This window comes from Lytechinus pictus, chromosome 2 (genome assembly GCF_037042905.1).
Source record: "Lytechinus pictus isolate F3 Inbred chromosome 2, Lp3.0, whole genome shotgun sequence".
NCBI classification, from domain to species: domain Eukaryota; kingdom Metazoa; phylum Echinodermata; class Echinoidea; order Temnopleuroida; family Toxopneustidae; genus Lytechinus; species Lytechinus pictus.
The window spans coordinates 66,847,310-66,991,488 of record NC_087246.1 but is presented as its reverse complement, the minus strand read 5'-3'; the positions used below and the strand labels follow the sequence as shown (position 1 = coordinate 66,991,488).

Here is a 144,179-nt window from a genome sequence, read left to right as displayed (position 1 = left end):
CTATTATTGTCACAGAAGGAGGCTGGAGCCGCTTACAACACACATTTCAAAAGAGCTCGCACTCGATAAATTAGTTTTTTTTTTAATCTCCCCCGCCTCTTGTTTTGAGGTGTCCCACTGAGTACTCAACAGCACGTCAACATGGTGCCCCCGGAACGTTCCACTAGGTCAGCAGGGGGTGGCAGGTGCTGGGCGATGGACCTCGCACCTTGGGAGTTGGTCTTTGGGATACGGGTGTTAAAAGCAGCGCCTCCAGAGGTTGATGTCTCTTTTTCGGTTGAAATAAATTCCATTTTATATAACCAATACTTCAAGAGAGAAATGTAATGCATTCAAGCTCTAGATTGACCTTGAAACATAATATCAATTAAAGTTTTTAAAATCTTGATAAAAGGGGACTACTTTGTCGTAAACAATATATGCACCACTACGTACATTTCATGGTGAAACTTTTACGTTTTTTTGTTTTCTTCTTACTTTGTAAACGCACGTGCAACTTATCACCCTTTGGGCCCTGTTGCAGAAAGAATTGTGTTTAAACACAACTCAAAAAGTCATGCGTAACTCCAAAATACGTGCTGCTGATTGGTTGAAATTCAAGTTGCGTTTGCGTTTGGGGTTGTGTTTGATTGCAATTTATTCTGCAACGGGCCCCTGGATAGATACAGCAGCTGCTAATCTGAAATTAAAAAAATATAAAAAAAATTCATTCAATTCAACAAGATAACTCCCGTCTGCACGAATATGACCTTCAGATGAAAATAATTCTATTACTATTGTTTTTCATTTTATGGGTCCCAATACCTTGACACAATACTGCCCCTTACATAATTTCATCCTATACCTTTATGGAATGATTATGTCACTTTTATTACTGTTGATTACATATTAATTTTGTGATTTTGAAATAATAGCCTAAGCAATCAATTTTACCCTCGTCCAAATGGGACCTGTGTTGGCACACTTTTACAGAAGGGTCCATGCTCCGACCAAGTCCAAGTTCCCCGTCTCACATGCCAAAAAGGGCACATATACAGAAACAAACCTGAAAAAAGGTTCACAATAACCGGGGGAGGCTCGTTGCTCAATATAAAAGGTTTTGTAGGATGACGAAGTTGGATTACCTCAGAAAAGTATTTTGCTATGCCCCTTTTTATGGCCAATGCCTTTGTACAATCTGTATCATCTGGCGTTAACTGACGGTCTCACGACGGGTGATCGCTGTCGTCAATCTCTATCCCACCTGGAAGCTCATTACAAGGGAAACTCATTAACGGATGAGAGAAATAGATAACGATAATCTGCCTTCATGTTTGGTACCAATGACTTGTTTTGTTCTCTGTATTCGCAACAAACTTCCGATTCACCCCCCCCCCCCCTTCCCCTCTGAATCCATTTTTTTCAAAATATTATGAGGATGAACAGATAAATGGATTTAAACGATTGTGGGTTTTTAGTGAGTAATATTACTTTACCAAAAATATACTAGTCTAAAAGCAAATTTTACATATTATTTCAATTACATATTTTATACGCCCCGGCACCGGCTACCCAACTCTTCAGATTTATTACCATCATACCATAGAGCTATTTAGCTTCATGATCATACTATAGTATGTTTCCTCTGTATGGCATCTCTCCTCACGAAGCTACCATCCTCCACCCACTTCAGGGGCGCCCCCTGGGACTACATACAAAAGGGCACAGCCACTCGTACTAATCCTCACCCCCAAGTCCCATGGGGGCCGAGGGGTCGTTGCCAAAGCACACAGACCAAGGCCCACCAAGTTTTCCCAACGTGTATTGTGCACGAGATTCTATGTTTTCCATTTCTCCACGGTCGTTTTGGACTGAGAAGAAAGGCAGTTGTTGCAGGTCCAGCAAACATTGGTTCGTGTCCCTCGTGACGTGGAGTTGGCGGAGAGAAGACTTCTCAAAAATCATCGACTCGGTTTCACTTCAAACTGCCATAATTTGGCGTTTCTATTGTTGTTCAAGTTTGTGTGAAATGCAAGCGCCGATTTAAACAAATATAACGTCGGTGCTTTGTGCAGTCGCACCCCCCCCCCCCTCTTCTGTTATTTAAGGCCTATTGCTATGATAATACCAATTTAGAGTTTTCAACACAATACAGTTTATTTTTTTTCAAGGCTTATATTCAACCCATTTATTTAAATGAATTGATAATCCAAACAAGCATGACATTGAAAATTCATTAAACTATTATTTAAAATGATAAATTTATAAACTTTCGTTTTGTTTTACAAAATAATGCAAATCATGGACTTTCTAGTTTCGGCAAATGACCGAGACAACGATGCCATCATGTCACACACTCATCCTTTTTTCTTCATTGTAAGGGAAGTACGTAAGAGATGTCACTCATTTTTTTTATTCAATTTTTAAATCTATGAATTATGAATATTTTTTTCCTTCAATAATGTAAAACATGGCTCAACTTCGACTCCCAATGATTATAATTATTTCATTTTGACTTTGTAAAGACATTCTTTATTATCAAATCTGTTTCATAATCAAAATAACACCGGAAAATAAAGTGTTGCATCATCGACTCCTTTTTAGAATACCAGAAATGAAATATAAGTTTTTTTTTAAGAATAAGTGAAGCTGTAAAATGCTATAACTTTCACAATCTACATCCGAAACTCCGAGCGACATTTTGTTCGATTCATAAGGATTTGGGTTTAACCTTACGATTAGGCCTATATAAATTCGGTAAAAAGAGCAAAAATTGCCAATGAATAATTATGGCGTCCAGCCATATGTGATTAACTGGTTTTGAAAACGTAAACTTTCTTCATAGTGGCTGGAGTTCGCTCGATAATGTTGGCCAGCTGCCTCGTCAGAAATAAAAATCACTTCATTGGCTATATTTTTATTTATTCAAATCAGGTATGTAATTTTTTTAAATCTCCCTCGTTTTCGAATGGTAGATTCCTGTCCAGGGGTGAGAATGAAATGGCAGCAATAGCATCGAGAACGGCTCCACTGGGAGCCCCATTTCTGGGGACCCCATTTCCATCATCGAAAAAACATCTCCACTCTCCCTCTCTTTCCAATATTATTTCCCTGCTTGTAATCAGGCCCTCAAGGCGTGCATCAACTCAGGTAGCCGCCACGGGGGCTTTAAACCTCCCATGGGGGGAGTCCGTTGCCAGGTAACCCACGCATCTGCCTGGCACATTCGGCCTCGCACGTAATTTGGTCCGTCCCCGGTGGGAGCAGTCGGAATGACGTTGGAAACTCCGCGGGGAAATCTTCCCCAAGACCCTTGCATGGCAACAGCCTTCCATTATTCAATCCTACCGACTCCCTGTGGAGATTAGTGCTTCTCTCGCACAGTATGAAATAGCAGCAAAAGAGAAGAGGGGAGAAGGAAAGAGACAAGTGTGTGGGGGGACAGGGAACTCGGGCAAGCAAGCAAGCAGAGACTTGGCGGGAGAAAAAGAAAACTGCAATTTAGATTTGATGTCTTCCCAGGGGATCCAGCAGAAAGAATTCATCCATTCCACTTTTGAGTTTCCCATTTCTCCTGATCTCCCACCGATTCCCCTGCCACGGTTGAGAAAATGTAATTTGCAACAGACTGAGCAAGAAGGGGAGAAATATGAAGGAACCGGTAAAGAAATGGATGGATTGAAAAGGTGGATACCATAGCGGGTCAGGTAGAAGGAAGGTGAGAGAGAGAAGAAGGATAAAGAAAGATTGAAACAGCAGGAGTGAACTATGGGTTGTTTGGAAGCCTTGACGTTGAAGGAACCCCTAGGGATCGGTGCAACCTAGCTTTTCTTGGCTTGGTTTGTAGTGTCTCTCTGTGGGTTGCCTCTATCCATATCCACCATCACTGTACAGAAATATATGGGCCTGTGAAACTCGTCAACGTGTCCAAATGCATAAAGGCATACAGCATATAAAGTATACAAAAGTCTGACTACTAAAAACAAAACGTTTCATTGTTAAACCAATGTCTTGTTATATTGATAATCGCTATTCAGCTCTAAACCAAATTAAAGAGTCCATCAAGTCCAACCCAGCAAAACGTTGATTTGAAATAGAGAAATATCAAAAAATGAAGCCTAAAAATTATCAAAATCATTTAACAAAGTCGAATGTAAAATAAGAAAGAAATGACAATTCGCTTAATTCACAAATCAAGAATTCTTTGCACAGCATCCTGATCGGTATGCAAATGAGGGAACTAATGACACCGTCCAGGTGTCACACATTGTTTCATTTGTATTTTATTAGATGAAATGGAATATTGCCATTCTTCCTTAAGTGACATAAGTTTTGGTTTCCACTTGAATAAAGAGGTTCCCTATCATCATATCTGCAAAAAATAAAATATTCATTTTGCATATCAATACGCTCAGCCGTTTGTGAAAAATAAGCACAACTTTTAGAATGCCATAGCTTCAATTTTACATCCGATTTGATGCATTTTACAGCATTATGCTTAGTTGGATTTTCTCTGTTTATTGAAATTAATTTTTGCTAGAGTGGGCTTATCACATTTTTTAGGTGTAAATGCCAATAATTATATGAAATATAATAATAATGATGTGTAAAATAAATGTATGTTCTCCCAGGCTCCTTTGATTTTGACAGTGTAATCATTAACATTTATGGAGCAATTATTCATTTCAACAAATTTCTCAAAACCAAAAGATGACTGATATGAATTGATTTTCCTAAATAAACTAGGCCAAAAAAACAATCAATTTCAAATTCATGAAATACCTTTGTTTAACGTGAAGTAAGTGGATGGGTGAAACTGTGAAGCAGAAAGATTTGACCAAACAGTAAAAATGGCTGCCAGCTCTATCATAATAATCAATTATCTGTTATATAGGAGTGTTTTATTGATTTATTGAAATTGATCGTTTGCTATACCGATTGATTGACTAATGGACCACTACTCAATGCCTGACATCACAATCTTCAGTGGTGATTGGGTAAATTGTTAATTTATGATCTCAATATAACTATTGACCTAATTCACATTATTGTCCAGTAGTATATTACATCCCTGATTTTTCTTGATTGAACTATTAAAAGACACCTTACCACTGGTGATTGGTTAACATTGGTTTGACTTTTAAAAAATCTGAGGTAGAAGGTCACACTTGTCACCTGTGTCTGTGATATGTTACAAAAATGAAGCCCAGAAAAAATTGCGTTCGAAAATAAATATTTAGTGCTTCAAAAATTGAAATATAAAGTGACCGAAAACACCATCTTAATTTCATCCCATACACTTATGTGTAGTATTTAGGCGTCTATAAGACACCTATTTACAAAATCGGGGTTTGCCTTGTAGTTTTAGCTTTTCATTCTCAATAATAGTTGTTTTCAGGGTTAATTAGTTCTAATACATGCACCTGTACACATGTTTCATCTTGGTTTGAGAATTTTTTTAATCGGCTGCTCACAAAGTTAAACAATACCTTTAAGTTGCATTTTGCATAATCACATTCTGAAATAAAACCGAATATATTAGTAACTGCAAGCCTTAATGTGGTACTCCGGGCTAAAAAGAAATATCTGAAAAAATAGAGTAAACTTCATCGAGCAAAACGCTGAAAATTTCATCAAAATCTAATAACAAATATTAACGAAGTCATTGAGTTCTAAAATTCAGCAATATTTTGTGAAAACAGTTACAATGTATATGCACGCCGTCATGCATATACAATTAGATGGGCTGATGATGTTATGTCCCCAATTTACATTCTCATACATGTCAAAATAATGTTTATAACAGGAAATACTAATTATTTCGTACATGTGTGTATGATTGATATATTTTTTTCATAATACATTAGTTACATCAATCTTACACGATAGACACTTTTCTTTAAAGACAAAATTTGAATAAGTAGTACTTCATAAATTATAATGAATTAAAATACCGGGATATGACTGACATCATGCATATTCATAAAGACACGCATGGACACTTTAACACGTACAATGTAATAACTTTGTTATTCTTTGTCCGATTCTGATGATATTTTCAGCATTTTGTTTTGTCTATATTAATTTCATCAGTTAAAATCGTATTATTTTCAGCCTGAGATGCACCATGAAGTGAGGTGTACATGTCAAAATCGTTTCAAATTGTAGCCGATAGAGGTTGAAAATAGATAGATAAGAATATGAGGATTGCATCAGTCATAATTACATTTGAACAGTATTCATACAATTTGCATGAGGTAGTGCGAGAGTACCCAATCCTTTATTGAAATAACGAAAATCTTTCATTCTCAATTCACATTTAATAAAGTGAACGAAATATGGATTACATCATCTAAACATAACTATTTGGGGTGAGTTAATTAGCTTTTCGTTTGCTCACTTTTAACACCGCTTTACATCAGTCATCATAATTGACATAATCAACTCGCAGTTCTCCATCATACATTTCACTAATTCTTGATCTTCTTCAGATATCTACAAGTAACGTTACCACGTCCTTAAGTATAGGGCCTACACGACTGTAAAATAAATATTACACTAAATTACAAACATTCTTAATTACAAAGTAAAACGCTCTCATGCTGTTTACTGCATAGGCCTAGTACATGAACTTTATAGTTGGCCTGGTTGTTAAACAACCATGCTTAACTATTAAATAACCAAAGTAAAGTTCAGTATAGTGAAGTGTATATGCATTATAATTATGATCATTGTTTTTACTGTATATACCTTTGTTATCTTCATTTTTAGTGCTGTCCTCAGTTCAACTCCTGATATGCTGATTGCAATATGAAATAAATAGGCATAATAGTCCATGTGTATGTAGATGTCACGGAGTTGGGAGGTTATGATTCGTGCACTCTTCCTACAGAATATCTTAATTAAGGTTGGCCAATAGTCCCATGGCTACCAGTCATATCAAAGGGGCTTTCTTAGTTATTTTAAGCATGGACCTGTACTAGTAGGTCCATGTTTTAACTCCCTGTTATGGAGGGTTGCGAACTACGAAATATGATCGTATTAGCAAAACTTACTTTTGAGTGCCCTTGGTTTTGACTGCTTCCGTCGTGATGACATGCTGGTGGACACGAGTTTGATTGCCTTCTTCTTTCTCATTAGAACAATCTTCCTCCGGTGCACGTTGAGAAAAAAAATAAAAAAAGGTTTGAAACCGCTTGTCACTTTTCCCCTCCTGTGTGTCCTACTGGTCCGTGTCTAAACTAAAGAGTGGTTAATCTTAGTAAAATCGATAGTTATTTATCGTAAAGCGGCATTACATTACACTTGTCGTCTGATTCACAGCGCTTATCGAACATGGGTTGAAAAAGATGAAGAATAGTATCTCGATGCGTAGTATCTTCGTGACCAGAGTGGTCTTCGACCTTCAGTACAAGAAGAGCTAGGTAACAGCAGACCACTCCGAATTCAACTCCCGAACGGGAAGTTCACAGTGAAAATCGGGCGTGACCGTCTCTGCATATGGATGCACCCAACCTGTGCTCTGCGTGGTCCTCACCGAGGAATAGCGGGAATTCAGTCGACACTCTACCCGGCAGTTGGGCGTTGATCGCAACTCACGGTGTGGCAGGATATGAAGTGTCTCTGCTGGAGAGCTTAGTCGCAGCTGTCCTTCTTCCCGCCTGGCATGACGGAAATAGTGAGACGCTGTAGGGTTCCGCTCAGTGGGAGACTTGGCCATAATGCTTTGGAGTCCCTTGGTAATTTCGACGAGAACAATCTTTTCTCCTTATTCTCTTTTTCTCCTTTCTCTCCTGTGAATCGAATTTTTTTTACGCTCTCAAATGGTATCCTGCTGTGATAACCACGCATGCTCTTTAGACGAGTTCATTAGATAAAGAGAGGGGTGTTTTGTTATATGGCTAGTTAAAAGGCATGAATATCAAATTAAAATTATTGCTCTTTTAAAGCACTTTTATAAACAATAACTAATATAATAAGTTTCACAGATCTTTAGATTTCAGTTCTTACGAGCTTTTTTAAAATAATGAAATCATTCCCCTTTGGAGTTCCCTCTAAAGAAAGTAGTATCATCCGGTACTTTCCCCTCGGGATCGCTACCTTGTCATAAAAGGATTTGGTCCCCTCAACCCTCTACGCCTCCCTTGGGACGGGTAATGATCCTATACACGGTAAAAAGGGAGAGGAAAAGCGAGTGGTCCCTGGACGTCCTCGCTGGATGGGCAAGCAAGCTGAAAACAACCTCCATTTGATTACCCGTTCAATCATCAGAACGCATAGTGAATACGAAAAAAAGGCTATATACCCTCAGCTTCTTACTAAAGGTTTTCTTTATTCAGGAAATCATAAATGCTACGTCTGTAAAAGTTCATCAAAATAATGGATTTTCTGTTCGAAAAGTAAAAATATTGTTGTAAGACGGGAAAACATAATTTCTTGTAGCACTGATGATTGAAGGGAAAGTCAAACCAAACAAAAAGTTTATTTGAAAGGGATTTTGATAAAAACAAAAGTTAAAATAATATTAAGCAGAACGCTGAAAATTCCAACGAAAAGTTTGATATCAAATTAGATGATAATGACATAAGTTTCGCTTAAAAAATATGCACATCCAGGCCGATATTAGAATAAGGTAGCAATGATCCCACAATGATGTCACCCATTCACTATTTTTTTTTGCCTATTATTCTATAAAATTATTTTTATTTTCTCATTATATGTGAAACAAAGTTTAAATCCTCCATAAAACCTGGAGACCTTGTCATGAAAGTTGTCAGCACTGACAAGTTGTCTTTCTCCGACAGTAACTATGGTAACAATAAGAGACAATAAATGCCTCTCCACCAATCAAAACCATTAGTCAGTGATGACAACTTTCATGAAACACTCAAATGGAATTGCATTTTACATTATTGTGATTTGATGGATACTCTCGTTATTATCGAATTTGCAAAAGATGAAATATTGTATAATTTCAAAAGATCAATAATACAATGTAAAATGAATAGTGAGAGAGTGACATTAAAGGGGAAGTTCACCCTGAAGAAAAGTTTGTCGTAAACATAGCAGAAAAATAATGAAAAAAATGTCGCATTCAAAATGTATTCATTTATATCTTTGTTATTATATGCAGATGTTGATTTAAAGGACAAGTCCACTCCAAAAAAGTGGATTTAAATAAAAAGAGAAAAATCCAACAAGCATAACACTGAAAATTTCATCAAAATCATATGTAAAATCAGAAAGTTATGACATTTTAAAGTTTCGTTTATTTTTCACAAAACAGTGATATGCACAACTCGGCGAAATGCAAATGAGACAGTTGATGATGTCCCTCACTCACAATTTTTTTTTTTTTTTTTTTTTTCATATATACAATATTTCATTTTTTACAGATTTGACAATTAGGACCAACTTGAAACATTGCTAATTCCACATGTTCAAGAGGAATTAATCGTTGTCAAACATGACATTGAGGAAAAAATTATAATATTTTATATTTCATATAATAAAATACAAAAGAAATAGTGAGTGGATGACGTCATCAGTCTCCTCATTTGAATACCGAACAGGATGTACATATAACTATTTTGCGAATAATAAACGAAATTTTAAAATGTCATAACTTTCTTATTTTACATCCGATTTTGATAAAATTTTTAGTGTTATGCTTGTTGGATTTTTCTCTTTTTATCTAAATCAAATCTTTGTTGGGGTGGACTTGTCCTTTAAGAACAAAATGCAGAAACTCCTGCAAAAAAAAACTTTTTATTTTATCTCTTGTATACCTTTGAGGATATCTCATGCTGGCCCTAAACCTGCATAAGCAACTACGCCATCTACGACGGAGGCTCGAGTAAAGCTTGCAGCTTCTCAAGTGAAAGCACACTGATTCATGATTGTGAAAAAAAAATTATGTTCTCATGTCATTACGACAAACAGATGAACCTTTTCAGTTTTTGCAGCACAGATAGATGGGGGTTGGGGCTTGGGGGCCATGGACCCTCCAACATTTTCATGACCAAGAAAAAGGGGGGAAGAAAGAAAAGGACAGGAAAAGGGTAAAATATAAGATTACTTTCTGAATGTTCTGTAAAAATCTATCACAATTTTTTTTATACTAAAATATCACATTTTGCCAACTCGCTTCGCTTTCTCCCAGCTTTTAAAAAGTTCCTCCCTACTCAATGTGAATTGAATGTCACTTTTACGACACTGTGAATACAGGGCTATGTTTTAAGAAAAATAAATCAAAGTAAAAAAAATAACAAATGTAAATGAAAAAAAAATAGATTATTATAAAGACAAGTTTGAGAATGCCCCCCCCCCCACCGGCGAATGTGGGGGGAGGTTGTGATACGAATAATGACACTCTTTTGCTTGTTAGATGATTATGTCAAGTGAAGATGAAAAGGTGCTCTTATTTGGGCTATTAAAATGAATGTTTGCTAAATATTAATTTCTATTCATTTAACAATTCTATTTCCATTTGCCTTTTCCATTCTATTTGTTTGGTAGGAAGGAGGAGGCAAAGACTTTTAGGTCCGGGCTAACTTTGACCCATTAGCTAATAACTATCCCCTAGGCGCTAAGTTAGCGACCCTTTGAGAATTCGGTCCTAATGATAATAATAGCTGGATTTATAAAGCGCTTTTTGCCATGCAGAGGATACAAAGCGCTGCTATTATTACCCCCAGCTTAAGCTCGAGCTATACCATCACCGGCGCTCAGTGCATGCAAGGGATTACTCTAGCTGCCGGGTAAACCATTCACATCACCTGGGTCGAGTGCAGCACAGTGTGGATAAATTTCTTGGTGAAGGAAAACACGCCATGACTAGGATTCGAACCCCGGGTCGAACCCACGACACTCTGTTTGAAAGGCGAGAGTCAGAACCACTATAGACCTCGACGCGCCCATGATTAAGAACCTTGCGGGGAAACTGGTAATTCTGCCATGCTCTCTCATCCCCTTTTTACCCTAGTTTCTTACTTTCTGTCTTCCAAGTATTGTAATTTTGTCTATATTGTTATGACTTAAGAAAAAAATATTTACTCTGAATTAGCCTGTGGTATACTGGATCGTTTTTGTTTGTACTTTTCCGTCAGTCATTATATAATAACAATATTACTTGATATTTATATGGCGCTTTACACAAAAGGTTTCAAAGTGTTTTTATACAAAAAGAAGTCATTTGAGAATAAGTAAAAAAATACTAATACATACTAAAATTATATATTATTTACAATCATTCATTCAATAGAAACACATAAAACCTAAATAAATAATCTACAGAATGACAAAGAAAACAAATTAAAAATATAATATAACTATCTGTGCCGTGTCTGAAAAGGTGCGTCTTTATAACACTTGTCCTTACTTCATCTTCTTCTTTTTTGTTGCTTTTGTTCCTCGGGAATTCTTTACCGTCGTGTGTTCCTTGGGAATTATATACAATCAAGTTCAAATTGAGAATGTTTCATTTTGCTTGGATCAAAATCAATACTCTATTTGAATTTTTATATTGATCGTAGAGGGGAAGCGCGGGCAACGTGGACACGAGGCCATTTTGACCCGATGGGTCCGTTCTTATAGAAGAAAGTAAAATAATTAATAATTAATCACTGCTTCCAAATCCGATCAGTTTGTCGAAGTAAATTCCAATCAGTTATATCGCCATTCCAATAAAAGGCTGATTTTGAATGAATAGATAAAATCAAACAAGCATGATGTTGAAAACTTGACAAAACAATTTTAACAAGAGTTATGCAAAATGTGAGAGAGTTAAAGGAAACCAAAACCCAAGAAGAGAAGCAATCTTATTGGAAAGAGTAAAATGAGAGGAACAATTCAAAACAAGTTTCATCAAAATCGGTTATGAAATAAGCAAGTTATGGAAGTTCATAGGGTCTTCTGGTACTTTCTATGGGGATCCTCAAATTGGCAAACATGCTTCAAAATGGCTGATTTGGTGGACAACTCTCCATTTTGTTTTGTACACAATTTTTCATTTCCCTCATTTTCTTTCAAATTGCATATTGCCTCATTCGAGCATAATATATGTCATGGAAAATATTATTCACACCACAAATGTCAAGGTCAGGAGGAAATGATGTGAAATATGTAAAATAAAGGGAAAAATCTGAAAATTTATGTACAAAACAAATGGAGGGTTTTCCACAAAATCAGCCGATGTGAGGATCCCCATAGAAAGTACAACAATACTTTTTAAACGTCCATAACTTGCCTATTTCATAACCGATTTTGATGAAACTTGTTTAAAAATGGCTAGTTTTACTATTTCCTTTAAGATTGCTTTTCTTCTTAGGTTTTGGTTTCCTTTAATGATGGGATTCTATCATTTTATGTCATCACTTACACCGTATTTTTGTTAAATTATATAAAATCAATACTGTTTTACACACCTCCTAGTAGGCTTACTTTTCCCACTTTTGAAAATCAGGTTTGTTGAAAGTGCTATCAACCCTATGACACAATTTTTTTTAACACACACAAAAGTGCACACTTAGTTACCATTAATGCATAAAGCATTTCCATTTATTTGAATGCAAGATAAAAGAGCAACGTCGATTAAATGTCTTGCTCTTGGGCATAGGTGCCGCGGCCGGGGATCGAACCCCGGACTTTTCATGCATAGTCAGGCGCCTTAAACCACTGGCTACGGCACCTCCTCAAAAAATATGGCCAACGAACCGATACACGCTACATGTTGACCGAGGAGTCAACTTCAATGTCGCCCTCTATAGGGTGATTTTTTTTTTACAAAAAATTTGCTATGTTGTCATGGTTGTGTTTTTTTTTTTAATCTGTCAATATTAATTTTGTTTAGAGTAACTTCCATCTTCCCGGAATGTGAATTATCATCGAACTAATCAATCTACAAAACGATACACTCTATGTATATTTTCACTTTTTTAATCAAGTTTTATCCATTCATGTTTAGAAATCCTATTCTACTGTAACAAAATGGGTAACATAAAAAAATGACAGTTTTTCAGAATTATTATGATCTTTATCATTATTATTATTATCATTATTATTATTATTATGATTTCTATTTTTTACCACTACTACTTTTACTAATATTACTCCTGCTGCTACTATTACTACTACTAGTACCACAATTCTGGGGGGCACTCGGGGCCCGTGCCTCCCGGGTAGGCGAAAAAGGGGGAGCCCAAAAAAAGGAAGAAAAGAGAGGGGGAAAAAAAGGGGGGAGAAAAAGAGAGGGAAAAAAAGGGGGGAGAAAAAAAGAGGGAAAGAAGATAAGAGAAAAAAGGGGGAAGAAAGAGAGGGGGAAAAAAGAAGACGGAGTGGGCGCCGAATCGATGTTCGACTTAGGGAGGGGGCGCCGAATTGATCTTCAACCCGGGGGGCGCCGAATTGATGTTCGACACAGGGGGCGCCGAATTGATGTTCGACATATGGGGCGACGAATTAATGTTCCACTTAGGGGTGCCAAATTGATCTTCAACCTAAGGGGGCGCCGAATTGATGTTCGACCTTGGGGTGCCGAATTGATGTCCGACATAGGGGGTGGGGCGCCGAATAAGTTCGATATAGGGGTTCCGAATTGATCTTCAACCTAGAGGGGCGCCGAATTGATGTTCGACGTAGGGGCTCCGAATCGATGTTCAACCTCCGGGCGCCGAATTGATGTTAGACATAGGGGCGTCAATTTGATGTTTGTCCTGGGGCGCCAAATTGATGCTCAACCTAGGGAGGGGCGCCAAATTCATATTCGACCTTTTGGGCGTCAATTTGATGTTTGTCCCGGGGCACCAAATTCATGTTCAACCTAGGGAGGGGGCACCAAATTTATATTCGACCTTTGGGGCCCCCAAATTCATGTTTCACATGGATGGCGCCAAACCAAAATGTTTGCAATCGCGACCAAGCAAAAACTAATTTTTTTTTTTAAATAAAAATCGAATTTCTTGACAGATTTTGACATAACATCCAGATAATGTGATTTCATATTTGTATTCCCTTTCCTTTTTCTCTCTCTCTCTCTTTTATCTCGGTCGTGGAACTTTTTTTTTGGGGGGGGCAACCCCCCCCCCCCCCCCCCACCTCCGCCCCATATATTCGCAAGTGATTCGGACAATTGTGCACGGATTTACTTTATACATGACATGTATACTACTAAATGTACCCCATATGCCATCGATCGTGTTTTTCTCACGAATCAGGGGAGAAGAGCGAGCAGGTATGCAAAATGGCAGCCTTCACCAATAAAATTGTTATTGCTTGAACGGCATTAGAGAGCTCAGAAACTGGATTTGAGATTCGATCGATACATTAGTGATGAAACGTTGCAGCTGCGACCTGAAATGACCAAGCCACAACGTCCAGGTACTGCATTCATTACCATTTATAGAATTAATTATGCATGACGTAGTCACGATACGGCGCCACGATTGGTTGAAACATGAGCACTCTCCCGCCACGGGTCGGTCGGACATGCGCAGGGCTCCCCGAAATCTGACAAATCGTTCAGAAGCAAACAATACACACCCTTTTCTCGGCCGCGCTGATATCGCCCAACGACATTGCCATTCACTTTGAAGTGAGTTGTCATACTGAACCACCACGCAGGCGAGTTCCACCCATCACTTTTTCCATCCTAACTAACAGTAACACCAAGTAAATCAACATCCAAAATGGGCGAATGGAGCAATGGCATCTGTGGCTGCTTCAGCAACATTGGCATGTGTATCTTCACTTATGTTCTACCATGCTGGACCCAAGGAAAGTTGGCCGAATCTTTGGGAGATGACTGCCTCCTCTGTGGAATAGCTCTGCTTGTTCCCTTCGTCAACATCTACGCCCGTCTCACCACCCGCGGGAAAGTACGAGCAAACAAGGGCATAGAAGGGGGCCTTCTTGGCGATTTGCTCTGTGTTTGCTGCTGTCCATTCTGTGCCCTCATGCAAGAAAGCTTGGAGATGTCTGTTTCAACCCCTCTGGGAGCTGGAGAATCTATTGCCCGCTCATAAACGTCTTGACATCACTTTCAAAAATCAACGGTACATTCATTATGCAAAGGAAGCGTGAGGCAGCTTCGCCAACGCTACAGAGAGCGGGTCGCAAGACCACGCCCTTTTGATTACAGGCGCTACGTTTAGCTGGATTGAAATGTCATTCTCTGTGACAACTACCAAGGGAGTTAGACTATTGGAATACTACTTTTTCTTCAAATTTTTCATCTATTGTTCTATGATCTCGACTGAGAGGATTGCACACAACTGGGTTATACCCCGAATCTGAAATGATCTGAAATAATGTCCGGAAGCCAGTGGAAGCGGAGCAGCTGCTGTCGTTATGCGCATCATGTATTCCATTGATGCAATATGATCAGGATAATCGTAATAAGTTGAAATTCGGCGAGTATCCTCTCATCTTACCAGGCATCACCTGTCTCATCACAACGCTGGTGAAGTGTTGCCGATACCCGGCAATCATCCTCGTCATGCTTTGGCGTTCAACCTCGTCTAGGGCTATTTATCGCAGTGACGAAATCGGTGAACTGTTACGCGTTTCCATACTTTCGCCTGCAGTTCAAAAGGTCATACCCACGCGAAGCGGCGAGGAATATCTAGGATTCAACGAAAATAAAATAAATCATCCACAACAATGCACGGAGGATATCGATTCTTTGCTCTGCGGGGGTATTCTGGACTTTCATATTGATTCAATGAGAAGGTTGCACACGCTCGCAGTCACCTCAACTGAGGTCCGAAAATCGTCTGGTATGCACCCCATGACCTCCAGATTGTAACCCCGCTCACCCCCACCCCATCCTCCCAACATCAACGCTCTCCTACCATGCATCCCGGAGGCCTGCTCTTCAACGAGATGACATCACGAGGGGTTATGGGATGGACTCCAAGGACAGGTCATTGAACCAGGAACACATCTTTGGACATCTGTAGCGAAGTTTATCCCCACCCCTTCATAAAAGAACAACCAGATATTGAATTTATTTTAAATGAAATGCGATTCGTTACCAAAACGTAACCTAGACCGTAGACGTAAAATGTTTCCTAGGTAACTGGTTTTATACCAGCTTGGTGTTTACCAGCAAAATGCTGTCCTTCCGAGATCCTACGGTTACCATGAATAGAAACAGAAAACAGAAAATTAAATCATAAATAATGACTTGTATTTCTTCTGTTCATTACCTTTGGACGGGTATTCCAATTTAGCTGTGAAATAATATTCTGAGAAGTGAATGGTAAATCATATAAAGTTAAACTTGGTTGGTACAGGATCAGGTTTTAGGGTCTACTTATAGATCGAAGAAACGGTTCCGTACCATTCTGTCTATAAGCAAGGTACATTCGTATTGAAGGTAACTATCCTATTTCATGTAGCGTGGCAAATGTATAATTTAATCATAATTAGCATTATTCAGAACCGGTTAAAAAAGTAAAGATTCCAATTTCGAAACTTCCGTATAAAATATAAAGAACGCTTCCAATTTCCAACCTGCACGATGGAAAGAGGAAAAAACGTATTGTTGATTATTGAATATTGTGGTGATTTGTCAAATATCTTGTATTATATATATGAAAATGCTTATTCCTTCATTGTGTAACGGCTAGTTTCTAAGCTTATTTCAGTGGGTATAATTATAAATGCCTGTTTGATGTATACACAGAGATAACGCTGTTTAAAGATGTTGCTCAAAAAATAAACAATATCTTGGTGAATTATGACGTTCGACTAAAATTGGTCAAAAAATCAAAATGAACCAACAGTATGCTCGAATGATGTTATCGTATAATTTTGTCCCATAACTTCCTTGAGTTGGAGTTCTGACCATTGTCTTTTAGCCTGGACATAAATAATCTTTTCACAAACATTTTGTTTATTTTCAGCAAGCATTGTTATTCAAATAAATTTCCAATATAGACTGAACAGAAGGTGAAATATGATTGCTTTCCAAATGACTTGCAGCATACTTAGCATACTTGCCTAAAGTAAACTAATTATGGTTGAACTTTTCTCTCTGCTCGCTTGAATAAAGAGCTGCCCTTTTATTCAGCGCAAGGAAGCTAATGTTTTACATAAAGAGTTGAATTTTTTATTTCTTTGTGTTAACTCTATAATCTCTTATGATTTATGCTTATAAATGTGCCTTTTCGAGCTTCCGCGGACTCTGTTATGTAAAGATCGAAAGCCTTTGAAGCAACGTATATCAGATACCAGTTCATTTTGAAAGATATTGAATTCTCTTCATTCTTTTCTGTCAATATTGAATTCTCTTCATTCTTTTCTGTCAATATTGTATTTTTATATGTAACAAATACAGAGTTGGTACGTTGTTCTTTAAAACTAGTATTGGAGAAGACACATACACCATGTACACGATTCTGTTGAGTGTATGATAATGATTAATCGGGAAAAAATATTCTGGTCTTTCACATTTTCATTGTCACTTAATATGTTTCTGTATACCTTGGATTCGCATTAGAATCTCAACATGAGTTTTAATTTCCTTGAATTTGGAATCATACCTTGTATCTTACTCTTCATCTTCCTAATACTATTCTCATGGAAGCAGAGGCTTTTTATATATCTTTATGGGTGAAGTCTTTTGACCATTTTCACTGAGATGCTGAATATTTGGTTCTTAAACCTTGATCGTTTTGTTCGTTTAACTTTTTTTTTATTTGTTGTTGATGATCATTTTTAAATTTCAGTTCACCTCGTCAGTTTTTATTTTCAAATTTGACTTCGAGCTTTGAGGCTGTATAAAAATCTTGATTTTAGTTGGACCTAATTTGGACCAATAAACATTTTCTTGTCTACGCAAAGTTGAGAGTTTGGCTGAAAAGAAAAGATATATATCTTGAAAGATTATTTCGAAATTATAATTAAAAGTACTACTGCAAAATGCAGATGTTGATTTAATGAATGGACTGTCACAGTAAATCTTTACTTTTGGCAAGCGTAGATGTCTTTTTGAAGACATGTCTGGGGCTTTTGGTAATTTCATAATTTGATTTTTTTTCAGGGGGAAGGGGTATTGGTCCAATGTCAGTACTCGGATGTCAAAATTTTGGTTGATTTATCGATTACATTCTTACTGTAACTTAATTTCTTGATTAGACAGTTTGTATATTTATCCTTTTAAAATTTGATGGAAATGTATGATTTTTTTATTCTCTTTTGAACTGTACATTGATGCCTTTTCCGTCGGTATTAATCATCACGGATACCATAGGTAATTTCGTATTGGCAAAATAGGCTGTTAACTTTACTTGCCAGTTGAGTTTGATGAAAAATAAAACGAAGCAAGAAAGTAAAATGGATGACGTATAATACATGTATATTAGATGAGATGATATAGTCTTGTAGTGGAATAGAAATAGCGATCGTATAATTAAATGATGTATTGTGAGATCTGTAGACATTATATTGTACTGACATTTTAAACTTTTGATAGTGAAATGTTCAAAATCTTTCAGTGGAAACAAGGAAAGAATTGGTTTATCATCTAATGTTATTTTGTACTAATTGAATTGTATGTAACAATCAATAAAGGGGTAAAACGTACATAATCTTGTGTGGTGAACTCATTTGTATCTAGACCTGTAATCTTCGATTTTTTTCTCAAGTAGGTGTAGGATATGCTCTCTAAAATAATCTGATCCTGGTTTCAGACGAGCCTGTATTAGCGTACCATACATTAAACTCGATAAGTATAAAATGTGAATTTGAACACTTCAATTAAAGTGTAAAAATTGTATCTCTTTATTCTTTTCCAGTCAACTTGGCGCCCTAGGATGCTTTTCGCACGATTAAGGAATAAAAATAAGGGTTAATTACATTTTGTGCTCTACAAGACACTGCTGAGTTGCATCGATCCTTTAGGGAAAGTTCAAATTTGCACCTTTTTGAGCGCAAAAAAAGAATGGACACCTTTAAAGGGGAATTCAACCCAAATAAAAACTTGTTTTTATAAGAAAAAGAAAAATCAGACAAGTTGATAGGTGAAAGTTTGAACAATATTGGAGAAACAACAAGAAAGTTATGATTTTTTTAAAGTTGTAAATATTGGTAATCACTATACCCATGGAGACTTCAAATTGGCCGCATATGGGATGTCATAGTGATGTAAGGCAAGGACTACTCTTCCATGTACTCCAGTACATAATATGGCTAAAATGTCCTTTTTCTCAAAAGTTTTATTTCAAATTATATATTTTTTTCATGAGGACATAAAACAATATACTATCTGGATTATAATTAGATTACTGCCCCAGGGGAATGGGTACTTAGGAGAAAACCACAAATCCCTGATAATAAAGTACGTGGCCTATGGGAAAGTTGTCCTTGCACCTTGTCATAATTTACTTACCCAGTTGCCAATTTGAAATCTACATACTATTAGTGATCTCAATTTTAAAGCAGCTATAACTTTCTTATTGCTTGTCCGATTTCTTTCAAACTTTCGCCATTCTTTTTAATTTATTTTTCTCCTTCCCAACACAACATTTTATGGCCAAGGCTGGATTCCCCTTTAATAAGGAGCAAGTTGTTTTCTTTATTAGATGGCAAAGGCGTGAAAGGGGTATTTCCAGATACAAACAAGACAAGACCAAAGGCAAAACTTGTCCCCTTTTCATTTCAAAAGGGGAGCTGCCAACATAGCATTTAGGGTGCAAACTTTCACCTCATTTCTCTATTTTGTATAACGTATTGGTAAGTGCGCCTGAATGCTATGATGGTTTCATTATTGCACTGACGTGTAGTTGCAAACGACGTATGAGGTATGACTATGATAATGGCCAAAAGCAGAGTATACGGGTGAAAGCAGGATTCGTTCCAATTTGAAAGACGTTTATTTTCACTTTTGACTAAACGCAATCGTGATTCTACAGAATCATGATTTGAATCATGATTCTAATCATGATTCTAGGGTAAAAAAGTGGCGCATAAACGCATCCTATGAGAAAGATTAAGGGAGAGAGAGAGAGAAGGCGGAAGAAAGAGAGTAGATGTTCAAAACGCTATCAGGATTATCACTTACTACTAGTATTTCTTCTTTTTTTTATTGTTTGAAATATACAATATTTTGATTTTTACATATTTGACAGTTAGGATCACCTTGACTGAACCATGAAATGTAAAGTCAATGGTAATTGATGTTCAGGGAGGAATGAAACTTTGTTTCAACGGAAAATGAGGAGAAAATGGGATTTTTTTTAATATTTCATACAAAAGAAATAGTGAGTGAGTGATGTAATCTTAGAGTGATGTCATCAGTCCCCTCAGACCAGAATTTGCTTATTACTAAATGTAACTTTCTTATTTTACAACCGATTTTGATGAAATTTTCAGTGTTATGCTCTTTGGATTTTTCTCTTTTATTCAAATCAACTCTTTGTTGGGGTGGACTTGTCCTTTAATGTAAGTTAATAGCTTTACCCCTCCTCCATCTCTCCCTTCATTTCTGTCTCTTTTCTATCTCTCTCTTTCTCAAAGGTTTTGGCAATTTAACTCTTCTTGAAAAGTTTAATTAAATGAGACTTAATCAAGCTTCCACAGATCCATCCTCCATTTTTCCCCCTATACAAAACTGAATCCTATGAATTTCCGAAGAATTTTTTTTTTAATCCTGATTTTGGCAGTTTGAGTTTGGCAAACCGTTTCAAAACTGAGTGACATCATCTAGCAAATGATCGTGTTTGTGACGACTTCTCTTTGGATTTTCTTTGTACAAAATAATGAAAGGAAGAAAAATGAACATCAGGATTTTTTTTCCTAAACTAAATGAAAACAGCACCTGGTCTGGACTGACAAAAGGAAACGCTTTACGTCCATAGCAGGGTAAATATCGAGTAGTAATATTGCTATTGTGATTGACCTTCAATACGTGTATACAATATGCATACAATCAAATGCATTGCTTAGCGATAGATAAAAATGCCAAATGTACCAGTTAAATTGTCGGTATATGGAGGTGAATATTGCGGGTACCGTTCGTGTAAAAGTACATGTATTGTGAGAGATTGAGTGAGAGCAAAGTAGAAGCACAAGATAAATATCCAAACAGGACCAAGTAACAAATATTTATTGACTGAATTCACATTTCAGTTGACCGGAGAATAATAGTAGTACTGAGTTGCGCAGTGAGACAAACAAATTGAGGAAGCGCAGACATTGCGTAGGGGCAAATTACTATAAATAAAAATAAATAAATAAAAGTATCGAGTGAAGCGAGCAAGTAAATATTGTAACCCTTTAAGGTATAGATATTTTTTTTATTTTTTATTTATTGTTTCACATTCCACAAAAACATACATCTTGAACATAATTATGAGAAGATGACAAAAAATACATAGTTGTACAGTGTTTTACAAAGAAATACAAAATCGTGAAATATGAGGAACCTATTAAAAAGCAAAGCTTGTAGACATATAGGTTCCCAGAAGAAAATAATCAATGATTAAAAACTCCTAACGCAATGAAGCGAGATAAATCAAATGTAGACAAATAATACATTATAAAGAGTTCTACATGATAGTCACTCGAGCAAGGCGCTTACCCACTAGCGTACGATTGTAAAATAAATATTTTCAGCCTACATTTAAAAGAATATAAAGAGAGCGCCTCAATTATATGGGTGTCTAAATTATTCCAAAAGGAAGGCCCTGTAAAAGTAAATGATTTAAGGGCAAGAACAGTGCGCACTGGTGAAATGTGGAAATTGTGTACTTGTCGAGTTGGGTAGGAATGGATTTCTTGATTTTGAACAAGCAAATCAGAGAATACACTCGGTAATTCCTGTCTATTTAGTTGATACATAAATATACCAACAAAATAATAATATAAATCTGTTACTTTCAATAACTTGTTTGAATAAAATAGCGGATTAGTATGAGCCAGAAAGTCAGAAGAAGAAATTATCCTCACGGCTCTTTTTTGAATTTTAAGTATGGATTCAAGTTTTGTCTTAGAGGCATTTCCCCAGGCTAAAATGCCATTATTCAGATATGGTAGCAATAGAGTAGAATTCAATAATTTCAAAATGTGATGAGGAAAATGAGGTTTAAGTTTATTAATTACTCCAAGATTTCTTGAGAGCAATTTACAAAGGTGATCAATGTGAACTTTCCATGATAATTTACAATCAATAAAGATACCAAGAAATTTTGTTGATTCAATTTGTTCTAAAACATTACCATTCATATAAACAAAACCTGGCAATGTGTGTAATGCGTTGCTAAAAACCATATAATGTGTCTTTTTAAAATTTAGGGATAATTTATTAGCTTGTATCCAATCACACACAGAGCATAATTCAACATTTAGTCTTTCAAGAAGGATTTGAGGATTGCTGTGTGTAAAAAATAAGCTCGTGTCATCTGCGAAAAGAATAAATGATAATAAAGAGGATGAGTTTTGGAAATCATTGATGTATAAAATAAATAGCAATGGACCCAAAAGGGAACCCTGAGGCACGCCACATGCAATGTGCTGTATTTCAGAATTGGAGTTATTAATGACTACAAATTGAGTTCTGTTTATAAGGTAACTTCTGAACCACTCCAAGGCCTTTCCACGAATTCCATAATGAGAAAGTTTGTATAAAAGTATTTCATGGTTGATCGTGTCAAAGGCCCTGGAGAAGTCCAGAAAAATACCAGCAACATGAGATTTTTTATCAATTGCCTTGGTAACTTTATCGATTAATAACATTATTGCATGAACTGTTGAATGCTTTTTACGAAAGCCGAATTGTGAGTTAATAAAAACATATGATTACAGACACAATATTTAGCAAACAATGTCATGTTTCTCCCCCTTTTCTTTGTCTTTAAACTTTGGGGGTCCAGCAATCCTAAGCACCCCCCCCCCCCCCATGTATGTACTGTGTCAATCTAGTACTCCTCATCATCTCTAGAACAGAACGTGCTTTTTGTTTATTATGCGTATTGCCAGGAGTCGTGGAAAAGTGGAAGTAGTACAATCTAAATTTTATTGATTCAAACGTATTTACATCTGTTATTACTAGTGACTAGTCGATCAAGGGTCTTAAATTTGAAGTTTGAAAAAAAGTTATTAATGAATTAGTGATAAAGTTATGGGATGTATTGACTGGCCACAACTTGATCCAAAATGAATATGTCAGGCGAGATATCATGAAAGAGCATTGGCGTCAATGTAAATGCCAGATTAAATTCATGTCCTTTCACAGGAAATGCTTCTAATATCGCTGGCTTCCCTTTTGCAATAGTTTGGCAGTCATTGCATGGCCTTGTTGGTAGTATATACATTTGAATTGAGAATGATTATCAATGGAATATTGCGTATGTAAGTTACGAATTGGTGTGTTCATGACTGACAATGCACATGGTACGTAGGCTATAGGCAGGAGATCGTGCCCTTATCCTCTCGTGACAAAATGTCTACCGCTGTGCAAGAAAGCAAGGGGATTGATCCTTTTTTCCAGTAGGGATTTTTTTTAAGTGGAGAAAAGGGCACAAAAGAGGAAGGAGAGGAAAAACATAATATTTTCAAAAGAGAAGCCTGTGTTACACTCTGTAGTACCACAATTTTGAATTGAGGAAGTAGTCATCTTTACCCCCCCCCCCAAAAAAAAAAAAAGTCACACAGGTGTCACCCCTACAAAAGGGGAGGGGTTGGTTTGGTTTGGTTATATTCACGTTAAAAAATACAAAAGAAAATACATTGCATTATCAACTTACAACAATATTAAAAAATAAATAATTGATGTAATACAAAATATAGAAATCATATCGCAGGGATAAACCCGTTTCAGATTGGCTAGACAATCTGTTCTTCCCCGGGGTCCCTACCACTTACATTATTTTAGTGTAATAAAAAGAATACCTGACAAATTTATATCCCTCTAACGTATGTAGTTTTGATGGCACAAGATATAACCTATCGTAAAACATTTAAAAAATGTCTTCAGTCACTATAACCATATTTCATTACAGTAGTTTCACAAAGAGATAAATTTGTGATGATTTTCTTTTTCTCCATGACATTTACGCTTGGGCACAGTTTGAGACTTGACACATTTTGCCAAATCTCGTTATATCATGACCATTGATTTAGCTCGAACCAGTGGCGTAATACCAATAATTTTGAGTGGGTGAAATATCACATATCGGACAAAATTTATATTAAAAAGTTGCGAACGAGGGAAGCGAGCGAGCAAAAATATCGACATTTTTGTTTAAAAGATCCAATCATGTGATAGACTTTGACAAATTATTCCGAAAATAATATAATATTTCACCCTTTTCTCTTTCCTTTTTCTTCCTTTTCTTTTTTTGGTTCTGACTTTTTCGGGGGGCAAGCGCCCTCAATTCCTAGAATCAGTCCTTAAAATGTTCCTTTTTCTGATCTGAATATCAAAAATTTTCACCTCGCGCTTCGCGCTCGCACCGTTTGGTTAGTGAACTACGTATGGTCTTCGTGAATTCCTACAAACAAGCCTTAAAATGCTCCTCTTCAGGTCTGAATTTCCTAAATTTTCAGCTCGCGCTTCGCGCTCGCAAGATTTGATTAGTGAGATGGGTATGTTAATCATGATTACAAGTGCTTTATGTGCATATGTTTAGATGTAATTCTAACAAAATCAGCAAGCGCTTATTGGCACTCGCATTAGATGACTATGGTGAGATGTGTATACTCTTACCGGATTCCTAAAATATAGTCCTTAAAATCTTCCTGTTTGGGGTCAATATTTACAAAAATTTCAGCTCGCGCTTCGCGCTCGCATTATTTAGCGAGACAGGTACGTATCATGATTACAAAATAATTTTATAATGTCCTTTTTTAGGTCTGAATATCAAAAATTTTAAGCTCGCGCTTCGCGCTCGCATTATTTGACCAGTGAGATACATATCCGTTTAATGGCACTGTCCTTAAAATGTCTCTATTAGGTCAGTATACCTGGCAACTGGGCGCGCTGCGCTCACTAAGTGACTCAAAATTTTTGCTCGTGCCCCCCCCCCAATGCCGTGACCCACGGTACGCCACTGATTTCATGTAACAACAAAAGAAAAAGGAAAGTGGGGATGTGACATCATCAACCCACCTAATGAATAATCATGACGATGTGCATATAACTGTTTTCACAAAATATTGATAGTCTTTAAAATTCAATAACTTCGTTATTTGTTATCCGATTTCGATGACATTTTCAGCATTTTGATCTGTGATTTTTTTTTGGTATTTATTTAGATATAAATATTTTCACCCCGGACCATCTCTTTAACCCTGCCACACTCATCTGTACACCCTCGTCTTAAAGACAGTGAGATGTGGCCATTTAGGTAACTTCAAGCTCCATGCTTCAATGTAACAAGGTAACTCAGAATAATAAAACACTAGAGATGCTGTGGTGTTCTTTTTGATAGAAATAATAATCTTTCCCTTCAGATGATGGAGTATAGTAGGAAATCTTCCCTGAATGTGTATACCTTTAGTTAGCTGACTAGGTTGACGAATAGGTCCATGGTTGACGTGACTTATTACAGAAAATGTTTGCACTCATAGGCCTGGCCATTTCTAAATTGATGTCGTCGTCCATTTATCCAGCATGTTTATACCATTATCGTCCCTGCATCCCAAAACTAGAGGTTTGATTCAGGGGCGGTTCCTATATATCTTTTTTTACTTTATCCTCCTACCTTTTGGGTGACACGACAATTGATCCGGGCTTTATTTCGTCTAAGAATTAGGGTTGCCATAGGGTTTTATGTTAGACTTGAGTGTTATGTTTACTGTTTAGCAAGTTTAGGAGAGGAGAGGGTATAGTGTTAAATACATGGTTGAATTGTGTCATTCCATTAGTGTGTGGAGTTTACAGTGGAGGAATTGTCGCCGAAACACATGTCATGGAACATTTTTTTTTCCATTTCCATATGCTTTATTTCATAGCTGCTTTCTGTGAAAAGTCAATCCTTAGATTTGTATCTGATTGATATTACTTTGTATTTAATATAGTTGAATAGAAATGAAATTAAGAATTGAATTGAATTTGAAAAACAGGGGGTGGTTGCCCCCACCCCACCCCCTGTAGCACCGCCCCTAGTTTGATTGCATGCGGGATGACTGCGGGGTGGACGCTCTTTGCCTCTGCATTATGGTTGTCAGAACATGGACCTACGAGAGCGGTATCTTGTCAACATTCATGAACATCTACTTCAATGACATTTACCCGTGAAGAGCGATCAACCCTCCCATTTCCACACTCTCCCTCGTATATCATCTCGCTTGTTGTCGTTCTAGCCTATGGCAGTCTATAACGTATAGCCTTGCATCGAGAAGATGAAGGAATGAAAAGGATACTTTTCTACATATGAATTGTTTATTGCCCGACATGAGTCAATATGCGATGAGTCAGTCGCAGAATCACTTCAAATCCATGGAGTAGGGTCCATGGTAAATCAGAGTTCCGTTTCATAAAAGTATCGTCATTCTTTTGAGTACAAATCGATACACAATCTGTAAACTATGTTGAAATGAACACTCAACAGTGTTATCATTTCAAAAGAGATCAGTTCAGCTATAAAAAAAAAACAGACTCCTGCTGCGACCCCCCCCCCCTTCTAATATTTATTTAACTTCTATTGTATCGAATTTTCTGAAAGATTGCACTCGACCAATTCTCTCTCTTTACGCAAAAATGAACCTCGGCCTTGAACAGATGTTGCAATAAAGAAAAAACACGTATTTCTCATTTTCCATTTATCTATGCACAATGCCAAAGTTACCATAATCGTATAGGCCTTTCTCCGCATGTTTGTGAAAACAATCCTCTTTTATTTCTCTATATAGAATATAGACTCGTGTTCGATTGACCAGAATTCTAAAATAACTTAATAAGTAGGTATTCTAACGTACTTAATCCCCATTACCAGGTCCAGGTCCACGTAAACATCACCCAAACTTGACTTAATTCATGTAATTAGCTGGGTTTTTTCGTCGTTCCTGATGTTATTTGGGCAACCGTTTGACTTTGAAAGAGTGATTGTTACAGATTTAAAATTGATATGGAGAAGAAGAAGCTGTGTAATGGAACTTGAATGTTTGCGACAGTTATCGAAATTGTTGTAGTGGCTTTTGAATATTTCGTTTGAATTTGATTTCATTTCATTTCCACATTTCAATAACAATGTAAATACAAGTACAATCATCTTTCAGCATTTCATAACAATAAACATAATGATAACATAATGATTAACATAGAAGTGTTGTTCTAAATCAGTTATAAATACATGTTCAACAAGCCACGGGCTGATCATCAGACTAGTAGTTGTCAAATCATTATTTCCTCGCTCCATGGACCTACTACAACACGCTGTGTGGTGGACTCATCCATCTCACTAACAATGCCCTGGGCCCCGTAACACAAAGCTTAGCGATTAATAGCAAATATGAAAGAACGCTTCTGATTGGTTCCTGGTCACTATTTCTAACTAAAATGCGCGTGTAATATTGATCTTAATTGGTCAGTCCATTTTACGATTGATCGTTAATCTTTGTGTTGCCGAGCCCTGGTTGACCCTACGTACCTTAGCAATGGCCTCCAGCATTCAGCATCAGTGCAGTGTTTATTCCATTCTCTCGTTGGTCGTTTGGTGTGTTTTATGTGTTTATCTTAATTTTTGCTTCGAGTATAGGATGATGGCGATAATGAAGGTGATGATGATCATCATCTTCATGATGACGACGACGACGAAAATGGTTATGGTGATGGTGACGATGACGATAATGAGACGACAATGATGCTTGGGATGGTGATAGTAATGATGATGAGGAGGAGGATAATGATGATGATGATGATGATGATTATTGTTTCATTTACGATGACAGGCCTAACAAAATAATAACCTTAATAATCAACATGATCACGCTAAAATTGAAAACTACATAATGTGTTCTTTAAAAATATCACATTTTGTTATAACCCCAGCCACATGGCACTTTTTTTTTTTGCTCGTCACATTTTTTCTGACCAAAATCACCTTTTCCTTTTTTCAATACCACCGCCCCCTCTTCAAAGATCGTTCCCGGACCCCCGCTACTACCCCCCCCCCCTCTTTCTCTTTCTCTTTCTTTATTTCTTTTTCACTATCCCATCTCTCCTTTCTTTCCGCACTTTCTCACACAACCTAGAACTTGGAAATTGATTTATTCTGCAATGTCAGTCGGACCGAACACACCTATTGCGGGTTATTCGCGCGTAATGAAGCAAACACGCTATTCTACTCGTTTACCTTGGCAATGTTATCATTGCGGGGGGGGGGGGGGGTGGCAGGCAAACCGTGATTTTCATCTTGCCCTTGGATGTGGTTAGTGGTTACAGAATAGTTTCCCCGATAGTTTCGCGCTGTAAAGAAATGACGATAATACAATCTTTCACCGAGCAAGCAGCAACGAAAAATTGAAGGATATATATATATGACTATACAGTGCGTATAAAAAAGGGACAGTTTTGAAAAGTCTATAAACAATTTGTTTCAAATCATTATATCTATATTTTGATGTTAATAGATGCTCTGAGATCTTATCTTTGAAATGCCATTTAAAAAAATAAATTATGTTCATGCTTGAGCGAACACGGGACGTTTTTGTCGAGGGTTCAAAAAGAGGCTTGCGCCAAAATGGCAGAAATGAGAAATTTGATGATTAGATTTTTGGCTAATTTGCAGACTTCCTCCTAAACTTTTCATTATTTTTGCCATAATGTTCGAATTATTCTGTCAAATTTCATTTACAAATTTATCTATTTACCTGAAATATTTTGTTTTTCACTTTAACTTCTTTTTACCTTGGAATTTCCTTCATAGGTGAGAAAAGAAGTTTTTGTCAACCCAAGTAAGAAGATTTGCATTATTAATTGGGAGAATTTGTAATTATTCAAATCCTTTTATTATGTGAAACAAATTATGTCATGGTACTTAAAATGATATGAATCCTATTTTCAAGGGGTTATTGAATCCTTCACCAAGTTTAATTGTGTGCTTGACAGGACAAACAGGAAAGGATTCATGTCTTTCAATGGCAATGATGTATTGAGTTAATTTTGAAGGAGCAAGATATGGCAGATCTGGTAAAATGTATTAAAAAGTTGTGAAGCGAGCAAGCAAAAAATTCCACTTTTTTTATTAAAATATCAATTTTTTAAATTCAGAAAATGATATCATATTTCACTAACTATGTTTTCTGTTATTTTCCTTTCCACTTTTTTTTTCTTGGTCATTATTATTATTTATTTATTTTGGAGGGGGAGCACCCCGAGCCCCCACCCATCAGTATACCACTGTCCAAAGGCACCATAACCTTTGTAGCACATAATGAAAGGATTTAAAAAAAAAAAAACACGCTCTCCCATACTTCGGTTTAAAAAAAGAAGGAATATTCAAAGCTAGAAGAGAACATATTAAAAAGGAACAACAACAGAACAATTCAAGTAATTACGTAGAGTTGGAAATGAATTTTAACCGCATAATTCGAAAATTATGGCAAAGATAATGAAAAGGTTAAGAGGAAGTATGTTCATTAGCAAGAAGACCGACCATCATAATTATTAATCATTTTATGCCATTTTGGCGCAAGCCTCCTTTTTAACCCCAGACTAAAACATTCCGTGTTCGCTCAAGCATGAACGAAACTGAATTATTTTAATGGCATTTGAAGAATAAGACCTCAGAGCACCTATTGACACCAAAATATAGAAATCATAATTCGAAACAAAAATTGTATAGACTTTTCAAATCTGCCCCGTTTTTTTTTATACGCACTGTACTGCCAAGTATAGCATCCAGTGTGGGGGTGTGTATAGAGGTTGTGTATAGATACAAAATCGAGCGCCTCTATCGACCACTCCCATTTCATTCAATAGAAAATAGAGCATGGATAATGAATAACAATTCCTTGCATTATCTTTTATTTTGAATCGAAGTCGTTGGGATGCAAGCAAAACCCAATAAATATGAGGCTCTATTTTAAAGGAGTATTTTCAGATTGAATTGATAAGATTTTGATGAGTATAGTAGAATGGAACAAGCAATAGGCCTACATGGCGTATTGACGTTCCTTCAAAATAGGAGGAAATGCATCAAAGTTGATAAATTTTGAAACTTTGATTACTTCGGTGAAATAGTATGAATATGTAATGAGTGAGCTATTGATGTCACGTTCATGTTGATGCTTAACATATTTTGTTTTATTTCGTATGGAATCTTGATCATTCAGTATTCATCATTTTGGTTTTCTTTAATAAAAACATTTCCCTTGTCACATAATAAGTTAGGATACTGATGATCATTAATTAAACACATTACACTATTGAGATGCATAATTATGAAATAATACAATACTTCAAAATGCCATTTTTATTTTGTTATTTTGATGGAATCTTCAAAGCATTGCTTGTTTATATTGTCATTATTGAGGCCCATTCACAACATTGTGTCATCATTTTCAGCCTCGAGTATTGTACACATTTTACAATCTCAATATCGTTCAACTGTTTTACAGGTTGGGGCATGAGGCTGTTCAAATGTAGATAATCACAATAAGGATGAGGTAAGAGCAAATCATCTCATTATGAGTATTAATATGACCATAAATTGCATCAATAAAAATCAAACAATACTCCAGATATATTTGTTCTTAATTTGGGGGAAAACATAGTACAGAAGTTCTGCAAAATGCAACGTTGGATGTTTGGTTCAAACATATTTAAGTTTGTAAAGTGCTTGTTATTGAGATGACGAGAGTGTATTGTTTACTTGGATATTCATTACCAATGAAAAACAAGTATCGTTTTAATTGTTTGTTTATTACTGTCATTTCAAGAGTACTTTGATCGTGCAATTGCTGTGTGTCTATATAATCATGATAATACAGGCATGATTTTATATGCTTACTTAAAGGGAAAGGGTTAATTTTGTCGAGGTTTTAAACATTTGAGTTGAATCGTTCTGCAAAAGCAACCGCAAAATCATTTTTAAGTGCTTTACAAAAAAAAAACAAGGTTTAAAAATTAAACACATATGATCCGGAGTGGTAGACGCTTTCCCCTACGGTGTCCGCACGGTGGGTCGATGAGAACATTTCTATACGAATCACGTGCAGGAAGCTGGTACAACAAATTATTTATTAAAAAAAAAACTGCAATTTTCGACTCGCCGTAATCGGATTCCACCATACATGTCATAGGCGAAATATGACTGCGCCAAAAGTAAAATGGTGAAATTAACTCATGAAGAACGTGAAAATGATATTATGAAGACTTGCAACAATAACACACTATTGTTCATAACAAATACGACATTCATGTATAATTGACGAGCACGGACATTTCAGATTATCTCAAAATCAAAGCTGTGATTATGGTTTAATAGACATGATAGAAGGAACGTTTGGCTTTTTGAAAGTCCTAGAAAGTTGAGTGCTTTGACATGGTTTCGATTTTGGGTTTTCCTTTTCATGCTGGTTTTAATATCATATTGTTTGGTGCAAGTGACTTTATTGAAGCTTGAATGTATTGATTTTTCAATTCTTATGTTTGTGGCATATAATAGACACATCTGCCTATATTAGTCCATACAAGTATAGGTATAATACTCAGTGATATGATTCTCTTTTTGTTTCAAATTCATTAAAAATGGTTTATTGAAAGAAAAGTGTCGTCGCGTGCAGCCAAAAGCTGAATAAAACATGAATGTGTACAACTATAATTAGTTGGATCTTAGTCATGATAAAGTACTACCACCAAAAACATATAAGTGTTTGATCTGTACATAAAGTATCTGCAATGTTGTATCGGAGGGGTTGGGGTGGAACCACCCCCCCCCCTGCTTCACAATAGGAAAAAAAACTTTGTCTGCTTCTTACCTTCTACGCATGAAAATCAATTAATCTACTTGATTATAACCCATTTTATTTATATTTATTTCATTGTTTTATTCATTTTACTATTTACTTATTTTCTTTTAAATAACATGTGTAATAGAGGATGACAAATTAATATCAAGTTTCTTTCATGAGAGAATGAAACATCCGGTACAAGTCGTGCAGTGTTCAAAATTATGTTCAAAATTTTGCTCAAAATTACAGGTTAATAACGACTGCATCGACTACGTGCATAATCTGTGGGGCAGTATTGTGACGTCATGTAGTATTATAGTTCTTTTATATCATGATAATCATTTTATTATATACCAAATAGCTCCGTGTTGATAAGATAAACAGTCTTTCAGAATATATTCAACAAAAGTTGCGTATGCCGAGATTGACCGCATTTTGACGGGGTTTTTTCTTTCAAATTATTGCTTCTCCCTCAGTGAAATTTCATATACCACAGCCAGCAATGAATAGAACAGACCATGTTTTCTGAACACGATTATAAAAATTATATTTTTACTCTTGATGGTTTTGGGCATATTACATCATGAAACCGCTATAGATGAGGTTGGAATAAGAAAAAGGAATAACATCTTTCCCAATATGCCCTATTTGATTTATACATGTACATGTTAGCAGTGGTGTAGGTCGGGGGGGGGGGGGCACCAGTTCTTTCAGAGCAGATGTGATCGCTAATTCAATTTATAAAATGTATCCATTCCATTTTATAGGTATTCCACAATATTAGATGGGGGTAAAGTAAGTTAGACGTGAGCTATGTGATAGGGGCTGGAGATTGTTAGTTTTGAAAAGTAAGAAATCAAAACTTAAAAATCATTTTCAATAATTTAACGGTATCATCCTGATATTAAACTAGACTCTGTGAATGAATTTGAAGTAGATCCGGAAATATTTCTGTTATGTATATACGTGGCAGAATCGATTCTCGCTTTTTTTTTCTTCCCGAATGTTTGTCCAAAAATAGATATGACCAGTCCTATCGTGTCGATTGTAAGAAAATATATCCCTAAAACAGATCATGATAAGTTTAATGGTGAAATTTATATAGTTTGTCAAGTGATAAAACCGCGTGACTGGATATATCATAAAAACAATCATCTTTCTAAACGATATTTACTTTTATCTTTCGTATCGGGCAGCCTGCGCTCAGCGAATCAAAAGGGCGTCTATATAAAATATTATTGTGCATTTTGTATGCAATCTGTTCATGGTTCCGGCCTGTTCTTGATTTGTTTTATAGTGCATGCAGTGCCGCATACAATAACTTGAAACTATTCATTCGAACCTCAAAAAGGGCAATCTCAAGTTCACCTATATATGAAGTGAATTGGACGAATGTATAATTATCAAAGGTCATATTGGGGCAGTGCAAACTAAATATTTTTTTTCCTTTAGGAGGGGTGTGTGCTCATTAAATCGTATTTATAGTGACAGGCAGCAGGTCCTGTATCCCGCATGTGTTATTAGAAAATAAATGTACATGTATATACATCACGCCTATATAGCCAAGTCCGCCCTCCCATATTCTCTACATCTCTACAATGATTACTCCATGATTACTTTCCAATCTCGAAGAGGGGTGCCCCCATGTCCCTCCTTTAGGCCCAGTTACAAGAAAATTATTGGGTGTTAGCCTATATCCAGCATGGCTTAAAGTCTGGGTTATAATTGAGCAAAGTGCCACACGGAAAAGGAGAAATTTTTATATTGTGCTTCTAGACCAGTTTCTTACGCTGAATATGAATATATGAGATAACCAGGCTGTATCCTGAAAATTAACCTGTGAGGGCGCTTTTTTCAAAATGGCCGCCAAATTTTCAGAACATTTGATTTTTCGTACATAGATTTTGACATAAACATTCAATTGCCACAAAATTAGTGTCATATGAAAGACAAATAAATTTCCTATAATTTGGTACTATTTATAGGGGATAAGTGAGTCATTTGGCTGAGATTTTAGGTAGAAAAATGCATTTTTTGTCATTTTTTCCCATAAATAGAATATTATGCAAATACATGATTGTACATAATTCTAAAAAAAATTAATCAATTACCTTGAAATGTTCCAGAAAACTTTATTGATATATTATTATTATGTGGATGAAATTCCAACCCTGTATCATTCTTTTTAGCAAATTTATAAGGTATCAAACTTGAATACTCAAATTTCAGAAATGTCGCTTTTTGTATGCATTTCCATATACTAATTAATACGTATAACATGTATAATATGTATAATGTATAGTTAGAAATTAGATGCAATCATTTCCGTTTTTTAAGCACTTGGAGAGATGAGAGTAGGCTTTTCTCTATCAGCTACATAAAACAAAATGTTGGCACATCGAGGCCTAACCCTCTCAGGGGGGTGGGGGTGTCGAAGTCACCCCCTCCCCCGCCCTTGGCTAGATCATTTCGTTGTATATCGCATGTTTATTGGAAAATCACTATGTTTTGGAGCACCCATTGAGGCAAAATGCATTTCTGCTACACAGTACAGCCACTTTAATTACTTTGAAACCACTTGGAGAGGAAAAGAGTAGGCTTTGTTCTACCAGCTACATCAAAAGAAGTGGCACATCAAAGCCTACCCCTCTCGGGGGGGGGGTGGCTGTAAAAGTCCCCCTCCCCCTTTTGCTTATTGCCAATTTATTTGAAAATTCACCATTTTGGACCCAACATTGAGGCAAAAAAGCATTTGTGCTTCACAGTACACCCCATTTTATTGATTTGAAAGAGTAGAGTTCATTTTACCAGCTACATAAATTAGCGCTGGCACATCGAAACCTAGCCCTCTCAGGGGCTGTCTAAGTCAGCCCCTCTCCCTCTATATCAGGTATATTGCCTAATTATTGGAAATTTCACAATTTTTAATCACCCATTAAGGCAAAAGGGTGTTTCTACTATATAGTACAGCCAATTTTATTTTCTTGCAATGACTTGGACAGGAAAGAGTAGACTTTGCTCTATCAGCTACATATGAATAAGTTCTGGCAAATAAAAGCCTACCCCCTTCAGGGGACTGTCGAAATTAGCCCTCCTTGCATTATTGCCTCTTTATTGGAAAACTCACCATTTTGGAGCCCCCATTGAGGCAAAATGTCGTTTCTGGTAATTAGTTCTGCCATTTTTACTGCCTTGGAACCACTTAGGGAAGAAAGAATAGGTTTTGCTTTATCAGCCACATATAAAAGTGCTGGCAAATAAAAGCCTACCCCCTTTAGGGGGCTGTCGAAATCACCCCATCCCTTTTGCATTATTGCCTATTTATTGAAAAATTCACCATTTTGGAGCCCCCATTGAGACAAAAGGCGGTTCTGATATACAGTTCTGCCAATATTACCGCCTTGAAACTACTTGGGGAGGAAAGAAAAGGCATTCCTCTATCAGCTACATACAAAGAAGTGGCTCTATATACCAGAAACACCCTTTTTTGCCTCAATGGGGGCTCCAAAATGGCGAGTTTTCCAATGAATTGGCAATAATCGTTAAAAAAATTCGGGTAACTTCTATAGTCCCCTGAAGTGGGTTAGGCTCCACTAAGGCAGCAATTCGTTATATATAGCTGAAAGAGGGGAACCTATGCTCTTTCCTCTCCAAGTGGTTTTAAGAAAATTAAATTAGGTGTTTTATACAGCAGAAGTGCATGTTGCCTCAATGGGGGCTCAAAAATTGTGAATTTTCAAATAATTAGGCAATAATGTAAAAGGGATGGGGTGATTTGACAGCCATCCAGATGATTAAGCTTCAACGTGCCAGCACTTCTTTACAGGTAGCTGATATAGCAAAGCATATTCTTTCCTCCATTGGTGTAAGGCAGTAAAAGTGGCAGAACTATATATCAGAGATGCCTTTTTACCTCAATGTGGGCTCCAAAATTGTGAATTTCCAATAAATAGGCAATAATGTAAAGGGGGTGATTTCGACAGCCCCCAGGAGGCGTAGGCTCTTATTTGCCAGCACATCTTTATATGTAGCTGATAGAGCAAAGCCTACATGTACTATTTCCTCTCCAAGTCATTACAAGAAAATGAAATAGGGTGTTTTATACAGCAGAAAAACATATTGCCTAAATGGGGACTCAAAAATTGTGAATTTTTGAATAATTAGGCAATAATGCAAAAGGGGTGGGATGATTTGACAACCGCCCATGCAGATGATTAAGCTTCAATGGGCCAGCACTACTTTTTGGGTAGCTGATAGAGCAAAGCATGCTCTTTCCTCCTTAATTTGTTTAAGGCAGTAAAAGTGGCAGAACTATTATCAGAGATGCCTTTTTGCTTCAATGGGGGCTCCAAAATGGTGACTCCAAATTGGTGACAACAAATAGCAAAATACCGAAAATTATTGGGGTAACCTCTACAGCCGCCTGAAGGGGAAAGGCTTCGATTTGCCAACATTTATTTCCTCTCCAAGTCATTACAAGAAAATAAAATTTGCTCTACTATATAGTAGAAACGCCCTTTTGCCTTTATGGGTGATCCAAAATTGTGACTGTCCAATAAATAGTCAAATAACGAAAATTGGTGGGGTAAATTCTACAGCCCCCTGAACATTCTGAAGGGGATAGGCTTCGATTTGCCAACACTTCTTTTATGTAGCTGATAAAGCAAAGCCTACTCTTTCTTCTCCAAGTCATTGCAAGAAAATAAAATTGGCTGTACTATTATAGTAGAACGCGCTTTTGCCTCAATGGGTGATCCAAAATGGTGAAATATCTAATAAATAGGCAATATACATTATATAGAGGGGGTGGGGTTGATTTAGACGGCCCTGAGAGGGCTAGGGTTCAATGTGCCAGCGCTTATTAGCTGGTAGAACAAACTCTACTCTTTCCTCCTAGTGGTTTCAAATCAATAAAATGGGGTGTACAACAAAGCACAAACGTTTTTTGGCCTCAATGTTGGGTCTAATATTGTGAATTTTCAAATAAATTGGCAATATTAAGCAAAAGCCCCCCCCCCCCCGAGAGGGGTAGGCTTCGATGTGCCATTCCTTTAGCTGGTAGAACAAAGCTTACTCTTTCCTCTCCAAGTGGTTTCAAAGTAATTAAAATGGCTGTACTGTATAGCAGAAATACCTTTTTTTTTTGCCTCAATGGGTGCTCCAAAAAATTGTGATTTTTTTTCCAACAAATAGGCAATATACACCATACAACATGATATAGCAAAGGGCAGGGGGGTGACTTCGACACACCCACCCCCATATGAGAAGGTTAGGCGTCGATGTGCCGACACTTTGTTTTATGTAGCTGATAGAGAAAAGCCTACTCTTAACTCTCCAAGAGCTTAAAAAACGGAAATGATTGCATCTAATTTCTAACTATATACATTGTACATATTATACATGTTATACGTATTAATTAGTATATGGAAATGCATACAAAAAGCGACATTTCTGAAATGTGAGTGTTCAAGTTTGATACCTCATAAATTTGCTAAAAAGAATGATACAGGGTTGGAATTTCATCCACATGATAATAGTATATCAATTAAGTTTTCTGGAACATTTCAAGGTATTTGATTAATTTTTCTTAGAATTATGTAAAATCATTTATTTGCATAATTTTCCATTTTTGGGAAAAAATTACAAAAAATGCAGTTTTCTACCTAATATCTCAGTTAAATGACCCACTTATCCCCTGTAAATAGTACCAAATTGTAGGAAATTTATTTGCCTTTCATATGACACTAATTTTGTGGCAATTGAATGTTTATGTCAAAATCTATGTACGAAAAATCAATTGTTCTGAAAATTTGGCGGCCATTTTGAAAAAAGCGCCCTCACAGGTTAATTTTCAGGATACAGCCTGGTTATCTCATATATTCATATTCAGCGTAAAAAACTGGTGTAGAAGCACTATATGAAAATTTCTCCTTTTCCGTGTGGCACCTTGCTCAATTATAACCCGGACGGAAAGAACCACAGGAAACGGGACTTGTTCACAGTTCCGAAGACTTTATGAAGAAACACGCACGTAATGGATGATTGTAAATCCTATACAGTCAAAGCCTATGCAGGCCGTCACCCCTGCTACATAAAGGCAGTGGTAATGGCCCGGGGCCCCACCCCCTCAGTACGATTTTCACGCCTTAGTGAAAAAAATTGGAGAAAAGAGAAGAAGAGAGGGAAAGAAAAAAAGAAGGAAAATGAGTATAAAAAGAAGACGTCTATACATGTGCCGTGTAATTGTATAACACGCCTTTAATTCGATTGAGAACAAATATGATGATGTCACATTGTATTTATGACTCCTTTCCAAAATATATTGGCACTGACCCTGTATAAACATGATAAAAAATGCAATGATATGAAATGAAATTCCAATTTATTAGTCTACGATAATTAATACCAAGAAATATTTCCTCTACTGGTTTTGCATTGAAGAAATAAAAGAAAATTGCACAAGTTGACATGACTATACGTTTAATTTGAAATTTTGAATTTCATAAGTGTGCGACGAAAAATCTGATCGATACGTCCTTTTCAAGGAGGTCAAACAAAATCATTAAAGAACAAATAGAACTTTCCTTTCAACCATGTTAACTCCAGCCAGGGAAGTCACTAACAATTCCCTGGTCAAACAATCCATTGATTTTTAAGTCTTAACATGCTTTAAAGCATGCTCAGTGCTATCTAAACTCAAGGCATGTGGTTGTGATCAATTACGATGTTCGAAAATGGACGTTGAAAATGTTAGTAAAACTAGCCTGTTTGTCATAAAATAGTGAAAAAAAATGTCCGGAATTACCTTGCTGAGTTAACTATAATGTGAAGAACAACTTCTTCATGACCGTATAAAGAAATTGTTTTCACAAAGGCTATAATGCATACATGTTAAATCTTATTTGTATTTTTAGACCAATATTTAATGATATAGAACACAGCATTTCTTGAAAAATTTGCAATAAATAGTAAAGTTAACATCAGCCCCACTAAGAGTTTTATTATGTTTTAAAATGATGAAAGTAGTTGATTATGTCTTAGATTTGACATTACATGGTGTAGAAAGTAAAATACCAGAATAAGAATCGCCAAAAAAGACAAAACGTTCGATTGCTTCTTGTTTTCTTTACAAAAAATACATAATATGCCAATTCTTTCCAATAATATTTCTTCCCTTTCTCTTCCTGAATCTTCATCCTCCCCTCAACATCTTCATTGTCATGATTGTAAACTTATGGGAGTTCGCCCTGATATAGGCTTATGTCTCACCGCTGAAACCAATACCAATCGATCTAAGCGATTACATTATTTCGATTGACATTATCATCGGTCGGTTTGGAGTCTGTTTGTTTGGTATGACTGCGATGTCACATACTTATTGCCATACACACATTGTCGAGTCCAATTAACATTTCCAGAAGGCACAAACTTGACCTTCACTACATACAGCACAGCTGGGACTCTATTGCATAGATTCACTCATGCATTGTATTGTATTTTTTTATTTCAATGAAATTTCAATTGTATCTTTTCCATAATGATGTTGAGGTGTACACCTATTTTTTTTTCCTGTTATATCATAGTGTGGAAATAAATGAAATGAAATGTGAAGGAAATTATAACTCAATCATGGACGTCATGCTAAATCATTGAAAATGTCTTAATACTTAGATAATTAGCCAATTTGTTACAAGGGGGTACACAATTTCAAACCAAATTTACATAATATGACTAAAATGTGAGACCACAATTAACATTTATATTTTATTAAGATATCAATGTTTTAAATTACAATACATTTCTTTTTTATTAATCGAGTTCAGAGGAAGTGAATACAATTCGCTAGAATAAGAGAGGATTTATAGAGGTTAAAAATGGTTTGAATTGCAAAAAGCGATCAAATCCTTTGCAAATTTGCGCATAGTCGTTCTTCTGGTGTTCAAATTAGGTATTATATGATTTAAAAAACGCTAATATGGACCAGTACCAGTAAAACAGCATAATTGGCAGCTATAGTAAAAATAAGTTCTTCTGAATCTAAAACCATTTGCCAAACTTGTTTAATCCCTATGTTGAAAGTATGGTAGGCCCACATATTAATCTAAACATTATATTCTTTGGAGTTAACAAGATCCATGCAAAATAATGAGTCATTATTATTGGTCAAATATCGACTTGATCAAACAATCTTCAATTATGAGTTATTTCATCAGAATGATGAAAATCGTCGACTCACTCTGACTGGAAAATAGACTATAATATCGGGATGGCAAATTCCTTGATATCGAGATTTCAAGAACGTGATATATCAGTATTCAATCTCTCTTCAAGTGTAACAGTGTCAAATACCAGGTATCATGTTCGCTCTTCAACAAGTTGTTGACTTGTATATAAGAATGTAGATATCCATGCAAGAAATGGCAACGAGAAAATGAAAGCGGAAAAGGGCGGGATAATTTTTAGGGGAATTTTCTATCAAGATATCGACTTGGAAACTGAAAGGAATAAAATGTTGAGAAGCCTACTTTCTGTAATGTGGTAATGTAATTGTATGTGAAAGTTTGCAAACTTTCCGTTAAAACAAATATTTTCATAACATGAAATAAATTAAATATCAGAATTCTAAGAACTCCATCAAATCATAGTTATTCATAAAACCTTAAACAAGAGGGTCTTTAGGGTATTTTTCTTGGGAAGTTATCTTTGCTAAAATCATGGGATTGGTTTCAACCAATAGATTATAGATTAGTGTAACAATGTGACTACGTAAACATGCCCTTTTTTTACTAATATATTTTTACTTAACTGGTTAAATATTCTGACTAGATAAGGATTCATTGATGTGTGCATGCGTTACAGATGTATAAATAATTTTCTGCCATCCTCCCTTTTGACCACCCCCATCCCATTATCTTTGTTATCTATCAGATATTGATGGTTGACGGATAGACATGATAGATCTAAACCATTTAATTTTAATACGTGAAATAAACTCTTTTTCAAGATCACTTGCTCATGAAATAAAACAAAAATTAAGATTAAGACCAAAGTCCTTTACTTGCCCCGGTGGCCATTTTCTCGTATATATAACCCGTAAACAGAAACAGAAACAGTAATCTGAAGTTTAAATTAGACCACGGTCTAACTCTGTTTTAAAATTATGGAAAGCCAAATATTGGATTTTTTTCATATCATATTTCTTATGCTTACTATTTTGCTTCCCCTTGCTTTCGTGATATTTATGAATGATTTGAGTATCAATGATTTGAAAAAATAAATATTAAAATTGGCTTGAGGTACGATCGGCTATCCATAGTTGAACCCCAACTCTAAACCAGTGTTTAAATAAAACCCGAGTTTAGAATATACTGACTTATTATGATAACCAAAGTTATGTGTGTGTCAACATGGTATTAATGCATGCGTCAAACAATTCAGAAATATTATGTTGATGAACATTGTCTGACGTCACGGCATGCTTATCACACGTAGTTAAAATACCGCGGATTATAAGGATCAACATTTGGAGAATATATTTGCGAGCCATTTCGTATATGTGGGTGCGAGTGTGGGAGCGTCATCACTTTCAAAGGGGGGGGGGCACACTTCTGTTTTAAATCTTTTAATGGCATTTTTTTACATTACAAAATTTAATTTTGCTTCACAAAGGGGGGGGGGGGGGCACGGGCCGGCTGTGCCCCCCCCCCCCCCCCCCATCTGGATCCGCCATTGTCTGACAGAAATCAATAGACCAGTTCGTAGTAACTTATGGGCAATTTTGGTCAAATGACCTTTAATTTCTTTCATTATGATAGGCAGATTTCAAAGCAAGATATTACGTTAGCTCGCCTTACATAGCAGGATGAAGAAATTGAATATTCCAGGTGACTAGAATAGCACACCGATGAACACTTTATGAAGGTATTTGTTGCATTCCTACTTTGAATGCATATCATAGCATGTTGCACAATGTACTTGGCAAACTGTGAAATACCAGTCGTTCGTGGACGCATTGTTTTTTTTTTGTGGATGTAAATGATAACCACAATTCGTGAATATATGAATAATCAAGACATCAAAGTTGGTGCTTATCTCATTAGATTTTAAACCACCATGTCAATGTAGTACAAATGACCTTCCCCTGATCATGCGTAGAATCTTTTGATCATGCGCAGAAAGGAACTACGAACTGGCTTAATAAGCAAATATTCGAAATAAGGCATATTTGGGAGAGGATGAACCCCAATACTGATCTAAATTCTGCCCGTCTTTGACGTTTTAAGGGACATGTTAGGGGTGTCCCCATAATTTTGTTTCCGATAGCATTATTATCTACAAAATGTTTGTTTTACATTTCTCAGTCATTGTGACAAAGAATAATCGGTCACCATTGTCATTTCAAAGGGGAAGTTTACCCTGAGGAAAAGTCTGCTGTAAAAATAGCAGAAAAGTAATTAAAAGTATTGGTGAAGGTTTGAGAAAAATCCATTAAATATTAAGAAAGTTATTAGGATTTTAGTGGATTTGTGACGTCATAAACGAGCAGCTGCCCCACAGTTACGTAATATATAATGCATATATTTAGATTTTTTAATGGTTGGTGATGACTTATTTTTTGTTTACTTTTTAGGAACGGATGTGAAATGATTTTTCTAATATCGTTATACTGAAGATGCAATAAAAACCATTCTCAATTTTCTTCATTTTTTGTGATTTATATTAAAAAACACTGGTATAGGCCTAACTACCGAATTACCTCCTCTACGGTTCATACAAATATTTTGTAACAATCAAAATTACATTGTCGGTATCATTCTCATTCATTAGTAAGTTACGATAAGAAATATTTTAACATGAGCCAATCCAGATGCAGTCCAGTAGATCGAGAGCTGGGGAGGTTTTTTTTAAGTTTGATAGCAGTCATGGGATCAATATGTGAATCGGATGTAATGAATATTATTATTGAAACAAAGCGTTTATGTAATTGATTACGTATCAAATCGTGGTATATAAAATCGAGAGATATCTGAATGGTACATAAACATGATTATTGACCCAATTGCCCATCCCCAGAAAATTATTTTAATTGCACGTTATGATATGAGTTTAGAATTTGTATAATCAATCATATTCGACGTAAGTATGATTAGTTTCACTTCACAGGTGAATAGAATATAATTGTGTTTAAGTATTATGACGAATAAGTACGGAAATGATAATGACGGAAATTGCCACTCGAAAGCATTTTTTTTCACTTCCTTATGATCATTTAAGAACTGACGTAACGCTTAATGAGCAGAGGATTGTGTCTGTTTTGTGTTCTATCAGGTCTATGGTGCAAAATAAACATTTTGAAGTTGTTAGGACATATTAATCAGAAATTTGAATTTTCAAATTAAACTGAAAATAAATGTAGTAATTAAAACTGTAAGTCATTCACTGTGCGGAATGATCACTTCGCTTTCCCCTCTCCGACAAAGTTGAATACGATGGTTTAAATTTTGAAGAAAAAAATAATTATATCGTGTATCTTATCGTGACTATAGATAAGTCAGATTCAAGTTTAGTTCGAGTTTTAGCTTGAATTCATAAATGGGTTTAAATCTGGTATGAAATTGGAAAAATATATGTACAAACATGATGATAATTAAATTCTTCAAACGCCCGGGTATGGTTTTATGCTATACATGTATAGCTGCTTTTTCGATGAATGCCGATCATTCCACCAATCAAAATTGAGACAGCTGGGAAGGTTTGCTTTCAGTTGGTAGACAAAAGACATCATTGATCATGCATATTTCTGATTTAAGAAAACCCCAACATGATATAACATAGTTCTGATAAAAAATGATGTAAAACTCATCACAGTGTTTGGTACATTAAGTTTTGAAATCTGGCTCACAAAGAAACGTAATCATCCAAGACGAAAGAAAACTGCAGGACAACCTCACCCATAACTAACGCGCATAATCGGATCCAATTAAATCTGGAATACTTGAATTGTACTGTTACATTTGGAATTATTTAGAAAGTGAATGGCTCTTTGAAATGTCCATTGTCTAGTAAATTATCATGTCTGCATGATTGGGTTATCACGTGTTTTTTTTATATTACTACCAGCATTAATAATCCTACAGTAACATAATTGTTTGCAATAATCACATACTGACGTCACCGACCAATCATTGTCACACATGCGCATATATCGGCTACCCATTATATAGTTTTTGTTTGGAAGTAGTAACTGAGCTGATTGTATACCAGGACTCAAGGGCCCGTTGCTGAAAGAGTTGCAAGCAAACACTCTAACAGATTCGGTAAAAAAAAAAAAAGAACACGCATATTTGTTACTTGGCAAAACGCAAGTTCTTATGGGTAAAATTCACCTCAACATAGGATAAAATGTACACAATATTTGGTATAATTTTCCTTTATGAACATGTATGTCCCCCTTTTTACGCAAGATTAGGTAAATCTGTGAGAGTGTTTGCTTGCAACTCTTTTTTTTTTTTTTTACTCTTTTTTAATAGTAAATGCAACTCAAAAAATCAAACGCACTGACTTGCAGATAATCGTACACAAACTATTAATAGGTGACCTGTGATGACATCTTTCATGAATCATAATGGCCCTTTGACGGAGACGTTTGAAAAAGCAAATGATAATAATAATGATTCACATAATGATACTGGTAGATGATAGATATTTTTGCAATATGATAAACGCATAAATAAAATGATGTAATATAACCTTCACCTTGTGGCACAAGGCTAATTGCATCCGTCTACCAATTCTTGTGCATATATATAGCTGGTACAATTTGGAATAGGGTACAGTATTGTGTACGTGTGTTATGCATGTTGTATGGAAATAAACGGTGTAGAACGCGAATCTATATAACTTTTTTTCAGGAAAAAAATTCTTACTGTTTTTTTATGCCTAAGGGCGAAATTGTGCAATATGCCAAAAATTATGCTGAATAACTGACGTGATTTTTTTTTCTTGCCAACCCATCTACTTCTCTCCCTCTCTCTCTTTCCCACTATCATCCTCTCCTCTTCTCTCTCCTCCTCCTTTCTCTTTCTCCCTCTCTCTCTCTCTCTCTTCCATCCTCGTTTATCTCTCTTCCACTCTCCCTCCCTTGAAATTTGCAATATATTACCCGTGATTTAACTTAATGAAAACACTTTCTATTGCCATTTATACACGGCAAGAACAAACAATATTGCGTTGTCGAACCACAACAAATCTACAAAAAAATAATTAACCGGCTCTGGTATATAGCTGCGGTAGCGACAGCACCAACGTCTTAATCTGTATCAAATAAACGAGAGTGTGTTTATATCTATGCAAGGCGTGAGTCACAAAGCCGAATGAAGAGAGGCCCACTCCCTGAACGAGATGTAAATTGACCGTCGAACATTACCAGAGAAACCTGGATGACACAGAGATAGGATGGATGAGAGAATAGATGAGTTCGGTTATCAATGAAGCGGGCAAGGGGGACAGAAAAAGGGATGCCTCTCTGTGACGTCATCAATTTGGAGACAAAGAAAGGGAAGGCTGACAGTATAGCGAGAAAGGTTACCAGATGTTTGTTTACTTGAATATATTTGTTTTTGTTTGAAGTTTGCATGAATACAAGACGCCTAGCAGGTGTTCAAACGTGAATTTCAATTTTCGATTTTTTTTCATAATGTTTTTTTTTCGTCTTTGAACGTGTGAAAATCGTAAATTGTAAACAACTTGTAAATTTATTAGACTGTGTGGGCGTTGGCTTTCTTCAAGATGGTGTATTCCTGACGGGTTACACTGACAAATCTCAAAACCATAGAGATAGATTATGAGAAGTGGAGGGAGAGAGGGGGGATGGTGACGTGGCGCGTGCAAATTACTAATCACAACGCTGAACTGATGCTATCGTAAACCGTAATGAAGTGGAGATGATGAACGAATAATAATGGTAAATCAGTCTGCTTAATGACTTCATCTCTTCATTGTACCTTGAAGAAACATACGGTATATTACCATGCTTCCATATACCATATTATATGGCTTCAAATTCGCCATATACATTAGAAATATTTCTAAAAATATAATTGTGAGAGACACAGTCGCATGGATGGGGCTAGGTAGGGGCAGTGCCCACGAAAAAATAATTCCACGACCAAGACAAAAACTAGGGTAAAATATGGTATTTTACTTTGAAAAAATATGTAATATATTCACTCGCTCTCTCGCTTTGGTCGCTCGTAACCTTTTCCTATTTGCCGCATACGCCCGCTCGATTTTCTAAGAACATGGGTTCAATTCCTTAAGTTGATTATAGCATCGATATACATGTAGCTCTTCATACGGACTACTTCAGCCTCTTGTCAAGAGTACGCCAAGGATGCATACAAAATATATTTTTGCCAGTCAGACCAAACCGTGATCATGTTGAGGAAGATTTTTCAATCTTTACAATGTTTTTGTTTTATATTATACATGTATAGAATGATTATATTGCCGTGATAATGTTTTTCTTTTGTTCATGTTTACGTCAATCTCTAAGAGCACATTGGAATCAATAAAGTTTTCATATTTAGATCATTACCGTCATCAAAGTCTCCACCACCACCACCGTCATCATAATCATCGTAATAAATCATTATTATCATAATCATCAATACCATTATCATCTCCTTCCTTTCTTCATCTCATTCTTCTCTTCTTCTTCTTCTTCTTCTTCTTCTTCTGCTGTCTTCTCCTTCTTATACTTCTTATTCTCCTTCTTCTCCTTATAATAATCTTTCTGTCAAATCTGCATTGGAGTAATTAATACTTGAAATTTACTAATTCAGCATATCTTGCATTCAAGAAGAAAAATCATAAATAATTCCAGCAAAGTAGAGAAAAATAAAGTGATGAGGGTTGATGAATGATTTGAAAGATTATTTCACTCTTGAATTACGAGTTATATCTAAGAACTATAATTACTTCATAATTCGCTCTGATTGGCATGTTTGAGCAACATGTCAATTTTCATTGCACTTGAAACACAAACTAATGAAGGCAATTATGTTAATGCACACCGAGCATCTAATCAACATGTTTAATCTAATCGTCAATTACCCCTTGTCATGTTTGCGATTACCATAAATCATAATAAGCTTCATTGCCCGCAGTCATTTATAATGAAGGTAAAAAGCCACAAGAATCTACTCAGCAAATTGAAAAGTTATATCTTGATCACGTATCAAAACACAATTCTATTCTAAAATATTACACTTATATATGCCATATGATACTCCATAAAATCATCATGATCATGATTAAAATGTGTAAATAATCGAACACTTTGTTTATAAGGGACTTGACTATCTCACGTTTCAACATTATTCAAGAATCGATATACACCTCACTCCAGACAGGATTTTCATAGAAAAGACAAAAAACACTCAATTTTAATGAGTTTCCTGTGTGATTAAACATTGCTAGTACCTCAAGAGTTCCATTGATGACACTAATAAACTAGTTTGATCCGGATAAATAGAGATTCTCTAGCTGGTAAAATATTTATAATTACTTTCAGTTTTGCTTTATCATTATTTTTTTCGATTGTTTATGTCTTCATGATCTTTATAACAGGACCCCTTCCCCTATTCCGTATCAGGTTTGTTGCTGTATTAAACAATTTGATTTGTACATAGGCCTATTATGTATTTACATTCGACTTTAATTAGAAAGAACCACATTTTCAATACATGGCCATACACAGCGGGGCAGTTGCAGATCCCCCCCCCCCCCAGAAAATTTGAAATCTGACATTTGTTTTACCATGGACCTACTACATGGTTTTACTGAAAATTTACATAACTCCGCCATAAGCGTGCCCGAAATCCTTTAATTTCACTTTAGAAAACACCCCCGCGACAAGTGCATGCGCTTGAATCCTTCACTTTCGAGTTTCGTCGCAAAAGTACGCGTCTTGTACACCACCCCCCCCCACCTCCGAAAAGATATCTGCGTACAGCCATAATAATAATTATATGGAAATATGGTTTAGAATCATATTATAACATTTTAGTAGTAGAATTATGGTCCAATTTCAGGCATCCAGGCTCCGCCGACTTTTTTGTAAAAGGTGTTCCTTTATACAGCAGTAGACCACAGACAATCGGCATTTTGGATAACCCTCTGTATCTTATTGATACAATAGAGAAAACAAAATTAATGCAGGTTTCCCCTGTGGATCAGGAATAACCAGCAAAACTGACGCCTAAAACCGCAGAATTTACAGATAGCAAGTATATGGGATGTATTGCCATTTACAATATGTATGTAAGCTTTGTGAATGTTATTTTGTGATTATGAAATGCATTGGCGTATTATACCGGCCAGAAAATTTAAGAAAAGCTACAATTTCTAAAATGTTGACCTTTTTTTTTCAAACTTTAACATGATATTCAAACATTATAGTAATGATAATGATAAATTGATAGTATCACTTTTTCCTCTTTCCCTTTTATTTCCCTTTCTTCTTGATCGTGCAGCCGATATGGAAGGATTGAAATGCGAGTGAAATGGAAACTAAATCGTATCAAATCAAATGGCAAAATGAATTCAATGAATAAAGCGGACCGTGCACTCATTTTATTTGCAATGTAACTTGCAAACGAAAGAGAACTTGTTTTCTTTGCATTGAAATAATAAAGAGTACAATAGCATGAATTTGGAGGTGAGGTCCAATGAGCAAATAAAGCAAACATTTGCCAACCAAATAACCTTAATGTCATTGAAGTTGCTTTCGAGTGTGTATACTATCAATCCTTCTCAGGGGCGGAACTATACAGGGGACGGTGGTTACCTCCCCCGATGATATTTCTTCTAATATAATGATATTTTTTCTATTTTCAACTTAAAAATCCAATGAAAATTAAGAAGAAGGGAACTGGATAAAATGGAAGAATTGCATATAAAAGAGAGGGCTGGGTTGTTTAACTCAATATTACCCCTGTAATCAAATTATTTTTTTAAATATCTGATTGTCAAATTTTTCTTTTAAACCAGCAACCCCTATAAAAAAATTATCCCCAGGGCCCTAGAAGCTGGTCGTCTTTCAATTTTCTTGGCATTCGAACGGTCCTTCATGGAGGTGTATCCTGAATTCATAATAATATTGTGCTTTCTGAGGAAAGATCCCATCAGAATAGGTAACCGTAACGCCCAAAATAAATTTTCAAATCATTTTTTTTTTTTTAATAATCATCATCATTTGATGGGGTCGACTACCCCGGTCACCTCCGGCACCCCGCCCCCCTTCGTTCCGACATTATCTCAGCTCATATGAAATGGACGATTTTGATGTTACGTGCTATTTAGCAGATAAATCGCTGCAACTGCCTTAAATTATGTGTATATCATTTAGAAACAACATTATTGATCAATAAGTCCATGATGCGGTTGATTTCTACTGCGAAGATGAAACGCTCTCGTATTCATGTTTATCCTGTTTATTAAATCGCTATTTTTTGTCTTTAAGTATCCTCTGCACAATATTTTGATCTGATTCTCACAATTGTGTTGGAGTACTACTACTTCTACTACTACTACTACTAGTCCTAGCCCGGGGTCCTAGCACGTTTCACATGGAAAAGTTATTGAATATATCTGGTATCAAGCAACTGAAAAGAACTTGTAAAATTCACATCCAATATAAAAATACTTTTTACTATAATATATTATAGTTTCTGCCAAGGCTGAAAAGACTAACTCATATTCCTACCAGCAAAGTTTCAGTAACCCTTAGTGGTAGACAAACAAAACCACGTAATATTTTGAATTTGTAGATAATTGTTTATAGTATAAACATAATATTTTCTCAACTAATACCACATCCATGTTTCTGTATAAACCACAAGTGTTTTTTTTTTAATCTTGTCAATGTCAGATATTTATTCTGTACTGTAAACGAGCTGCACTCTCATACCCTGAAGTGGATCGATAGATTTAATAAAATCTACATCTAAAATTCAAATATAAAATCGAACGGTTTGGACCATGCCATCTTGGTTCTACGATAATGATAGCATTTCGATTGATATAATATAAATAAAAAGCAAAGGGAAATACAATTTTAATACAAACAGCGAGTCTGGGTTGTATTGTACAGGTTTGAATATTTTCATGGCCACAGCCAAAGCAACAGAACCTGTATAGGCTACCACGCTGTGTATCGATGGAATTTGCCTCTTGTTGCTTGGTTTCATATTTTTTCTATTCACATTTTGATCCAGAAATGTCAACATGGCCGACTGAAAATGGAAGTGAAAAGAAAAAGACGGTTTATTTGTTCAAGACTCTACGTCTGGGTCCCATGTTGTCAGAGTCAATACCAAGGCTGTGATCTTCGAACTGTGACCCTGTACCTCCCATAAATCACTTTTTAACTCGTTTTCTAATCCGTAATCTTCCCGCACCCTGACCTGCCCGCCCGCCCCCCTCTCTCTCTCTCTCCCTCCCTCCCCATCCCACACCTCTCTCTCTTATACCAGTAACATCAGTCAATATCCGAGTAGATTCCAATCAATAAATTGCTTGATTTTTTTAACAACCATTTTTATCGGCCAGACGGCCTCTTTCCCCCCTCTTCCTCCCTCTCTCACACCTTTTCTCCTCTTAACTATTATCCGCCTTCCCACCCCTCCCCCTTCTTCCTCGTTCTCTTGTGATTAACCGGTTTCAAACACTGACATTTCCTAACATGCCTAACGGGTAAGAGGATTTTATACCGAAGCCTCCGGTAACCTGAAACTTGGTTACATGGGCGTGGTTACCATGGACCTTACCCTCGTTTGGCGACCTTTCACGACCGAACTTTGCTTTCCTTTCTCCTCAAATATCTACAAATGCCAAGTTATCTGCAATTGTCGTACTATCTGTTGAATGATGTACCCCGCCCCCACACTTTATCCCAAGACGTATACAGGGCACCCGACTAGGCACGTTAAAATCAATTAAACTAAATATGCAACGATTTTTAAATATTTGATATTCAAATTAAGTTTGGAATCATTCCTCCTTTCTGATAAAGATGTGCCGGGGTAACATACCGCCCCCTCAGTCTGCAGGCACAGCCCCTGATTGAAACTTTGATCAAGTGGGTCTCCAAACAAAGACCAGCACATATAAAACTTGCTGTTTCAATTCGAGGCCTTCTATACACAAGAAAAATTGAAAAAAATGAAATGAAAATCCATCTTTTATTGTTCGAAGTAGACACCAGAAATGAAAATAAAACGCCAGAAATAAAACAAGGCCGCTATAGATTATAGGTTGCACATTCAGACCCTTAACTCGAGTGAAGGGTTTGCACATACATTGTGCTCGAATGAGATGAGGGCGCTAAAACAGGTCGGTTATAGACAAATGGCGCCAAACTGCTATACTCTGGTGATACAAGACGTGCCTGATGTTTTCATGATAATGGCGGGATGCAAGAGCAACACACCCTTTCTTTTACAAACAAACCAAACTACAGCTCCACGAACTTATGGGTGAATAGATATTGACACATCATTGTTAGCTCTGTGTATTCATGTTCATATTTGATAAGGAATCCACGAAAGAGATCCACAAAAGACCTACGTTTGCTTGTTGCGTGAAAGTTGAATGCATAATTGCATATTCGTATTTGGTATATTAATGGCAAAACCTTTGTGGTTGGCCATTTGGGCCCAAATTGGTGAAATAATAAACCAAAAAAAGCATTCAAGACATCAACAGATCAACATGTTGATTTCTCAAGGTTTGATTCAAATTTTTGAGGAAGTTGATGATTTTTTTTGTTTGGGTATATACGTTATTCAAATCTAATAAATTTTGGCACTATTGTCCGCCCTTTTCTATCAACTTCGAGTTTCATTCTGTCGTTTGAATAAAACTTACTGCTGTATTGCATTCTTGAATAATAAATCCTCAGTTGTTGGGAGAGGCTATTCCTGTAGAAAAATATTAATGTTTGCATAATTTTCATGCTCAAACTCTTTAGAATCCCATCGATAGGGATAAAATTTAGAAGCTTGGCTTAAATCAACTTGATTTTGCTATTTTTATTTTAATAATAATAATAATATAGGGTATTTATATTGCGCACATATCCACCCTGTTAGTAGTCTAGTTCTAGACGATTTTAAACGAATCTATTTGCACCACGATATAATACGTTCTATTCCGTGTGTACGCCCAGCCGAGTGTGCGCGCAAAACCGAGAACCTGTACTCCGAGGAAAAATCGTCTAGACCAGTTGCTCTGCGGTGACGTCAGAGGTCAAAGGTCAACGGACGAGTGCTTCATAAATATGCATGAGTTACTTGTCAATCTCGCCGCGCCGAACAACAGTGCAACGTTGTTTACGTTTTGCACGTGTTATCAGCTGTGTGCATGCATTGTACACATGGGATTGATGTAATACTCAGTAGATCTATGTGATATGAATACATGTACACGTATCATACGAAAGTTTGAGATAGTTCATTATTTTTAAGGCTACAAATAGACATTTCATTGTTGGGAAATTACTGTAACATGCATAGGCCTATAGTTATTTCACTCAATGTGCATATCTTGGTTAAATCTGTGGGTATGATGTTACCATCATGATATATTAATGAAAGAAGGTGCTAATGTACCAAATTTCAAACTTCAAAACAATACAGACTAGTTTTTCCACTTTATTCAGATGGAATAATTAATATACAAGTTTGAATGATATATTTTATATTCTTCTTCATCTACACATGTAATTACATAGAGGTAATTCGTCTTAGTATGGGTATTGAAAATTAAAAAATGTAAACTCTCATTCTTGTGAATGGATCACATCACGGTACATTTTACTGTGGGCACTTGTAAATATATCATTTTCAATGTCTTCTTCACATATTTCACTGTCAGAGAGTATGACAAAAAGGGTTGAGAAGTACATGTACTTTGTACAGATTAGTACAGAGCTGTGAAAGGGATAAGGAAAACAGAATAAAAATCATTAATGATTTTTAAAAGTAGATTAATCTCAGGCTCACAAAAATTTTGTATGCGGATTTTGATGCGTGCAGTGCATCAGATTTTGGAAGAAAATCTTTGCAGTTGTCCTTGGAACTTTTAGTTTATTTATTTACTTTACATGAACATCTAGATAATGCGTACAATTATTTTTGTTGTTCAGCTACATTATAATCTAGCTACATGTAGCCAGATGAGGAAATGATATTGCCAATGATGTACATGAAGCCTCTTCGATAAATAAAGGCACCTTTTCTCATTACATTTGAAGTACAGTATTTATGAAATATATTTTTGCAGCCATTATGAAATAGCATTGTGTTCAGATCTACATGTAACTTGCCAGTTAATTAAATTGCTAGTAACTATTCCATTGCAGTGTAAGTTTTACATGTAGTTTGCATAGGCGGATCCAGCTTTTGGCGAAAGGGGGGGGGGGCACACTGCCGAGCGGCGCACATGATTATTTTTGCACTTCACCCGCGCCATAAAAGAAAATGTTGAAAAAGGGGTAAAGTCTGACCCTGTCAAATGCTCTTTTCAAAATGTAGGATTTTCAGTCATGCCATTTTGCATGACCACACGCAGATAATATTTCCGGGGGGGGGGGGAAACTCGAACATATTTTTGAAAAAATAAAAAATAAAAAATAAAAACGATAGAGTAAACGGACCGAGCTCCTCAATGGGGCGATTATTTTTTTTACAAGTGTAATAAAAGTATTTGGTGCACATCTCACATTTGCACATTTTTCATAGTTTTCATGAAATGTTAAGGGAAAAAATGTGTTTTCACAACAACTGATCGGGAATTTGCCCCCCCCCCTTCCCCCTTGTTGCGTACGAACATTCCCTGAAGTCCACTTAAACATATATCATTATAACAGAAAATATACATGAATATAAACATATAATCTTTCTAAGACATATATAGAGAGAGATTGAAAAACTTATTAAAGAAAGAAACAAACAAATTATGCATGTTATGTGCGATTTCAAAATCTCGTGTACTAACCCTTTTATTGCGATGAGGCAAATACTTGTGTATATTAATTGAGATACAAGGTTTTTTTTTACTATATATACAAAGGGGCGTCGATCCTTTTTTCAGATTGGGGGGGGGGCAAAATCATGAATCAACTTTCCAAAGGCGCTCGATCACACAAAACAAACTCACACACACTCATATGTATATATATATATATATATTTCAGCGCGAGCTGAAATTTTTTAGTATACTGACCTGAAAACAGGAAAAAGGTGCCTTTTAAAGACTGTTTGTAGTAACTCATGAGGAGAATACATATCTCACTACACAGATAATGCGAGTGCCGAGGGCGAGCTGAAATTTCTATATATTCTGACCAGAAAGCTTGATATCTTATATGCATTTTGGTACCAATGATTAAGATGGGTATCTAAAAAAGACAATAGATGCGAGCGCGAAGCGCGAGCTTAAAATGTTAATATTTCCATCTGAAAAAAATGAGTTTTAATGGACGTTTTTAAAAAAGAACAAGATTATATCCAACAAAAGATAATTGCAAATCGAAGCGGGACTTCGTTTGAGGTTTAGAACTGAGAACGGGACATTCTATTCACCTATGTAATCATGAAAAGTATGGGGTTTTGCTACAGAAATGGTGCGAGCGCGAAGCGCGAGCTGAAAATCTTTATATTGCAATCTGAAAAGCGGACAATTTGAGCACGATTTTAAACAAAGAACGAGTTGTGTAGCTCAATCTTGCTTGCTGATTTCTGTGTAACATTACCATCTTATTTTATTTTTGTACATGCGGAATTATTGGGGGAGGAGGGGGTGGGCAAAACGATATATGATCGACGCCTCTGTATATACAATGATACTACATCATGAATCATTCGGAATACATCACCAATCCAGGTTTATATATTATCATTCAATTTTCATGTACATGATGTATACATCATGTACAGAATTTAGAATATATTGTGATGCTTTTCACTAAATCTAATGCAATTTGTAATGATGAGTAATTTTATCTAATTAATTTGATGAAACTGGATATGATGGTTATGACCTGAATTCAGAAAGAGATCCTTCAAGACAGAGCTTTGGAAATAGTTCTCCTGTTTTACAGGTATCGTTATCTTTGTTTTTAACTTCTTCCTGAGTGATCAGATGAATAATATTTAACTTAATGGAAGATGAAAATAAATCAAATTTTGTGGCGTAAACATTTAAACGTTAAAACAAAGATATTGACAAACTGTATTAATACATTGAAAATGATATTTAGTGGTTTAAGGTCTAACGAATATACGTCTGGTTGCGTAATTATACACTCCCTGTAATAGCAACGGGTTTTAGCAAAGTTTTGGACTAAAATATCGAATCATCTTCATAAAACACTTTAGTAGCTGTCTTACACTAAAGGCCATACAGGTGGCACAACGTGGAATGTGTAAAGAAGAAAAGTGACTGACCTTTTTTATTAAAGCATTGGAAAATAAGATCAAAATTAAAGGATTTGCTCTACGCTTTTGTATGATTCTGGGATATTTTTCAATAACAAAAGTTTAGATTTTATGACATCTGTGTGAAACTCCCCCGCCCCAGTCCACTCTGTAAGGGCATGTGATAAGCTTTGTTATGACCATTCAACAATAAAATGTATAACCAGGTGCCGCTGACCATTCTTGACCGGCGCCGATCTAGATTTGGTTGGCAATAGGCCCTTCTTCATTATTCTACCGGCGCCTAATTATTGGAACCAGGGGACGCTGATTATTCTTGACCGGCGCCGATTTAAATTTAGGTGGCGCCGGTTAAGACAAAGGCAGCGCCGATTTGTCTTGACCGGCGCCGATTTAGAACAAGTAGTGCTGATTATTTTTACCGACGTCCAGACGTCACGTAAGATTCAGGCAGCGGCAAATGATCGACTGGCGCCGATTTAGAACCAGGAGGCGCCGATTATTCTTGTCCAGCGCCGATTTAGATTTAGGTGGAGCTGATTATTCTTGATCGGCGCCGGTTAAGACTCAGGCAGTGCCGATTTATAATCAGATGGCGCTGATTATTCTTGACCAGCCCCGAATTAGAATGGCGCTGATTATCCTTGATCGGCGCCGGTTAAGAACTCAGGCAGCGCCGATTTTTCTTTACCAGCGCCGATTTATAACCAGATGGCGCCGATTATTCTTGCCCGGCGCCGATTTAGATTTAGGTGGAGCTGATTATTCTTGTCCGGCCCTGATTTAGATTTAGGTGGCGCTGATTATCATTGATTGGCGCCGGTTAAGAACACAGGTAGCGTCGATTTTTCTTGGCGCCGATTTATAACCAAATGGCGGTGATTATTCTTGTCCGGCGCCGATTTAGATTTAGGTAGCGCTGATTATTCTTGATTGGTGCCAGTTATATGCTGGCAGCGCACAGCTGATAATTTTTTACCGGCGAAGTTGTTGGGAAAAGGGTAGTTAAGGACGTTCCACAGTTAAAATGACGTCCATGTCATTTTCACCAAATTTTGCAGAGAGTTACTTTGGTATCTATGCATTATGAAAATTCAAAAAATAACATAGGTTCATGTGCTTGTTTTTTTTCTACGGGTCTTCAAAGTCACTGTGTTTAAATGATATGCAATCTTGCGCAATCAAGAGAATTATGCCTCTCTTAGACCTCACGAATTCACCAAATGAGTTTAAATCATCTTCACTCAGTGAATACCGCATCAAACTTCATCAAATTCTCAAGATATATAACAAAGTGTATACCAAAGTAAGAGAAGGTTTTTTAATTGGTAAAACTATATCTATTTGGAGTCAACAGCGCCCTCATCTGGCAAGGATGGTGCAAAAACTCGGAAAAACAAATCTTCAAAGACGTGAATCTACTCAAAAATTAAAAAAGTATTTTGTAAGCTGCACTTTATTCAAAATCCATGTCATTTTTATCGAATTCGGCTAAAATGTAGAGGAATGCATATCGAAGGTGTAGCGAAGTTAGAACTATGAGGTCTATGTGCTCGTTTTTTTAACTGAGAGTGTCCAAAGTGAGGCGAGTTGGCATGAAAATCGCCCAAAATGCGTCCAAAACGTGCAAAAGTCTAATAATGCCGTCTAAAATGCGAATGGTTCCGTAGTTTTGCCCCAAAACATTCAAAATCCATGTCATTTTCATCATACTCTCCAGATATGTAGAATAATGTATTCTAAAGACATTAAAATCTTAAAAATATGGGGTCCATGTGCTCGTTTTTTAACTATGAGTGTCCAAAGTAATGCGAGTTGGCTTGAAAATCGCCTAAAAAGCGCCGAAAACATGCAAAAGTCTCTTAATACCCTCTAAAATGCAAATGGTTCCATATCTCGCTCCCAAACATTCAAAATCCATGTCATTTTCATAATACTCTCTATATTTGTAGAGGAATATATTCTAAAAGCATTAAAATATTAAAAATATGGGGTCCATGAGCTCGTTTTTAAACTATCAGTGTCCAAAGTGCTGCGAGTTGGCTTGAATATATTGAAATCCACCTAAAATGCGCCAAAAACGTGCAAAAGTCTTATCGTCTAAAAGCGAATAGTTCCGTAGTTTTGCTCCCAAACATTAAAAATCCATGTCATTTTCATCATACTCTCTAGATTTTCAGAGGAATATATTCTGATGACGTTAAAATATTAACAAAATGGGGTCCATGTGCTCGTTTTTAAGCTATCAGTGTCTAAACTGTTGCGAGTTGGCTTGAAACAGCCCAAAATGCGCCGAAAACAAGTAAGTCTGATAATACCGTCCAAAATGTCTAAAATATGAATGGTTCCTTAGTCCTGCTCCCAAACATTAATAATCCATGTCATTTTCATAATACTCTCTAGATTTACAGAGGAATATATTTTGATGACGTAAAAATATTAAAAACATGGGGTCCATGTGCTCGTTTTTAAGCTATCAGTGTCCAAAGTGTTGCGAGTTGGCTTGAAACAGCCCAAAATGCGCCGAAAACAAGTAAAAGTCTGTTAATACCGTCTAAAATGCGAGTGGTTCCGTAGTCTTGCTCACAAACATTGAAAATCCATGTCATTTTCACCAAACTTTGCACATAGATACTTTAGAACCTTAATATTTGAAATATGCAAAAATTAACATAGGTCCATGTGCTTGATTTTTTGCTATAGAGCTTCAAAGTTCACCCAAATTTATGTTCTTAAGAATTGCGCATTCAAAAGAATTTGGCATTTTTAGACCGCCCAAGATTACTACAATGAGTTTAAACCTCTATTACTCAATCAAAATACATGAAAAAGTCATCAAACTTCGCAAGAGAGTTAATAATTGTATCGTTAGAATGGAGAATCTATTTGTAGTGCTATTTGTTTGCAATTTTAAGTTTAACAGCACTGTTAGTTCTTAAAAATGGCGTAAAAGATAACAAAATCCCAATCTACAAAATGTAAAATTTCAGTAACAAAATACAAACGTACAATAAATGCTGCATTTTATTCAAAATCCATGTCATTTTCACCAAAATTTGCAGAGTTGTAGAGGAAGGTATACCTAAGAGGTACAAACATAAAAAAAAGGGTTCATATGCTTGTTTTTAAACTATCAGCATTTTTATTAGAGCAAATGTGCTTTTTAAAACACCAAAAATGCGCCGAATGCTTAGTATCTATGTGAAGAAAAAATCAAAACCACTCTACCATTTATTCAAACTCGGGGTAATATTCGTGATTCTTGGCAGCACTGCAGAGCAAAGTATTTTGAAATTGTAGAGAATCTTTTTTTGAATGGTCCATGGAATAATTCATTTTTTTAGCTTCATGAAATAACGCATCGGATCTGTAGTTAAAGTGCAGAAGATGAGAAAAATCAGCTCATACCCGCAGCTAATTAATCACCTGTTCATCCATTGTGACATCAGCGCGCAGAGTGTAAACTATGCGCAGATCATAATGCGCACAAACATAACTGTGGAACGTCCTTAAAAGAAAAGATAAGGAAGATGATATGACATTATTGTGCTTTGCTGGGGGATAGTATTTCCTTTACTGTCGCTAATATTATATCAGTGTATATTTTTTTTTAAGCGGCGCCTTTTCTTTTCTTTCCTTTCTTTTTATTTTTTCAAGCAGCGCCTTTTCTTTCTTTTACCTTTCTTTTATTTTTTTAGGGGGGGAGCGCGCCCCCTGCGCCGTCCCCCTGGATCCGCCACTGGTTTGTGATTTTTTTTATTTAGAAGCTGTAGTATTAAGAAGTAAATATCTTAAAGTCACTATAGCGTTTCTAAGGGGGGGCAGTCTGCCCCCCTGACGAGCCACAACCCATGCAAAGGACGTATCCTGGCCCCCTGACGAGATTGAAAGGCCTTTTTTGCCCCCCCCCCCCTGACGAGCTTGAAGACCTTTATTGCCCCCCCCCCCTGACGAGCTTGAGCTTGAAGACCCTTTTTTTTTGCTTGTCAATTTTTTTTTCAGGTACGAAGTTCTTTATTTCACGGTGATTGAATACTTTTTTTTTGTTTTGTTTTGCCCCCCCCCCCCTGTGGAAAATTCTAGGTACGCCACTGTTTCAATTCAATTCAAATTTATTTATTTCACTTCCATCAAACAAAAACAAATTGTGTACCATATATAAACATAAATTTTTGTATCCGTTGTAAACAAAACTAATGATACATCTGTTGTGAAAAAAACACTTAGACAATTTGGGCAACACATTGTAGATTTTAAATATGTATACTATTTTTCAATAGAAATTAAATTAAGATGGAAATGGAGGGACCCACTAAAAAGCAATGCTTGTACAATGTGGGCCCCTCAAGAAATGGATAACACAACAAATAACAAAATAACAAAGTATAAATACAGATAATCAAATGAGAAAAAAATTAATAAATGAGAGGGAAACACTCACAAAATAAATACAAAGTTATCAAAAATATATAGTTTGATAAAGGACAAAACAACCCGTCCTCAATATCTACCCTTCCCCACCCCCCCCCCCCCCCAGAAAAAGAGAAGAAAAAAGGGGAGAATGCCCTGAGAAGATGGATGGGTGCTGCTGTACGTAGATAGAACACATGCCTCAAGCAAACTGGATTCAATGATGTGTATAAAAGGAGAAAAAATATATAAAATAACCTGCATAATGCACAAAAATATGATTGATGCCGTAAACAAATAACCGGTAGGAAGGCGGATAAGCGGACAGGAGATGAGAAAATAGAGGAGAGGATATACACAATAATGAGCACATCTGAGAAGGACTTGTGTCAGATTTTTTTTTTTTTAAATAAAAAAAGGATAATAATTATTTTATGTTTTAATTGTAGTTTAAAGGAATAATGATGACTTGACAAAGATGATGAATTAAACTTAATTTGGGAGTATATTATAAGGTTTTAATACAGATAATTTGAATTTAGTCTTAAAAGAGTTCAAAGATTTTGCATTTGTTATATCATTATGAAGTGAGTTCCATAACTTCGGTCCATCATATATAAATGTGTTCTGAGCCCGCAACGTTCTTAAAAGTGGTAAATGAAATTCACCCAATCGCCTTGTTGGATAGTTGTGAATGGATTCATTTTTTGGAAACATTGAATTAAATACATTTGGGAGGTTGTTGTTGTTATAGTTATACATAAACTGACCGAGATTAAAGTGATTAAAGTGATATACTGTACGTACAAATATGAACGACTTGTTTCGAGTTTTGTTTTACCGCATTCAGGTCATGGTTCTTTATGATTTTTTTTGTTCCAGAGAGAGTTTACTCAGTCCACTTCAACATATGCAAAATGGAGACTATTACTGTATTCTTGTTCTACTGCAAATGCCAATCATTGTTTGGTCAGCCATACTATGAAAAAACTGTACATTTCAGATCAAACTTGCCAGTTAAAGGACAAGTCCACCTCAACAAAAAGCTGACTTGAATAGATAAAGAAAAATCAAACAAACATAACTCTGAAAATTTCATCAAAATCGGATGTAAAATAAGAAAGTTATAACATTTTTAAGTTTCGCTTAATTTTTCAAAACAGTCATATGCACATCTTAGTCAGTATGCAAATGAGGGGACCGATGACATCATTCACTCACTATTTCTTTTGTATTTTATTTGATGAAATATGAAATATTTTGATTTTCTCGTCATTGTCTGTGAAACAAAGTTTCATTCCTCCCTGAACACATGTAATTCCATTATTCTCACATTTTGTGGTTCGAGCAAAGGGGTACTAATTGTCGAATTCGTAAAAATTGAAATATTGTATTATTCAAACAATAAAAAACACAAGAAATAGTGAGTGAGTGACATCATCGACTCTCTCATTTGCAAATCACTGAGTTGAGTATAGAACTGTTTTGTGAAAAATAAGCAAAACTTTAAAATGTCATAACTTTCCTATTTTACGTCCGATTTTGATGAAATTTTCAGCATTATTCATGTTTGATTTTTCTCTATTTATTAAAATCAATTTTTTCTTTGCCATATTACTGCCATGTGAACAAAGGAAGCAACTCTGTGGAACAAGTTTATGAGGAAATGAGTAAAATTGTCATTGTCATTTTACATGTGGAAATATAGAATTTCTTGTTTTTTTAAAGAAACTTGGGGCCATGTGACTTCAATTAAACTGGCATCATGAAGAGCTTACATAATTAACCCAAATCAAGGGGGATGGTCAATTTTGAAGGATAAAAAGTTGCTACCCTCCCAGTAGGAACACTCAAGAAGACATCGTGGCCTCGGAGGAAACTTTTTAATTCGAGAGAACTTTGTTCTGTTGGATCTTCAAAGTCGTTGTTCCCAACTGTTTGGACATAGGCCTATGCAGGATGGAATCTCTGATAGAATGACGTTCATTTTCCGTCGCCATCACACCATATAAAAAAAAACGAAGATAAGTGATCAAGACCTGTATGCACACTATAGCTGATTTGGTAAACAAGCAAGAAACTGAATTTGGAAACCGCGCGCAGTATACAATACACTATACAACCAGGGAGTTTCCCTGATACAACAGCACGATACAGTACACAAATCTATGGCTTATGTTGTGCTGCTTTGTGCGATCCGATTGATTCTGTAATCCATATACGATAGTCTACGCTTATAAACCCTATTGTAGGTATCAGGGGAAACATACACGATACGATTCATTTCTGATGTTTTTGTGTGTTTAATTTGATTTCTTTTATCAATTATTTATAACAAAAAGTCCTTTCTTAGGTAATTGATATTCATTTTATCGGTAGATCACACCATATTTCTCAACCGAGTAATCTTCCCTGCTGTTAACAAAGACTAGCGGCTGAACGGGAGGCGTGTCCACTTTTAACGACTTTCCCTCAAAAATCTGAGGGAGTGACGTCACCGCAGAGCAACTGGTCTAGACGATTTTTCCTCGGAGTACAGGTTCTCGGTTTTGCGCGCACACTCGGCTGGGCGTACGCACGGAATAGAACGTATTATATATCGTTTAAAATCGTACAGGTTCTCGGTTTTGCGCGCACACTCGGCTGGGCGTACGCACGGAATAGAACGTATTATATCGTTTAAAATCGTCTAGAACTAGACTACCTTGTTAGGTGCTCAAGGCGCTCCTATATTACCCGGCTAAGCTAGGCGTTCACAGCGCACACAGCTTTTTAAGGAATTACTTCCTACCGGTACCCATTTACCTCACCTGGGTTGAGTGCAGCACATTGTGGATCAGTTTCTTGCTGAAGGAAATTACGCCATGGCTGGGATTCGAACCCACGACCCTCTGTTTCAAAGTCCGAAGACTAATCCACTGGGCCACAACGCTCCACTTAGTGCTCTCAAAATTCGTTAGATTGGAAGTTGTGGTCAGGGACCACATTGAATTCTATATCTATTCGATTGAAAATTTCAATCCAACTTTGGATTGGTCCCTGATCAAAATCTATTTCAATCTTAGGAATTCAGAGAGTGATATTCAGATATGAAATAACCAGGGATACATATGATTCTTAGAAATTATTATCAAATGTTGTCAGTCGAAAGCAATGAGGTGATACCTCCATGCTGAAGCCGACAACGGAATTAAGTATACTCATAGTCAAGGTACACCCCTCTTTGCATATGCCTAATGCCAACCAACCTCCCCCCCCCCCCCCCGTCTCACCACTCTCTAGTCGGGCACATGGACATACTAGTAAGGTATTGGGTGGCCAATGGATGTGCAAATTGCATTTAAAGGCTGGGCAAGAATTTTAGTCTTCCAGTGATTGTGCATGTGTAACGGCTAGTCCCTATTTAGATAAGTATGTACAAAGGATGAATTATTGCCTATTTTCATTTCCATTCATAGACTAAAATGTTTTGAGAGGAAAGGCACATGTTTTGCAGCTTCGTGATTGCATAATATTGTGACATGAACGTATTGAGCAGTAAATTAATGTGTTGTAGGCATATGCTCATAATGTTGCATTATGGGTAATAAACATGCATGGCCAGATATGAGTAGTTGAGGACTTGAAGAGGGGCTATAAATGCTGCTGATGGCTTTTGCCCTTAAAGTACAATTACTGAAATACATATAATCATTATAATGTGGTTTCGCCCAGCTGAGCTATCCATTTCCATCAAGCCATTTTTTACAGTAGTTTGTGCTTGAAACGGTATATCCACTCGAGAGAACGGTGGCACCATAGTTACGTAATACGATAAAACAGTAGATCATATTCATGCCTTTTATACTCTCCATACGAAGATCATAGAGCTATCCATGCGAAGATGTAGAAAGGAACTCTCAACAAGCTGTGGTCACGATATACCAGCATTATTCAGCTAGTGAAATAGAATATGACATGAAACATACCCACATTATTATTGCTAACTACTAAAATATTCATATGTAGTTCCATATCATGTACTATTACTGTGTGCGCTGAATTTTTCAAAGAAACTTAGATGATCGCAGTGACATATTGTATGCACGTGCCCATTTTCCCATGTCTTGAATAAAGGAACAAAAATATCAGGAGGATGGGGATCCCGATGGGGATATAATCACAAACATTAGGGGTCGGGGCGAGGGCCGACCCCACATTCTTTATGTTTATACCCCACACACATAAATCAAATAGGGCCTATATAGAGGCATAAAATCGAAAGTTGGGATCCCTTTGAATAACTATTCTCTGAAAATACTTCCTAGTACACAAACAAGTATAAATATGAGATTTTTATCACGTATTTTCATATGAATCATAACGTGATATTAAAATTTAGAAATGGAAAGTAATTTCAAAATTTGTTCAATTTAAAACATACAATTTGGGCTTGGGCATTCAAGAAGATGGACCATGCCCGGGACCCAGCCCGGGACTATGCCACACCATTATGTACTTGATAAACGTGAAAAACTTGAATGACCATGCAAATAATAGGGGCTGCAGATTGGAATTTTGAGGTCATTATCCAAACGGAATATTTGTTTTGAAAATAAAGGATGGTTGTGTCAAAAGAAATGAGGGTTTAAACGCTTTTCAATCAAGCCGTCTCGTTCTCCGGATAAAGGCTTCCCATTTAAGCTAAGATTAAAAACCCATTTAACAAACTCTTTATTCATGCATGTTAATCTATGTACATTGTTTTCGATGCGATTGTTCTTAGTGTACCTGTACAGAACTTTCAATTTAAACGCATGTGCCAGCATAAAGTTCATCGATCAATATTTACGGATTAATTTGTTTGTTCCAATCTTGATTTAGCTTAAAACCGGAAAGTGTCAATCATTCTTGACATACTTTAAGTATGTTTAGATAGGTATTTTCTACCCTCATTTTTTTCTCCAATTATTTTCTGGCACATGTATAGACGAAACTCTTGCAATCATGTAATTTACACGTCTCTTTTTTGCGGGGGGGGGGGTTACCGCGAAACTGTGTAACACTTGCCAAAGCCTATAGCATTGACAGCCTTGATAGTCCCGCATTTTAATAAAAACAAACTGACAAGTGGATCGATCTTGATTTGAAATCCAATGTAGCTTGTTTTTAATTTTTCACACTTCGTTGTTGTTTTTTTATTATTTATACAAATCACCTGATATAATCACATTCTGTAACACTGTTTCGCTAAATTTTTTTTACTTGTGTATTCCATACATGCATGAGCACCATAAGAAGCTCTAATTCTTTGCACCTGTAAGGGCGGAGTCACATTTTGCGTCGTTTTGGAGAGAGCTCAAATATCCCTCTATGTTCATGTTCCCTGAAAGGTGCAAAGTTGCTCGTTTTAACTAGGGTGCAAATTTTTTACACCCTTTTTCACTTAGCATGCTCACCTGTTACATGGTTTAGGAAAGAAGATTGCAAAGGTGCACGAAGGTGTTGCAATCGTTGAATTGGTGGAAAGTTTAATAAGCAAACAAAAAATCGAGAGGCAGACATGTTGTATATAGGCCTATGGGACGAAATTTCTATTGAAACATAAAAAATAAAAAATAAAAAATAAATAAATAGCTGCGAGTGAGCAAAGCCAGCCTTCCAAAAAATTGAATTTGTAATACAAAAATCTATTTTTTTTATGATTGATTAATTTATGAAATACTCAGATGATACTTTTCACTTTCCCCTACCTTTCCTTTGTCATATTTTGTTTCTTGGTTGCATGTGAAACTAATTTTGGGGACCATGGCCCCCAAGCCATCCATCCGTGTGTCAGTGAAGTGAGCACATTCTTTCCAGTATCAGTGTAGCAAATTCCAAAAATCAAGAATGATGGGGATATTTCAGAATTTTGAATTTATGCCTTCTAAACATTACGTCATTGTTGCAGCAATACCTTCAGAAAAACAATGGAAAGGAAATAACACGGAAGCAGACAGGGTCAGTTAACACCGGAAGGAAATGAAGTCAAGCCCACATCATTGCCACATTCGTTGACAGGGGCTACGCCAAAGTAAAGGGAATGGGGCCAGGGCCGGGCTACCTTCGCCTATGATTTTTTCTTTAATAGTGTAAAAAGTGGGGAAAATTTATAAAGTGCGAGGGATGGCTAAAAAAAATAAGGAATGATAATATACAGGGAGAGGTTTTGGGCTGTTTAACTCTATAATATCCTATACTTAAATTGAGTAAAAAAATTAAAAAAAATAAAAATTAAAAAATGACGTCACCTGTAGAGCGGCTTGCCCCACCCCTCCTACTCTTATTTCTGTTTATGTTTATGGTAACTCCCGTAGGAACTCGACAGGACGTACAGCGTTTTGCTGGTAAACGCCAATTAAGCTGGTATATACCAATTACCTACATGACCTAGGAAGCATTTTACGTCTAGTTTAATCAGTCATAATTGGCTGACCTTATAGACGATAGATATTACTCTCGTGCCTTTTTATCAAAGTGCATGGAGACAATGACAGAGTGGGGATTCGAACTCACAACCTTGCGATTGTGAGTCCAATGTTCTAACCACTAGACCACACGACCCTAGTACCAGACCATCGCACGACCCTCCTCCCTTTCAAAGTTTCATGGTGCCGCCCATACTCGGTTTAAAAAAAAAGATATTTCTGCATTTTATTCATAAATCAATAACAAATGAAAAAAGTTGATACAATAACAATGACATAAATGAGTACATTTTTGTGTGACAATCGAAAATATAAATAATTTATAAGACTGGAAACTACATAAATGAAGCATGCAAAAAAGTAAAGTGGGTAAAAAAATGCAGGGGCCAGCTAAAATAAGCAGGTAACTGATGAGGGAGGGCTACATGGGAACCGTATCGTTGATAGCGTCGTTTGAAAAAATTAGAGGGTTCTCAATTTACTTTGCTTGCTTTGTGTGATATTAAAACAAATATAAAGTTTCAATTGCAAGTTCAGATCTATTGTTAAGATCAAACAATCATTTTATCATTTAATTTCACAAGAATAATGACAATGGCCAATGATAACTTAAAGAAGCAAGCCTACCAATGTTACCATGAATCGAGCATTCAGCTAAAAATATTTCATTATGGTTCCTTCCAAAGCATATGATTGGCAGATTTCGTATAGTCTGTATACTATTATATATTATGAAACTAATAATATTGCTATCTAGCCATCTCTTCAATTTGATCATTATGCAATCATTCCCTCACAGTGCCCCCCCCCCACCCGACCACACGCGCCCTCTCTTGCCCCCATTCGCCTCTCTCGTATATCCAGTTGGAATGATTTGCCGGAATGGTTGGTTTCTACACTGTAAAAAAAAATTAGTAGAAATTACTTAATAAAATTGTGGCAAAAAATTGCCTTAATTTTTTCAAGTATTTATGACTTTGGCAGTTTTAAGTAAAATTTACTTATTTTCTTTGCTTCCATTTTACTCAAGAAAATTAAGTTACAATAACTTAATTCAATTAAGTAAAACAATCAACAAAATATTTGAAAATATCAAATGGGGGAGTGGACTTTCGTGATTCGAAAGTCCGCTCCCCCATCGTCCCACTTTTGGTGGCATCATTTTCATTTTAGACATGTTTTATCCAAATATTAGACTTTGTGAATTGTCACTTACCTGTACATGTATAGGTACTGACATTTATATTTATACGCGATCGTTTCATTCTTACAAATAAAACAGTGAGAATAATTTTCTGCTAAATGACTATTTAATATTGCCTTTTCATTGATTCAACAAAATAATACAATAGTTAGCACACCCTTATCCAAAACAATTTCAAACACAAATAGATATGACAGTTATTAAAAAAAAAAAACATTTACTTGCTCTAATGAATATTCATGCATTATTTAAATATGGCGTTAATTGAAAAATATAAGTACATTCAACATGATTTTATAAGTAACAATCATCTTTGCCTAATTGAGTTAGATTTACTCAATCAAAGCAAGCTATCAATACGTGAATTTTCTTAAATGTATATTGAACCCAAATAAATCAAGTAAATCAAGTAAATTAAAAGACAAGTTGAAACTACTTAAAAACAACGAAAAATAATTACAAATTGTAAATTCTACTTAAATACATTAAATGTTAACTACTGATTCAAAGATTTTTTTTTTACAGTGTAGTATCCCATACAAATGGGTGTTTTATGGCCATGGTAAAGACAGTATCACATTAAAGTGCAGTTTGACATTACTATGCATTGCTTTAAAAGGTATAACAAGATCATAATCGCAACAAAAAAGTGTTTCCCTCCCCTACTTGTTTTTGCTTTTGGAAATTTAGGGGCCCGATCACCCCCCCCCCCCTCCTACTGACTATGGGCTCGGTAACAGTACTAATAAAAGTCACAATCAAGCATAATAAAATATAATATATACCAGCAGAATGTGAACATAACCTCTCCTTGCACTCAGAATAGTTAGATAAATTTCATGAACCCCTCGTTTGAACCCTTGCTATGTCGTTATTTTCAGTCAGCAAGAAATTCGTCATTGTGTTCGACCCAACAGAGGTTCGGCCATAGCCATTAGAGGGTCTGGGTACGGCTCACTGAACTAGAAATACGTATTTCTAGTTCAGTGGTACGGCTACCAGAGTTATTAATAGACAATGTCTATTAATAACTCTGACGGCTACGGTATACTGCCCTCTCGCGTCCGATACACAAGTACTGACAGAAAAACTCGCTTACGGGATACCGGGCACGATCAAGAATGCACTATAAAATTTGTCACAAACAGCAGCTAGAAATTACGGTGGGTTAGAGGAGCACTCCAGGCTGAAAATAATTGTATCTAAAATAAAGAGAGTAAAATTCACAGAGAAAGACACTAAAAAAATCAAAATCTACAATAACGAGCGAAGCTGTATATAATATTACAGTTTATCAACATTTTGTGAAAACAGTTAGGGCCTATATATGCACCCCAGCATGAATAGGCTGATGATAATCATCTTGTCTTTCCGTTGATGCCACGGAAATATTTCCGTGGTTGATGCCCACAATCAGAGTGTTAATTATTATGCCTTATGTCCCCACTTTTTTTTTTTTATTTATTTTTTTTTATGTTATAACATGAAATCAAATCGTTTTATTGTGATTATGATCTCCCTTGTTACAAATTAAGTTACAGGCATATGATTATCTTCCTCATTAGATTAGAAGTCAATCCACTTTTTTCAATTTAGGAGAACAAATTTTGAATAGTAGGCATATGTGATTTTATTATGAAATCCATCAGCTTGCTCATTTCATATTTCATGAAGACATGGTTTTACCCAAAATTATGATATGTCATATAGCATTGCCATTGTTATTCTCTTCTCAGTTCCGGCCTCTTTTCCTCTATTCTCTTTTTTCTTTTGTTCTTTTCCTCTCTTCCTTTTTATTTCATTTTTTTTTTTTATTCTTTCTTTCCTGTTTATTTTATTATTTTTTTTTTGGGGGGGGGTCTTCTTTTTTTAAAACAAGTTCTAGTCTCTTTTCAGCACGAAGTGCACAATGGCATTAATTTAGACAAAAGCCTGTAAAAAGACTATGCGGATCAGTGCATGTGTTTCTGGCTTTGCCTTTGATGAGATATCACACTATTTTATCCCCAAATTAAGACATTTCAGCTCATCACATTTCAGCAAATTGTCATCTGACACCAAACTTACAATGGGACGGAAAAGGAGACGCAACAGGATGCAGAATAACAAAGAGGTAATATTATATATTCGATGTTTAATTTGCATGACTGCTGCCCAGATAAATGTAGTCCCAGATGTTGAAATTCACGTTGGTTGCTTGCTAATTAAAAATTGCCGGTTGTAAATTGCAACTTAGCCTTAGCCTTAGGCCTATAAATTTCCTGTGCATCTATATAACCCTTAATCCTATTGCATATGTTTGTTTTTATTATGTTTTTATTATGCGCAGTAAGAATAATGACAAAGATAATTTGATTGTAAGCCTGAGTCGAATCGATTTTAAAATCGGTGTTCCATCGATGTCATCGAGCATAGCCAGGCGGCTTCTAGAGAGTAAAAATCATTTACTAACGTAAGGTTACTCTCATACGAAGCCAGGGCTTCTCTCTCATAGACCCACATAAAGGAAGCCAAAACCTGAAACTTTCACCCCCGAGATTTCTACTTTCCTTCTAAAAGATCTAGACCTAAAAATCTAAATCATGTACATCATACATGGCATGGGATCATTTCCGACATTTCTACGCTCTCGTTGTTATTTTTGAAGAAGAATTCATCAAAAAAAATGAGAAAAATATCATGAATAGACGGAAGAGACTTGCCCGATGTTTACGCCGCCATCTTGTTTCCTATTGTTCTTCGCCAACGTTACAGATGCGTTTTGGAGGATTTACATTAACCCTTTTATTTACTTGTTCAACGGTATTTCATTGCATTAGCTGATATTCATTTTATCGCCCCCGCTTTTTTTTTTTTTACTTTTTTTTTTTCTATTGGTCCCAAAAAGTAAAGAAGAAAGAAAATGACGCAAGTTTATTTTTTTATATTTATTATTATTTTTTTGTCCCCTTTATCACTAAAAAAAAAGGATTAAGGAAAGAAAATAATAAGAAAGTATAAAGGAAAGGAAGGACGAAAGAAAAGAAAGAAGAAGTGAAAGGTAAAGAAAGGATAAGTAAAAGGGAAAAAAAAAAGAACCAAGTGAAAGGAGTCAAAGGGAAAAAATGTAAAATAAAAAGAAAAAAAGTATGAAAGCACTGGGGAAAAAACAAAACAGCCGTAGTTGCGATATGGACTGAAGTTAGCGATCATAATGATGTGAACCTGCCGCTCGGACACACGGCCAGGTGGCGCAGCGCAAACTGCCCCATCCTTCGCGAGGCAGGTTCACATTATTATGATCGCTAACTTTAGCCCATATCGCAACTACGGCGAAGGCGAAGTCCAACTGAGAATTCAGACGAAGGCGTCGAGATCGGTTGAAATTCAGGTTATGGATTGATTAGACATTTGGGAATAAAATTATTATATTGTGCCAAAATTAATTGGCAAAAATCACCCGGTGCGAAAGTGCATTTCAGTTGTGACAGAATGCCAAAATCTAATTTCACGTTCACTTTAAATTCTACACATGATTCAAATCAAAGATCTCGCCATGTTTTATATATTTGTCCTTTTAAACGGTATTCGAATGTGGTTACGCCTTGTTTTTGTTTTCCACAGCAATTATTGCATGTATGAACAGAAGTGAAATATTTGTTGTGAAGCACTGTGTGAATGTTGTGTGATCATGGAGCTATGGTGTGATGGTATTCTAATTAATTCATAATTTTTGTTATAAGACTGTAAACCTGGTGGATGTGAGGGAGTGGCCTGGATGAGAGGAAAGTGAACATGTGTCCAATTACTAGGGACAGTGATTTTCCGCGATCGCGGAAAACGGACGGAATTCACGGAAAGGGCCTTTTGAAACGGAAAGTGGCATTTCAAACGGAAAATCACGGAAAACGTATTTTCCCTCAAAATACACAGAATAGCAACAGAAATTACTCCAAAATCACGACAAAATGAGAATATTAAATGGCCAAAAAAAACCAGAAAACACGATCTCACTTCGCTACTATCATGACAATTCACACATCGTGACTGCACTCGACATCAGCACACTCGATTGTACCCCGCAACGTACCCGTACCCACCCGGCCGGGTTGGGCTTCACATATGCACACATATCGTTCAACTCCTTACACGGTCGTGTGTTGCTGCCCTCTACGTTTGAAGATGTAACAGCACGATATCGTGGTCTTAAAATCCAAGATGGCGGATTGGCAATAGCCGTTGACTGAACCCCCAAAATTATCGATGAAATATCATTTCACCGTCAAATAATGCTAATAATATGAAAGGTGAGGATGTATGCATGCAAAATGGGTGTGTAAAAATATTGTATGCACCCGCATAGATCCGATTAGAACGGATTTTATTGTGTTGTTGGTACAGTAGCAGATACAAATTTTGACCAGTGCGAGTGTGCGTGTTGTGATTTTGCTATTCAATGTGTAAACGGAATTGTCACTCTTCCGTGTGTACAAAGTCTATGGGGAAACGGAATTTCCGTTTTCTGACATGCTGAAACGGAATTTGAGATTTTCTGAAACGGAAAAAGCAATTTTTTGAAACAGAAAATCACTGTCCCTAAATTACTGATTTGCATTTGTGCATTCCATACATTCCATGCAAAGAGTAAAGGAGAAGTCCACCCCACCAAAAACTTAATTTGAATTTAAGGAAAAATAAAGTATTGCAGAAAATTTCATAAAAACTCTGATTCAAAATTAAAAAAATTACTATTTTGACATTGAGAAATTTGCCTAATTTTTCAAAACAATTATATGCTCATCTTGGTCAATGTGCACATTACAGAACCAATTATGTCACACACACACTCCAATTTCTTGTGTATTTTTTTGTTTGATACATGTACATGACATGTATATTTTATTTTAATTTTCTCATTTTCTTTAACAAATTTTGAGAGGGATTTTAATTCCTCCATTAACATTCGTAGTTTCCATGAATGTAACATTGTGATTCGATGAAGAGTTTTTATATCAAATTTGCTAAAATTGATATAATAAAATGCAACCAAAATTTAGAAAGTAATGTGATGTGAGTGACATAATCAACTCTATTTGCATATATTGTTTTGTGTATATAACTGTTTTGTGTTAAAAAAGGGAAATTTCTCTATTAATTCAAAGATTTTTTGTTGATGTGCACTTGACCTTTAACCACTTCCCTTCCCACCCCTGCCCAAATAAGTGTAATCAAGATCTTGAAAATCAAAAGTGATTTCGAGGAAGTAAGATTTAATCATAGTTATTAATAGCTCCATGATTTAATGATACAGGCCTAAATAGAAATTCACATGAAAGTAAAAAGAGAATAATCAAGAACTTGAAAATCAAAAGTTATTAAGAAGATCAGATTTAATCATAGTTATTAATAGCTCCATGATTTAATAATACAGGCCTAAATAGAAATTCACATGAAAGTAAAAAGAGAATAATCAAGGACTTGAAAATCAAAAGTTATTAAGAAGATCAGATTTAATCATAGTTATTAATAGCTCCATGATTTAATAATACAGGTCTAAATAGAAATTCACATGAAAGTAAAAAGAGAATAAAGCTGGGTAGGAATGGGGAAGGAATATGATTTAAAGAAAAAGCAAAAATATATCCACACCACCCCCCCCCCCCCCGAAAAAAAAAAAAAACTTGCACACGTCAAAACATTGTGCTTACGTAAGTCGCCACAGATCGCTCTCATGGGTTTTTAATGCTATATTAAATGTTGTAAGTCTGTTCGGCGCCGCTGTTGACCAATCAGAACGCGGCGTTTGGAGCGAGACGTTGTAAGTCTGTGCGGCGCCGCTGTTGACCAATCAGAACGCGGCGTTTGGAGCGAGACGACCCACGTGACGCGTCTGTCGTCTGTAATGGTCGAATGTCGGGCTACAACACGCAAGTCTACGGGGATTTTCGTTGGAAGAATCGGACGATGACTTGGTCGTGCGAGGTCGTGATGGGCGGGGAGTGCGGCGAGTTCGTGAAGAGTGGCAGGCCCGACACGCGGTGCGATTTTGGAGCCCGGGCGTGGCAGATCCAGGGAGGAGATATGGTTCAACCGATCACCCCCCTTCGGGCTTAGAGTATTCATGTAATAGATTCCATCTCAATAATTCATAAAATCTTGAAATGTACCGCCATGTTTCACTGCCGAGATTCGACATCCCCTGCCCTTCGTTCGACATCGGGCGTTCAAAAGTCAATGCATGCGAGAGCCACTGAATTGCGCCGCACCGCATGCGATGTGCAACCCGGAAGTTGCAGCAGTCATTCGCTCCTGCATTGCGATCGGGGCCCCTGTCGAATGAAGGCTACCTGCAAGCATGTCTCATGTTGACTTGATTTCTGTGCAAATTCAATGCTGTTGAATTTTTCTTGTTTTTCTTTTTTGATTGGAAATTTTTAAGATACAATCCTAAATTTGCGAGAAAGTTATTGTACTCAGAACAGAACCAAGGATTTCTTCATTTTTGGTGCATTTTTCCCGCTTCTTAAATAGAGCTAAGCCGCCCAGCCATTCCATTGTGACTCACGTGACATTCACACAAAATTTCAACTTCTTAAGATTAAGTACTTGAAAATTGTATATTGCAGACTTGTTTTTCCTATTTATTTCAATCAAAGTGTTGATAATACACATTGTCCAAATGTTTTGTTTTTAATTTACAGTCGTATTTGTTGGAGATATTTCAATTTGTTTGTTGTGACTCGCGTGACGCGACACTATTGAAGATTCCTGACCTTCTTGTATTTGTCTGTAATTTCCTAAGAAGGTACTCACCAGATTTTGATAACATTTTCTGGAGAGTATTTTGAAACATCTGACAAGATTATTATATAAGTACCATGGTAAATAAGTTTGCAATTTGTGTAATGAATGTGCAATATTGTTTTATCTATTTTATTATCCAATTTAACTCCATTTTTAACTGGACATATGTAATATAAAAATGTGTTTAGTGTGTGTTATAGTGTTTGACTGTGCTGGCTGGTGAAATAGGTTTGCCATGTCGAATCTCGGCACATGTCCAATTTAGGGCGTGTTACTCTAGGTCCAGAACCTACATACATGGACATGGTCTAACTTTTTAGATTTTATTTTCGATCTAGGCCAAGTCTAAGAATGAGCTTGATAAATTTGTAGATCTAATTGTATAAGAAGAAATAATTAGACCTAGATTTAACTTCTGAGACTAAATAACATCAATATAATGGAGAAGTTCACCCTTAAAATACTGAATTGTAAAAATAGAAGAAAAAAATAATGAAAAACATTGGTTCAGATTTGAGGAAAATCCATCAAAGATTAAAAACTTATTTTTTTAATTGACGTCATGCAAGCACCTAAATTCCCTATTGTTTTAACTATGATGAGATAGCAGGATAATAAACAGCTAAAATCAATTAAATTTCATTTTCTAAAGAATAATTGAAAGTGGGTTTTATTGTACCTTTAGTATATCATCAGACCTATTATTTTACATCCCCTCCTGAAAGAAGATAATTTTCATTCATCATAACCAGTGTTCTATCTAGACCCATTTTAGTGGTGGTCGCTATTTCACAGCATTACAAAGTTTTTTTCAGGCTGAGTTAGTGGACTTAAGCCAAAAGTGAAGGAACATCAATGAAATAACAATCTGACATAAGCGAATCTTTGAAAGCAAACTAATATTTATAAAAAAGAAGTATGATTAAAGGGATGGTCCGGGCTGAAAATATTTATATCTTAATACATAGAGTAGAATTCACTGAGCAAAATGCTGAAAATTTCATCAAAATCGGATAACAAGTAATAAAGTTATTGAAGTTTAAAGTTCGGCAATATTTTGTGAAAACAGTCGTCATGAATATTCATTAGGTGGGCTGATGATGTCACATCTCCACTTTCTGTTTTCTTATGTTATTACATAAAATCATAATTTCATAGTTGTGTGAATAATATGTCTCCCTTATAATGAAATAAGTTGCAGCCATAAATATCTAATGCACTAATTCAGTTGTCAATCCAATTTTTCTAGTTCTTGGAGGAAAAAATTCGAATAAACCTAATTTCATATAATAAAATACATAAGAACAAGTGGGGATGTGACATCATCAGCCCACCTAATGAATATTCATGACGACTGTTGTCACAAAATATTGCTTAACTTTAAAATTCAATAACTTTGTTATTTGTTATCCAATTTTGATGAAATTTTTGGCACTTTGCTCAGTGAGTTCTACTCTATTTATTAAGCTATAAATACTTCCAGCCCGGACCATCCCTTTAATGTAATTTATGCAAATAAAACAAGATGGAAATTAATATAATTGCAATTCATCTTTGCCAGGAGTTAGTTTTGAAGCACTTTTCATTTTTGTCGTTTTAAAAAATGTAAAGACTGCTATTGCTTTTTATGGATAAGTGATAACTGAATGTGGAAAATGTTTTAAAAAGAGGGCAAAATTTCAACTCCCCATAGTCAACAGATGAGGTCATTTGCAGTTAATAACTAGCCAGAGCCAGAACAACCAGAAGTTTGTAGATTGGAAGGGTAAGTAGTTAAGATGACTGCAATTCATCATTCATGACCAATTTCTATTAAAAGAAAATGATATCTATATCAATCCACCCCTGTTAAAACCATTTGCAATTAGCTCACAGCACAACAGATGTCCCCAAAAATGTACATGTATGAGACTGTGCCCAAGACAGATGCTAATGAAGCAATGTCTAAACAAAATAATCATAGCTTCATCACTTTATAAAAGCGAAATACTGTGATTATCTTTATTTTTGTCATTATCTAGGGAGGTGATGGAGGAGGCAGTGGTGGAAAATGGCGTGGTGCTAACAGTGGAAAGGCTGGACTTGGATATTCAAATGTTGTCATGGATAATCCTGCCTTTGAAAATTATTATAAGGTAATAATAACTCTGAAAGACTGCTGAATCCATCTTTGATCATAGCCTACATCATTGGTCTTCTTTATCATAACATGTAGAAGTTGAATGAAGTGAAGATTTGATTTATTCATACTCTAAAGTTTCCTCAATATGGCATTGATGTAGAGTATTACCCTGATTGAGCAAAAGAAAATTTCATCTTTTCATTGACTAATATTCCTAAATAATTTGTGTTATTGATTTATTTTTTATATTGATATGAATTTTGTAAATGGTGTATAATAATGGCTTGCTTTACCAATTTCCTCTGCCCTGCCCTCTCTCAGTCATTGGTAGTTTGGTACCGGTATTTTTTCATATCTCTGAGAGAGAGAAACTCTTAGAAAAGATTCAACCATCTTTCCAGTAATTTCTTACTTAGAAGAATTCATCACTTTCATCATTCGTATTATCATTAATGTTGGCTGTGTTTTAAAAGCCTGAGGTCGTTTGCAAGTCCTAACCCCATACAGTAACTTTAACATTGAGATAACTTTCATGACCTTTGATTGGTTGTTGGGCATTGTTACCATGGAAATTGTCATCAATAGCAAAGTTACCATTTACAGTATTGAAAGTATTAAGCAACGTAACTCGTAATGACCTCATCAACCCAACCATCATCCTTTGACATTGTTTCTTACAGGAGCAGAATCTTGTCCCTGAGGGTGAGTGGGATCAGTTCATGGCTTCCCTCAAGACACACCTTCCTGCAACTTTCAGGATCACAGGATTTAGAGGGTAAGGGTATTACCCCCATCTTTAACCTTTCATGTGACATGTGGTGAAACCCCTCTATCATTGCAGTCATCTAATGTAGCTATGAATTTTGACTTTTTCATTCTATTCATTCCCCCCTCCCCCCTCAAAAACCCCAACCTGCTTGAAATCCACCTTTCCAAAAAGTTTCTGGTCATTTTAAGGCTATTTTGAACAATGCCCATTTCATTGTTTTGGGGTTGGGGGAGGGGTGAACGCACAGCTCTTCAACTGTAGAGGTGTCTTGGCCGAGTGGTGTAAGGCATCTAACTAGACACATGAAAGTCTGAGGTGCAATACCCAGTACAACGTATGCCCGTGAGCAATGTATTTAAAGATAATTTGTCTACTGGATTCAAGATGGCGCTGTTGGACAAGTGTACGCACTGCGGACGGTGCCAGCAAGTGTGTCTCCATGCAAAGACTAGCACATACAAAACTTGCTGTTTCAAGGGCCTTCAGTACACAATGCATGAGTAGGCTGCACATTCAGACCCTTAACTCGAGTGAAGGGTTTGCACAGCAGACTAGGTGCCGGCTGCCTTTTGACACCAACTTTATACAACGCTTGTACAGATGTCTAAGTTTGCATATTGATGCCATAATTATCTTGGCCTGTTGCATAAAAGTCACCATTATGGTAGCTTTCATGGAATCCTTGATTTTGATTGGCTATTGATCAGCATTACCATTGAATGGCAAAGTTACCATAATAATAACTTTTATGCAATGGAGCCCAGATTAAGTTTGTGAGGCCATAAGGACAAACATCACAGATTTCTTAGGCCTGAAAATATATACAGTAGTTTCATGATAAGTAAAGCACTGCTTGAATCTTCAATTTCAAACTTGGCTCTTGTTTACATATGGGCGTGTGACAAAGATCTGATTTTAGTTTGGGGCCAAAAGTTGTAGAGGTCATTTCATTAATTAATTGAAATATCTCATTCTTACGATAACTGAAGGATGGTTTGAGGGATCCATCATGGAATCCATCTAGTTGTAACTAAATATTCATTTTTTTAAATTCAATGTTTTCCAGATTTGATTTGGACTTTTGTTGAGTTTCTAAGTGATAGAGTTGACTATAACCTTCTTGCCCTAGTCTAAATTATATTGGGACTACTGTAAGTTATAGAAGTTGATTAGAAGGTTGATTTTTTTAAATGAATGCATTTCCTTCTTACTCTTGTAGTCAAGCCAACCAAGTATTGAGATACCTGAAAGGAGAGTGCTTTAATGAATTGCTCAAGTCTGATGCAGAAGAGGCTATTGAAACAAAACCAACAGCGATACCATGGTAGGTACACCATCAAAGTCCAATTGTGCAGGAACATTCTGCTTTTTCCCCCAATCTTTTGTTTTATCAAAACATCAAAAAACCACTCATCGTTTCCTGGAGAAAAACGGGTTCCTGTGCGGGGTTTATTGTGTGCCCATGCAAATTTATGTTTGCAATGAACTCTGCGTCACTTTAAGGGAGCTCTCTTACAATTTTCAAGGACCATTTATTTACATTTTACCAGCAAATTGCCCTCACCTTGTCCCATGTTCTCTTCCCACAACCAGCTCTTATTCTTATAAGAAATACATAACTGTGGGTAGTCAAATATGTAATCACTTAATCTTTATGTTCTGTATGTTAACAGGATTCCTGGTTTAGAAGTATATTGTACATGTATTTATCATTCTGCATGTGTTTGATAATTTGAGTTCCAAAAATCCAATAAAAACATCTATATCATGTCAATATATTTCTGCTTATTTACCTCATTTAAGAGGTTAATCATCCACACAATAGTTTCTCTGTTAAAGTTGAGAGAGACTTATTTGAAAAACAAAATCCAGTCCAGCCTTTAGTAAATCCCATGACATTGGAACCAAAATAAAGTAATCTGGCACTAGAATTATAGTTATTTGCAATCATGTTTCCTGATGTGTGCAACTCGATTGGCAAAAATTTAGTAACGTTAACCAACATCTGCAGCATCCTTAGTAGGAAATCCACTCAGTATGTTATAGCATCTATATTCCCCATTGTTTTATCAATGATGAGATAGTAGGATAAGCAGTGAAAATATACAAGATTTATGTTGTGTGAATGTTGTACTGGATCATTATTTCCATATCATTTATCAGTAATTTTTCTTTTTCTATTGTCAATGGACAGGTATCCAGATGAATTGGCTTGGCAGCTCAATCTCAGCAGGAAAAACATCAGAAAAATGCCAACACTGGAGAAACTTCATCTCTTTCTCATCTCAGAAACTGAGAGTGTGAGTATTGTAGTTGAATTATTTCTTCAGACCAGGAGGTGTTTCACAAAGATTTAAATATGATTTAGATGCGCACTTCAATGCCGACGCGCACATGATATACAGCGTTCGATCTTATTGATTGATACGCAGTAGTGCATGTCCTCTTGGCATGATCTGACCAATGCGGTCATGCCTTTCATTACCTACGTAACTAAGCATGTACATGTAAGTGCGACTTTAATCTATACTCAAATATTTGTGAAACACCCCCAGAATGTTTAAGTCATGTTTTTTTATTAATCTTCTAAGTCATATTTTACCTAAGCAATGAAAATATACACAGATTTCTGTTGTTCAATTCAATTTAAAAATGGTTTATTAAAACATGCCTCGCAGCCAAAGGCTGAATAAAAACATGTGCACAATTTACAATAACAGAATAATACTTAAGTACAAACATGAAATGATATGAATTGAATACAATTACTAGTACTTCTTATTATAATTCAAGGAAATAAATTGTTGAAAATGTAAAAATCATACATTGTATTAAACATTATAAATTATAATTGCTAAGAGATTTGCGTTAGGCAGAATTGTCTGTATTTAAAACAGCGTTGACAACTGTTTTTGCTTTGTTATGTATTTTTGTCCAAGTTGATTGAAGATATTGTTATAAGAAAATTGTATTACTATGCTTCTTGATTTCAAAATAGGTGAAAATAATGCTTTGCCATCAAAAGTAATCTTTTTAATTCTTAATATGATGCATCACTGTCTAAAATGTCGAATACTGACCTTTTGATAAGGAAAAGAAGTTGATATTATAATTTTTGAAAACATTAGTTTCAAAGAAGACAAATTTATTTTGCAAATAAAATTGATTGAGATTTTTGTTTATGTAATATTTTTAGTCTAAATGCCAAGTAGTGACTGATTTATTAAAAGGGAGTCCAACCTTGGTCCTAAAATATTCTGTGAGAGAGCAAATTGATGAGTAAAACAAAATGGTGAAAGTTTGAAAGAATTAATCAGACAGGCAATGAGAAAGTTATGGCTGTTTTAAATTAAGATCCCTAACACTATGTAAATTTCTTTTTGGCAACTGGGTATAAAGTAATTTATGACACGTGGCAGGGACAAATATCCCAAAGAAAGAGTGAATCGGACAAGCAGTGAGAATGTTATGGCCATTTTAAATTGAGATCCCCAAGACTGGGTAAATTTCTAATTGGCAACTGGCTTAAAGGGACAACTATCCCATTGGCCAAGTACTTAATAATCAGGGATTTGTGGTTTTCTCCTAAATACCTTCTCCCCTGGGGCAGTAATGAAAATATAACACAGGTAGCATACTGTTTTATGTCTTATAAAGAAAAATATAATTTGAAAGAAAAACATAATTAAAAAGGATATAATTTGAAGTAAAACTATTGAATGTTAGCCATTTTATGAATTGGATTGAATGGAAGAGAAGTCCTTGCCTCACACCACTATGTCATTACCAATGCAGCCAACTTGAAATCTCCATAGGACCATAGGTATAGTGACTACCAATATTTGACTTTTAACAATTTATAACTTTATTGTTTGTCTGATATTGTTCAAACTTTCATCTATTTTGTCTGATTTTTCTTTTTCCTCTGAAAACTACTTTTTAATTTGAGATGGATTCCCCTCTAAAATAATTCTGCCCCTTGGATTTATCAATTTTCATGCCAATATTTATGCTTTCTGTATTGCTATGAATCTTTGTTGCCAACCTACAGGGTAACATTAGTCGTCAAGAGATCGTGAGCATGATCCCTCCTATCTTACTCCAAGTCAAACCCCATCATAAAGTCCTAGACATGTGTGCTGCTCCTGGGTCTAAGACTGCTCAGCTCATTGAAATGCTTCATGCTGAAGAGACAATGGGTTGGCCAGGTAATTAACAATAAAGGTGAATCATTAAGTGAGGATAAAGTTTATAACTGGTAATGATGTTTATGAGGAAATGAAGAAGCTGCCTTAAAATGATGATGAAGGTTTGTTTATAAAGCACTTGTAGGTCATTGAAATAATAAAAAATATCAATGATAATAAATTTATCGAATTCTCTTGAAAGTAACATGCTCAGAAATCCTCTATGATTTAGCTGTAGAGAAAGCTTTTGAAGAGCAACCATTTGCAGTGAAACCATATTGCTCTTATTTCTGAGAAATTGATAACTCACGTGGTGTTTAAAGCATGGTCGATCAAAAGAAGTTTTAAAAATAAAACGAAAAAGGGATTGAGTTTTATTGATTCAGACCTTATGATGTTGACTGTTAATGATCTGAGCAATACTGAGTATAAGACCAATTGTTCAGTGTTTTTATACAATCTGGGAAAGATCACACTTGTATTAAACTAAGTGGCTATTATTGAGTTGATTTTATCATCATTTATCTTCAGAGGGTTTTGTGATCGGCAATGACAGTGACAACAAACGTTGTTATATCATGGTTCACCAAGCCAAGAGACTCAATAGCCCATGCTGCATGGTTGTTAACCATGATGCATCAGTGTTTCCACGGTTACAGGTTCCGGGACCAGACGGTGGCATGACCAACGTTGAGTATGATAGGATACTCTGTGACGTTCCATGTGGGTAAGTGTTTTTAGAGCATAAGAATCATTATTTGTTAAGTTCCATTGGGAGTAGTGAGTTCTCATCCATTGTAAATGGTACAAAAAATACTACATACTTGTAGAAAGAAAGAAAGAAAGGAAGGAAGGAAGGAAGGAAATGACTGAAGAAAATGTATTGTTTGAAACCTGCATGTAATTCCACTTATGGTGGGACCTAAGAGATGATTTGTCACATATTTCTTGTTTATAGCCAGTAAGTAGCAAGGAATATAAATACTGTGAAAATTTGCTCGTGTGGATGGATAAAAAAAAAATGAAAGGTGAAATAATAGTCAATGACAAGCTTGTAATTGGCCATAAGTGTCCTGGGCCCCGTAAAATAAAGCTTAGTGATTGATCGTAAAACTGATTCCTACGATTGATTGCATTAATTATTGTGTATGATCAATTGTAAAAATCAGCTCCATAAGCATAGAAACATGACTGGTGTAAAGAAGCCCTATTAAGCCCTACTTTGCACAGGGACCACTCGGTTCCAGTAGGCAATGGGTTAATATGGCTACCCGATATGAATAATTTCCTCGAATGTTAGAGCACCTGTAGGCAGCACGGCTATAGCCGGGTAATAATAACAATATTATTGTAATGTGCAGTTGCCTATATACATATAGATATTGTGCAGTGTAAATGCACAGTTATTATTATTATTGTTTATTAATAACAATTCTGTATGATACTTTTTTTTTGCAGGGGAGACGGTACAATGAGGAAGAACTATGCCATTTGGAAGAGATGGACGCCTCTCAGTGGATTCAACCTTCATCCGTAAGTTGGCTGTTTTCGCGCAAACTCGGTGCGGATGAATCTGCGTTTTGTGTGCAAAATGGGGGTAAACTACCGTGTAGAAGCAGGAGGCTTGCTGATTCGTGCGTTGAATCTGCGATGGGTACTGGGTAGAGTCACATCCTTGACGAATTGGAATGTGGTCCAGGGGCCTGTTTCATGAATGGTAACTACTATGGTAACAGGGCTCAGCAGCCAATCACAATCAAGGTTTCCATGGTAGTTATCATAGTTGTGAGTCTTGATGAAACCGGCCCCTGCACCGTGGAAACAACAACCAATCGGCATTCTCCGAATAGGCCTGTTTACTTCGTTATTCAAATTTCATTCCTGAAAACCAATTGACAGACTTTTATTTAACTTGCCATCAATGAATAGACTACAATAGGCTCACTTGGAATTCAGTTTGCCTACATCACTTATTGCTATGTCTGGCAAATCTCTTGCAAGCTTTTAGGTTGTCATGAACAACCTTTTTTAGCATAAAATTTTGATTAATAGGGCTTTATACGATGCTGCAAATGCAACTGCGTCGAAGGTGCAAAGCATTCCGATGGACAGATTAATCAAGCATGGCGGACATAGGCCCTTGTCACCTTTGCGTCATCTAATGTCCCATGTTGCTTAGCAAAAACCATGCCCCTAATACATCTGCAGCAGAAATGGAAAAAAAAAATTGGGGGGGAAATAGCATTGTAAACTCATGAATAAGAATTTGTAGTCTTCTCCGTTACTCTTTAATTATGAATAGTTAAAAATATGTTCCCTGTATTTACATTCAATAGCTAAATGCTTCAGTTTATTATTTTTTTGTTGAAGGCTCCAGCGAAGGATACTTCTTCGAGGGATAGAGCTTCTAGCAGTTGGTGGACGATTAGTGTACTCGACCTGCTCCTTTAATCCCGTCGAGAATGAAGCCGTTATTGCTGGTGTCTTGAAACAATGTGAAGGTAAATACTACCAACCCTCCCTTTTCTTCACTCTTATTCAATCTTCTTCCTTCATGGAGTTTTACCTCTTGGCATTTTTGCGAACCCTACGTAATTTATCCTCAGAAAGTGACTCTCGAGTGAATTTGTTCCCCTTCTCTTTTTTTTGCGCGCACACAGGAGCTGTGGAGCTAGTTGATGTATCTGATGAACTGCCTGGATTGAAACGTATCCCAGGAAAAACAACTTGGAAGGTAATCAGATTCTTTTGAACTAATTTTGTGGACTTTTGATGAGTACACTTTGAAGCATTAGTGTTTTTTAATTGAAAAGTGTTCAATGTTTTCCTTTTGATCTTTGAGATTAAGGATGAGCTTTCTCTTTCTTTATTTCTTTTCTAGATGGCTACTACATGTTCGATAGGTGACACGACATTTGCTCCTGCGACAATTTCTCCAGGCTTAATTTCGTCTAAGATGTAGGGAAAAGGTTGCAGTAGGGTTTTATGTTGGGTTTTGGGTTAGGTTTAGGGTAGGGTATATTGTTAAACTGACGGTTGAAGTTGGTCATTCGATTAGTGTGTGAAATTTAGAGCGGAGCAATTGTCGCCGGAGCAAATGTCATGGAACCGTCAAATAATGATAGCAGGATGCTATAGTAGGTTTCACGGTACACCATGTATCTTTCTTGGGCAAGTGTTGGTCCTGAAAAGGACCACCCAATCTCGACGTTTCGACGAGTGTGTTCTTGTCATCTTCAGGAGAAACACTTTCCCAAGAAAGATACTTGGTGTACCGTGAAACCTACTACACTATTCTTCTTCGCCATGGAAACCTTCAGAAGTTACATAGCAGGATGCATGAATTATTTTGAATATTTCCTCTTATATTGTAGATTAGTTCTGGGACCTGTAATATAAAGCATAGCAATTAATCGTCTAGCTGATATCTATGATTGATCATATGCAATATTCAATACAATCACACACAGAAATCAGCCCCATGATCAATCGCAAAGCTTTATGTCACAGGGTCCTAGTAACAAGAAACCAGATATTCATTTCATTATTCATGGGTCAGGGTGTCCGTTCTGAACCTCATGAATTTAAGGAATTTTAATTCATATGTTACTTTGTTTTTATTTGTAAAGGTCGTAATGGTCATTATATCCCTGAAAATTTATTGTTCTGTTGTTAACCAATTCACCATTTGAGGTTCTAACTAGGCTGATGAAAATGATTATCATTGCCCTGTCTTACAAAGAGTAACAATTGATCCAATCAATTTCAACTCTATGGAAATACATTTCTATACCATAATTTTTTTCTACAGGAAATTCACACAATCTCTTTAGTAAACAAAGAGAATCACACTGAATCTTCAAGAGAATGATGAATGAATGCATGTACATCATATCTAGAAAATATTTTGAACAAACATACATGTTAGATGTTGATGTTGCTGGCCATCCATAGTTGTGATCGATCGGATCAATTGCAACTCTTTGTAAGACGGAGCCCTGATTACATTTAGGGGTCATACAGGCAAAGGTCAAAAGTCATTATTGAAAAGAATTGACGTTAGGTGTATAATATATTCTTTTGTGGCTAAGACAGAGGCAGGGATTTTTAGTTTGTGTAGTTGAGAATTCATCTAGCTTTCCCTGTTTTTATTTAAACCTAGGTGATAGATGACAAGGGTCAGATCTTCACATCATTTGAGGAGGTCCAAGAGAGAGAAGATCGGGAGAAGAGAAGAAGATACAAACCTTCATTCTTTCCTCCATCTGAAGAGGAAGCAAAGGATATGAATTTAACAAGATGGTGAGTTCATTTTACTTACAAGGGTTAATGACTACTCTATTGATATTATGAAGGCAAACATTAAATTGATATTGTGTTTGATGTTGTTTGAAGGTTTGCATGGTGGTATGTACAATCGCTGATGTGGTTTACGGTACACCATGTGTAGTGTCATAGAAACAGTGGATAGAAGAAGAGAAGAAATGGATAGGCGAGAAAGTGGAGATTTGAGAGTAGAGTATTCTTTCTTGTGAGTAGTCCTGAAAAGGACTGTAAACCAGGAAGGATTGAAGAGTTGAGAACAGCTTGAGTAGTAGAGCCGATGAGGGGATGCTGGCTTGAGTAGGCGAGTAGAGATGGTGAGTAGTAGAGAGACTCGACGTTTCGGGCAGGTTGACTGTCCGTCTTCAGGAGTGAGTGTTCGCTTGGCGTGCGGCGGTACTTATGACGTTCGTGCGGACGTGGGGGAAAGCGCTGGGCCGGCGGTCACGGCGGGCTGTCGTCGTAGGTGGCGCTCTGTGCGTGGGTCGGCGGTTTTTGGCGGGAAACGAGTTGGCGTGGTATGCGGACGCGGTGTGTAGACAATGGGGTGAGTTACAGCGGCGTGTGTGTGTGTCGGCGTGGTAGGTACATCAGTTATGGCGATCTGTGCGTGTTGGTCGGCGGACTCGTCGGGTAGGCTTCGGCGGGATTGAGTGGGTGGCCTGGTGTGCGGATGAGGTGTAGGGTCGTCGGCGGAGGTTGTAGCGAGGTGTCGGTGGCGGCGGTGTGTGTGTTGGCGAAGTCGGTGGCGGCGGTGTGTGTGTTGGCGAAATCGCTGGTTGAGTTAGTGATTCGATCAGACTGCTGTGTTTGGTAGGAGGGCTTGGTGAGGTGACGGTGGTTGGTGGCTTGTTGGAGTTGGTTGTGGATTGGTTGGAAGTTGGGTGGTGACGTAGGATTGGGTGCCAGATGCTGTTGATGTGGAGGCCAGGGTCTTGAGGCACAGTGTGGTGTTGATGTATCTCAATGGCTTCCCTGACCCTTCTGGTATTCCAGTGCCGGATGTTGGTGATTAGATGGCTATTGTCCCAGTCTATGCGCACAACAGGAAAATCACCGCATAGACTGGGACAATAGCCATCTAATCACCAACATCCGGCACTGGAATACCAGAAGGGTCAGGGAAGCCATTGAGATACATCAACACCACACTGTGCCTCAAGACCCTGGCCTCCACATCAACAGCATCTGGCACCCAATCCTACGTCACCACCCAACTTCCAACCAATCCACAACCAACTCCAACAAGCCACCAACCACCGTCACCTCACCAAGCCCTCCTACCAAACACAGCAGTCTGATCGAATCACTAACTCAACCAGCGATTTCGCCAACACACACACCGCCGCCACCGACTTCGCCAACACACACACCGCCGCCACCGACACCTCGCTACAACCTCCGCCGACGACCCTACACCTCATCCGCACACCAGGCCACCCACTCAATCCCGCCGAAGCCTACCCGACGAGTCCGCCGACCAACACGCACAGATCGCCATAACTGATGTACCTACCACGCCGACACACACACACGCCGCCGTAACTCACCCCATTGTCTACACACCGCGTCCGCATACCACGCCAACTCGTTTCCCGCCAAAAACCGCCGACCCACGCACAGAGCGCCACCTACGACGACAGCCCGCCGTGACCGCCGGCCCAGCGCTTTCCCCCACGTCCGCACGAACGTCATAAGTACCGCCGCACGCCAAGCGAACACTCACTCCTGAAGACGGACAGTCAACCTGCCCGAAACGTCGAGTCTCTCTACTACTCACCATCTCTACTCGCCTACTCAAGCCAGCATCCCCTCATCGGCTCTAATACTCAAGCTGTTCTCAACTCTTCAATCCTTCCTGGTTTACAGTCCTTTTCAGGACTACTCACAAGAAAGAATACTCTACTCTCAAATCTCCACTTTCTCGCCTATCCATTTCTTCTCTTCTTCTATCCACTGTTTCTATGACACTACACATGGTGTACCGTAAACCACATCAGCGATTGATATTGTGTTTGTCATGTGATTATTTCCTCATTGTTTCCCAACACAGCGGCGTACGATACACAAAGACTATGTCCAAAGTCTTGTTTTATAATTATGGGAAGCCAAAAGTGTCAAACAAATTTTTACATTACATGTTTCCCCTCAATACTGATATCCTTCCAAATTCTTCAATGGCAAGGACAACTATCTTATTTATCATCACAGACAATTAAGAATGATTTGTGAGTCAAATGAGCTGTTCCATTGCACCTCTTCTGTCACAGATTTATGTCACATTTGGCTATCCATAGTTAGACCACAACTTTTTGACCAGAGTTTGAATTAAACCTGATGTCAGAATAAGGGCCATTGACTCAATTGCAAACATAGAAATCATATAAATCAACATGAATTGATATTGTTTTATGGGGCGTTGCAAGAAACTTGCAAGTGATCGCAAGTCAATTTTAGGTCCAAAAATCAATTGAAATTTGTGCATTACATTGTGAATATGTGATTGATTGATTGATGGCCTGCTTCTTGCGTCAAGAAGTATAAATTGATTTCTTTAGTTAGAATTGATCCATCACTCATAAATGTGCTTCTGAAATTTGCAATTGATTGCAAATATCTTCTAGCAACACCCCCTTAGTCGTATATTTATTTCTTTGTACTACGAATTTCATGTTTGATTTATCCCATTTTGATAAGACATTAAGAAATAAACTTTGTTGGCATTCTAATTGCCACAACATTCTTTTGCCATTTAAAAAACTGTCCTGTCATAACTGTACAAACAGTGATGCTAAATTTCCCAATCCAATTGATGATAGATCCAGCACCAAGTAAAATAGCATGATAGTGGTAGCAGTCAAGCTTGCTCCAAAAACACCTGTTTACAAAGACTACACATCATTTTACCTTTGAATATCTCATTCTGATATAATATCTTTCCCTAAGACCTCATTCCCACAAGGTTTCCGTCCATGTATTAAATCATGTGCTACAGATTCTTGTAGGAAAGAATTAATCACTGAGAAATTAGCAGAAAAAGCATGACTTTCAGATAGGCATGTCTTTTCTCAAACTTCCAAGTTTAATTATTACGCTTTCCCACTTGTGTTTATCTGTGTTGTTGATATTCAGTATACTCTATTTTCAGTTAGTTATTTCACAACATTTGTTGTACTTGTCCTATGTCAGAATGTACTCGATCAAGATCTATGATGATTCTTCTTTACCTAAATTGTCTTTCGTTCAAGATGTTTGGTCACTTTGACTGCTTGAACGGTCCTTGGACACTGTCACACAGGTATAAAAAAAAATATTTACAAACAGTGCATCCCAGACAAAGAAGGAAACAAGGATTCCCATGTTTTTCTTCTTCAAAGGAGAATGAATTAATTTATTTCATTTACATCATTAAATTCAGTTATTTTTCTATATTTTGATATGTAATATGAGACAAACACTTCACGCATTACTGAGCAAGACGAGTTTGAAATCTTAATGCAAAATTTAGGTTGCGCAGAAAAATTGAGCGAGATTAGTTCATGATACGACGACCATGCTTATTCGACAATTGGCTCATTGGAATTTCTTTTGTATTTGTTAAGTTTCTCTCACTGATATCTGAAATTAGAGTGGATTCAGATTCACACATGAGTTTCTGTGCAAATTGTTTCTGACATGCATGCATGATTTGCTACACTTTTGGTCTCAAATTAAAGATAAGATTCCACTTATACCATAAGTGTCTAATTTATAGTAAAAAAAAAATTAGTAATTGTGATATCTATCTCTTAAAATGGGTATCCTTCTTTGTGGGATGCACTGAATTATGTACTTTTAAGTATTTCATTTTGCTTTTTTCTTCAGTGTTCGCATCCTACCCCATCATCAAGACACGGGAGGCTTTTTTGTTGCTGTTCTTCAGAAGACACGACCACTACCTTGGATGAAACAGGACAAAACCAATGACAAAGAAACCTCACAAGGTACGTAACCAACAGTTGGTTCAGAAACCCCATTAATTGCTTCAGAATAATGAGGCCAGTTCCTCAGTTTGTAACCAGTGCTCATGAAATTTGTCACAAACATTGGTCTTGGAGTAAAGACATGCAAGACCCAATTTTTCAAATGTGTTGGAAACTGTATGGTCACAGCATTTGGCAGGGATGACTCAGTGATTATTTTAGTTTGGGAGTCAATGCCACTCTGTGGTATTAATTATGAAATTTATTTGAACAGAATCCAACAAAATTACCATCAAAGTGCCATTACTTTTAAAGAAATAAATGTGTCAAATGTATTGGATAGAAAGTGAGGAATCGCAGAGTAATAACAAAATAAGCCAGCCACTCCTGTTCAACAGGGGAAAAAATAGATTTTAAACTTACGACTTAAGACAGATTTTAGACAAAGTGATATTGAATTTATTAGCATTTCACCAAAATAGTGATTTAATGCTGATGTTGTAACTGAAGTTGCACTGTAGCCATCTTTTATGATATCTCTCCTGTTGCTTCTCCTTAGATGACATCTCTTTTGACCAGCCATCTGAAGCATTGGAGACCAGTGAGGATGTGTCGTCTGCCGTAGGGGAGACGAATGAATCGGATGTGTCGTCTGCCGCAGGGGAGACGAATGAATCGGATGTGTCGTCTGCCGCAGGGGAGACGAATGAATCGGATGTGTCGTCTGCCGCAAGGGAGACGAATGAATCGGATGTGTCGTCTGCTGCAAGGGAGACGAATGAATCGGATGTATCTTCTGCTGTTACAGATGAACCAACCGTGTCCTCAACTAATGACACAAGCCAGGAGAGTACAGAAACAGACAAATCTGATAAACCAACGGATGCCAATGGTTCTCAAATGGGGTTGGTCTGCTTTTTTCTTCATTGAGCTTAAAGTTGATATTCAAGGTCACTGTACACAGTGTTTCGAAAAAAAAGGTAACCAAAGTTCAAAGGCCAGCAATATCAAGATTAAATGTTTTATTGTTTTGATTTCATACTACAATGAAGCAACTTGTCAATTTTGATTTTACATCATGCTTGCATCACCATTGTCACAGATCACAGGGGTAGAGATTCTCTCAAAATTGAAGGGTACAAAACATACCTTTTCCAAAATTTGGTTGGTAAAGTACAAAACCATCTGTCTGTAAGTTTGTGGTTCCACGGTTAGTTCATTTTTTGTAAACACTGTGTTTGATGAAATGCTATCCCATCAGTTAATTTCTTATGAGTGTCATCTACATGTCCACTGTCAAGATAAAGCACATCAATCTCATGCTGAATATGTGCCTGCAAGTCATCAAGGATATGCTAAACAGAGATTGCCGCTAGACACCAGTCATGTAACATGACATTCACTCACAAAAATTTAGTGGAGGGGATTACAGTTGCTGTAAAATAAAAGGAAGAACTGGAAAAAGATACATCAGAGTTAGTTTCTTAATTTCATTACAAACCAAAACATGGAAAAAATATGTTCGTACCTTTCATGGTCAAAGGACCACAACTCTGTAACCCCTGACAAAATTGGCAAAGTAAGGTCTAAACTTAATGTTCATGAGCTGCATAGTATTATAGCATAAAAATCACAAGAAAAAACACATTTAATCTTGATATAGCTGATTCTTTGAACTGGGGTTACCTTTATGTTTTTAGAAACACCCTGTATAAAATTATCAGATAAACTGGTTAGTGATATGAGTGTGAATAATCGATTGGTTGGTCCATTGATTTGTATTTGTGAGTTGGTTGGTATGTTGATTGATGGAATGAATCTTAAAACACATCTATTGATTCTATTTGATTAAGAACAGGCACATCAAGAGTTCTTATATAGTGCTGCAGAAAAGATGCTTGTTTTTAATTATATAGTTTCTGCACTATGTTTTTGTTATGAATAATTGATTCCACTCTGCACTCTTAATGTCCTTTCAAAATGTTGCTTACTTTGACTGTTAGAATGGCCATAATATAATGTAGATATCAAGGCCCGTATTCTGAAGTCGGGTTTAACTTAAACTCAGGTTTAAAGTTGTGGTTTAAGTATGGATAGCCAATTGTTACATGAATCACTAACAGTAGAGATATCATATTTCAGCTCATTTGGCTCTTAAATCATTCACAATTGTTGTAGGAAGTATAGATAAATGATTGTCTTCACCATTGAAGAATCAGGAAATAGCACAGTAAATATAGAAGTATACAACTCAGTAAAAGTGTTGACACTTTTGGCTTCCCATAATTTTAGCACAGAGTTAGACCATGGTCTAAGTTAAACCCAACTTCAGAATACGGGCCCAAATGTTTAACTTTTGACATGGTGGTTTGGACTACTTTTTATCTGACTTCTAATTTAGGATTGTTTCTTAGTGGTTGAATAAAATCAATGAACATCTTATTGGATTAAATGATTATGATGATTTTCTCCATTCTGTTAGTTTGTTATGAATATAACAATAAGTTATTATCATATTCCTTTTGTTTCTTCAAATTGGCAACACAGACCTCCATCCAAGAAAGCAAGGTTTACAATCTTCAGGGAAGATCCTTTTGTCTTCTTCAAGGAGGGAGAGGATGTCTGGCCACCCATCAAGTAAGCTGATCCCTTTCATACTAGGATTACTTAATCTGCATAGGGATTAACTAATCAATATCATTCTATGGATACTCTTACATAAAATATGTTACAAAGCCATGATGGCTTGACTAAGGTATAGTTTGAATTCAATTCAAATTCAATGTTTATTGATATGAATCTTGCCATTGATGATGATAGCTAAGATGGATTAAGTTGGATTAGAAGCAAAATATTAAAATGTTGTTTCTTAGTAATAATTTCCCTGTCCACATAATTGGTATTCAGCATTATTCACCCTCTTTAACAAGATTCATGTAGATAGTATACCTTTTTGTCGTATGTATGGAAGGTTTGTTTGTCTGGACAAGACAGCAATTCCAGGAAATTTGCAATCAATGTAATCATGAATTGTTTGAAAGTAATAGGAGACAATATAACATTGCATAAACTCTCTAAATTATTTCTACTATTTGATGCATGTATGTTGAGAAAACCCAGATCAAATGTTCATGTTTTTATCTGATTAAGTGTTCGGAAAAATTTACTTTCTTCCTGCAAGGACCTTTATCAAATGATTTACTGGTTCTAATTATAGCACACTACATATTTCTGATCCTATGTACCTTCAATGTTTCAACACAGGGCAATGACACAATGAAGTACATGCACAATACTTTAGCTTAATGCGTGTTCTATTGTGACAGAGCTTAAGAGGACATTATTGATTTTTGTAAGATAACGGGGAGTCCTTAATGAGATGAAAGGAAGTCCTTGACAAAAGGACATAATCATTACAAGAAAGAAGGGATTATCAATTGTTGCAATGCAAAGCATGCGTTGGATCTTTACTTTTTAAGGTCTATTCTTTGTTAGGCTCTTCCAGCTTAGGAAAGTGGAAACTTTCCTTACAAAACATTCCCAGTTCGTGTTGTCTGATTCAGCCCCCCCCCCCTTATGATCTTGGTCGTCGATTGCACGATTGTGTCGAAAATTGTTACCCATGGCATAATCTACAAAACTATGAGATCAAATTCTGAAATAAACTATCATTGCTAATTAATTATGCTCACTGGCGGATCCAGGGGTGGCACATCTGGCCTGTGCCCCCTCTCCTTTGAGAGGCATAATAAAAATTTGTAATGTAAATTTGCTGTTCTAACACAAGTGTACCCCCCCCCCCCTTTGAAAGCAAAGACCTTTTTTTTTTTTTGCTTGTCAAATTTTTCGCGGACAAAATAACCTTTAATTTTTGGTGGAAACTTTTTTTTTTGCTTGTCAAATTTTCCTCTGGAAAATGTGGCCCCCCCCCTCTGGATCCGCCCCTGATTATACTATTTTATGCATAAAATCAAAAGCTTGCTCTAATTAACTAAATAATGCCCCTAAAATGCTAATTTTTAGTTCATAGTATCTTTATAGCAATTTTATCAAATGCACTATGTATTTTATTGTTTTATAAATTTCTTATGTATTTCTTTGTTTTTTGCCTTTCTGTTTTTTATTGTTATTTTTAATGGAAGTTGTCAGGGACTTTGTTTTGACCATAAAAAAGATGAAATAAAATAATTTTGATCCTTAAAAGGAAAAATAATGATACATTTATGAATTTGACTAAAAACACTATTTGCATTGGATTTGTACACAAATTCATGTTTTTGAGCAAGTTTTGGTCTGCATGTACTTAGGAAATGTTGCGTAATTGGAGAACTATGTACTCGGGGATCGTAATTTTGGTCTCAAAAGTTGCACGAGACTTGAAAGTAATAAGTCAAGGAGCAATGCGGTCAAGTGATTTTGCGCGGCAGAATTGTCGCGAAAAATGTCGAGGGGGGCTGAATCTTATTGGGGTTAAACTGAATCATGAAAACTGTGAATGTGGTTAACTATCACTTTTGTAAAGTGGCTATGAAAAGAAAACTCATTATGTTTTTGTTATCTATTTTCTTCATAGACAGTTCTATGATATGGAAGACTCATTCCCCATCACTCAGCTCCTGACCCGGTGTTATGTGGGCAAGAAACGTAACATCTACCTCACTAACAAACTCATCAAAGGAATCTTAGAACATAATGACAAGAGGATCAAGGTATGATGACCTAAGAACCTGGGTTTGTTACACCTAGATTTAAGCCTTACCTCATCCCACCCCTTCCCCCCCCCCCCCTCTCAGAGATGCCTAGTTCAAAGACAAAGGCAAGAGTCTCATGCCTTAAGTGTGTGAATTGGTATGTCTACTCCCTTCCTGCATGAAATCTGTGCCCTCCGTTGCAAAGTTTTTGGTAACTTTTTTTTCAAACACTTAACTCTTTATGGAACTACCCCCTGACGTGATGAGCTAATATTTCACATTTTATGAAAGATCAACAGTCTATCCAACTCAAAATCATTTGCTTAAAGCCTGTCTTTAGTTTTGGTAAATCCTCCTTAAATGCATCTATCACCATTCCAATTCATTACTCCATTGGTATGTTAGATGATACTTGATTAAATTTTTACCAAAGCTTTAGACTGGTTTTGATAGACCCGACACTTGACCAAACACTCTTCTCTTTTTTTTTAAATTCAAATTCTGTACCATTCCACTCATTTCCATTTGCTATTTGAATCATATAAGACTCCCTTTTCTCTATTTTTACATAACTACAGTACCTGAATTGCACATGAATATCCAACTTCTCTTGACAATTTAAGGACGTTCCACAGTTAAAATGAAATCCATGTCATTTTCACCAAACTTTGCACATAGATACTTTAGAACCTGAATATTCGAAATATGCAAAAATTAACATAGGTCCATGTGCTTGATTTTTTGCTATGGAGCTTCAAAGTTCACCCGAATGAATGTTCTTACGGATTGCGCATTCAAAAGAATTTGGCATTTTTAGACCTCGCAAGTTCACTACAATGAGTTTAAACCTCTATTACTCAGTCAAAATACATGAAAAAGTCATCAAATTTCGCAATAGAGTTAATAAGTGTATCGTTAGAATGGAGAATCTATTTATAGTGCTATTTGTTTGCAATTTTAAGTCTAACAGCACTGTCAGTTCTTAAAAATGGCGTAAAACATAACAAAAAAACCCAATCTCAAAAAAGTGAAATTTCAATAACAAACTACAAAAGTACAATAAATGCTGCACTTTATTCAAAATCCATGTCATTTTCACAAAAATTTGCAAAGTTGTAGAGGAAGGAATACCTAAGAGGTGCAAACATTAAAAAATAGGGCTTCATGTGCTTGTTTTCAAACTATCAGCATTTTCATTAGAGCAAATGTGCTTTTTAAAACACCAAAAATGCGCCAAATGCTTTGTATCTATGAGAAGAAAAAATCAAAACCACTCTACCATTTATTCAAACTCGGGGTCATATTCGTGATTTTTGGCAGCACTGCAGAGTAAAGTATTTTAAAATTGTAGAGATGTTTTTTTAAATGGTCCATGGAATAATTAAAGTTTTTTAGCTTCATAAACTAACGCATCGGATCTGCAGTTAGAGTGCAGATGATGAGAAAAATCAGTTCATACCCACAGCTAATTAATCACCTGTTCATCCATTGTGACGTCAGCGCGCAGAGTGTAAAATATGCGCAGATCATAATGCGCACAAACATAACTGTGGAACGTCCTTAACATGCATCTTTTCATAAAAGCACTAGAAAGTATGAATGAATCATTGCTATTCATTTCAGGCAGTTGCATTAGGGTTCATATATTATGATACATGTATTCTTTATCAATTATTCTGGGCTGTATTTCACCATACATGTATTTTTAGGGTAAGATGGATTGTATTAACAATATTAAAGAAGTTTAGAAGAATGATATGCAGTGTGCTCTGTATACTAGAAGAATGATGGAATTCACATCCTACTGCACTTGAAAATTAGTAGAGAGAAAGGTTGATTGTAAATACCAATGATTTTCCAAATTTAAATTAGGCTTTCTTTGTGATATCTTTACAGTAAAGATCAAGTCTTTCCCAGAATAGAGTTGATTTGAATCAATAGAGGAAAATCAAACCAGCATTTAGCTGAAAATTTCATCAAAATTAGATTTTTAAAGTTTTGCTTATTTTCACAAAACAGTTATCTGCACAACTCAGTTATTAATATACAAATGAGGGAAACATCTGTGTGCACAAACTGGTTTTGCACGCATAAGAAATATCAAACACACTTTCAGAGCGCATGCTTGCCCTCATGCTATGCACTTTCCCCTTCCATAACTCATCATACCATGTAAATACAGCCAATAAGATACATTTATATATTAAGCATGTGGTTGTTGAGTGTATTTGTTACCTAGTGGCCATGTCATGAACCTGTTCAAGGCAAAACCACATTGTTGACTTGATTTGGCATGATGACATCATATCCTATAACAGTACAGTGTCTCTTTTTTAGTCACACTTTTTCCCTCTCTTGATCAAGGAATTTAGGAATTAATCATCAGGGGATAAAATGATAAGTTCCATAAAAGGAGGTGGGGCAATTTTCCTGCATCTGTACATTTCATTTTTTATTGAAATCTAATAATTCATATTACAGTAGATAATTCATGGTGCTATTATGTAACGTCAGCAACAGTTTTGTACATTTTTGTATAAGTCACCCTTATCAGCCCCCATATACCTTTCATTTTCAGTGCTTCCATAAAAGACAAGAATAGAAAGATTACGTGATTCACCCAAAATTTCAAGTTCCTTTATACCATTGTGAATTTGGGCAAGAGCCATCCGATTTTAATTGTAGGTACTGTATTCACTAGGACTTGCTAAATTGGCAATGGCATGTGAGTGATGTAATCACTGTATTCATGTGTAAATTGGCAACTTTTCTCTCGAGGGGGGGTGTTCACATAAATCACATTTGTTTTTTTTTAACACCCCCCCCCCCATTTCAAATCATACAGGACTTGAGTGTAACAATAACCTGTTTCTATAGTTAGGAAAGGAAGTGGATTGATTGAATGCTCTGTACCACTTTAGGATTAGGTCATCCTGGGGACATTCTTACTAATGGTTCCTATGATGAATTCATTATCGTGGCTGTGTGTTATTTCAGAGTTTCAGTGTCTTCTATCCCATTTAGTTGTCTAACACCTCACTAAGACTGATGAGAATGGTAGTATTGTTTCTCTATCAGACGAATATCTCTAGTAATTAAGCCTAAATTCTGATTTCACACACCGGTAATTATAAGCCAATGGTCCTTGTACAATCAGTTCTGTCTGTGCTTGAGCCAATAGTGTTCAAATTGAGTAATTAAATTTGTATCAGTTGATATTCTAATTCTTGAATAATCACCCAAATCAAAGCTATCTTTCAAGACCGGAATCCTGTTTCATAAAGACTTTGTTATGTTATAAATCCTCAACTTCTATAGCAAGTTTATTATCAGCCAATCAAATTGAATGATTTCTGTTGCTTCAGACTGTTACTGCAAATTTGTCATAACAAGTTTTATGAAACCGACCTCTTGTCCCTGTAACTTAATGCTTAGTTACTGAGCTGATTTCTATGATGATAATGATTGATTGCATCGATTATTGTGTATAATCAATCACTATGCTTTATCTTAAGGGCCCAAATTATGCAATACATTTGCTACATGTATTTACCGAATTCCCCCCAAAATTAAATGAAAGATATTAGACTAAGGCCAAGGTATTTTTTTTATTTGAACTTTCATCATATATTCTGATGTCTTATAATTTCATTTTGTTTTGTCAGGTGATCAATTCTGGAGTGCGTGTGTTGGCCAGGAGTGATGCTCATGATGTAGCATGTGATTTCAGGTTATCACAAGAGGTAGGTCAAAAATCATGAAAATCCAAAGAAAGGGAAAATAGTTCCAGTCCTTGTTTTCTTCCACAATTTTCTTAATGATAGCAAACAGTGTCGTCAAGTTTCTTGTTTTGTTGTTGTTGTTAGTTCTGGAATGTTTGCAGAAGCAGACAAAGCAAATTATGAATCACCCGAGTAGTTGAGTTATATTTGCACCAAACTCAATCACATTGATTGACGATACTGACACAAGAAAACTTCTTTTTTACTATCACACTGTGGACATATTATATGCTGGTAGATCAGATATACCCTTTTTACACAGGATTTTCTTAGCCCCGGACTATCGCTAACCCCGTACTATCCTTAACCCCGTACTATTTTTTTTCCTTTTTACACATGCCAAATTGTGATTGCTAACCCCGGATAAGGAATGCTTGCTTTTCACACACGAAACTCGCTAACCCCGGACTAGTGGTTTTTGTCGATCATTCGTAGTACAAGTACTTCACTCGTACCTTTTTACACACGCTACAATTTCCTTAACCCCGTACTATAGGTGGGGCCAAATTGCCATTTAGCCCCACCTATAGTACGGGGTTAAGCTTAGCCCACTTTCGTTTCACACTAGCGATCTTAACCCCGTACTATCGCTCTTAGCACCGCAATTGCTGGGATAACCCTGCTTTTTTGCAGGGCCAAATAATCCCGTACTAAAGGTGGGGTTAGCCCACTTTGCAAAAATGCTGTGTAAAAAGAAAGTGGGCTAAGCTTAACCCCGTACTATAGGTGGGGCTAAATGGCAATTTAGCCCCACCTATAGTACGGGGTTAAGGAAATTTTAGCGTGTGTAAAAAGGGTATAAGTAACATACATCATCATCATCATCCTTTACATTGTCATTATCCTCCTCCTCCTCCTCATGATTATCACCATCACATTCATTATATCATAATCATCACCACCACTACCATAACCATTTTCACCATCATTATCATCCTCATCATCACCATTACCATTTTCACCATCATCTACATCATAATCACTGGCCTGGCTATCTGTTTGCTATCTTTCTGTGATAGTTCTGCTGTTAGCAATTACTTATAAATAAGCTGAAAATTAAGATTGTTACCATTTCTTCCATCCCACCAGGGCATCAACGTGATATATCCTTACATCAGAGATAGGAAGATAACCATTACAAGGGAAGATGTGATCACACTCTTTTCAGAGGAAGCACCCTTCACCAAGAACTTTTCAGAAGGCATAAGGGATACGCTGGAAAACACACGTAAGTTTCACTATCGGTATCCCTCACAAGATGGCGCTGTTTGATATCAATCTTTTGGTCAGGTTTATATGGGAGAGGGTATTCTTTCAAAGTCAGGGAAAGTCAGGAAATTTTCATTACAAAAAAAAATCATTTTACGAAATGTCTAATGGTGCCATAATCATCAGTTGCCAATTTGTCACAGTTTAAGAAAAAAAAACCAGCCTGTCATAGATATTATCACAGGTAATAAAGAATTCAACGATTGTTGTTGATAAAGAACACCACCATCCCACTGAACTAACTTAGCCATATAAGTCAGCTATAACTTCAATGGATTGCAGGATATTGACTATAATTTATGCTGTATCTCTTTTCACTGGACAAATGAGTTAAATCTCATTGATTTAACATACACTTTTCATTTGTCAGTTACGGAGTAGATGTTTGATTTTTATTTGGCATTTTTTTAATGTTTTGTTTTATATCAGCTATGGGAGCAGTGATTCTAACCTACCATCCTAAGACAAAGAGGTAAGTAATCTTTGTAAGTGATGGTGATGGTGTAAGTGATGGGGATGATGATGATGCTGAGACGGTGATGATGATGACGGTGGTGATGATGATGATGGTGGTGATGAAGATGAAGATGATGATGATGATGATGATGATGATGATGATGATGTGGATGATAATGCTGATGATATTAGCAAGGATTTCAATAATGTGAAGAATATACATGTACTTGATAGCATTATGTAGTCACTTTAATATTGATTTCATTTATTTTAATGAGGAATTTCATTTCTTTATACCTTTTACAAGATGTCATTGGCTACTCTAGTCAATGCAGTAATGCTTTATGTTTACAATGTGTTGAAACTTCATCCCCAAAGAAGGGCTTGATGCCTCCATTCTAATCTGTGTTTATCTGTTAATTACTTCCCTGGCATACACCTTCTGATAACACTCTAATTTTGCCACCATATTTATAAACGCAACTTGAGTGTTAGGTTATCTGGATCATCAGAGTTTCAATGTATTTGTTATCACCCAATAATTAGATGCAGGTTATGTGGACAACCATCTTGTTCTCACTCATGTTCGAGAAGATAACTCTTCTTTCTCTTCTACAGTGGAGAAGAACCAGACTCGTCAATCATCCTAGTAGCCTGGAGGGGGAAGACGTCCCTGCGCTCTTACGTCGCCAAGAACGACCGGCAGCACATCCTACGGATGGTGGGAGGACCGGTGGAGGCTTACAAGAAACCATCCCCACCAGTCAGGACTAACGCAGAAGCAGACAACACCTCTGAAAGGACTGAAGGAATACCAGAGGATGGAGGTGGGGATGGTGGTGATGCAGTCATGGAAGAAGATGGAGGGAATGAGGAACAGGGTGAAGATGCTACAATAGATGATGATGATGATAAGAAAGAGGAAGAGGAGAAGAATGGAACAGAGTGAGGGAATATGATATCAGAGGATGCAGGTTATATAGCTGGATGATGGAGGGAATGAAGAACAAGATGAAGATGCTACAATAGGTGTGGATGTGGATGAAAACTAAAAGGAAGAGAAGGAAATGGAAATGAGTAAAGGTGTACCAAATCCAACAGGGCTGCAAGATAAAGATGAGAGGGAACAAAAAAAAACAGCAAAGATGACAAGATGGACATTTACATGAATGGATATTGGGAAATACATAAATATGAGTTGGTGGATGAAAGCGAGTTTTAAAAAAATCGATCAAGACATTTGAGAGAGCAATTTAGAAAGGAACAGATCATATTAGAAAATTTTTAGAAATGAGATATAATTTGGAGACTAAGATGAATCATGGAAGAATGAATAGAGAAAAATGTGGGTCATGGTCTCATTGAAAATATTAAATGCTAGATTTCTGTTTCATCAGCCAATCAAATTCCTTGTTTTTAGTCGCTTTTATACAGTTATCATAATTTGTAATAAATCACATTTTAAAGCCTCGTTAAGATTTGGTAAGACAAATCTGAGCAATATTTGTTATAGCGTACTTATATTGTGAGACACATCGCCTTATGCTCATCAGCGCGCTCACTACACACTTCAAGACCCGAAATTTTATGAAGTTGATTAAAATCACAGTGATTTCATTCTGATGGCATGAGCCATATTGACATCAAAAGAAATTCATTGTGTTGACATGAGCCATGTTGACATTTTAAAAAGTGTTATTACAATGTCACTAGTGTGTTCACAAAACTTGCACATCTTTTGACCAAGTTAATAATGACTTCTATGAGGAATCTGATTAGACAACAGATTTTTGTTACCATTTTACAAAAATGAATGTTCCAAAGTCAGAGATTTTTTTTTTTTTTTTTTTTTTTTTTGGGGGGGGGGACTGATCAGTCAATGAGGTCAGTACACAGAATGTTGCGGAACTTAGTTACACAGTCTGAATCAGGCTCAATCAAACAGGTCCATGTGATGAAATCTGAATTAAGAAATAGAATCAATAAGAGTTTAAGGTTCATTTTGTTAGATATTGAAAGACTGGTACAATGAGGAATTCCAATGCATACCAAAGAAAACAATCCCAGTATGGTCATGGGCCTTGTTTCATTTCACTTGTTATAAATACTTGACATCTGTGGGAAATCTGGTATTTTGTGCATTCGTCCATCTCTTGTACCAATAAAGCAATTACAATTCTTTTACTTGCTTTGAAATTACTTTGTGACTTTGTTACGGTTCATCTGATTTGATTGCTGAATTTTGACATGTTTGTGTTGTACAGTTATGTTCAGTATGACATCTAAACAACCTGAATTATGAATGTTAATATGTGATCCATATTCAGATTCTTTCTCCCTACACAATGTGGAATTCTCAGTTGGGTCGCGTGGTCCAGTGGTTAGAGCATTGGACTCATAATCGCAATGTTGTGAGTTCGAATCCCAACTCTGCCATTGTCTCCACTTTGATAAAAAGGCCCGTCTATAACGTCAGCCACTATGACTGATTAACCTAGACGTGAAATGTTTCATAGGTAATTGGTTATATACCAGCTTGGCGTTTACCAGCAAAATGCTGTCCTGCCGAGTTCCTAGGGGAGTTACCACAAACAGAAACAGAATTGGGTTCATGAAAGTAGCCAAAAGCAAATGCCTCTATGGTATAGTGGTTCTGGTTCTTGTCTTTCTAACAGAGAGTTGTGTGTTCAAATCCCAGTCAAGATCAACGTTGATCCACACTGTGCTTACACTAGACCCAGTCCTTCTAAGCCAATCAGAATCAAGGAAAGTTTTCATTTCTGACAACTTGTCGGATGAAAATGTTGATGAAACACTCCCCAGACGTTAAAAAAAAAATTAGACAAACGGACCAAAACAGATTTGACAAAAATCCATCAAAATAACAGATCTTTAACATGGATTTTTAAAGTTTTTTTATGAGGTCACATGCAAGCAGATCCCCTATAGGTCTTATTATTCCATATTATATGACACCTAGACAGATCCTTGTCATTTGATTGGTTGTTTGATATCGTTCATTCAGCCCATTTTACAATGACGTCATCGACCGTGCAATTTTAGATCCATTCATCGTGCAATTTTGGATCCATACGATTTTGTCCATTGCACTCGCGCACCGAGACTGCATCTACAGGCACCAGCAGTGCGCATGTGGTAATGACGTAACAATCAACAGACCAAACTCGCACTGCATGAGCATTTTTTACATCAAAATTAATAAATTTCATATGAAAATAAAATCAATTTTTAGGTGTCATATAAACCAACTAATGAATGTTTTTTTTATTCGTGCAATGGACAGAATACTTCATTCGGTGAAAGATGAAATAATGATCCATTCAACTCGGCTACGCCTCGTTTAATGGATCATTTAATCTTTCACCTCATGAAGTATTCTGTCCATTGCACTCATAAACATTCATTATTTGTATAAAATTCCACCTTGCCAAGAAAATGGACACAAATTTACATGTACATTCATTATGTCATCTTGGAATTATTATTACATGACTTATACTTTCAGCTGAGTAGTTCTGAAGCAGTACTGTGCATTAACTAATGTAAAGCACTGCGTAAAGGATGTATCTCGGGCATACCGAGATGGAATGAAATGGCCATATAAAGAACACTTGTGCATTCCTTGGCCTTATGCTGACATAATTTATAATTGTTTCCTTTCTAATGTCATAAATACATGTAGTTTGTTTTATTAAACTTAGTTATCTCCAGACAGCCAATCAGATCTTACCTTTTTTGTGTCAATCGATTCGTTCAGCTTCTTCCTGTTTGATTTTTTTTTTCTGTTCATGTTTGCATTTGCCATTGATTAGTACAAGTTGAAAACAAAATTGAGGGTGTCTGTACCCCACTCCATTTCTCGATGTTTATAAAACAGTTTATTTTCAATGCCCCTTTTATTCATATCCTGATGATCTATTTCCATTGGTTTTTGTGTCATTCGTAGAGATCTCCTTGATATTCATGACTACATGAGTCTGCAAGTTTTTCAATGAAAGATGAATATGCCATTTCACATGGGTAAAGAAAAATATGGAAGAGGTCTTGTGATCCTATAAATAAAGTCATCCACTGCTGTAATGATAATGATGAATGGGGTAGTTCCAGGAGACACCAAATTTGTCACAGAAATTGTAGTTTTTCATAATTTATTGTTTTACATTTCTCTCCTCAAAACTTTATTTATAGCCGATTGTTTGTCCAATTAACATTCCAAATCTCTATAAATTATCGAAATTGTCAAATGCTTGTTTTCTTCCCTTCAGATTTTTTTAAAATTTTGCTTATAAACCCTAAAACTTTTAATTTGAATTTATGAAATGTACAACTGAAAATGAAATGCAGCTTTATTTTCAGCCAATTAGAAGCTCAAGCGTGATCTTTGAGCAACACATGCCTTTACTAGACACCCATCTTTAGATAATAATATTAGTATTGTGTTGATGAATTTTATAATAAAATAAATACAATTCATTACACTTTTCAAATGTTGTAAACTTCTTTTATCAGTAACAATCGCCCTACCTGAAAGACCAAGGCCCCCTTCTAACAAAGAGTTACTATTGACCCAATCAACCACAACTATGGAAAGCCAGCAATATCAACATCTAAAAAGCATGTGTGTTTAGATTATTTTCTAGATATGATGTACATTCATTTCTTTAAGAATTCAGTGTACTTCTTTGTTTGTAAAGGACAGTGCAAATATCCTGTGGAAAAAAATCATGCCATTGATGGATTTCCATGTAGTAGATGTTGATCGGATCAATCGTAACTCTTTGTAAGGGGCTCAAGTGGTCCCCAAGAATAATTTGTTTTTAAGAAATAGAGGCAAATCCTACAGGCATAACCCTGAAAATTTTATGAAAATCGTGTAGGCCTATGAATATACAAAGTTATATATTAATGTTTGCTTAATTTGGCAAGTTATACATGTATGCATACCCAGGTCAGTATGCAAATGAGGGACCCAATTACCTCACCCACTCGCTCTTTATTTTGTTTTTGGTATATCATGAAATACAGGCAAAATATCTTGGGACCACAAAATCATTTCAAGTTAGGAGAAATTTGACCCAGAAGACGTTAACATGTTTTGCTGATTCTGGTCTGAAATAATGCTTTGAGTTAGGCAATTATTATTAGACATATGGAAGGTTGACTTATGCGGAGTCTACTATACTTTAATTGTTTCCTCATCATAATGTGGAGTTGATATTGTTGAAAACCTGTAGTGATTCAATGAAGAGCTTCTTTATTGTCAAATAAGCAAAAATTGAATTATTCCATGCAGATATATAATAAAACACACTGTACCAAAGAAACAGTGTTTGACATTTTAACTCTCATTTCCATATCAATTGTGTTGTGCACGTATTAGTTTCATGGAAATAAGCAGTATCTTATTATGTCCCAACTTATTTCACATCAGCATTATGCTTGTTTGATTTCTCTGTCAATTGAAATCAATATTTAGATTGGGTAGATGTGACCTTTAAGTCATGATCATCCTAGTACTTGATTCCAAGTATTGTTTGTTTGTGGGAGGGTAGGGGAATGAAGACTCACTTATAGTTACATTTGGAACATAGATAAATCATTCATGTCATGACATGTGTATAATGTAGCACTGACTGTAAATGATATCAGTTCAAAAAGAGACTTTGGATTCAATTGTATTCCTCATCTATTTTTTGGTGCATCAGCTTACCAGACATGCCAACCCTATTTGTTCCTCTTGTTTGCTACGAATATGCCAATCCGTTTTTTTAATGATTTGTTACTTTAAAAAAAATGTCAGATCATGTAGTGTGTATAATACACAGCGCGCGACACTAGCGCCGGTTTGACGGTCCCAGACCAGTAAAAATCAACTTGTTGCATGAAAAGAACAAGTAAATTCGTGCCTATGAGTACAAGTTTAAAATGGTGAATTTCAAGTTTTGAAGTGTAGTCATTTCACATGTTGTTTCACCGGTCTCACTACAACATGCTGGCGATTGTTACGGCCTGGTTTATCTGAACTCAATACATAAACATATGGCCATTGAGTCTCTGTGCAGATCGAGTTAGAACTTCGGTCTCTGTAATTGGTGAGTGGAGCCAACGGAGTTCAGCGGAACAAACGATAAAACATAGACCGAAGCTTTTGGTCTAAGCACCACTTTGAAAAAGCAATTTATTGAAAAAATAATCACCCAGTATTAAAAATCAAATAAACTTAATCCACAAATAAAAGGATTTCAATTCCAGCTGAAGAGATCTGATTTAGCGCCAAAGAGCATCATGATCCAGACAAATGTATATTTTGGTATATTATCATAATTTTTTGCAGAACCTGCAAACAGGTTTACAAAATACTACCCAGGTTGGGGTTTTTAAAAATACAAATAACTGCCTTAATTGACCTTCTACAAGTCGAATATTTGCCTATGGCTATGTCAAAGCATTTTTTTAGACCAGATTATTCAAAACCTGTGTTATATAATATCTTCTTTCTGTTGCGTTGAATGGGTCTCTGTGGTCCCAAAAGATTCGACTTAGGCAGAATTACCTGTACAGATTTACAATAATTTACAAATGACTTGAATGTATTCTGCACACATGTAATTCAACCTTCCACACTCAAACCTTATTTTAGACAGGAACATGCAACCTTGGTATGTTGTTATTTTCCTGTAATCAGTTGCAATGGAGAGACTCAGAGTGGCTTCCCATATTCTAATTATGAAATTCATAAAATCTTGCGCAGCTTTATTACTAACAGCTTTATAAAATGCAGCTCTGGCATGTTGCATAGTAGCTTTTTTATCCAATGGAAACTTCCATGAAATCCTTGATTTTGATTAGTTGTTGGGCATGTCAGTCACCATTGGTTGCAAAGTTACCTTAAAAAAGTAAGTTTTATGCAATTGGGCCCTTGTCTCTTCCCTAATAAAAAAAAATCAAACAAATAAAACACTGGAAATTACATCAAAATTGGATGTAAAATAGGAACAATTGAATTCAAATTTCCCCCAGAACAGTTCTACATGTACTGTACAGTACGACTGGAAAGCAAAGTATCAAATTTAGATTGACATCCCTCCCCTTCAACCTGCCAAATGTAGGGTCTTCGAACAAAGCCTAGCAATTGTATTGATCATTCATGATGTGCAATTGATATCTTCAATTCCAATTTGGATTCTTCACTGTCTTATAACACCACTTAGAAGACAGAAAGAAGGTAGGAGAGACAAATTACCTAGCTCTTAAAAAGGTTGAGTCTACTCCCAACAAATTGGATTTTACTTAAAAAAAGACAAACCTAACATGGAAAATTCCTTATAAATTTGGTGTATTACAGTACATGTATGCAATCACAAGTTCCCCGATTTGCTTACCATGATGTGCAGAGAACAGTTTTATGAGATTTAGCAAAACTTGTGTAACTTTCTTGTTCACGTCCAATTTCAAAAAAATTATCATGTTAGGTTTGTCTGATTTCTTATATTAAAATCAATATTTGTTGGAGTGGACTTGCCCTTTAAAGGTCTCGGTCATTTGTCTCTCCTACAGTACCTTCTCTTTCTGTCTTCCAAGTGGTGTTTTAAGACGGAGAGGAATCCAAATTGGAATTGATTGCAGGCATCGATTGCACATCATGATCAATGCAATTGCTAGGCTTTGTTTGAAGACCCTATATTTGGCTGGTTGAAGGGGTGGGATGTCAATCTCAATTGATACTTTGCTTTCCAGTTGTAATAGACTTCATCCGAATATATTTTTAAGATTTGGAGTCCAAGAAAAGAGAAGGCAAGATCTAGGGCCCATGACACAAAGCTTAGCAACCATCCAAGAACTTTTTTTGATTGATTGCAATAACTACAATGTAAAATTGATAGTGAAAATCAAGCATACAATTAATTGTTAACCAGTGTTATAGGACCCTGGGGAGCATTTCATGGAACCAAAAGTGATTTCCACTTTTCACCAACAATTATTTTTCAGCTAATAATCCTTGCACCTTGGGAGTGTTGCATGAAAGGACATGTTGGATGTTTTATCTCAATTTATCAATTACCCTGTAGTAACAGCGCCTCTCAGTATGGAAAGATGTCAGATTAGACAACTTGTTGGACAAAAATGTTGATGAAACAATTGCGGTTGATTCAGAACTTATTAAAAATCATTATAAAATGCTGAAATTCATGAAAACTTAGCTCCACTCCAAAGAGAGATGGGAAAAAATAGAAGAGGTAAGGAGAGGAGAAGACTGAACAGGGAAGATAAAAACTTACAAAGGGAAAAGAGGTAGGAAATTATAATTATTACATAAATGTAAACAAGAGAACTCCTATAATACTCTATCATAAGTAACACATAAACTTAAACATAAAGTTCACCCAACGATCAGATTTTAATAAAATCACAAAAATTCCAGAAAAATATTGAAAATCCGAAGAAAAGTTAACCATTTTGAAAGTTTTCTGACGTCATACACGTATGTGAGCAGCTCTTCACATCATGCAACACAAATTTCTGTAAATTGCACGTTTTTAGCATTCATGAATCAAAATACATTTTTCAGGAGGTGTGAAATACAATCCCTTTCAATTTTTTGAGAAAATTACACTTTTTAATATCACATGTACATGTATATGATCATATCACACAGCATATGGACAAAGCAGCTGCCGCTTATGAATACTTGATCTGCTCCATTTAAAATGGTCAGGCCGTCAGGGTGAACTTTCCATTTAAACCTACTAGAATACAAAATAAATGACAGCAAAATACCACGGGTAAGTTTTATAGCTTTTTATTTAGACTTTCCTTTTCCACACATAAATCCAAGTCCATAATATTCACAACACATTGTGCATATTCATCATTATATGACACACACAAATGAAAAGCACTCGGCATTTCAAATTGTGCGAACTTGCTTCGCCATGATATTATCAGTTTGTGATGCCTCAAAATGGTGATATTTTTGGCCAGCCATTCAAGGTGTGGTAATAGGTTAAGAATCTGATACAGTTTTAAAAATCTGATGTCAAATAAGGGATACACATTCATTTCACAAACAAAAAAATTAAATACAAACTTCAAATCATAATGTAATGGACCTATTACCACGATTGGGATATCATGGGGTTTTTTTCATTGTGCATTCACCTTGAACAGGGTAGCACTATACTGTAAAAGCCAAAACACAACCTGACATAATAATCATTTCTCATTATTCTAATATGAATACTTCTTATAAATAGCTTTCAATAGATTTGCATAAATGCATTATGTGCCTAATGATTGCAATTTGGTCTAACACCCAGGAACTGATATAACACCCAGGAACTGATATAAAACCCATTCATTTTAGTGGAACATACTACCCCCAGAGGTATGACTGTTGAATAACAGCTTTTACAAGTATTTTTTTTAAATATCATTATGCTATGATATTGTCTTGTCTCAAAAATGTCTTGCAATAAGACATTTCTGAAACAAGAAGGGCAAATAGGAAAATCTTATTCATCCTCACCCTCTTAAGAGCAGAATTACCCAAAACACCAAATTTGAAGAACAGCGATATGAAACATGATTTTTTAGCCGATTTTCCAGAATTAAATTTTGATTGGAGGACGAAAGTTTCCTTTTATAAAGGTAATCAGATTACCTGTACTACAAACAGAATGTTGTAATAATTTGTAATGATTTGGGCAGTTCTGCTCACATGATGTTAACTACACCAGACTAGAACATTTCTTTTTAAAGTGATGACACTATACAAGGATCTTTTTTAGTTCATCGTAAAGTACAAGAACAAGGGCGCCACCAGTACCACGCAAGACGTTGGAGAATGCTCCCTTGAAGAAGGCTCCGCTACCTTCCTGTCCAGCGATTTTCTTCCAGCAGTCAATGGTGCTCTTGTACATGACCTCACCTCCCTTACGGCCAGACTGCATCATCATACGTCGACGGACAGTGTCAAAGGGATAAGAGATGATTCCTGAGCAAGTAGTGACGGTCTGGGCTACCATCCAAGAGATCAAGATATTCCTGCTGAGGTGGTCAGGCAACATGCCCTTGGCTGTGTCGTAGAAGCCAAAGTAGGCTGCACGGTAAATGATGATTCCCTGGACAGACACACCAAATCCACGGTAAAGTCCAAGCATGCCATCAGACTTGAAGATCTTGGTCAAGCAGTCGCCAAGACCCTGGAATTCTCTCTCAGCAGTGCCCTTGCCGATATCTGCAGCCAGACGTGTACGGGCAAAATCGAGAGGATACACAAAGCAAAGTGACGTAGCTCCTGCAGCACCTCCGGAGGCCAAGTTACCAGCAAAGTAACGCATGAACTGCTTTCTCTTGTCGACTCCATCCAAAAACAACCTCTTGTATTTGTCTTTGAAGGCAAAGTTCAGGGCCTGAAAACATACACAGGACAAAAATATGTAATTCACAATACTAATTAAAAGTAAGAACACATGAAAAACAAATTTGCAACAGAGAAGCTGGAAAGCAAATGGAGACAAGATACGATTTAAATATAATTGGGAATATTTCACAGCAGTAAAATTGTCTAATCAAAATGCTGATCCTAATCCACTGACATTGCACTTACAGTTACATATCTGCATGTAATTAAATTATCAGAAAAAAAGGTCTTTTTTGACAATTACTATGTACATGTATGAACATCAAATCCATTGCATTAAGAGCATGTACATGTGTACATGTATTATTTAGGTACTTTTGATACTGTAATGGATTAAATAACCACAATAGACAAATTAAAAATGTCACTTTCAGCATAATGAAAATTGCATCTCAAGTACATACTACATAACTTGTTCAGATTTATTGGTGTAATGAAACTGTTGTTGAACAGCTCCCACAGCAATGCACACCTGAATATGCATGAACATGTCAGTCTCAACTGATTGACAAGATTTAAAAAAAATTACTTGGAACAAAGCTAACTTCTTTAATTTTTTTTTAAAGGGGGCTTAAGGATAAAATTAAATACCAGTTGTAGCGATCTCAAAATGAGTAAGAACAGAATCCAATGTTATTACCACCAAAGTGTTTGTATGTATATATAAAAAATATGTGCCAAATAGCTCTGGAAGAAAATGCGTAATTGCTGATAAATAAGCAAAATAAGCACGGAATTCCATCAAATGTTGGGCATTTTTTTAAGCAATATTAATACACTGTCCCACATATGCTTTTCAGTGTTAGTGCTCATCAGAATTATCACTTTTGGACTGAGAGTTCATGATTTTACAAAGACAAGTTTACATAAATGTACCAGATGTACATATATGATGATATTTTGACAAATAACCTTGATTAAAAAACTTTCTCATGAAATAATTGTTCGCTGCAACTACTGTCTTTTACCTTTAACCGGGCTATATCTTTTATAGCCTAATGTACCCCATAAGTTGCTAAGCTTTGATGCATCAGTTTGTCACACCAAGTGCGAACAAACCTCAAAACAGTGCACTCACCTGTGTTGGGAAGTATCTGATGACATTGGCCAAGTTACCACGCCATAGTGAGAAGAAGCCTTGCTCCTTGGTTACACGGGAAAAACAGTCAACGATTCCTTTGTACTGCATCTCTTTTGTAATTTGTTTAGACGCATGTTGTACCTGTATAGACAAAAGAGGAAGCAGAAAAATAGTGCTTATTACATTAAGAAAATAAATCTATTTTTAGTACAAAATACACAGGTGAAATCAAGGATGTGGCAACTTTGTCATTGCTTGGATTCCAACTTAAGTTCCATTTTACTAAAATATGTGGTTACTAAATTACCCTTCACCCACCCCCCCCCCAAAAAAAAACTTGGTTGGTATCAAAGTTTACTGTTAAAATGTCTCATACAGTATGCTTTTCTTGGGGTTCATGTTTATACAGTATGTGTCCACACCTCTGCATACATGTACATGAATGCAACAATGTGCACAAATGTTGTGAACCCCATCATTCACAAAATATGAGATGCTGCAGCATGTTTTCTTAAAATGAAATTAATGTAGGCTCCCTAAACAAAACAATGACATTTTCAAAAGTGTTAGAAATCACAAAAATCTTTTCATTTTAAACTATGTAATGAATTTAATTCATGACACATAGCAAAAAAAAATTGGATGCATGTAAAGTATTGTATGTCTTATCACCTTTGATACGAGTCATTTGGTTTCTATATGACTTAACAGTTGCAATATGAATGAAGCCTAAATAGGCGAGATTCAGAGTCACATGATAAAAGATTACGTCCTTCCATGTTTTAAAAGCTCTTGCAATAAAATAGAATGTCCGAAAGCCAATGGTCTTACAAAATTTAAGAGTGGTGGTGATTTATAAAAGCAAATAGCCTTCAAGGGAATGTTTCCGAAGTCCAAAAACACCATACACATTTTCACTCAACACAATTTATGTCAACTACATGTAGCTAAAAGCCTCAACTGAACCACTTGTTCACTGAAACCACCCTGCCTATGGTGAATCTACAAGTAGATCTATTCAGTACACAACACACACTGAAAAAAAAATCTTTCAAATATCACTTTTGTATCAAAAGAGTGATACAGTTGTGATTTATTCTTCATTAGGGCAATTCCATAAAATATGTACGTCCGAACCCATATACTTTGGACCTTCATGAAATTTTCTGTCTCTAATTTCTTGTTCTTTTGACAGTCTAACGTCTAACGTTCTTAAAGGACCATGACTTCGTCAGTTTATGAAATGAAGTAAGACTTAAGAAAAATGGGGGTTGGACGTACAAAAAGGTTGATCATTTTATGGAATTGCCCATTAGTAACTTGGGGACTTTTTTTCAAATCACCAGAGCGTTCAAAAATTTTAACTTGAGCATGTTTTTTATAGGCCCTCTATTGGTGAAAAAGTGAATAAAATGGTGAAATTTCAAGAAAATTGTCATACAGCAATGAATCTCTATTTTCAATTAAGAAAACAATCATTAACCCTGTTAAGGAATTCAATTTACTTAAGAGCCAAGTTATATGAGGAATAGTTGTAATGGAAACTGACAGTGTCAAAAAATCAAGCATTTGTCCTCCAAAACAAGATAATAAGCCAAACAGTGCCAACTTCATTTTACCACATACATGTAGGGAGTCATTACAGAGAACGAGGTATACATACACGTAACCTTGTTCATTGAATGAGTGAACTGAACAATCAAATTTTGCCACCATCATCTCCCAAGATTCAGCACATAACACTTAGGCCTTACCCGGAAACAAATATGCAGTAAATATTAGGAAATAATGAATTTTGTTCCATATCTTCCAATTCTGTATTATTCCACATGAACTTCCGAGTGTAATGACTGTCAAGAAAATGTTTGCAACCAATTTCTAAAAAAAAAATTCTGATGCCAGTTTAAGAAAACTTATTTCTGAATGTTTTTTTTAATTTGGCTTCATAATTTAAAGAAATAAAATAGGGAAGAACTCTCATTGACCAATATGCATTAGGTCTACTGCAAAAAGGAGAATGAAGTCCTTTTTTTAAATATCGTGCCACAGTACCATAGCATTTTAAAACAAATTTGAAAATCTGAGAGCTGTCACAAATAGTCAAAAACTTGTCCAATTATAAATGCTTATAGTCTAGTCTATAGGATTAGGAAATTATAAACGTTTTAAGAGTTTGATATAAGACATAGCATAGTATAAAACAGTGATAAAAAAAATTTTAAAATGTCTTTTTGAAATATGCTCAAGTGAAATTTATTTCCCAATTGATTTTTTTTAACTGTATAAGGTCAGATTTAGGCAATCACCAGTTTTCAACACACATTTGATTGTTTGATATTTTCTAGAGGGCAGATAAACATGATATACAGTCCTTCACGTTTATAATTTCGTAAAGCTCAATAAATCGCTCTCCTTATTTTCAGAATCATTCTCCTTGAGGAGCTTACATGTAAATCAATTTAATACAATACATGTATGCTAAATTGTAGATTATTCTTAAAATTGTAAATGAAGAATATTCAGCTCTTTCTTTACTCTGATTGATGTTACAACCGGTAAATACTGTAGTCCCACATGTGGACTTCAATGGTGTTGCATTATTAACTGAAAATGATCGTTGATCGTTTATATTGATAGTTTTACACTTGGTCAACACCACTCATTCAATGAACAAGGTTATGATATAACCTTGTTCTCAGTTATATCTCCATGTGTGGCAAAATAAGGATGGCAATGTTTGGCTTATTTTCTCTTTTTCTTTGGGACAAATGCTTGATTTTTTTACACTGACGGTTTTCATTACACCTATTTGTCATACAACTTGGCCCTTAAGTAAATTTGATTCTTTAAATTATTTATTTCTCAATTAAAAATAGAGATAAAAAATGAAAATTTTCTTGCCATATTATTTTCCACCAATAGAGGGCGTACACAAAAATATGCCCAAAATTCAAGTTTTTGAGCGCTCTAGTGAATACAAAAATCATTCTCAAGTTACTAATGAAAAATAAATTGCAACTGTACGTAAATTAGAAATTTTGGTTACAAAAGTGATATTTTAATCATTTTTTTAAGTGTGTGCTCTGTACAGCATTGGCATGCCATAGTCCAACCTGTAGATTCCCCACAGGCAGGGTGGTTGCAGTGAACAAGTGGTCAACACCATGAAAATATTTACCGAGTTTAACATCATAAATCAGAGTCAAGAAAGAAATGAATTTTCTTCATTTTTTCGGTAGTTTCCAACTACATCAAAATAATTTTAAGGAATGGAAAATAGATGCCTATTTCATGAATATAAAAATGTAAAATGAAATTTCAGCAACTTTTGGTGAAGTTTTTTTTTCTAAAGAAGCGCGATATTTTGTTCTCCTAATTTTTTTTAGGAGCGTGGTAGGAGCGCCAGTGCGATCGCGCTCCTCAAAAATATAGGTCTGGATATAAAGGCTTGGTGTAAAAAAAGATATGGCCAAATTAACCCTTCCCCTCAACAAAAAAAATTAATCAAAAAAATGAATAAGAATCTCGAAAACATTTTTTATCAGAGCATTTCAGATTTCAATTTGACACGACAGTACTGTTATGGAAATCAGCTGCAGAAGTGAAATGCCAAAAAATCAATATAGACGCCATGCATTCAGAATGCAGTCAGTCACTCACATTCTTCAGTCACAGCAGAATGGATGGTGACTGACTGAGCATGTGAAGCCACCCACACACAGCACAGGTCATCACAAGCAGCAGTACAAAAACAGATAATTTTCACCATTTATAATCTTAGATATTTTCTCCTTTGGATTTAAACATAAAAAACTATTCGCATATTTAATCACTGCCAAAACTGTCGGTGAAAAGGACCCGTGGCCACCAATTATGTAACTGATTTTTTTTTTTTCATACCGGCAATTTCAGGAAGTGCAAATATCCACGTGAACATGCACAACTCTATGGCGGTCACGTACTCGCACACACATGCATGCTGATCCTACGAGACTCACACACGCACACAAAGCAGTTAGATCCACCAATTGTAAAGTTGAATTTTCACTTCTATAGCACTACAAATCAAAAAATCTTACTTGTAACAGAAGCTTGACTCTTTCGATAGGGGCTACGGCTGTTTTAGAAATTGCAGCGGCAATGCCACCGGCTGCAAGATCTTTGGCAAAAGATGTGACGACTTCTCTATTGATGGCCATGGTTCTTGCTGGTGCGAGAGAGGATGGGAGGAAAATGCCGGTAATTTACGTCACTAGTTCACCACCTGATTGTGTGCATACCTCCGCATTTCATTAAAATAGTTCAAGCATTCATTCAGGTATCTTGAGGTTGTGGTACTTGAATAGTTCGATTTGTAGAAAATTTATCCGAATAGATATTTAATATAATACGATCTCAGCTCAGAGAATCTCATGAATCTTTTCTTGCACAATATTATACTAGGAGGTCAAATATATATCCGCTGGTTGTTCGTCGTGTCAAAGGTGATTCCCCGATTCCGTTCACGATCCGGCGGCTGTAAAGAGAGCGCGTGCGTAAACCCGTGACCGAAGAAGAGGTGACGTGAATCATGAATCACTGCACTTGTCGAGACTATATAGGTACTTCTTGACTTTTTGATAATTTTGACGCAAACGTCCGTCAATATGGGGAGTTAAATTTAGAAGCGATAAGAGGAGGAAAACGAATGAAAGAGAGATACAGGGATAAAGTAGAGGAGAGAAAGAAGAAAAGAACAGAATTTCTAAAAGAAAGATAAAGAGAATAGAAGTGCACAGGAATTAAAATATTTTTTTTATAAACCTCTATTTAAGAATGTCGAATAATCCGTTCTTGTGATTGGTCAAAAGTGGGGTCATGTATTTAACCATGCCTGCAAAACAACAAACTAAGGTGGTTACCAAGGGCAACGGGCAAGATTTCTGCCCATTGCCTTCTAGTATCCGACCCAATTTGGCCGGAGCCTGAATTTGATTGCGCGTGCAAATTAAATGTTGTTTTCTGGGGTGATTGCGAATACCATAAAATATCAGCGCGATTTAATCGAAATTCATAATCAAAATAATAATATCAAAAATTACTCGCCTTATTTCAAAAAGTTGTAAGATAGTTCGTCAAGAAAGATGGAATAAAACAAACTCAGCACTCAAAGAACTATAAGCATGCATCGATCAGTGCTAGTACATAAATGAAATCTAGGACGACCCGAGGATGACAAGATATGCCCTACGTCATGCTCCTTGCAGAATTGAATGGATCACAGCCAGGACAAAATAATTGAGTATTTAAAGAAAGATGACACAGGGAAACAAAAACATTATAAACATTTCAGTATAAGGAGTAGTTATTGGTGATGTGCTGGCATTAATAATATTGTTTATACTATGTAAAATAATTTTTGGAAATATATGCTTAGGTATAAGTTCATGGGCGGAAATCCCAGGGGGGACAGGGGGGACGTGTCCCCCCTACTCAAAATAGTAGGGGCCGGGGACACAATATCAAATGTCCCCCCTACTATTTTTGGTCTTTTATGATGGCAAGAAATACATCATTCTTAATCAAAATAAAACATTATTTTGGGACGAGTTGGGACGAGATGACCTTACTTTTGGGATGATAACCTTTTTTTTTTGCTTGTCAAATTTTCCAGCCCCTTGTCCCCATAGGCGGATCCAGGGGCCTGGACCCCCCCCCCCCTATATTTTCGGAAATCGAACTTTCATTATTTTGTATGATTTACAAATTGATTTTTAAAAAGTTCTCTGTAAAAATGTCAGTTTTATGGTCTGAATATTAACATTTGCTGCTTGCGCTGCGCTCTCGCAAATTTTGATTTATCAGGTACCTATTATTTTCGTGTATTCCATAAATTTTTCAAAATATCCCTTTTCAGGTCTGATTGTCAAGACGTATCTATCAGCTAGCGCTTCATACTGGCATTTTGATTGGCGAGTTATGTATGTTTCAATACTGATTATACAACAAACTACTTAAAATCCCCTTTTCATGACAGTTTATCAAAAAATTTAGCTCGCGATTTGCGCTCGCATTAACAATATATTAACTGATGCATCCTATTCATATAATTACAAAAGTGAAATGTCCAGTTTTTATGCCATAATATCATCAGATTTCGCGTCCTCATTAGGCATTAATAAATATGATATTAATTTAATAATTAAATTGTCCCTTTTGTTTCATCTCGCGCTTAGGAAGATAGTCATCATTTTCATATGATGACATGTCGTAAGGATGTCCCGGTCCTATGTCAAAACTCTCAGTAATAATAATGAAAATATCAGCTTTTGTTAAGTGCAATCCATATCCACCTTACAATTTTCCTACAAAGTGCTTGAAATAAAGCTGAAATTTACTCTTTTTTTTCAGATCGGAATATCAACGTTTCATGATTTTCATGATTATAGATGTATTGAGAATGCCTAGATTATAGGTCTAAATAAGAAACACGCGCGCATGTTTATATTTAAATCATTATCCAGTTTCAGATCACAATATAAAAAAAATTCTGCTCGCGCTTTGTGCTCGCATAATTAATGTAGGAAGACCCCCTTATATTACTCATCCTTTTCATGATTTACAAAACATGAACAGAGTGGCCTATTTTTAGGTCTAAATCTCGAATTTTTTTGCTCGCACTATATATACGCGCTCGCAATAATTGTTAGATGATATAGCTATCCTGTTCACGACTACAAAAATTGATTAAAATTTTCCATTCTTTCTTTAGAAATTTCAAAAATTTTCAGCTCGCGCTTCGCGCTCGCATTTTTTTATTGTTGAAATATGTAATGATTTCATGGCTAAGTGCAAGCAGTCCTTAACAGGTACCTTTTCAACAGGTACCAGTTCAAAACGTATATAAAAATGTTCTGCTCGCGCTTTGCGCTCGCATCATTAATACTAATCCTTTTCATGATTTACAAAACATAAATAGAGTGTCTCGTTAAGTAAATATTATAGGACTAAATCTCGAAATTTTCCGCTTGCGCTTTGCGCTCGCATCAATTGTCTACTTATATCACTATTCTGCTTGAGTTACAAAAAGTGCTTAGAATTTCCATTCTTTAGGTGAAAATGTCAAAAAAAATTCAGCTCGCGCTTCGCGCTCGCATTATTAGATTATTAAATGCTAAATGCAAGCAGTCTTTAACTGGTATATTTTCCATCAGTTCATTTCTGCTCGCGCTTTGCGTTCGTAGTAATTATTTAGTTGCATACACATAACAAACATTGCCCAGAATGTTCAAATTTTAGGAAAAATACATAAAATTTCAACAACAACAAAATTAGCTCGCACTTCGCGCTCGCATCATATAAATAAGGATTATGATATTGTAAATTAATTTATAAGAATAAAGCTAAGAGGTGACTTATGAGGACTACCCCTTCAAAGAAACAAACAAAAATCATCTTCGAGCTGCCGATCGGGGAAAAATATGGCTGAAACAAATTTCCGCAACATCCCCCTATTGGCGAAGGCTGGATCCGCACCTGCGTCCCCCCTACCTTTTGGGAGAGATTTCCGCCCCTGTATAAGTTAATATATAAAAAAAAATGTTCTGCAAATGTAACCTCAAGCCCACAAGTGTTGTTGTTGTTGTTGTTGTTGTTTATATAGTATTTGGAAAGAGGTCGGATTTTTCCTTTAAGATTTACTTACAAGAGTTGGACGAAGAGGGTGTAAAGTGTTTGTCTTATCACAACATTGAAATGTACATCTCAGAACAAATAGTTCCATTTTTGTAAAGTTATTATATTGAATATGGACTGTTATTAGAAATGAAAATTATATATAATTATGTAAATTGCTTGGGATAAAGTATACTTCCTTTTTTATGAAATTATATTACGGAATGGTGTTATAACTTAGTAAAGAGGAAGGATCTTGTGAAAGTGATTATGTTACGCGGGAAGAAAACCCGCTTGGTCAGTAGAGATCGATTGTTTTGAGGTCATTGGTCAAGCTACTCAGTGAGGAGAGCAATCAGTCAGAGAGTCCTGTAGGATCCATATAATTTAGATCTCAATCCTGTCGAGGTATGTTGATTGATATGTGCTATTTTATAAGAGAAGAATATCTATGTTTTGGAATATATTATCTCTAAATCATGAACTAGAATTAGAGCATTGAATCGTAATTTTTCTGTTAGGTCAAGGATACCTACTACGTGGCATGTTACGTAACAATGAATGTGTGTGTATATATGTATCGGGTACCTATCGATTCAAGATGGTAGCACTCTTTCCTTTTACTGATAGAATTGCCAAATTGGAAGAATATATTTATGTAAATGTTTTTCTTTAATGCTCGATAAATTATTTACCTGGCGTATGTAATTAGACGAGGAGGAGAATTTATCAATGTGAATAATTCGTAAACCGGGAGATTGGTAAATGGTAGCCTCAAGGTCAGGCAAGGTCAAATCATTTCGTACTGATGGTTTCGATTAATTATCGATTTAACTTTAATCGATTAATACTTTTGCCAGTTCGGTTATATATTTTAGATTTTAAAATGATACGTGATCAATTGATATTATACAATCATATATATTAAGGATTGGTGTATCGTTTATTTATTTAGGAGTTCAAATGTTCATTTGTTGATGGAACTAGCTGGATTGTGATGATTTCTGGGTTTTCTACGAAGGTACGAAAAGTTATGAATTTTCCTTGTAATTTAATGACTGTGTTGTTCGAAGTGATATCTTATAATATTTGGATAAAAATGATTGGTGAATTGCAATTTTCCTTCGAGCATTGAAGGCATTATTGATAATTTCTTTCTTAGATCAAGGTGTTTGAATTAATAATTCTATTTTTGGTCAATAAGATTTTTAGGACATTTACAGTTAATCGATTGTAATTTTCCTGTAAGATGTATAGAAACCTAAAAGGTATTATGATATAGTTGAATAGTTACTCATGCAAATGTATGTTATTATTTATTTTAGATTGCAGTGTTGGGTACCGGAATTTGACCCTAGAAAGTGATTGTTTTGGTCCTTGGTATGGTTTTTAACCTGTATCTGCCCTAGTCGGGTGAGTCAAGATGGCCGTACTTATAAGATTGAGACGTGCAGTATTTTTACCAAAATTAACGGTCTTTTGTGATCGATTACGAAAGTTTGAAATTGTTGACATATATAAAAGATTGATATATTTGGAAGAATGTTTCCAAAGTTTGCTATATAAATTGTGAATTCATATATTTTACAATGAAAGAAACTATTGCAAAAGAGGTCGATTTAAGCTTAGAAACATATAATATCTATGATATTTGTGACTATTTAATTATCGATAGTTGTATTAATAACTTGTTATAAATATTATTACTTTTCGCTTATTATCGAGCGCAGTTTTAAAAATCAATTATACTCATTATAGTAACCTGCTCAGTAATCGAAAAGTGTACTCGTAATATTAAGATTATATATTCTGTCTTGACATGTAAATGCTTTATTTCATGCTGTAATGATATTTTGAACATTATACTCATGTTCTTTATTGCTTCTCTCTTTTCTGCTTGCAGAGGTTTTTTTTCCAATTTGTTATATACTGAACAACTGTTGTGCTCAAGTGGGAAATTAAATTCCGCTCACAACCTACAACTCTCGTCGTATCGTGTCTTGTGTTCTGGAGTGTCCTGACAACTTCCCCCAAAAATCCAGAATACTACAAGTGGTGTCAGAAGTGGGATAAAACTTGAGCATCGATAGACGGCAACTAAGAAGCAAGAAAAGAAGAACATCATTAGACGGAAACCAAGAAGCAAGAAAGAAAACCTCCGACTTTGGTTGTATGGTAAACGTAGTGTAATTTTACTGTGGAAGAAAATACTACTTTTGAAACAAATGCCATAGTTTTTTTCCTAATTGTAGACAGCAGGTTCCATTTGTTTGAATCATACTTACTGAGTGAGGATGCCAAGGAACACTAACTCAGAGGATGATGCTCCAAGGGGAGCTACGGCCCAGCCCTTAGCTCCAGGTCTAGCTGAAATGATGGCAGCATTGACGGGGGCTTTCCAAAGTCTGCAATCACCGAGGGGTTTACCAGCGGTAAAGCTGAGTAAGTTTGGTGGGTTCCCCCGGAAACATGGAGACCCGACAATCAATGAATGGCTCCAAGAATTTGATGAATATTGTAGCTATTATCAACTGAAGAGGAAAGAAGAGGCTCAGGTACTGTTGACTCATCTGACAGATTCGGCCAAAGACGAAGCGAGGCTGTATGACTCTACGGTCAGGGAGGACAGTACGGCATTGAAGCAGGCTTTGAAGTCTCGTTATGGCCTAAAGGAGACTGTACAACCATTGACCACGGAATTACATGCCAGAGTACAAAGGCCAGGTGAAACGTTGGCAGATTTCAGTAGTGCACTTATTCGCTTGCACGATCGAATGGAAGCTGCAGCGGCAGGTGATGAGCGATCAGCATTGATCATGCTGAGGAACAATACCTTGAAAGAGCGGTTTGTAACTGGTGTGAGAGACAAACAGATTCAGAGGGAGATTCGACGTATCATGTTTAGCACTGAGGATAAATCCTTTATTGATATGCGAAGAGAAGTTCTGCGAATGTTCCAGGATGATGACACAGTTTCTCCTAAAGCTAGTATTAGAGAATGTGAAGTAGAGGCGGCGAGAGCATCGGTAACTACTGAGGATCAGACAATTCAAAACATGAAAAGTGAGATCACCGAGTTAAAGGAGACTTTGAAAGAGGTTGTTCAAGTGATGAAAGGCATGAAAAGCAATCCTAAACAAAACTCACCACCTTTTTGCTACAACTGTAAGAAAGGACACTTGAAAAGAGAATGTCGCTCACCTCCTCTCTGCTATGGATGTAAGCAAGTAGGTCACATGAGAAAGGACTGCCCCAATGGGTCAGGTACACGACAAAATCCAAGAAGTCCTCAAGGAGCAGACATGATGCCTCAAGAAGAACAAGTTCAAGGAAATGTCAGAAGCTTATCAGCTGGTGGGAATGAGAAAACACTCAGCTTGGTATCATCGTGTCCAAAGTCAGTAGTTGGAATAGCAGGGATACCCACAGGCTGTATTCTAGACACAGGAGCAGAAGCTAGTCTTATTCCGGTATCCTACTTTGAAGGGAAACTGAGGGAAGTTATTGGTCCTCTTGATGGTAGTGGCGATGGTATTAGAGTTGTTGGGATCCATGATAGCGTAGTACCGGTGGTAGGATACATCCATACCACCATGACCCTGAATGGCGAATCCTTTGAAGTAGGTTTTCTGGTTGTTAATGACGAGTTGCAAACCAAGAAGAAGACAGACTATCCTGTTCTCCTCGGCTGCAATGCACTTTGGCCAGTAGTCAAGAAGAAAGTCTACAAAGATGATGATGAGAACTGGAAACTTGTTGAGGTGGCTCTCAAGTTGTCACGTGAGAACCGAGAGGTTGCTACCCCAAACACTCTCTTGACCTCCAAAGAAAGGAGAATCCTCCCGCCGTTGACAGTTCATCGAGTAGAATGCCAGATGAATGATGCACCTTCCTTTGAGTATACTGAGAAGAGTATTCTGATAGGCACAGACTGTCAGGTCAACAACATCAATCCTCTAGTAGGAAAAGGACTGGATGTCTATGACACTTGTTTGGAAGCCGACGGACAAGAACTTCAAGTAACTGTTGCAAATAGGTCCACTCAACAATTAGAGATCACTCAGGGCATGGTTCTTGCATCGGCTACTCAAGTGAAGGAGCGTGATGAAATAATTATGCAGGAGAAAAACGGACTTGTCGAAGTTGACATCATGAAGGTGATGGTTGAGGCAGGAGCCAATGTAGCTGTCACTGAGAGAGAAACTCAAATCCAATCTCATCAGGAAGGTGCTGATCACCTTTGCATGGATGGTAAGAGTATGAAATTACCAGTTGGAGTGAAGATTGAACATCTCTCAGGTGAAGAAGCTGATGCTATTGCTAACCTCCTGTCGAATCATAAGTCAACTTTTGCCGAGAGTGATATGGATCTGGGAAACTGTACCGCAATACCACATCAGATCCGGACATCAGAAGGACCACCAATCCGACTGCCCTATCGTCGAATCCCCCCAAACCATATCCCAGAGTTAAAGGCACTCCTTCAAGAAATGTTGGATAAAGGAATTATCCAACAATCGACCAGCCCTTATGCGAGCCCGGTGGTGCCAGTCCGCAAGAAAGATGGGACGATGAGAGTTTGCATTGACTATCGTCAGCTGAACGCCAGGACGGTTCGGGACTCATTCCCCTTGCCAAGAATAGATGAAACCCTGGAAGCCCTCGGAGGAGCTAAGTTCTTTAGCTCTCTTGACCTTGCTAACGGCTATTTTCAGATAGCAATGGATGAACGTTCGATCGAGAAGACAGCTTTTAGAGTCCCCTGGGGCTTGTTCGAATTTCTACGTATGCCCCAAGGCTTGGTGAATAGCCCAAGTACGTTCCAGAGAGTCATGGAGCTGGTGTTAGGCGATCTAAATTTAGCACAGTTAGTGATTTACCTTGATGACATACTTGTTTTCTCAAGTACCCTGGAGGAACATTTAACCAGATTGGAAGCAGTCTTCAGACGTCTAGCAGAGTATGGCCTGAAATTAAAGGGAAAGAAATGTCAGTTCCTTCAACGAAAAGTCCACCATCTTGGACATGTTGTCACTGCTTCAGGAATATCAGTTGACCCAAAGAAGATTGACACAATCAAAACCTGGCCTGTACCGAAGACTGCCACTGAGTTGAGGTCCTTCCTTGGACTGGCCTCATATTATCGCCGGTTTGTTCAGGGATTCGCAAGCATTGCTGCTCCCTTGCATGCTTTGCTTGGTAATTGTCTTCCACCTTCTAAGAAATCAAAGAAGAGACATGGCAACATGGCTGGTAGACTGAAAGAATTCGTCTGGTCAGAGAAGGCAGACGAGGCATTCCGTAAGCTTAAAGACGCCTTGACGTCTACACCTGTTCTTGGATATCCACAGTTTGGGAAGAAATTTGTAGTTGAGATTGATGCCTCGCTAAAAGGACTGGGTGCTTGTCTTTCTCAACATGGAGATGATGGAAAACTTCACCCTGTGGTGTACGCAAGTCGGGGACTACGCAATGCCGAAAGAAGTTATCCCGATTACTCTAGCTTCAAGTTAGAGCTCCTGGGCTTGAAGTGGGCGATTGCTGACAAATTCCGGGAATACCTCATAGGAAGCCAAGTTGAAGTTCTCACAGATCACAACCCACTGGCTCATCTGGAAACAGCAAAACTAGGGGCAACCGAACAGAGATGGGTCGCTCAACTCGCCCCGTTCGATCTCCAGATTAAGTATAGACCAGGAAGAACCAATGAGTGTGCGGACGCTCTCAGTCGTCGACCTATTGTTTCTGATGCCATGGACACCTTAGAGCCCATTGTTGAACAAGTCCTTCAGTGTTCAGTAATGCCAATAGAAGTAGAGCAAGAAATAAACGTCAATCGATTGGACATGGATGTAATGGCACCTGGTGTGTTCCCTTCCTACGATCTTAAACAATTATCAGATCTGCAACAGAATGACAATGGTTTGAGTGTCATCTTCAAGATGCGGAAAGTTGGATGGAAACCAGGAGAACCAACACCAGATGACAGTCCTGAAGTAAAGAGTTGGCTTCGAGAGTGGAAACAACTCGTAGAGAAGGATCAAGTGCTATTTCGCCGAATCGAGGTGCAGGGGGATGTTGTTGACCAACTTCTCATTCCAGCTAGCATCAGGCATACTATCCTACAGGCTACACATGAAGGATGGGGCCATCAAGGTGTGACTCGGACACTCGGATTGTTACGCACAAGATGCTTTTGGCCTGGTCTTCAAGAGGACGTTCGACGACATATAAAGAAATGCTTCAACTGCACAGTGGTAAAGGCGCCTACTCCTACAGTGAAGACGCCGATGAGACACCTTCTTGCCTTCAGACCTTTAGAGGTCCTTGCAATTGATTTCCTTAAGATGGATCGTGGAAAAGGAGGCTACGAGGACATACTCGTCATGTCAGATGTGTACACCAAGTATGCTCAAGCGATCCCATGCAAAGACCAAACTGCCCAGACGGTAGCAAGAGCCCTCAGAGACAACTGGTTTGTCCACCATGGAATACCCCACAGACTCCATTCGGACCAAGGAAGAGATTTTGAAGGAAACCTTGTCCAAGAACTATGTCGGTTGTATGGTGTCAAGAAGTCAAGGACCACCCCATACCACCCAGAGGGGAATGGACAGGTTGAACGTTTTAATAGAACGTTGTGTAGCATGATTCGATCGATGGATCCCTCAGAGAGAAGAAAATGGCCAGAGACCATATCTCATCTAGTGTTCATTTATAACACTACTCCACATCGATCGACTGGATTCTCCCCATACAGGTTGATGTATGGAAGAGAACCATCTCTACCCCTCGATCAGCTGTTGTCTCGTACCCGACGGTCATGGGATGGGGATTTCGTAGAGACGCAAGCTGCTGCTCTAAGCAAGATGAACGATCTCGTTGAGAAGAATCTCAAGGCCCAAGCAGAGGAGAATAAAGCCAAGCATGATAGACGGGTACAGTCCTCTCCCCTTGTAATTGGGCAGAGCGTATTGTTGAAGAGGATGGCATTCTCAACAAGACATAAGTTGAAAGATAAATACTTTAGGGAACCTTATGTCGTTGTTGACATCAACAAGGAAGGCGACGTCTACAGTATCCGTCCACTCCATGGAGGAACACTCAAGACTGTTAACCGAAAACTACTGATAGCTGATCCACGGACCCAGGAGCTCTGTGACTTGGCAGATAGCCATCCTAATCACATTCGTCAGTCTAGTGATGAAACTGGAAGTCTTTCCTCGGAGAGTGAAACTGGTGAATTCAATAGTGATGATGACGGGGACGATTGGTTCCAATACCATCCTCCATCTTTCAATACTGAAGAGAATGCACGACCAGAAAACTCTCAGAATCTACGTCGGTCAAGTAGAGTTACTAAGGGCGTCCATAGAAATCCTTATCACTTACCGAGATCAACACTCTCGAATTGAAAAAGAAATATATAAATACACATGCGTATCTCAGATGAGTTGTTGTCATGTTTATATTTTTTCTTGTATATGAAGCCTTGTCAGCATTTTTCTATTCGCCTCCTAATTGATATTTTATTCAAACTTAGTGGAAGCTATTAAATATTTATAACTTATGTGTCAAAGTATTATAATTCAATTGCTGATATTATTGAGGACAATATGGTTTTGTCAGGATGGATTATAGTATTTGGAAAGAGGTCGGATTTTTCCTTTAAGATTTACTTACAAGAGTTGGACGAAGAGGGTGTAAAGTGTTTGTCTTATCACAACATTGAAATGTACATCTCAGAACAAATAGTTCCATTTTTGTAAAGTTATTATATTGAATATGGACTGTTATTAGAAATGAAAATTATATATAATTATGTAAATTGCTTGGGATAAAGTATACTTCCTTTTTTATGAAATTATATTACGGAATGGTGTTATAACTTAGTAAAGAGGAAGGATCTTGTGAAAGTGATTATGTTACGCGGGAAGAAAACCCGCTTGGTCAGTAGAGATCGATTGTTTTGAGGTCATTGGTCAAGCTACTCAGTGAGGAGAGCAATCAGTCAGAGAGTCCTGTAGGATCCAGATAATTTAGATCTCAATCCTGTCGAGGTATGTTGATTGATATGTGCTATTTTATAAGAGAAGAATATCTATGTTTTGGAATATATTATCTCTAAATCATGAACTAGAATTAGAGCATTGAATCGTAATTTTTCTGTTAGGTCAAGGATACCTACTACGTGGCATGTTACGTAACAATGAATGTGTGTGTATATATGTATCGGGTACCTATCGATTCAAGATGGTAGCACTCTTTCCTTTTACTGATAGAATTGCCAAATTGGAAGAATATATTTATGTAAATGTTTTTCTTTAATGCTCGATAAATTATTTACCTGGCGTATGTAATTAGACGAGGAGGAGAATTTATCAATGTGAATAATTCGTAAACCGGGAGATTGGTAAATGGTAGCCTCAAGGTCAGGCAAGGTCAAATCATTTCGTACTGATGGTTTCGATTAATTATCGATTTAACTTTAATCGATTAATACTTTTGCCAGTTCGGTTATATATTTTAGATTTTAAAATGATACGTGATCAATTGATATTATACAATCATATATATTAAGGATTGGTGTATCGTTTATTTATTTAGGAGTTCAAATGTTCATTTGTTGATGGAACTAGCTGGATTGTGATGATTTCTGGGTTTTCTACGAAGGTACGAAAAGTTATGAATTTTCCTTGTAATTTAATGACTGTGTTGTTCGAAGTGATATCTTATAATATTTGGATAAAAATGATTGGTGAATTGCAATTTTCCTTCGAGCATTGAAGGCATTATTGATAATTTCTTTCTTAGATCAAGGTGTTTGAATTAATAATTCTATTTTTGGTCAATAAGATTTTTAGGACATTTACAGTTAATCGATTGTAATTTTCCTGTAAGATGTATAGAAACCTAAAAGGTATTATGATATAGTTGAATAGTTACTCATGCAAATGTATGTTATTATTTATTTTAGATTGCAGTGTTGGGTACCGGAATTTGACCCTAGAAAGTGATTGTTTTGGTCCTTGGTATGGTTTTTAACCTGTATCTGCCCTAGTCGGGTGAGTCAAGATGGCCGTACTTATAAGATTGAGACGTGCAGTATTTTTACCAAAATTAACGGTCTTTTGTGATCGATTACGAAAGTTTGAAATTGTTGACATATATAAAAGATTGATATATTTGGAAGAATGTTTCCAAAGTTTGCTATATAAATTGTGAATTCATATATTTTACAATGAAAGAAACTATTGCAAAAGAGGTCGATTTAAGCTTAGAAACATATAATATCTATGATATTTGTGACTATTTAATTATCGATAGTTGTATTAATAACTTGTTATAAATATTATTACTTTTCGCTTATTATCGAGCGCAGTTTTAAAAATCAATTATACTCATTATAGTAACCTGCTCAGTAATCGAAAAGTGTACTCGTAATATTAAGATTATATATTCTGTCTTGACATGTAAATGCTTTATTTCATGCTGTAATGATATTTTGAACATTATACTCATGTTCTTTATTGCTTCTCTCTTTTCTGCTTGCAGAGGTTTTTTTTCCAATTTGTTATATACTGAACAACTGTTGTGCTCAAGTGGGAAATTAAATTCCGCTCACAACCTACAACTCTCGTCGTATCGTGTCTTGTGTTCTGGAGTGTCCTGACAACTTCCCCCAAAAATCCAGAATACTACATTTAAAAGTGCAAACAGAAGTTGGCGATGATATTCATGCACATCCATCCCTTGTCTTGTTCAATGCGTATATCACTCAAGTTTTTTAATCATACAAAAGGAAGCACTTAATATGAACGAAATCACATATAGGCCTATTCATTTTTTTTTAAGTCACAGAGATTTCCGTTTTTGCGTGAGAAAATCTTTCCTTGCCTCATCCCTTTCCTACTTTGTGCTTTATTTTCTATTTTTCTTTGTAATCAAATTTTATAATTTTAGAAAAAATCAATTCAAATAAAATCAGGTGAAACTTTTCAAAGCACCAATGCTATTCGCGGAGAGGAATATCTTCTCCACGTATACCCGTTAGCTTTCCTGTTATGCTAGTTAATGTGACTAAAGTTTTGTGTATCAAATATGATATGAACAAGGTAGGAATTTGATACGACTCCAAGAATGCCCTTTAATTTTCTCACAATTTTGACAGAGCGCGTTATAATTTATTTTGGAAATAAGGGTCTTAATCTCAGCAAATCAATTGAATTCGGGCTGATAAGGATACTAGAGAGTAGAGACGTCTTCTTTTGATTTTACTTTGATGAGACATCGAAACCTTTGCGCTTTGCGCGGGAGAGGGAGAAACTTGCCCTCTCTGCACCTTGCTCTGCACCCTTCCCCTTAACTTCGTGCGGTCTGTAAACGTTGGCAGTACTGCAAGTTGTTGCTGCCCTCTACGTTCGTTGGTTGGCACGCCCTCCAAAATTAAATCCTGGCTACGAGATTGAGTGATATATCCCTACATGCATGGGCGGAAATCCCAGGGGAGACAGGGGGACGTGCCCCCCCCCCCTACTCAAAATATTAGGGGGACACAATATCAAATGTCCCCCCTACTATTTGTGGTCTTATGATATGGTAAAAAAAACATCATTCAAAATCGAAATAAAACATGGATTTTAGGACGAGACGATCTTACTTTGGGGATGATAACCTTTTTTTTTTTTCAAACCCCTTGTCCCTCCTACCTTTTGGGAGAGATTTCCGCCCCTGCCTACATGTATAATAAAGAATGGATAGCATAGGCTTAAAACACCCGTAAACACCAAAACTTATCACCCGCTCCCGCCCTTTTACACGACAGTAGGCCTATACCTGTCTGATACCGTTTCCATTTTAAACCTATAAACTGATATTAAAATCCTTTTTTGAATCGTGATCATGCATGGTGATCTTATTACATTTTGTTTTGATCAGTGCCCATGATACGTTTTGGCCAACATAGTGCCCAGTGGCGTACAGATGGGGTGACTTGAGCGCTTGCTCACCGGGCCCCCCAGAAAACCTTCACGACAAAGAAAAATTAGAAAAAGAAAGAAAAGGAAAAAGATATAGGGTAATATATGAAATAATTTTATGAATATTATGGCATAATCTATCACAAAATTTTATTTTTGTAATAAAAAAAAAATATGTCGATTTTTTTTGCTCATACGCTTCGCTCGCAACCTTTTTTTAATATAAATATTGCATGATATCCCATATCTTGTCCCTATAAAAATTTTGGTTCATTATACGCCACTGTCTGTGCCCCCATTTCCCCCGAAGTGTATCTGTCATCTTTTCGCATTAGTAATTCCTTATTTTGTAATCGCTTTCCTTATTTTCATCATTTTCCATTTTGACGAGTGTCTCGTTTTCTTATGATAAAAACTCTTTGATACCCTAAAATAGAACGGTTATTTTACCCGATTGAAAATCGAGGAGACCAAAAGTTTTGCATAGGCATGATCTCGAGTTCAAATGTGAAAATGTTAGTTAAAAGCCAAAAAAATAAGGGCAGCCGTTTGAGGGCATAGAAAACGAAAAATAGAAAAAATGGAGAAAAAAAAAAAAGGGTAACGCATATTCGGATTATTCACAGACAAGGTATAATAAAGGTAATCAAGAAAAATAAAGGTTTTGGAGGTTACAAAGCACATTATGAGCTCGGTCGATACACTCCCTCGCACCAATTTCGCGCTAGATTTTTTTATTAATTGCGATATCCTCTCCATGAATTCCTACAAACAGTCCTTAAAATTGTTAAAATGTTCCTGTTCAGGATCAAATTTCAAAATTAACTGCAATCAACTGCATGTTATTGTGAAAAAATTACCTTCCCATATTTAGGCCTCGATGTCATTATTTCTGCTCGCGCTTCGCGTTTGCAATCTTTTCTTCGTGAGATACGTATTCTCCTTTAGTTATATGATTTTCGTACATTTCCTTTTTTGTCTAACAGTGATTAAAACCTTCCCCTTTTCTGGTCATAAATTATGCTGTGCACACAAATCTTGTTTAGTGAGGCACTCATCCTGTTCATGAATTCAAATATATATCCTTGAAATGCCCCATTTTCATGTCCCACTGTCTCACAAAGTTTCATTTTTAATGAATGACGCCCTTTTTCAGAGAGAGTGGAGGTATGCTGGTCTCTTAGACAGATAACGTATACTTATAGTGACTTGTGGTGGATTCATGGGATAACCCCCCCCCCTTCCCCGGGGGAAAACTGTGTAAGTTTTTAAGACAATAGAAAGTGTGTACTAAAACAGATTCCCAAGTGATGATCTATTTCCTTTTTATTGTTTTTGCTTGTCAAAAAAAAAACAGAATATCGCCCCAAGCTTCAATCATGAAAGAGTTACGATGAAGCGTAAATAATTCAAAGGAATGACTTTAACTTAGAGCAAGGATCACCATAAATATCTTCGAGCGATCCAGTGCTCCAGGAGTCCAGGACATTACTACCCTATATCGTGGCGATCTCCTGTTATGGTTCCTGCCAGAATTTATGAGATAGGCAGAGATTTTCAGGACTCTTCCGAATGCAGCGGCACATTCCTATGCGACACCAAATCTAGTACCCCCCCCCCCCCCGTGCACACATCTCTTGCATGCAATTTCCCCCAATTCTTTGTATTCTAAAATTCTGTCCCTCACTATTATTCTCCGACACGTGTCACATGCATGCGTTCACAGCTGTGCGTCTACGGGAAATATCAATACCAAGTATTTCATTTTCTCATCCTCTGATCGTGGGCTATGCACGTTAAGAAAGTGGCGCCATGCAATGTGTACGTTAATCAGGGATTCCTAACTAATCGTCTGCCGTTTTTGCTGATGCCCGCTTCGACGTTTCCATTCTAATAAAAGTGAGTATTTTTTTATGTCTTTATTCGTGTAAATGGTTTACCAGTGTCTTATAACTTATTTTTCCCATGTTAGTAAATCAAGGTTGTTCATTTTTGCTTTTACTTCCATAATACTAACCTCGCAATACGTGTGAGTGCTTCCATATAGACATTTTTCCTGTTATCATTTTGTATTATAGTAATAAGCAGAAGCAAAAAATAACATGTATAGGCATTTTCGATGATCAAATTAATCTTTTCCAATAACTTCACCGAATTATGAACATTATTTTGAGGAATGCCTGAAGTCGCCTCGCATTGACCTGATGCACATGTGCTGGGAAACTGTTCCATGAAAGGACTTGTCGGATGTTTTTTATCCAATAAAGTCTGTTTTTTCCGACAGTTACGTTAGTAACAGTACTTCCCATTAAATCAAAATCAAAGAAATTTGTCAGATTCGACCAAAAAATTAATATTGCCGGACAAAAATGTTGACCGTCGAAACGCTCCCCAGGTCTGAAAAGCATACTGAAAATGGTTAAAACATTTTATTCTCAAACCTGTTGGCCTATATCCATGTATTGTATCAGATAAGGGTTAGTGTGGGGTGGGGTGGGGTGGGATGGGGTAGGTAATTTGTAATTGCAAATAATTTATCAATTTCGTCAGTATTCGAATGTTTGAGGAGAAACATTGATAATGTTTTGGGGTGCATTGAAATAAATTATTTTCATTAACTTAGCTTCATTTGGCTTTCCATAGCTGATATTTGCCATTCTCTTGATTGGCAAATAAAAATCTCAGTCTTTAAACAAAACAATTCCACGGCTAGACCAAAATTTTCGAAGAGCAAACATCTGTTGTGATGCTAACACATGTAAATTCGATCTATGAATTTATACATGTATAGAGTGTGTATATAATCTTATTCAAAGGATTATAAAAAAAAAAAACTAATAATGAAGCAGCTGCGTGGGACATAAATAAAAGACTATGGGATTAATAGGAGAGAAAGTCAGACAAGCCAATAGCAACGGACACATTTTATTTTCACATATTTAAAAAGAGCATTAGAAAGGATACATTGCCGAAATTAATAAAACATGGGGGCATTCGTTGTAACATACTTCATCAAATAGCAGAGTGTGTTGTCTCATTTATGATTTTTAGTTTAAGTGATAAATAAATAGAAGTACGGTGTATGTTCTTACACGATATACCGTAATTTAGTTTTACGTAAATGTTGGTATTTCTGATCACCCAGTGTAATGTTTTACACCTGAAAATACTTATTAAATTAACATAATGATATATAAGTATATATACTTCATACAAAAGAGGTGATTTTAACTGGATTAACTTTTTATCTGAGAAGTTGATGCCCTTGAAGCGGATTTTTAAAGCTTATATTCCTAAATAGTATTCTATCAAATTTTATTATGAATTCTGTTTTAGAAAAAACAGTTGCAATTTAGCATCAGTTTATGCATTTTGATCTATTGTATATACATTAAAACGGGAAATTTGAATTATTATTGAAGTAAAATTCATAATCGTATTCATTTCATTTCTAACAAAAACAAAAGGAGGTAGGCCTATTAAAATTACATTACATGTATATAACACAATTATACAAGTGGTATAAGTCAAGATATATACAATTTTTCCATGAGTGAGCATAACAAAATATTCAAAACGCAAATTATCATACATTATCAATATCTGAAGTGGACACCTAACAAAACAACATTGCTGTAGTATTATGACTATTCTTACAGCTCAAAAAATTCAGTGCAGCTTTAAATCAGCATTTAGAATATCCCCCTTTAACATACGTACTTCCAGTGAAAACCTTTGATTTGCCACTCAATCTGTGTTGTAGCTTCCATAAGTGTTTTCGTATAATAAGCGGGTAGGGCAGTACATGCATATCACAATAAAAAATATAAAATGAAATCTTGACGTCATAATGATTTTTTAAAGACAACCAAAATATGCCTAAAGATGATGATAATGATGATGATTAGATGATTAGCCTATTCAAAGTTAATATCAATCGATGACGATAATAGCATAATTAATACAAAATAATGGTAATGATATAAACAATAAACTTCGTAGCAGTAGTAGTAGTAGTAGTAGTAGTAGTAGTAGTATAGTAGTAGTAGTAGTAGTAGTAGTAGTAGTGGTAGTAGTAGCAGCATATAATAGGAGTAGTGGTGGTGGTAGTAGTAGTAGTGGTAGTAGTAGTAGTAGTAGAAGAAGTAGTAGTAGTAGTAGTAAAATATAGTAGTAGTAGTAGTAGCAGTAGTAGAAGTAGTAGTAGTAGTAGTATAGTGGTGGTGGTGGTGGTGGTGGTAGTAGTATAGTAGTAGTAGTAGAAGTAGCAGCATATAGTAGGAGTGGTGGTGGTGGTAGTAGTAATAGTAGTAGTAGTAGTAGTAGTAGTAGTAGTATAGTGGTGGTGGTGGTGGTGGTAGTAGTAGTAGTAGTAGTAGTAGTAGAAGTAGCAGCATATAGTAGGAGTGGTGGTGGTGGTAGTAGTAATAGTAGTAGTAGTATAGTAGTGATAATAATAGTAATAACTCAGAATAATATTGATATCAATAATAGATAAAAAGATGATGATTATCATCGTAAATACTTATACCAACACAACCACTATACTACTACTGCTTCTACTATTATTTATAATAAAGATTATGATGATAATATAACAAAAATAAAAATAATAATGATGACCCTGATGATGATTACAATGGTAACATTGCATTTATTCTAATGATAATAATGTCCACGTGATGACAAAGAAAGGAATAATTCCTGTAATAAAACTGTAATAAAACAAAATAAAAACTTGTTGTTTTAATGCTTTCTGTCAGACAAAATTTAAATTGCATGATAACCATTATTCGTGTTGAAAATGGCTTTACCGAGGATGTATAGAATATAAGTTGATTAGTAATAACGTTATTTAGCATTGAATTACCATGCAAATGAGGCCTTTACAATAATATATACGTCCGTTAATTACCATCATACCAACCACGTGTTATACTAGGGAACTCTATTGTGTGTGTATAAAGAGAGAGTGTGTAAATTATCCCTGGTGTGGATTTCAGTTTTAATAATATGCATCACTCGTTCCATATGGCGTGTAGTATTATCATTATTTTGAGGTGATTGGGAAAATTTCCTTTTTCAAACAGTTGCAGGCATAACGGGGCATTATATCTAATATCCAACAACTGCATACATGTGAGTATATTTGAGAAATAACATTAGATTTATTTGTATGATATTTGTATTATGTATGGGAGCCATGCATGGAAGGATCTATATGGGGCTTAAGTATTGTTTTCCTTAGTAGGCCTACTATTACTCATCTGCCAATTTTTCACAATTAATTAAAGCCCTAGGCTAGCTGTTATTTTTTTCTTGAAATGATGCCTTGTATTTTCAATTTCAAATGTATCGAGTATTGTCACTATCATTTCAGATGGTATTGTATGGATAATAAACGCACCCTCGCAAAATAACATCTAAATGCAGAATCCATTAATGCTCTCTTAAAGAAAGAGTATATATTAAGAAGTCTATGATTTGTAATATGGTAGACTGCCTTGCAACTTTTTTTTTCAAATTAACCTCCCTATATACTTCACCCACCACGAATATTACAATGCCATAAAATTGAAGTTTTAACTGTCCGGGTTTTCTCAAAAGCGCTCCTAAGTTTTGTCATTCTTAAAGGGTATTTTTAAAAGAAAATGGCCCAGTCGCTATGCCCCATGCACTCCCTGAAAGAGGCTAAAGACATTTAAAACATATAGTTTAGACTCCGGAGTGTCGATCCATGTTTCTGATAGCGAGAGGGGGTTAAGGCAATGTCTGATCCGACAGAACTTTACACTTGAACCACACTGAAAAATCACAATTTTATATGTTTAATACTATTTTTATGTCAAGTTTGATGGTTTTATAGCGCTTTCGGATGTGTTTTCTAACAATTTGTTTGCGTAAGATTCATTTTTCTTTCATTTTGTCAAAATTATTTGGCAGGGCAAATTGATATGTTTGCTGCATCCCCAATATTTTCATGACAATCACCCCCTACCCTCCGTCCCATGATAGAAGTAACATGTAGAATGATTTGACTCTATTCTTTACAGTATACTCTGTACTTTATTTGGTACATATTTGTGTTATGCAGGACAGTGATCATTGGGTCGTATTCTTTTTGCAGCCTATATGCATGTTAAGTATCCCATTCAGTAATCTAATGATGTTGCAGATAATTTGGAATTTCATATAAAGTGCTCACAAAGCTAGGTTTCACGAAAAAAAATTCTCCCTGGTCACCACATTCCCTCATAATTTATTCAAGGGGTGTCATTGACATTAAAACCCCATCTCCTGCCATGTTCTATTTTACCTTTTTACTTTCAAAGGTCTCTAAATTTTGAGAGTAACAACACAAGCCCATTCCCTGATAACCAGTCCTATCCCCACCCCCTTATCGTTAAATGTCCTCAGCTATATCTGTAACACCCATCAGGCCCTGATGCATGTTATTGATGAAAATATCTCAAGCATTTTTGAAAATGTGATATGCTCCCCGCATAATACTATGAATATTTATGGGGGACGAGCTGCTTGGTCAGTATACAAGGCTACCCACAATAGGTAATTTTCATTGTATTTAATAAACCACGTCGAAAATTTCTCCAGCTCCCAGAAGCCACCCCAAAAATTTTAGTCTATAGCCGCGCCTGGCATGAATGAATAATTAAAGATGAAAATTGGTATTACCATTGGGATGTATATAACTGAACAGTGTAATTAATGAAAGAGTTCTATGGTATCACACATCATTCTAAGAGTGGAAAATCATCTTGCAGTTTCAGTTGATTGTAGGCCTACATTTTACACCTTACTATGATTTTTATGGATTCATCTTTGCACTACAGCATATAACGGCCATGAAGTTTATTATTTCACAATGTTATACTAATGTGTAAGATGTTGCGTCGTCACAAATATTGTGCATATTGATCTCGATTCAATGTTTTCCCAGTAAAACTCACATGGTCATTACTCCCATCATCATAGTGTGCATTTGCATGAACGTACATACGAACGTTATTGTTTACACTGCTGTGACACAGTGTGAAAACATTGCCATTGCGTGAAAATTATCTAAATAAACACACAACCGTCACTATGTGAAATTAGAGCATTTTCAATAGGGAAAACTTACTTATTCGTTTCTTTAGGTTCCTCTTTTAAATACTTTTGTACAGCACTAAACAAAAAGTTTAGGACTCAGAAGGATCAGGCCTTATTCTCCTTAAACACAATCGTCTTCAAACTTGTTTAATACTATAATAGAGTCATCACTGAATGGCAGACCAGATGTCATCGATGATGGATTATGAATACCATGACTACGAAGACGAATACACGCCACTCGACGGCAGCGGTGATCGACGAAAGACGTTCAAAAAGAAGAAACTATCGTCGTCGTCAAAGAAAACATCCCGTCTCCCTCCGCCGTCGGAGACCACCTACCGGGGAAAGAATTACGGACCGAACTCGTACAAGGAGCGGGGATGTTGCGCTTGTCTCTGTCGCTGTTTCTCTTGCTGGACCCTTATAATTATTTTAGCCATGCTATGGACGACGTGGTTGACCCTGTGGTTGACGACCACGTACTTGCTGGGACCGTCCACGCCCTCGTCGTCGACACCTGGAGCTGGTGGTGGTGATGGAGATGGTAGTGATGGTGGAGGACTGGGAGGAACGGATGGGGTAGCTTACATGGTGAAGGTTCCTTACGAGATAGCGAGTAAGACGGGAGCGTTCTGCCTAGATGGAAGTCCACCAGCCTATTACATCCGCATGGGTAAATTTCTTTACAGTATTTCTGATAACGAATGGTAGAATATTAAATACAAGTAAAGGTTTAGAATGACTGATCCAGGTATGGGTGCAAGGAACTTGCTCCCCTGGATGTGAGAGTCACCCTTTGAACAAAATCGGTATAGCTATAAAATGTAAAGAAACATTTCATTAGAGCCCCTTCTATTTTCAATTCTTCTTCTTCTCCCTTTTCTTCTTCTTCTTCTTCTTCTTCTACTTCTTCTTCTTCTTCTACTTCTTCTTCTTCTTCTTTTTCTACTTTTGTCTGTTTTGTTACAGTCCACCGCTGGAATATATCATCCTACCCTAAATCTTCACCAGTTCTGTGTGCAAACTTTTATTCCTACGAACATTATCCTTGGTTGATTTCTTATCTTCCAGCCTTATACTGAACTTCACTTAAGTACAAACAGCACGATTTCTTGTGAACATTAAACTGATCAACATTCGGTCATGTACACACTCAGGATTGTTGTTGGTTAAGGGAAATCCCCATGCTCTTTGATTGTAATGTTCTTTTAAACATCAGTTGGTAACTTCATAATAGTTGACCACCCATTTTTTTTCCTGAGAGTGTATTGCTGGATATTTTCTCATTGCAGGTGAGCATTCCGGTACCGATGCTTGGATACTCCATCTCCCGGATGGTCAATGGTGTTACAACGCCACCAACTGCTACCAGCGTAGCCTTACCCCTCTCGGATCGTCTTCCAATATACCAGAAGTAATTCCCACCCCCGGATTACTGTCTTCCGACCCTCAGGTTAATCCCGATTTCTACAACTGGAACATGGTCCAGTTCCATTACTGCGACGGTGCCTCTTTTTCAAGTAAGCTTTGTTTGTTGCTGTTACTTTGATTTGTATTTGAAATAAAATAAAAGAAAAAGGGAAAACATGCATTAGACATTAGATAAATATGCTTTGTAGAGAATTCATCTGACGAAATCTCCATTATATTTTCCCCAACTTGCACTTCCAAACTGTTGTTAAATCACCATTTGAAAAAAATATGGACGGATTAGGTTTACTGGCTTACTGACATAATTATAAAGAAATTGTAATGTTTATCCAAGTGCCTTTATCTAAATTGTTATTTTTCCTACATACACTATTTTGAAGTTTACTTCTGATCTACGAGAAAAAAAATGTAGTGCTACTTTTTAAGTCACTGTAGTTTATTTTGATGATTTTGTATCCAAGCGTGACTTTTAGTTATTTTTTTATTTTCTCTTTGCTTTCAGGTAATTCCCCGTACGAATTGAGTATTTCAGATGACAGTGTCATCTACCAAAGAGGATCAGCTGTCTTGGAATCTATCATCAATATCCTGCTTAATAAGACTTCTTTTGGTGAAGCAAAGAGGATAATCTTCTCTGGAACCGGTTGTAAGTGTCCACTCCCCCTTCCTTCACCACTTTACAAAATGCACCCCAGTTTCCACTCTCTGTACCCCGTCTGTCTGTCTTTATGTCTGTCCCTTTTTCCTCCCCTCTCTTCATCACCTTCAATGAGTGTCCTTCATCCCACGCCCCTTCCTCTCTACCCCTCTCTCTCCCATCTATCCCAATCATCTTATCGATAAAGTACTTCGATAAAGTTATTTTCCTCATAATACTTCCATATCTACACACGATGGACGCGTCTTCTACGACCTTTTGCGTAACTCCTATGGTTATGCAATATTCATGATATTGGGCTAATCTCACCCCCTCTTTCTCTCTCTCTCTCTCTCTCTTTCACCCCCTCTCCTCTTCTTTCGTCGCCATTTTCCCACAATTTTTTACCGATAAAGTTTATATTTCAAGTTATTTGTTCTCATAAAACATTCACATCTAATCACCTATATCAGTACTTAATCTGTTCTTAAGCAAATAATTATATCTCGGATTTAAAATGAAAAATGTTTCTTTTATTTTAGTTTGAAGAATCGACCCTTGAAAGTAATGTGAGGGCGGACAATTTCTGTGTGGTTATAGAAACAAGTAAAGTAATCTTGAAGTGCCGCTCCAGAGGAAAAACTTTATTTATGGAAAGAGCCTCTTAAAATTATACTAGTTCGTAAAAAATTATACAAGATCAATTTTCAGCCTCGGGTATACTTTTCCTACGAAAGTTCTTGTCAATGTCCGTTCACATGTTTTTCTGTATATGAAGTACAAATTGGGGCTAATGTGAATTATTATTAATAATGATGCTAAATTCAAAGTATAAAAATTGTGTTTGAAAACACGAACAACTTAATGCATTGTTCAGGTCCCTGGAGTTTGAGACCAGGTGGGGAGTGTTTCATGAAAGGAGTTGTCCGAAGTTTTATCTGACAGTTACCTTAGCAACAATGCCTATCAGCCAATTAGAATCAAGGTAAGTTGTCAGATCTGACAACTTGTCGGGCGAAAATGTTGATGAAATACACCCAGATCTGCTCTTACAGTCTAACAAAACTAACTATCCCATTTCCATCTAAATTTAATCATCCTCCATTGTTATTCACTCCCCTTTTCAGCTGGTGGTATCGGTGTGTTTTACCAGGCGGACCGAGTAAAGTCCCTGTTACCACCCACCGCTACCTACCACGCCCTTGCTGACTCCGCCTTTTACACCGACAGTGTCAACAGGTCAGCATACGTGCATATCAGGATACAGTTTCAAAGACTCTTTAATCTACACCACATGTTAGGTGAGTTTTTACTGTTGTTGCTGTTGCTGTTGTTGTTGTTGTTGTGTTGCTGTTTTGCTCTTTTGCTCTAGGGATCTAAGAATGGGGCTAATGTTTCTTGCCTTTTTCCCTTCACTTAAGTCAGGATCGGTAATGAAAGGTCCAAGTTCAGTTGGGACAATCTCTTCTTGTAGATAATGGGCGTTATAGGAGGAGTTGATAACAAAGACGAGGAGCTAGAGAGAGGGATATGTGGGTATGGGGAGAGAGGGGGGATGGAATGTTTGTTTTCGTTTAACACCTATAATTTTACTTGAATAAAAGTGAAAGAGTATTATCAGAAAACTCATGTTATGTGAAAGATGCTATGTAAAACCTTATGTGTATTTTGTTGTTTACAGGGCTCCCTTGTAAAGCAGGCCTCTGGCTTGAATGGGACTACCCTGCTTTTTATAAAGAAAACATGAATAAATAATTAATAAAAATAATAAATAAGTAATTATATGTAAATGCATGCTTGCTTATTCTTTCTATAAATTGTGAATACCTCAACCACTAAAGAGCAACAATAAAGGATGGGATATCCAGGGTTCGTATACCATGTACACAGTATTCTGATTTATGATCAATACTTTACCAGATAGGCCTAAGTGTTAAAAATGCCTCATTAAGAAACATAAAAACACCTCCGATAAAAAAATCTTTTTTTTTATTCTCAAGAATCAGTCGATGTGCATTTGAAGGTTGTTATATACATTTGCAAAATAGGTGTTAGAATAATAGTTCAATACAATTTAAAAATTTGTGCTTACATCAAGATTTGACTAGTTTGTAAGTACAAGATATTCGTTCTCTTTAATTTTCAGAGAGTCTCGATTCGGATTGCACGCAGACAAAGGTATTGGCTGAACCTGGCAGTGGGTGGAAGTGCATGTTTCCAGAATATGCCACCAAGTACATCCAGACACCCCTCTTCATAGCAAACTCCAAGTATGATCCCTGGTCCATCTGGAATATCCTTAGCATGAGATGCTACCCCCAGGACTGCCCAGAACTTTCCCCGCTGATGGAGCGCTTCGGTGCCGACGTCTCCTCTAAGATCCAAGCAGCGGGTATGCCTGACGCGGACGGTTTCTTCGTAACGTCATGTTACACCGGTGATCTGATTGGCCAAGGCTGGGATCAGGTGTCCCTTGAAGGGACTGACGTCATGGTTCGGGATGCCTTTTCTACGTGGTACCTGAGACGCACCAGTGAGGAAGGAGGGGAACAGAAGAGATCGGGAGACCGCGAGCGTGCCGTAAACAGCACCGTATCGACGCCGGCGAACGTCGTCGCTTCTGAAGAGGGTCTTAACGTCACCGTGACGGTACCACCGACCTTACCGAAAGATTACAGGTTCATTGATTGCGCCAGTAGTATGATGTGTAATTCACAGTGTAATTGGAGTAGGGATCTTTTCAAGTTAGTAGCAGACCGCCTTCAAGCCATGGATGATTTTTACATCCCAGTCAATCATTGAACAAATTATATTACAAAATTTAAAGAATGTAGCAACGTCTTCCAATCACCAATGAGCTATGAGAAATCGCTTAACATCGTAGTTGAATATTTGATTTAGTAGGTTCATGGATCTGGTTGGTTTGATACGATACTAAAGATCCTGAGGATAAAGACTGAAATGGTGGTGAGCATGCATTCGTGTTAGGCATATACCACGTAAATGAGGTATATAGTTGTACTTTTAAAAATGAATAATAATCGAAAATCAGCACTTAAATGTACCCTGTATCTGCTCGGTTTCCGTATTGTGAAGATAAAATAGAGCAATGATAACTACAATAGCTTTATAATCTCGGTAATAATGATTTTGTATTCGACCAAGAAATGCAAGAAAGATTTACGCAACATTTTTTTTAATGTAATAGATGCATGAAGTCTTCCAGTAAAAGCAAATGATAATTTGAATTTGATCATACTTGATATTAGATGAAATATAGGGATATATATTTGTCACAAATTTTATCGAAAAGCGGCTTAAAAATAATGAGCGATTGAGAGTTTTGAAAAGAATTAATTAAGGCATTATGATTTCTAGTTTCATCAGCTGCGCCCGTATCCCATAAGCTAATGGTATTATGAGGAGCGTTTCATGAGCATTTTTGTCCGACAAGCATTTTGATTGGCTGAGAAGCACTGTTACCATGGTAACTGTCGGATAAAACGTCCTACAAAGTCCATTCATGAAACGCTGCCAAGACCGGAGTTGGTGAAATCAAAATAGTCAAACTCGACTCTAAAATTAAAAACAAAGAATTTTCAGAAATGTTTTGCCAATATGGCATATCAGTATTCAATTTCATGTAGATCATAATAATCTTGACCAAAAAAATGATTATATTATAACAGTTGTGTTATTAGGATCCAAATGAGACATTTATACATTAGATTTTAATGTTCTGTTAATCAGCGTTTTATTGTACTCCCAATTGGTATTCAAAGTAGTTTTTAAAGTATGTCTGCTCTTTTTTTTTTGTATTACCGTTGAAGCATTGTCATTTTAAGGAAATAATAATGTTTATTTTACAAGACCTTCAAAGGAAAATTGCATAAAAAGATAATTTCAGTTCATATTTTCAGCTATAAGTTGTCGCATTTCTGCAGTGTGTATATACGATATGACATTGTAATTTTATATGGTATAATTATGTTTGTACAAAGTGGTGGATGTCGTAGATAAGTTTTTTTTAACTGTTTTACTTAAAATATCTAAAATGATCATCGGGAAATGTGCAAATTGGAATGATGGTGGATTTCGTATATAGATATTTCTTTAAGATTACAGTAGTGACATAATCTTGATATCGAGTTTTTGTTTTACTTATATACGTGTAAAAATGTTCTAAACTCTAATGGGGAGATGATATTCCTAAGTTTACGTTGTCAGAATGAAAATATTAATTTCATTCACTTTCTGTCGAGTTTTCCCATGAGCCATACCAAGAGATCTTGCATACGTGAATATATAAATGTCAGAACCGAGGCCCTTTACACAAAGCTTAGTGTTTGATCGTATAAAATGTGTACGACTGATTGAAAATAATCAATAAAAACGTAAAATCTGCTCTGCGTTTGATCATTAATTTTTGCACTCCAAGTTCCAGTAGTTTTTAACTCTTAAGAAATGATGACGTAAAGACAAAAGTAATGTGTCTTCCATTTATAATTTTATGTCTTTTAAAGTTAAAGAAATGAGTGTCATAATAAACTCCTGATTGATATTCATTCGGGTTGTGTGTGTTTCTTTTCACTGAAGCTTCTTATTGTATCTACCTAAATATTATTTGGATGAGCCTGTGCCTGTCAATGTTTTTATCAGAAATAGGGCGCAATATAAATGTTTTGGATCTTCATTACCGTATCAGATTTAAGGTTCAAAATACCATGTTTCACTTGTGAAAACAGCATATCTCCTTGCTTTATCGCTGCGCTCACTCGCGCACAACAAAATCCCCTTTCACTGTAATGTCTTCTTGTGGACCATGTTGCGGATTCAGAATGCCATTCAATGGTGAAAATATACAAACAGCATTTAACTTCCGTAATTTGTACTGGTCCATGTATTATGGGTTCAAAGCAAGGAGATAAAGAGTGATATCTCCTTGTTCAAAGTAGGTCCATGATGGGTTCGACATTTTCTAGTTCCTCTTGACACGCTTAATGTTCTTGATTGGTCGCTATATAACCTCTACCAATTTTACCTCTGCCATTTTTTAAT

At 36.4% G+C, this 144,179-nt stretch overlaps 4 protein-coding genes across 7 annotated transcripts; 3 read left to right on the top strand and 1 right to left on the bottom strand.

Annotated features, from left to right (window-relative positions):
• The first annotated feature begins 14,663 nt into the window (after window positions 1–14,663).
• LOC129255127 (uncharacterized) lies at window positions 14,664–14,999 on the top strand. Its single transcript, XM_054893681.1, has one exon. The coding sequence runs from the start codon at window positions 14,664–14,666 to the stop codon at window positions 14,997–14,999; it is 336 nt and encodes a 111-aa protein (XP_054749656.1).
• A 54,368-nt stretch (window positions 15,000–69,367) lies between these two features.
• LOC129253763 (RNA cytosine-C(5)-methyltransferase NSUN2-like) lies at window positions 69,368–101,967 on the top strand. The gene is made up of 19 exons (XM_054892187.2): window positions 69,368–69,552; window positions 76,244–76,357; window positions 77,025–77,119; window positions 78,333–78,437; window positions 79,308–79,413; window positions 81,165–81,321; window positions 81,832–82,027; window positions 82,759–82,833; window positions 83,671–83,801; window positions 83,961–84,034; window positions 85,463–85,602; window positions 89,488–89,606; window positions 90,145–90,490; window positions 92,133–92,222; window positions 94,159–94,294; window positions 97,942–98,019; window positions 99,148–99,286; window positions 99,757–99,799; window positions 100,402–101,967. The coding sequence occupies exons 1-19, from the start codon at window positions 69,385–69,387 to the stop codon at window positions 100,730–100,732; spliced, it is 2,643 nt and encodes an 880-aa protein (XP_054748162.2). The 5' UTR covers window positions 69,368–69,384; the 3' UTR covers window positions 100,733–101,967.
• Window positions 101,968–108,588: 6,621 nt separating this feature from the next.
• On the bottom strand, window positions 108,589–115,828 carry LOC129253764 (ADP/ATP translocase 1-like). Its single transcript, XM_054892189.2, has 3 exons — window positions 115,388–115,828; window positions 111,306–111,449; window positions 108,589–110,216 (listed from the first exon to the last, which is right to left on the bottom strand). Exons 1-3 carry the CDS (start codon window positions 115,505–115,507, stop codon window positions 109,572–109,574), a joined length of 909 nt encoding a protein of 302 aa, XP_054748164.1. The 5' UTR covers window positions 115,508–115,828; the 3' UTR covers window positions 108,589–109,571.
• A 15,797-nt stretch (window positions 115,829–131,625) lies between these two features.
• Window positions 131,626–143,682, top strand: LOC135153195 (uncharacterized). 4 transcript variants are annotated; one of them, XM_064095468.1, is made up of 7 exons: window positions 131,734–131,839; window positions 135,031–135,079; window positions 137,213–137,726; window positions 138,346–138,573; window positions 138,987–139,130; window positions 140,249–140,422; window positions 141,268–143,682. In XM_064095468.1, exons 3-7 carry the CDS (start codon window positions 137,225–137,227, stop codon window positions 141,921–141,923), a joined length of 1,704 nt encoding a protein of 567 aa, XP_063951538.1. In that variant the 5' UTR covers window positions 131,734–131,839; window positions 135,031–135,079; window positions 137,213–137,224; the 3' UTR covers window positions 141,924–143,682. The 4 variants fall into 4 exon arrangements, with proteins under 4 accessions (XP_063951536.1, XP_063951537.1, XP_063951538.1 ...); XM_064095466.1 differs by lacking the exon at window positions 135,031–135,079 and having other exon boundaries at window positions 131,626–131,839; XM_064095467.1 differs by lacking the exon at window positions 135,031–135,079 and having other exon boundaries at window positions 131,626–131,839; window positions 137,125–137,726.
• The last annotated feature ends 497 nt before the right edge of the window (window positions 143,683–144,179 follow it).

What these genes read in the sequence shown, in the direction of transcription:
- LOC129255127 (XM_054893681.1), top strand. Translation starts at nt 14,664, where the DNA reads ATGGGCGAATGGAGCAATGGCATCTGTGGCTGCTTCAGCAACATTGGC.
- LOC129253763 (XM_054892187.2), top strand. Translation starts at nt 69,385, where the DNA reads ATGCGGATCAGTGCATGTGTTTCTGGCTTTGCCTTTGATGAGATATCA. An exon ending in AAACCAACAGCGATACCATG is followed by an intron (nt 78,438 to 79,307) that starts GTAGGTACACCA and finishes GTCAATGGACAG; the next exon opens with GTATCCAGATGAATTGGCTT. An exon ending in TACCATCCTAAGACAAAGAG is followed by an intron (nt 99,800 to 100,401) that starts GTAAGTAATCTT and finishes TCTCTTCTACAG; the next exon opens with TGGAGAAGAACCAGACTCGT.
- LOC129253764 (XM_054892189.2), bottom strand. Translation starts at nt 115,507, where the DNA reads ATGGCCATCAATAGAGAAGTCGTCACATCTTTTGCCAAAGATCTTGCA. An exon ending in GAGTCAAGCTTCTGTTACAA is followed by an intron (nt 111,450 to 115,387) that starts GTAAGATTTTTT and finishes TTGTCTATACAG; the next exon opens with GTACAACATGCGTCTAAACA. An exon ending in TCAGATACTTCCCAACACAG is followed by an intron (nt 110,217 to 111,305) that starts GTGAGTGCACTG and finishes GTATGTTTTCAG; the next exon opens with GCCCTGAACTTTGCCTTCAA.
- LOC135153195 (XM_064095466.1), top strand. Translation starts at nt 137,225, where the DNA reads ATGGCAGACCAGATGTCATCGATGATGGATTATGAATACCATGACTAC. An exon ending in CGACGGTGCCTCTTTTTCAA is followed by an intron (nt 138,574 to 138,986) that starts GTAAGCTTTGTT and finishes CTTTGCTTTCAG; the next exon opens with GTAATTCCCCGTACGAATTG. An exon ending in AATCTTCTCTGGAACCGGTT is followed by an intron (nt 139,131 to 140,248) that starts GTAAGTGTCCAC and finishes TCCCCTTTTCAG; the next exon opens with CTGGTGGTATCGGTGTGTTT.